This window comes from Leopardus geoffroyi, chromosome B2, assembly GCF_018350155.1.
Source record: "Leopardus geoffroyi isolate Oge1 chromosome B2, O.geoffroyi_Oge1_pat1.0, whole genome shotgun sequence".
In the NCBI taxonomy this organism is placed as follows: Eukaryota; Metazoa; Chordata; class Mammalia; order Carnivora; family Felidae; genus Leopardus; species Leopardus geoffroyi.
The window spans coordinates 114,809,929-114,954,107 of NC_059332.1; the positions used below are offsets into that span (position 1 = coordinate 114,809,929).

Here is a 144,179-nt window from a genome sequence, read left to right on the forward strand (position 1 = left end):
GATCCCTGCAGCCTCGGTGAGCTTATGAGCTCCTGGCTTGCTGTTGCAGCACTTCAGACAGACGTGCCCCAGCAGCCTTGGGGAACATGTGAGTAGGTCTTGGGAACACCAGGAAGCCCTTTACTCCTTCGACCTTAGGAGAGCTAGCAACTTTCTAGTTACTGATTTCATCGTATCCTTATCTTCCTTCTTTCGCTCCTCCAGTTTTCTAAAACTTGCAACCAATTCACTGCATTATGTTCCCTTCCTTTGAAATATGTAATGTGGTTTCTATTTTACAAACAAGACCCTGACTGATATAGCGCTATGAAAAATATTTCAAGGTTCTAGGTTATAATTTTATTAAACTGATAATTGATATAATTCCATAAACAAACAAAATCCCAAATATGCATGATTATAAAACCATTTAACATTGATTTCCTAAACCCTAGCCATTCTGAGGAAAATATGATATTGCAAAATATATTTGCTGCCTATATGACTATAAACTATTTCCTCGTATATAATAGGGCATATTGTTTAAGTTTCAATTTTATTAAAATAATCATCTAGCTTTAAAATAATAAGTGATTCTGTCAAAAAATAAGAGCACTTATTTTTTAATACTATCTTCAATGAGTGGTCATGTCATCCAATGAAACAAGCATGGACTTTGGAGATAATAGCTAATATTGTCAATATAAGACATCTAAAAATGAAGACATACATCATGTGTACATACAACCAGAGTTAGGAAAGCCATGCCTCACTTTACAATCAAACTGTAAAATTGTGACTCAATGGCTATTTTGTGTTGTGTTATTTCCCAGGAACACAATTGTCATAATTCAGTTGTAACTTCTGGGGCTGCAGGAGGAACACGGAGAACTAGTCAAAGAGCAAGCACTGATTATCACATTAGGTAAAAGAAAAACACAAGTAAAACTGTCTACTATACTATTACTTACAAAGGAATTTCTACTGGGAGAGTATACATTGTTTGATTACTGTAAGTAGGAACAACATCAAATGGTAGGACAGAGACCAAGCTATGTATCAGCTCTTGGAGCAAAATCTCCAATTGAGATGGAAAAGTTTGTGTTCCAAAACTTCCCCTTGGCTTTATTTGTATTCATCTGCTAGCGATAATGCTGCGTTTCTGAATCCGGTTTGTCCTGTTTCCAGACATATGAAAGTTGAGTCCACAGATGATTGCTGGCATGTAGGAAGAAATCTAGCTTAGAGTGGGGACATGAAATTGCCCGAGACCAGTGTTCTCAAACTTTTTGGTCTTAGGATCCCTTTATACTCTCAAAAATTATAGAAGACTCAAAATTAGCTGTTGTTTATATGTGTTCCTTAGAAACTAAAACTGACAACTGTTTAAAATATTTATTGATTCATTTAAAAATAATAACCCTCTTAAGTATAAACATAGCACATAAATATTTTCTGAAAAAACAAAAAAACAAAAACCCTCTATTTTCCCAGAAAAGGCTTAGGGCATTATCTTATGTTTTGCAAATCTCTTTTAGCCTGGCTTAATTGTTATAGTCAAATTCTAATATTTCCTTCTACATTTAATCTGTTGCTACATCACATATTATGTAACCTCTGGAAAACTTCACTGTACAAGGGGCCAGGGGTATGGGTGCGGGGGCGACTGAGTGAACCAGGCAGCTAGAGTCTTAGTATTATTATTAAAATAATTTTCACCTCTGGAACCCTCTGAGATCTCAAGGGGCCCCAGGGAATACTAGAAAACTCTTTGAAAACCACTACCTTAGACTAGTTACATCAATGGTTTTCAACAAATTTTTCATTGTAACACATAATTTTCCTATGTGTGTTTTCATGGATGTCTTTAGATATTAACTAAACAAAATGAGTATTTTTTTTTTAATTTTTTTTTTCAACGTTTATTTATTTTTGGGACAGAGAGAGACAGAGCATGAACGGGGGAGGGGCAGAGAGAGAGGGAGACACAGAATCGGAAACAGGCTCCAGGCTCCGAGCCATCAGCCCAGAGCCCGACGCGGGGCTCGAACTCACGGACCGCGAGATCGTGACCTGGCTGAAGTCGGACGCTCAACCGACTGCGCCACCCAGGCGCCCCCAAAATGAGTATTTTTATTATTAAACAAAGCAAATAACATCAAACAACTTTGAGTGTTGGGGCAATACTATGGGAAAGTAGGGGTGCCTGGTATTCATAAAAGTATTTTCTGCGCTCGTGGGAAACAGATAATGCATTAGGAATAATGAGCACTTCCTAACAGTCTGTTGCAACTCCTTTATCTCTGATTCAATGAAGCAAAATAGAATGCTAGTGACAGTAACATTATTACAGAGATACCCTGTATCTGTTAGGCTCTGATTTATTTCTTTAAATCACTTGAAAGTTTGGGTATTTTAACAAATACTGGGAACCAGTCACTTTCAAAACATTTCTGACCACAGTAAGAGGTGCTGTACTGTATTATTCATAGATAGAAACCCACCACTATCTTTCAGGTGGCTGGGTGGACTCGGGTGAATAGTATTGTACACATCCAATTCTCTTTATATGCAATTGCTGACAAATAACAAGTTTGTATTCATTTATATATTATTTGAGATATAAATGTGTATGCACATATTCATTCCTTCAACATATATTTAGAGAGAGTTTCTCTAATGTGTCAGGCTCTATTTTTGGCAGTTAGGATACAAAAGAAAACACAAATTCCTGCCCTGGAGAAATTTATGTTCTAGTGTGCAGAGACACACAATAAAGATGAGTAAGCCAACTAAATCATACTTTAAGTATTAGAAGGAAAAAAAGTAAAGGAGGAGAATAAGAAATACTGGGAATAGGGGGTGCCATGATTTAAAATAGGACAAATAAGAGAGAGGCAAACCGTAAGAGACTCTTAAATACAGAGAACAAACTAAGGGTTGAGGGGGGTAGAGGCTGGGTTAAATGGGTGATGAGCATTAAGGAGGGCACTTGTTGGGATGAGCACTGGGTGTTATACGTAAGTGACGAATCACTGGGTTCTACTCCTGAAGCCAAGACTACAATGTACGTTAACTATTTTGAGAATAAAAAAAATACAATAGGGTGGCAAGTAGAGGAGTGACTGAAAGGATGGCTTTGGGGAACAGAGAGAGGAAGGAGCACAAACGGGGGAGGGCTAGAGAGAGAGGGAGACACAGAATCCGAAGCAGGCTCCAGGCTCTGAGCTGTCAGCCCAGAGCCCGACGCGGGGCTCGAACTCAGGGACTGCGAGATCATGACCTGAGCCGAAGTCGGCCGCTTAACCGACTGGGCCACCCAGGCGCCCCTAGTTTTAGATTCTTATGCTGCTTAATCTCTCCCTCCAGCTCCCCTATGCTCTAGTCTAAGAAAAATGGGTCCAAAAGGAAATTAAGATCTATTTTTCTCTGATTAAATTGCTCAACCCTTCAGACGGTGAATAAAATAGAACATCTTAGAAGTCCCTTTTTGTTGTTGTTATTGTTAAGAGAACAAGTAGTACTTTGCCAAATACTCTGTACCCCCAAATCCAGCTAGGCGCTCAACCGCTTCTGCTGGATCTCGCAGCGGGGTTTCAGAAAAGCACCACCTGCTGGTCCTACATGCGTCTTACTTCCTCGGCGCCAAACTCGTGGGCCTGCATTCTTTCAATCTTCAGCACCTAATTACAAGTAAAGTACAATACAAAGCAGTTAGAACGGCCAGGGCAGTGAAACTACAGGTCTCCAAAGGCAAGAAAAAGCATGTATCTAACAGCTCGCTCCACGCTTGGGTCGTGAGGAAACAGGACGCAGAGGGGGTTGGCACAGGCTCCCCGGTGCAAGGCGCTACTTCCGCCCCGCGCGGCCCCGCCCCCGCGACGCGACGGGAGGTCACGTGACAGCTGCGCGCGTTCCCGGCCGCTGCGGGCTCCGAGGCCGAAGAGAAAAGACTGCGAGACGGCCGAGGTTGTGGCTAGAGAGGTGGGAGTCGGGGTGAAGTCCTGGCGGGGAAGGGTGAAAGTCAGCCATTCCGGGATCCTAACCCGAGGAAAGGCATAAAGGCTTGCGGCGTCACCTCCAGCCGCGACGCTGTCCGGGTCGGCCCTTCGCTCCGGGCCTGAGAGGGGCGGCGGCGGCGGCGGGGTCAGGGGCCGGTACGTAGGTGGACGCCCTTGGGCCAACGCGGCCGCGGGTCTCTGCACCCAGGCGGGATGGAGCAGTTCAGCCTTTCCCGCCGCCCCCACCTTGGCTGCTGTCACAGGCAAGAAGACTGTGACGGGCGCTGCGTAGTCCGCGGCCGTCGCAGCCCCTGCCCAGGGCGACGGCCCAGAGCTGGTCACGGTCCGGGTGCGAGAGGCGGAGCAGCGGCCATTACTGCGCAGCCTCATCCGCCGGGGTCCTGTTCTCCGCCTTTGGTGGCAGCCAGGTTTCTCTTCTCTCCCCTTGGCGGTGGTGCCAGGCCTCTACGGGGGGACCTTTTGGCCTCAAGATTTAGGGGCGGCGATGGTTTGAAGGGTTTCCTGCTCCCTGTTTCCCGTGTGGAGGCCTCTACCCTGGCCCTGGGTCAGATCGCAGCCAGGGCGTAGAGTCCCTGCATTTTGTCTTTTTCCGGAGTGTGTTTTGCGGCTTCCTTCTCTTTCCTCTCTCCTCCTCCTGCTCAGTGTCTGGGTCTTGCCTAATAGGAAGAGCATTCCCTCCACCTTGCCTTGGTTAAACCCAGCGCTGCATAGTTTTCGTTGTTTTGATGGTTATTAAAGCATCAGAACAATGAAGAGATCTCTTGATACCCGTGAAGCCAAAACAACAACAACAACAACAACAGAAAACCTCAGGGCATCTTAAAAGCGGAGGCTGTTGGCTTTGTTCTGGTTGGTGGGTGCCAACCCGTCTAAGAGTAGGGGTCTTCCATTGTTGTCGCTATTTTATTTGCCGTAGGCGTCTAGAGAAGGTTGCAAAATTGTTTTCAGTTTACACATACATTTTGGCAACTAGAGCTTTCTCTTGTTAACCATTTCGTATATATATATTTTTTTCCCTTCCCTGCGTGCCATTTTAGTGACACTCTTCAAGTTTCGAAAGTACTTATATTTTGTTTAAATAATATTTTTGTAGTATTGGAACAGGGTGGAATTGACGGAAGAAGAAAGCCAAGAAATGATAGAAAAAGCGTTGTCTTTGTAGCTTGACATTTCAGGTGCATCGCCACACTCCTTCCCCTCCAGTGTGTGTACTTTTTAAATAGGATGTGAAAGTATAACATTGGCATTGAAAGCAGTGTATAATTACAGAAATTGGAGGAGTTGGGATTTTTTGTCTTTTGAGCAAATGAATCTATATTTAGACTCTTAAAAAGACGTGGAATATAGGACACCTGAAGAAAATGACTCGCAGAAATAACAGGACTTGTAATGTTGGCTTTGCTGTTTTCATGACCAGCAAATATTTTCTTGAGTGTCCGAGTTTCTAAAAACACATGAAAACAGGTCCAGTAATTCTCTTTTTAAAGAGAAAACCAGGAAAGTGAAAGCCATACTAGAAATAGATTTTGGATGTGTTTGTTTTAGCCTTGTGTATCTTAAACTGGAGCATTTTGTTAAGCCTGCTCTTTGATTTAGAATTTATGTTTCAAATGGGCCAATATTAGTTGTGGGCAAAATGAAAATAATAGTAAACATTTGAAGGTTTTTGTTATTTACTGGTTGTTGAACTTTGGTAGATTATAATAACCAAGGAAACTATCTTTCCAAATAGCTGGTCATTATTAGAAGGAAGAAAAAGGAAATGGTGTTTTTTCTTTTAGGAGACAAGTATTAACTGGTAAGGTATTTTGTTTCAGTTTCCACCAATTTGAATGGTCAGAAGAATAGGAAAGATTTTTTTAAAGGATCCAGAAATTATTTTTTGACTGAGTATAAAAGAAAAAGGTTGTATTCCATGTTTGTTTGTTTGTTTTTTGTTTTTGTTTTTTGCAAATACTAATGTATTTAGAGAATATTATTTTATGTATTAGCACTTGACTAGCATGAAATGCCTTGACACACTGTCAGGTGGATATTTGAATTTTTTTTTTTTCCAGTGTCACTAACAGAGGGTGCTGACCCTTCTTTTCATTCTCCCTGCTTGGTACCTGGTTCTGTCTAAGGAACCTGCATGTGTGAAACAACAGGCTGGATTAGGAATAATCTTTGTGGGTATGAAAACCATTTTATTAACATTCTACTGCAGCCACCTGTGCTTATTTATGGACTATTGAGTGTGGCTTATTACCTTTTGGATTAATTAAAATAAAACCCGTTAAATGCCTGTTAATTATTTAGAATTACAAAAAAAAAAAAAAGATGAGGGTGAAATAACTAAAACAATGGAGTTATGACTTGACCAAGGTCACACGTATAATTAGCAACAGTGTCTTTCTCATTTACAAAATGGCTGCAGGCTATGAAGCTTCTGTTTGATAAGATTAAAAGAACATATTTGTTCACATTCATATTTCATGTTTTGTTTAAATTAAAATGCAAAGCTCACATTTGGTTGGGGAGGAATATAAAAATTGAATGCTTGACTGTGAAGATTGTGAAGGTCATAGGTTGCCATACAGAGATGTTTTAAGGGAAGTGCTTAACAATAAGGGAAATGATTCTTTAAAATAGTGTACAGTCAAGTATTAGCCCCCATTTGGTTGAAATGAGTTTTGACTGAAGACTTTTGTTTCCCAGTATGACCTGTGCTTTCTGTAAGCTCAGTTTTAGCAGGCCGATGAGAGGGAAAGCTAAAAATGGAAACATTAGGGCATTTAGTTACCTTTCTCAATTTGAGACTCTTAAATATGAAGATGTAGCTGCTAAATTTCCACACTATTCCTTCTTTTACTGGTTTTTGCTTTTCCTTGCTTTTTTTAAATTTGTAAACCAAAAGTTGGAGGTTTGAAGTATTTTTTTCTGTCACTGTTAGCTTTTATATAGAACATTTCCTGTTTTGTGTATTTTGCATAAAAAGGAGTAAAAATATTTTATTAAACATTAGCTCTTAGTAATTGGAAAAATACAGGAAGTCTTCAAATCTTTGGTTAAAATACCAAATACAGTTAACGTGCTTATCTTTTTCTTTGATTAGTTATTTAAAAAGACAGTCATTTATTTGAATCTATTATGTGGGGGAAAAAAATGTGTTTTTTTGACTTTGTGACTGACTTGAAAAAATGGAATTGTAATCCTAAAATATTTTCAGAGAAGATAACAGCATATGCAAATAAGGAGTGTGAATTTGTTGAGTGGTCACAAATTATAAATAGTATGGTATTACTTCATTTTCAGTCATACTTATTTACTTAGCTGGTTGAGTGGGTAAATAATTTAAATTCACTGACAATCCTAAATTCTTACATATTTTTAAATTTAGTGTGTCACCTTTTTTTTTCCAGAATTGTTAAGAGATGGGAATATGTAACATAGTTTCAAATCTTTTCTTTCTTTATGTTTCCTTCCTAATAATTCTTTTCTGTATAAATTTTCACCTAGAGAAAGAACCTTAGCCCATTAACTAATTGGTATTTGCATATTAGAATATGCAAATTTTACTGTAGTAATTCAGAAATTATATTGAGTTTGGCATATAATTTACAAATCATTCATTGCAGTGAGATTTATGTATGTTTGAATTATTTATGTTTGCCAAATTAATTCTGGCGTATAGTTAGAATTACACTATTCAATGTTACATGTTTAACTGAAAGTAAAATCCTCCCCCGCCCCTCATTTAAAAAAAGTCTTTGGTTTCAAATGTAGAAGTTTTCTGAGGACTACTACACATGACTATTCTGAATATTACATGCTGTGCCCTATGTTGTGCCCATTTGGCATTATAATTCTGAGGTTATAGTGGATGGATCAGTTTGGCAGAATTATTGTCACTGAAGCCAGTCAATTTTGATTACAACAAACTATGCAATTTTCTTTTTTATCTGTACCAGCAAAGGTGTGGGTAAACTAATATGGAGTTATTTTCTTTATTCAATGATTCTGATAGTAAATTGCCAGTTTTGTATTTTTAAAAATTGTTAATATGCAAAACATTCTAAATCGGCATTGCCTAGTTATGGTACCCACTAGCCCCATGGAGCTGTTGAGCACTAGATACATGGTTAGTTTGAGTTGTGCTAGAATTTTTAAATATGCACCAAATTACAAAGAATATACACACACATAACAATGTAAAAAACACATGAATAACTTCTTTATATTGAATACATGTGGAAATGGTAATGTTTTAAATATATTGAGTTAAATAAAATATATTATTTAAATGAATTTTACCTGTTTCCTTTTTCTGTCCTTAATGTAGCTAATAGAAAATTTGTAATCACACAAATGTGGCTTGCATCATATTGTTATCTAACAGCATTATCTAATGCTATTCTAGACCTTTTCTCTGAGATATAGTACACTGAAGAAAAGATTTTTTTAAAGGTACCCTTGGGAATGAATTGCAGCTCCCCAGTATTGATAGCTTTGTGATTTGGGATTAATCCTTATGGGCTTGGGTTTCCTCATGTATAAAATGTGTATAGTCATATCTCACAGTTGTTTTGAGGATATCTAGAGCTTCATGAACATTAGTATGCATATGAGCCACCTGGAGATCTGATTCTGTAGGTATGGAATGGGGCTCCAGATTTTTCATTTTAAGAGACTCCCAGGTAAATGCTAGGATAGTTGGTTGGGAACACAGTTTGCATAGCTAGGATCTAGAATACTACATAGATTTTAGTTTATATTCCTTCTCCCAAGCATTATTATCCATTTAGAGTCCACCTGGAAAATTATCCATGGGATATAGGAATTGGAAAAGTCACTGTAGCTTGCAAGATTTACTTAAACCGGTTTTATTCTTGGGTTTTTATCTGCATTCTGGAGATTCATTGACAGTGAACAAAGCCTAGGTAAACGGTGTGCTTGGCAAAAGATATAAAGATGATTCTAATCTTAAATTTGTAAGTGTAACTTCCCTGTGTTATGTTTTAAGTTCTTGAAAGAAATGATTAGAACTTGGGTATCTTTATATTTTTTTGTGGCTGGATGCCTTGTTCACAGAATTGAAATGTTGTGTTACGTGAATTAATTTAGTTTTTCAATATTTTATTTCTCTCAGTGGTTATTTTAAGAAGTTTTTCCTTCATCCAAGAAATAATCACTTCAAGTCAACAAAAACTGATTGGCGGATTACTAGCCATTCAGAGATAGAAAACAGTCTTTATCATTAGGGGGCTCATGGTTTAATAGAACAGTCGAAAGCAAACAAATAATTTCAGTGTATATATGATAAGTTTGGTAATAGAGGAATGTACAAAATATCGTGGAGGGAACCATTTTGGGGACGTAGTCAGAAAAAAATGGTAGTAGCATTCATAAGCTATAAAAGAGATAGATTATACCAGAGGAGGAAGTACACAACTACAAAGGGAGGTTTAGAGAAGTACGAATAATTTGGTGTAACTATATTATTAATCTGTGAGAGTGGTGGTGAGAGAGGAGACTAGAGAGAGATTGAGGTTTCAGGTCATTAAAGCCTTTGAATGCTGTTCTTAGGAGCTTTGCCTTTATGGTATAGAGCTAGTATAGGGTTTTGTGTATGGAAGGCCCATTTTGCCTTTTTAGTATATCATTCAGAGGCTTAGTGAATACATTTGAGGGGTTTTACTGAAGCAAAATAATCAGGCTGAACAGTCGTTCAAGTAAGAGATGATATATGTCTAAACCAGGGCACTAGCAATGGCAAGAGAGTAGAGGATTCCGAAGGTGTTTGGGATAGAAGTTGACAGAATTTGGTGCAGTTAGTTGGATAGAGGATGAGGAAAAGAATTTTCTGTTTTCTTTCTCCCATCAGCATTTGTTGGTTAAAGCATGGAAGCTGAGATGTCACTTTAAGATTCATTCAGAAAAGGGGTTTGTAGAGAATGTGCAGATGAGAGATGTGAAAGAGCCAAGGATTCTGTTAATAAGTTAAAATGGTGGAGCTCCAGAATGGGCAGGAAAGGAATTGAGACTGGCACCTGGATAAAGAAAAGGAGGCTGGCAAGAAACTGGAGGTCCTTGTGAAATTAAAGAACAGGTGTGGGAATGAGAGCATTAAGTTAGCTGGGAACACGTGAATTTGTGATCCAAGAGTGAGATTAAGATTTTAGAGAGGCAGCAGTTTAGGTGGCATCCAGTTCCAAATGTTACACATCATACTTCGTTGCTGGAGGGACAAGGAGGTGAAGTTCATTGAATGTAAGATTTTAGGATTTGAAAACAGAACAGTGTTTCTCACTGTTCTACCTGTATTCAAGGGACTACCTGCATCACTGTCACCTGACATGAGATTCTTGGGCTTAAACCCTTCCATGTCTACTGGCAAAGAGGATGATGAACAGTGAAAATTAAGTCAGTGCCTTAAAGGTTAAGGAGAACTGCTGTTAGGGGATTGTATAGTCAGTGGTAGAGACTTCAGAGAGATAATGTTTTCATTAAGAGTGATGATGTTAGAATGTTAGAATGTTTCTTCCTGTCCTGTGTGTGAAAATGGGCAGTTTCTGTTTTTAGTAGCCTGCAAGAGAGACACGGAGTCTCCTGTGGTGCCATGAAAGTTGTAGGCACCTAGAAAGTAAAGTGAAAGGGTTGGGGGGTAGGAGTGGTGATCAGGACAATGGAGTCCATTTAATGTAAAGACTCAGTTTCCAAAGTCTGTAAAACAAAAAGGTAATTTAGGAACTCTTTTTTAACAGTTGAAAATCCTCTGGTTCTGAAAAGATTATTGTTTGTTCTGTTAAACATTTGGTGGGACAAGCTGGCTTGTATTTAAAGGCTATGTATTAAAAATATTTGTCTTCAAACACTTAAACTCCTCTGTACTATGAAAGGCACACGGAACTGAAAGAATTCAATTCTTTATTGTGAGGTTTACCTAACTCTTTCATCATCATGTATACTTGATTCTGAGTTCTGTGTAGTATGATGTGCCTCCTGCACTGGGTATTGAGAAGTGGAATGAGCACTTACTAAATGAGAAGAAAGAGGATTAATAGCTGAGATGATGTTTTGTTTGTTTCTTCTGGATTCCCTGCATAAGTTTGGCTTAATGTTTGTGAAGTTGGATATTCGTAGAAGCAGCAGGAGGTCCTGGTTAATGTGATGGCCTAGTCTCTTCACACATGACTTCCTTGGAGAAAGACAATGGCTATGGAATAAATTCCATATGGACTTTTTTGTCCATATAGAACTTGTCTCCCTTTAAAAATTTTTTTATTGTGGTAAAATATAAATAACGTATATAAGTCAGTACACTTTTAAGTGTACAAGTCAGTGCCATTAATTACATTTACAGTGTTGTACAGCCATGACCACTGTATATTTCCACAACTTTGTCATCATTTCGAACAAATTCTGTATCTGTTAAGCAATAACTCTCCCATTTGTAGCCCCTGGTAACTTCTCTACTTTCTGTGGCTGACTAATTTCAATATTTCATGTTAGTGGAATCATAGTATTTGTCCTTTTGTGTCCGGCTTATTTCACTTAACATAATATTTTCAAGGCTTATCCATATTATAGTATGTATGAGAACTTCATTTCTTTCTGTAGTTGAATAATATTCCATTGTATTTGTACCACATTTTGTTTATCCATTCTTCTGTTGTTGGGCACTTGGGTTGTGTCCAGCTTTTGACTTTTGTGAATAATTCTGCAGTGAACGTTGGTGTACAAGTATGTGTTTCAGTCCCTGTTTTCAATTATTTGGGGTATATACCTGGGAGTGGAATTGCTGAATTATATGGTAATTCTGTTATATGGTAAAACTTTTGTGAGGAACCAGCAAACTTCACAGTGGCTCCACTGTTTCCCATTCCCATCAACAGTGTACAAGGGTTCCAGTTTATTCATATTCTCACCAATGTTTATTATTTCCTTTTTTTTAAATTTGTAGCCATCCTAGGGGCGCCTGGGTGGCGCAGTCGGTTAAGCGTCCGACTTCAGCCAGGTCACGATCTCGCGGTCCGTGGGTTCGAGCCCCGCGTCAGGCTCTGGGCTGATGGCTCAGAGCCTGGAGCCTGTTTCCGATTCTGTGTCTCCCTCTCTCTCTGCCCCTCCCCCATTCATGCTCTGTCTCTCTCTGTCCCAAAAATAAATAAACATTGAAAAAAAAAATTTAGGGGCGCCTGGGTGGCGCAGTCGGTTGGGCGTCCGACTTCGGCCGGGTCACGATCTCGCGGTCCGTGAGTTCGAGCCCCGCGTCGGGCTCTGGGCTGATGGCTCAGAGCCTGGAGCCTGTTTCTGATTCTGTGTCTCCCTCTCTCTCTGCCCCTCCCCCGTTCATGCTCTGTCTCTCTCTGTCCCAAAAATAAATAAACGTTGAAAAAAAAAAAAATTTTTAAAAAAAAAATAAAAAAAGAAAAAAAAAATTTAAAAAAAAAATTTGTAGCCATCCTAATCATGTGAAGTAGCAATGCTTGTGGTTTTGATTTACATTTCCCTAATAACTAATAATGCTGAGCATCTTTTCATGTATTTATTGGCCATTTCGATATCTTCTTTGATGAAATGTCTGTTCAAGTCTTTTGTCCATTAAAAATATTTTTTTCTTTGTTGAGTTGTAGGCATTTTTTTATATATTGTGGATATTAAACCCTTATCAGTATATGATTTGTAAAGATTCTCTCCCATTCTGTAGGTTGAATTTTAACTTGCTTGACAATGTCCTTGTATGCCCCAAAGTTTTAATTTTGATGAAGTCCACAATTTGTCTTTCATTTATGTATCTATTTTTTTTATTGCTCATGCTTTTGGTGTCATTCATATCTAGGAATCCATTATCAAACCCCAGGTCATAGATATATATCACTCTATTTTCTAAGGGTTGTATGGTTTCACCTCGTATATTTAGATTGTTGGTCCATTTTGAGTCAGTTTGTGTATATGGTGTGAAGTAGGGGTCCAACTTCCTTCTTTTGCATGTGGTAAATCACTTGTCCTAGCATTTGTTAAAGAGACCGTTCTTTCCCCCTTGAATGGACTTGGCACCTCTTTAAAAATCAGTTAGCCATAGGTGTGCCTGGGTGGCTCAGTCAGTTAAGGGTCTGACTTCAGCTCAGGTCATGATCTCACAGTCTGAGTTTGAGCCCCACATCAGGCTCTGTGCTGACAGCTCAGAGCCTGGAGCCTGCTTCAGATTCTGTGTCTCCCTCTCTCTCTGCACCTCCCCTGTTCACATTCTTATCTCTCTGTCTCCGTCTCTCTCAAAAATAAACATTAAAAAAATTTTTTTTTTAAAATCAATTAGCCATAGAAGTATGAGTTTATTTCTGGGCTGTCTCTTCTATTGGTATATTTGCCTGTTCTTATGCCAATACCACATGGACTTTGTTACTGTTAGTTTTGTAGTAAGTTTTGAAATTGGCATGTGTGAGTTCTCCAACTTTGTTCTTTTTTAAGATTGTTTTGGGTTATTTTAGGCCTCTCACAATTTCATATAAATTTGAGGATTGGCTTTTCCATTTCTGCAAAAAAGGCTGTTCGAATTGCCATAAGAATTATGTTGAATCTCTGGGAACCTGGGTGGCTCAGTCAGTTAAGTGTCCAACCTTGGCTCAGGTCATGATCTCACAGTCTGTGAGTTCAAGCCCCACGTCGGGCTCTGTGCTAACAGCTCAGAAGAGCCTGGAGCTTGCTTTCGGTTCTGTGTCTCCCTCTCTGCACCTCCCCTGCTTGCTTGCACACACGTTCCCCCCCCCGCCCCCCCCCCCCCGCTCAAAACTAAATATTTTTTTAAAATTAAAAAAAAAAGAATTATGTTGAATCTATAGATCAGTTTGGGCAGTATTGTCATCTTCAATCTTCCAATCTGTTATAGTTGTCTTTCCATTTATTTAGCTCTCCTTTAATTTCTTTCTGCAGTGTTTTATAGTTTTCAGTGTACAAATCTTTCCCCTCCTTGGTTAAGTTGATGCCTAGGCATTTTATTCTTTTAGATGCTTATAAATGGAAGTCTTGAACATTCTGTAAAATGCTTTTTTGATTTCCTTTTTGGATTGTTGACTGCTAGATACAGAAACACAGCTGACTTGTATATTGAAGTTGTAACCTACAACTTTGCTAAATTTTTTATTAATTCTAGTAGTTTTCTTGAGGATTCTTTGGAATTTTCTATATGGGAAATAGAAATAGTTTTACTATCTCTGCAAATAGAAATAATTTTACTTCTTCCTTACCAATTTGTTTGCCTTGCATATCTTTTTCTGGTCTTAATTGCTCTGTCTAGCACTTCCAATGCTGTGTTGAATAGCAGTGGTAAAAGCAGGCATCCTTGTCTTGAAATTTTTTCATTTTTAAGATAAGATTTGCCACTGAATTTTGTTAAATGAAAGGATCATATGTAAGTGACTAATTTTATTGATCTTAATCTTTATAGAAGTTGATGAAATAATTTCTTTTGCAGCACAGAATGAACCCACAGTGGAAGAGAAAATACTGCAAACTGTTTGACTGCTGGTGAAGATGGTCTTTTATTTTTGTGACAGACAACTTTGGAATCTGTAATAGAAATGTAAGTGTGGCATCGTGGTTTTTCCCAAGGATGCAGTAAATTAAATGGACTAATAAAATGCACTAAGCCAAGTATATGTCATATTTAGTTCTAATTATAAAAAAAAAAAGAGCATTTTGTATTGAATTTTAGATACACTGCTATCTATTGGCTCAGTGGAATCTTTTTTACAGTACAGTATTAATACACTCTTGTCATATACTGTGTTTAATGTAACTGGCAATAAGGCAGCAGAGGAAAGGGTCTATATCTGCAGGCAGCCTGACCTAGAATGAGGCAAAGCATTCCTAAGCTTACTCTTGTATGGAAAAGCAAAAGGACTGTCCATAGATGCTTTGAAGTGACAAAAAATACACTAGTGCTAGTTGTGGGCATCTTCTAATGTTCTGAAAAATCACTTACTTCTGCCAAACACCACAGCCTGGGACCAAGCATGGGAGATGATCACCCACAGTCCTGCAGTGAGAGAGAACTATTGGCTCAGTTGTGATCATGTGACATTAGGCATCACGTACTAATATTGCAAGACATTGTTCATTTATAAAGATTTATTAGAAATGTTTGCTTGTCTTTTATATCTTTTTATATTTTTTATTTAATCCTGTTTATATGTTATCTGTCTATATACATATATAATATTTTTTAATCTTGTAGGTCAAATATTGTAGGTGCTGGCCATCAAGGAACTAGACTATGGTCTAATAAGTGAGACATAATTTTATAATTATTAATTATAACTTATAATTATTAATTAAACAGTGAGAAAAATGCCATATTGAGGTAACAATAAAATGCTTTTGGAACTTAGAGGATTTAGTCCACCTGAAGGGCTCAGAGTAAGCAAAAGAACTTTTGGCTTGGTCTTAAAGAATAAATAGAATTTTAACAAGCTGAGAAAATTAGGAAGTATTTTTCAAGCCAAGGGAATGAGGGAGGGGCACAGTTGCCCAAATATCAGGGCATCTTAGGAGAGTCAGGAAGCAATCCTGTGTGGCAAAGTGGGGTGGGGTGGGGAGAAAGAGACTTCAAAGTTAGTAAAGGGAGTGAATGTTTATTTAGTCCCTACTATATTGCTAGGCGCTTATTGGGTATTTTACTTGGATTATTAGATTTAATCATTATGAAAAATGGTAGTAGCTCATTTACTGGTGAAGACATAGAATTAAGAGAGATGAAGTCATTTGCCATGGCTTGGCATTTTCCAAATTTCTCTGAGAATTATCTCCTGGAGCCCTTGTTAAACACACAGATTTTTAGGCTTTAACTCAAATATGTACAAACTCACCAGCTAATTCTTACTTTCACGAAAGAGTTTGAGATATGCTCTTCTAGGTTAGTGTAGTGAGAAGAAATGACGGAGCCAGGATTTTAACTAAGTCTGTTTTACTCTAAAGATTATGTCAATGTATTTGAAAGCCAGTGCTTAGGAATTTGGATTCGATTATGTAGGCAGTAGAAAACTATTGAAGATTGGAAAGAAGACTAATTTGACATGGTTGAACTGAGAAAAGATAAGGAGAAAGGATTGAAGTCTGAGAGACCACTTAAAAGGTTAGTATTTTGTACAAGCGTGTGTCCAAGAGGCCAGAATTAGGGTTATAGGCTTTGGGAATGAAGGGGACACTTTTTTTTTTTTTTTTTTTTTTTAATATATATTGCAATGTTGTGTTCAGGAATAGATTCATCCCTTACATACAGCGCCCAGTGCTCATCACCACAAGGGCCCTCCTTAATACCCATCACCCATCTAGTCCCATCTCCACCTGCCTCCCTCAGTTTGTTCCCTATCCTTGAGTCTCTTGTGGTTTGTGTCCGTCTCTTCTCTCCCCCCACTTTTCCATATGTTCATCTGTTTTGTTTACTTAAATTCCACACAGGAGTGAAATCATATGGTGTGTCTTTCTCCGATTGACTTACGTCACTTAGCATAATACATTCTAGCTCCAACCATGTCATTGCAAATGGCAAGATGTCATTCTTTTTGATGGCTGGGTAATACTCCATTGTATGTATATGTACACCACATCTTTATCTTTTCATCAGTTGATGGACATTTGGGCTTTCAGTAGTTTGGCTATGGTTGATAATGCTGCTGTAAGCACTGTGGTGCATGTATTCCTTCAAATCTGTATTTTTGTATACTTTGTGTAAACACCTACTGCAATTGCTGGATTGTAGGGCAGTTCTATTTTTATTTTTTTGAGAAACCTCCATACTGTTCCCCAGAGTAGTTGCACCAGTTTGCATTTGAAGGGGACACATTCTAAATAAGTTTCTGTCATGGAGAAGTGAAGTGGCCAAGGAATAAGGGAGCATTGAGGATGGATCTAAGTTTTGTCCAAGATCGAAAACAAAGGACAAGGACGCAGGTTTAGGTGAACAGATAACTTTGGTTTTAGTCATGTTTGATATCAGATCCTTGGAGAATATTGAGGTAGATTTTTTGAATACAGATTGGAAATATAGTTGGAATGGTTCTGGATATTAGATTTTGAGAATCATGGTGGTATATCTATAATTTTGAAATCTTAAGTAGATTGTCTAGACATAGAATGCAATGGGGAAATGGAGCCACCCATAGAAGCTTTGTGAAGAATACTGGTACTTAAGGGCAGCTGGAGAAGATAGAAAACAATGAAACAGAAAGGAGAATTGGGAGAGAGTACCATCAAGGAAATGAATAATATAAAGTTTTAGAAAAATAGTTGCTGGTCATTATCGTTCAGTGCAATGGAATCAAATACACTGAGACCAAAAGAGACCATTAGACTAAAAGCATGGTAGTTGATTTTGAAATTTAAGGATAGAGAATATTAACCAAAATCTTGAGGGAATTGGGATGGTATTAACAGCAGAAGTTGAGGAGTCAACTTTGAAAACAACTAACTATACCCCAACCTGAGCCAAGAGGAATGATGACAAGGTAGAGTGAAGATAAAGATAATCTGTAAGGATTCATTCTTACCTAATTTCTTAATGATAAAGGAATCTGGGACATTTCTTAAGAGATTGGAGAAAGTTGTCTACAGTCTTTGGGAATAGGGGAAATAAAGTTGTTTTGACTGAGTAAAAAATTATTGATAGGAGGCTTGATAGTCTCTGGGAAATCAAAATAGCTAATTGTGTGTGGTGCTCACAACTTTTGCACCATACATTTCACTATAAAAGTAGAAATATGCCATGAGTTTAATAGTTAACTTTTTTTAAGTCCTCTCCTTGGTTGACCCTTGTTTTAGGCAAATGTCTCCCTTGTGGCTTTTGTGGTGGTGGTGGTCTCTTTATTCCCCATCTCTCTCTAACATTTCTTAACATCTTTTGTAGGCTCTTTTGCCTCACTTGTAAATACTGAAATACTCCAAGGTTCTGTGGTTGGCCCTTCTGTCTGCTCTCCCTACAAGTTTAATTTGGGTGTTCATTCATTTTCATGTCTTCAAGAATATATACTTTTTTTTTCCTAAGTAGTGATGAGTATTAGCCCATTTCTCCATTTTGTCTTATGAATAGAATCAAAATGGATGGATGACTTTCTTTTTTGTTGGGTTTTTGGGTTTTGGGGGTTTTTTGTTTGTTTTGTTTTTGTTTGTTTTGAGAGAAAGCCTGTGTGTGCATGAGCAGGAGATGAGCAGAAGGAGAGAGAATATTACAGAACCCAAGCCTGACACTGGACTTGCTCCCATGAACCATGAGTTCATAACCTGAGCCAAAATCAAGAGTCAGACGCTCAACTGACTGAGCCACCCAGACACCCGTTTTCTTTTTCTTAATGAGGCTTTAAATAAATATGGAAATATAAAAAAAAAAAAATTCAAGAATTTCATTGACAACTAGGGCGCCTAGGTGGCTCAGTCAGTTAAGTGTCTGACTTTGGCTCAGTTCACGATCTCACAGTTCGTGAGTTCGAGCCCCATATCAGGCTCTGTGCTGACAGCTGAGAGCCTGGAGCCTGCTTTGGATTCTGTGTCTCCCTCTCTCTCCGCCCCTCCATCACTCATACACTCTGTCTCTCTCCCTCCCTCCCCCCTCTCTCTCTGTCTCAAACATTTAAAAATTTAAAAAAAGAATTTCACTGACAACTAATTTCTTTAACCTAAATTGAAAGGGCTGTAAGAAGATACATATTATTTGTTCTTCCATTCTATATCTAATTTTAATTCTTTTTGTTACCAAAAAGTTATGCTGGTATTTAAGTGTAGCAATAGGACCTGATGAATTAAAAGAGGTTTTCAAATACAGTTTTATGCTTTCATTTAATGTATTCACTTTACAATAATTTTGAATTGAACATGAATTATCCCCGTTTTACTAAGGAGAAAGCTGAAGACTCAGAAGCATAGCATGAGTATGATTTTTTAAAAACCTCTTATAGGTACATTAGGTGCAGGTTATATTTGGCAGAATTGAAAGTAATGTACATAGATTCTTACCAAAGTGTAAGGTTACCTGGAGCAGATAAAAGTATTCTCATTCTTTTGCCAAATGTAATTGAAATATGTGGTACTCTGTCTCTCACTACTTTGGGAAGTACTAAGATATTTTGTATTTAAGAAATACATATGAGTTGTGGAGAGCCTAACAAGATGTGGTATGCACAGTCAGTTCTTTTTAGGGGAAATAGGTGAGGAGCACTAATTGACCAGTTGAGAAGCAGGAGCTTTCACTTACAGTTTAGATTGTTAAGTTACAAGGTCTTTGAAGGTGAGAGTTTATCACAAAATACTTTGAAGCTTCTATAAGTGCCTAACACATATGAAGAGTTCATATTTGGTAGAACTTACCATAGGTTGGGAAAAAGTTGTACTTTATGTAACTAGAGTTTCTGGTAAAGGAGTTGATTGGAAATGTAATTAAAAGTTGAAACAAAGTTTGGAAATCAGATATTTCACAGTGATCATTTCTTTCTATTGAGCTTATGTGTTGCTTCCTTTTCTATTTAAGTACAGTCTTTTCAACAACTTGCTGTCATTTTGAACCTTGCCTATTGAGGAACCAAGGACACAGAAAAGCAATAAGAGAATGGATTGTTGGACAGATAGGATGTGATGGAAGTCTAGGAGCATTGTTTTTGAAGTTTTGATTAGCATAAATATTTTTACTGACTACTCTTGTAACCACTGTGCCCTTTTTTGAATGCTTGATTTTGGAAAAAAGCATAGATCCATATGGTGATTAAATTTGAAATATTCCTTGTTTAAAACACAGAATCAAATGGTAGAGATTGTCACTCATTTTAAGCAGCAGTTAATTAATGGTTGCCAATCACTGTGAGATCTTTTACCTCTATTTCTGTTTACTAACTACTGGTCTACTCCCTCTATCATTTTCTCTCCTCTTTGAAATATCTATGGTTTCCTAGTACCATGGGATAAAATCAAATCAGATGTTTCCTTAGCAGGGCACAAAAAGATTTTCATGTTTGGCTTCTGATTCCTTTTACAGCTTCATTTTACTCTTCAGTTGCTTATTTGACTCAGTGTTGTGCACATGTCTCTGCCTTTAATCTTTTCCACTGCTCTGCACTCCAAACTTTCTGGCCTATATCCGTCTTCTCATCTGCCTCTCATTATTACTTTTAATAAGTATCTAACACTTTCCTGCAAGAATTAGGCCATATTGTGATTATTGCTTGCTTGCATTAATGTTTTTTATTTAACAAAGTAGGTGTGTTTCTTTAGGTCCAGCAAATACTCAGCATTATAAATGGACTATAGTAGTTTTTAAATAAATGCTCATCTGAATAAGGCAGAAATTAACAAATTTTATGTCAGTATTTAAGCTCTGTACATCCAGTTTGAAAAATGTTGTCCCTTTTTTCCCCCCTCTCCTGCTTTAGGACAACAATATTCAAGTCGTTTTCTCTTGGCTTTAACATTTGTGGAGCTTTAGTGAATGAAGCTTTAGTGAACAATTAGTAAAGTGTTTTGTGGGGTCTTTTTGGAGTTTTTTTTAGCTATTCTCACCTAATTTTTATAAACTGATTTGTAGGTAAGGAAATTTAGACTGTGGGTTTAACTGAGTGCTGAAGAGTACAAAATAAGGGAGAGGGAGACTCAGGTTTTTAGAGTTCTTATCTAGGTTGGTTTCATTGTATAACAGTTGCCTTAATTCAAGTTATCCTTTCTCCCTTGGCCATCTGCAATTTTTCATTATAGTTTTCAGTATGCTGCTTCAGGGCTGATCTTTAAGTGTACTAACAGAATTTTTATACATTTCCAAGGTATACACAAGTAAATGCTTTAAAAAAAGTTTATCAATCAGATGGTTTAACTTAATGTTATTTAAAGTAAAATAAAACTCAAAAACATGTTTTATAATATGGTGTATTATATTCTTCTTTGAAAAACCTATTCGTTTCCTTAGCTAATATTTGAGTGTTCTCTATCTGCCTGGTCTTGTATGAGAATACAGAGACGAACCAACAGTGACCTGTTTCCTGCCCTTAAAAAGCCCCCCTGCTTATGGGGAAGACTGACATTAACAAAATAGTCACACACATAAACGTAACATTGCAGTTCTGATAAGCGCTAGGAATGAGAAATACATGATAGTAAGCAGTTAAAAAGAAATGGGGACCTAGTCATGGAGGGTTTCTCAAGAGGGCTATAAGATGAGTTGGTCCATGGGGGATATGGGAGGCAGGAAGTGAAGAAATGTTCATACAGAGAAAAAAACCTTTTATTGGAGGGAGTAGCCATTGTGGCTAGAAGCTTGATCAAGGAGAAGTTTAATATATGAGGCTGGTGGTGGGGTGGGGACCATTGCACATAGATCCTGGTCTTTATCCTAAAATCAGCTTTTTAAGCAAGAGAGGGTAAGGCTGGACCAATTACAAGGCATATTCATTAATTTCATAAACAGTGTTTACTGGGTGGCGAGGGAAGGGTATAAATGTATAGTGGATGGATTCAGGAGATGCTTAGGATAAAATTGGTAAGACCTGCTGATGTTTTGGATGAGAAGACCTGGCGAAGGGCAGTTTGAATGATGAATTTCTGGCTTAAAAAAGCAGATGAATAATGGTGTCATCAGGAGTGGGGAGCTTTTAGGGAGTAAATAAGCAAGGAACAGATCATGTGTTCAGGGGTTTTTTGCCCTCAAAACATCCAGGAGGAATTCTAAAATAGACAATTAGAAATCTAGATCTAGGGCTGAAAGGAGACCTGGGCTGGTGATACCAATTACTGAGTCATTTGTTTATAAGTAACTGTTGAAGCCATGGGTGTAGATGAGATCATCTTGAACGAGTAAGCAAGAGCATATGGTTTAGAAAAAGGCAACAAGGAAAGGCCTTCACAAGAAGAGTGCTTCATGGAGGAGAAATGAAATGACTGGTTTACCAGTGTTTTTAAATATACAGCAGGAGTAGAGAAGTTCTAGGATTTCAGTTTTAATCTTAATTTCATATGGTCTACTTGTCAGGTACCAAAGTATGTTAATATATGGCAGTATTTGCAAAGCTACCACTTAGTAATATTGTAAAGGGCTACAAAATTGTCACCATCTGTAATTGTAATCTAAATTACTTTTAGCCACTTTCTCTGTGCTTTCTACACTGATTGGAAAAGTCAGTCTAGAATGGAATTTACATTTTTAAATCTTTGCGTTTACTTGTATCTCATAAGTTCTGTGACTGAATAGAAATGGTATATTTATTTAAAATCTATACTTTGGTTGTATTTATTTTTGGCTTAACATTTACTTGTGTGCCCCTTTGTCCCCCCCCCCCCCCCCCCAGTGTAAAAATTAATGACCTAACAACATCAAAAATGTTTTTCTACACAAGTTAGATTTTTTCTCTTTTATTTTGTTCCTCATTGTCTGGTATGTAGTACACATATACAGTAGGTGTTTAATAAGTGTTTTTCTGAATTGTTGAATTACAGTATTAGAAGGGTTGAAACAGTTTTAATATCACATGTATTTTCTCTCATTTTCTTAGGATGGCTGGCTGTGGTGAAATTGATCACTCAATAAACATGCTTCCTACGAACAGGAAAGCGAATGAGTCCTGTTCTAATACTGCACCTTCTCTAACTGTCCCTGAATGTGCCATTTGTCTGCAAACATGTGTTCACCCAGTCAGTCTGCCTTGTAAGCATGTTTTCTGCTATCTGTGCGTAAAGGGAGCTTCATGGCTTGGAAAGCGATGTGCCCTCTGTCGACAAGAAATTCCCGAAGATTTCCTTGACAAGCCAACCTTATTGTCACCAGAAGAACTCAAGGCAGCGAGTAGAGGAAATGGTGAATATGCATGGTATTATGAAGGAAGAAATGGGTGGTGGCAGTATGATGAGCGCACTAGTAGAGAGTTGGAAGATGCTTTTTCCAAAGGTAAAAAGAGCACTGAAATGTTAATTGCCGGGTTTCTGTATGTTGCTGATCTTGAAAATATGGTTCAATACAGGAGAAATGAACATGGACGTCGCAGGAAGATTAAGCGGGATATAATAGATATACCAAAGAAGGGAGTAGCCGGACTTAGGCTGGACTGTGACGCTAATACTGTAAACCTAGCGAGAGAGAGCTCTGCAGATGGAGCGGACAGTCTATCAGCACAGAGTGGAGCTTCTGTTCAGCCTCTAGTGTCTTCTGTAAGGCCCCTAACATCAGTAGATGGTCAGTTAACAAGCCCTGCAACACCATCCCCTGATGCAAGCACTTCTCTGGAAGACTCTTTTGCTCATTTACAACTCAGTGGAGACAGCATAGCTGAAAGGAGTCATAGGGGGGAAGGAGAAGAAGATCATGAATCACCATCTTCAGGCAGGGTACCAGCACCAGACACCTCCATTGAAGAAACTGAATCAGATGCCAGTAGTGATAGTGAGGATGTATCTGCGCTTGTTGCACAACACTCCTTGACCCAACAGAGACTTTTGGTTCCTAATGCAAACCAGACAGTATCTGATCGATCAGGAACTGATCTGTCAGTAGCAGGGGGTGGAACAGTGAGTGCTGGTGTCAGATCTAGAAGGCCTGATGGACAGTGCACAGTAACTGAAGTTTAAATAAAAAACTCTTCAAGGTTAAAATGGTTATCTGTAAATTTATGCCCACATAACATTATACTCATCCCTAGTAGTGCATTTTGGGAGTTGGGGTGGGAAGGGGTATGGGGAGGACAGACCTGTAATAAAAATGTTTAACATGTCTCTGTTGAGGAATTTATTTAATATAAGGAACTCGGGCGTTAATAGTTGAGAGTTGTTTAGTAATAACCCAGTTTTTTTGAGGTCTGTTTTATAGGTTTTTAAAATTTCTTCAGTTCTTTTGGCCAGTGTGTGTGTATTATCTGTGCATTAACAGTCCTCATCTTATTCTTGCATTGTGTCTTATTTTCCTGCATGGATTGACGTAAAACCATTACTAAAACTTGGCACCTATGAGATGTCTGGTATCAGTATGAACGGGAAGCTTAATTAATATGAAAATAGATGTGAATTTGGAATTTTAAAATAGATGAATAACAACTATTAAATCGTAAAGTTACTGAAATGGAAATGTAAAGAAAACAGTTAATAACTTATGTTTCAGAATCTTGTAACATACTTCATGGCGTTTCCCATAGGCTTTGCTGTCTAGTCCTTGTAGTTTGAGGTTCCTCTTGATCTGCATTTTTCTTTTTGATTACAGAATTTATAATTTAATAAATACTAGAGTTTATCAAAAATAATTTGTCTGTTGTTTGAGTCTGGACAGAGGATAGAAACATTTTGACATTAGTGGCCAAAGGTTGATAAACAGGTGATGGTTTGGAGTGGTGGTATTCAGCTTAGTCACCTGCTTGAAGTTTGATTTATTCATAAAGAATAAACAGAATCTACAAGCAATTGCACGGTATAAGTGTGTATGGAATTAAATCTACAGCCCGTGAGACTTAAATTTCTTACATAACTGGTAGTGGAGACCATACTAGATTTTCCTTGCCAGTCTTCATTAGTGGCCTGACACTAATGGATTAAATTGTATTATTTGTAAATAGCATTAGTAGACACAAATTCACTTCACACAAAATGTAGACTCTATGGCAAGATAGGAAGTCCTGGGTTAACTTGGAAATCCAGAATTTGGTTCTGAAAAAAGGTAGTGTGAGTTTGTTTTAATGTTTTAACTCAAAACAGTAGGATCATGTTGAAGCCTATGCAAGTTACTTTTAATATGTTTTTCAAGTATGAATTGAATGTTACAAGAGCAAATACAAACTGCCACTACTTTGAAATTATCTTTTATCCCTTGCTGTGATAGGTTAGAACTGGGACTTCATTCTTTGACTTACTTTTAAAGCCTGTGTCATTGAGATCATAAAAGTTTGAGCTGTGCATTTTTATTAAGTGTACTTTCAAAATAGAGCTAGTTCTAAAAAAGAAAGGTTAGCCACTTTTCAGAAAAAAATAGAAATCTGATATAACATGCGAATGTAACAATGATGCATCATGAGTCCTTTTGATGTCAGGACGTTTTGATGTAAAGTTAAATTGTATTACTGTGTAAACTAAACAGTACTACTTACTAGTTCGGAAATCCCAGGGCATACAAATGCATGGCCAATTTTGTAGAGTCAGTAGACTTTCCACATGATGGCTATGGTTGTTTAGTAGATCATTTAAAATAGAAACTACTAAAATATGCAGTAAGGCTCCAAATTTTGTAGGGTGGTAAGGTGGGGAGCATTTTTATTTAAAAGAGCCATGGGGGGAAAAAAAATCCCCAAATTTTATTTTTTTATTAAAAAAAAAAATTAACGTTTATTTATTATTGAGAGATCGTGAACAGGGGAGGGGCAGAGAGAGAGGGAGACACAGAATCAGAAGCAGGCTCCAGGCTCTAAGCTGTCAGCACAGAGCCTGACACAGGGCTTGAACTCACAAACTGCAAGATCATAACCTGAGCCAAAGTCGGACGCTTAACCGACTGAGCCACCCAGGTGCCCCAATTCCCCAAATTTTTTAAGTTTATTTATTTATTTTGAGAGAGGGAGAGAGAATCCCAAGCAGGCTCTTTGTGGACAGGGGGCTCAACCTCAAGAACTATGAGATCATGGCCTGAGCTGAAATCAAGAGTCGGATGCTCAACCGACTGAGCTACCCAGGCATTCCTCCAGTTATTTTTAAACATTCTTTTATTTTTTAAGTAATCTCTATATCCAACATGGGGCTCAAACTCACAACTCCAAGATCAAGAGTCACATGCTTCACTAACAGAGCCAGCTAAGCACCTCTCCCCAATTCTTTACCTATTACCGCTGATTAAGGCAGAAGAAAATGATCATATCTTTTCTTATCTTGTTCCCTGACCCCTCTTCCACTTTTGTTCTTTAGTGCAAATTTCACTGTTATTTTTGTAAATTATTTCCAGATAAGACTGAACAGACACCATGAAAAATAACCCAGGAATAGGTTCTGTGGAGAGGTTTTTCCTCTCAAAAACTGGTCTTTTGTTACAGGCTAAGAATTACTATGGAATTGATAATTTTTAAGCCAAAAGTGTTGTATATTTTAACCAAATGTTCTACATTACTTGATAATTACCCAAGTATACTGAAAACTAGGTCAATGAGTTCAGATATTAAAAAATTATTAAATCAAATACTAAGTGTAGCCTTCAAAGTGATTCTGGTATTCCTAGTTAACATTTAACTTTATAATTATTAATTTATTGGAGTTTTTCTTGTAGTACATCATATTTTAAAAAATTATTTATCAAATTTTTGTCTCCTAGCAATAGCCTCTTTATTTGCAGGTCCCCCCCAAACTGTTCCTAAAAGGTCTCTTTCATTCTGTAATGCGTCCTCAAAACAAAGCTCTTTACCTGAAGAAACAGATTTTTTCAAAGCTCTAATTACTTCTGGTGGCCCTTTGATAAACTGCTTTAGCCACTCTTGTGCCTCTTCTAGACATTCAGTTTCATCTGAAGACTGCAAGACCTCGTCAGCCATTCCTATGTTTAAAGCTTTTTTTGAATCCAGTTTGAGGGCCCCACTTAATACTTTGAGAGCTTGTCTACTGCCGATTATTTCAACTAGTCGGGTAGCACCGCCCCAGCTTGGTATTATACCCATCTCTTTGTGGACAAATCTTATCTCACTCTCTGGCGTCATTAATCTGCAAAAGAAAAAAGAAAAACTTAATTGTAACTAAGTATATGTAACTGTAAGTATATGTGCTTTACTCAAAGTATTATTATCTGATCTGAAATGTCCATGGATCTTTATAGGTAGGTAGATCTGTTATATTAAAAACTAAAAGTTCAAACTATCTGGATAAGTATACAGTTCAATTTACTACATAGTACTGAATATTTCCCTTTGAAAATCGTATCAGCAGTTTCACTGTGCTTGCTTATCCTTTACTTTGCAAAATAAGAATTTAGTTTTTATTTCTAAAAGCCCAGATTATCTTTTACAAGTGAATAGTGGCCTAATGAGAAAACCTGGATTAAGTAAAAATACTGGAGTAGGAAATGTCAGGGTCATACCATGGGAAAAAGAAAAAAAAAAGGTGCATAATAAAAGTAAGGTCAGTAGTTGTCAGGAAAACATTGGTTCTTAACCCAGCATCTATATGCAGCCTTTGAGCAAGTATTTACTAAGCACCACCTATGCCAGGTTGTCTAGGTGTGGGACTACAACAATGACCAAAATAAAACCCTGTGCTGAGTTTACATTCCTGTTAGGAGAGAAAGATACTGAACGATATAGAACCAGTGGGGATAAGTGCTATAAAGAAAAAATGGGGCAAGGGACTACACAATGAGGATATGGATGGAAAAAGCATATGAGGTACAGTAATATCCATTTTACAGAGGGAAACTGAAGCCACCTAGAGATGAAATAAATAGCTCACTCAAGGCCATGCCACTGTAACAGCCAAAATTTAAACACAGGAAGGTTAGCTCACTATGTGTGCTCTTAACCTCACAGTACACAGAGAAGCGAGACTAGGATGGAAACAGATGCCATTAAGAAAGCTGACAGTGGCTTGGGTTGAGTAGTGATTTCCTATAGCAGGGATGCATTTTCCCCAAATGGGGTTTTTATGAAATGGGTGATTAAGAAACAAAGTGGAACAAGAAAGGGAAGTATTAACACAAACCAGTGGACACAGTAAAAGGCTTCATGTTTGCCAATTAAATATGTGTACATTAGCAGAATGCACAAAGCTATACTACATAGGAAATGCTGTATGTGAGTTTTATTTTGACTGCATACTTCAATGAGCTTTCACTGTTAAAACCTCTAATTTGGAACAAAGATCATGTCTGAATTGTAATTTTTTAAGAAAAATTATTGCTTTCAAACTACTCTCTACATAAAAGAAGACCTTATATTAGTTCTGCTTTCCAAAGTGTAAATGCTCAGCTGCAGGTGTTCTGGTTCTATTAGCACCAAGAACAACAGACTCTTAGTCTTTGACTCTTTCATCAGGAAAAATACTCCAGTAAATTCTCACAAAAGCCTATTTAGTAACCCACTGGGAAAGAGAACTTTCTCTTCACAGCTGTGAATTCCTACAAGGGAAAATCTGCCTCAATTATGAACAATTGCTTTTAGAGGCAAACAGCCCTGAAAATAGTTTTCAATGAATTTAAATGGGAAGAAGGAACAAATCTAAGAATCTGAATCTAACCCCAAAACTGAGAGTACTTGCCTTGTTGTAATAAACAGAAAACAATGTCAAAAATTAAGAAAGTGGAATAGAAATCATAGAAATAATGTCTAATAGTCTTAGAGATAGGAATGCTGTTAATCCTGAACACAACTCGGGGCACTTGGGTGGCTCAGTCGGTTGGGCATCTGACTTCAGCTCAGGTCATGATCTCACAGCTTGTGAGTTCGAGCCCCTCATTGGGCTCTGTGCTGACAGCCTGCAGCCTGCTTTGGATCCTATGTCTCCCTCTCTCTGCCCCTCCCCCCGCTTATGCTCTGTCTCTTTCCTTCAAAAATAAACATTAAATTAAAAAAAATTTTTAAAAATACTGAACACAACTCGATAAAACTTTTCACAGCATAAATTGAGTACGTCATGGTTCTAAATTATATCCTAGAATTGACACGGATGTTGGCTCAACTGCCTACAATACAGAAAAGGATTATGTCGGAAATAAATTCATTTAGATTCAGCTGAACATATAAAAGTTGGTTAAAGCCTGAATGTTAGGAAAATGTAGATGAGTTTATGACAATAAAAGTTATTATCTATGTAAGCTTGCTTATATTTGGAATTCTCTGCTTCTAAAGAAGAATCCAACTTTATACCATGTATTTTTTTTTCCTTTGCCGTATCTTACAAGGTGAGGTATGCCATTTTGAATCATATTTTACAACTCTAACAAATCTTGAGGTAATCTTTGTAAAACCTACCTGTTGTAATCAAACTCTGACATCCATTTAAAAAAAATTTTTTTAATGGTTATTTTTTGAGAGACACACAGTGTGAACGGGGTAGGGGCAGAAAGCAGGAGACACAGAATCCGAAAATAGGCTCCAGCCTCTGAGCTGTCAGCACAGAGGCTGAGGCGGGGCTCAAACTCACAAACCATGAGATAATGACCTGAGCCAAAGTCGGAGGCTTAACCGACTGAGCCACCCAGGCGCCCCAATATCCATTTTTTACATATGCCTAGGATGTGTTTGTGTACTGATATACATTTGAAGTTTATTTATTTAGAGAAAGCACAAGAGCATGTGCAAGCAGGGTAGGGACAGAGAGAGAGAGGGAGAGAGAGAATTTCAAGTGGGCTCTAACAGCACAGAACCCAAGGTGTGGCTTGAACTCATGAGCAGTAGGATCATGACCAGAGCAGAGATCAAGAGTTGAATGCTTAACCAACTGAGCCACCCAGGTGCCCCAACATTTAATATACATTAGTAAATACTACCAAAAAAATTATTGGCAAAAGAACACAAGGTAGTTTACTCTAACAGAAAGAGAAATACGGAACATTCAGATGATAACCTACACAAAACCATTAATCCAAAAATTAACGTTTACACATAAAACTTTAAATGTTGATAACCATAACCTACAAAGAAAATGTCCAATCAACAAAATATATCCAAAAATAGAAACAGCTTCCTAATCAACCTTACAGGATTATACGCTAATTAATTACTTCTAGAATGTAGATGCAGTTATTCCACCTGTTTATGTAATTTACTGCAGGGAATAATCTACATGGAAAACCGGAAGACCTAAATCTTAAAATTCTGATGAATTACAGCAGACTCAATTTATAAAATGACATTAAACTCCTTTATTTTGACAAAAGAATTAAAAGTATCTTCTATTAGTATAATTATTATTGGCAATGTTCAAAATCTCCTGTGACACCTCAGACAGGAGATGAGGAAATTAATCAAATGTAGATACACTCCTCATTACTGTATGGCTGCAACAGTAAACTACCCGTAACGAGAAAAACTAACACCGGTGGCAGGTGTTACAAAGTCAGTCTTGACACCTGAAAGGACTGTTCAATGTGCTAGTACTTTCTAATAAGTTGACTGTTAAGTTCCAGGCCTTTGAACAAATATTCAAGAAAAACAATTTTAAAACAAATTTTTCTTAAATAAGTTTTTTAGTAAAAGTTATACATTTTAAGAACTGTTTATTTCTAAATAACGGTACTTTTAGTGAACTCTGCAATAAAGAATTGAGAAACAAATAATTGTGTTGGGAGACAATTAGGCTTTGATGTGAAGTGCATAGACTTGAGCCAGACTGCAGGCTTTCCCAATAGACTGGTTGCATACTACACCCTGTAAAATACAGCACAGAGGAAGTCACAGTATAAAAAGGATGAGGAAGATTAAATTACTTAAAATCCCTGGGCTTCGGTATGCTTGTTTATAAAATAGATATGATAATAGTACTTATGCCATAGAATTATTATGAATATTAATATACGAAACATGTTTACAATATGTATGCCACAACTCATTTAAATAAAGTCCTAGAGGAGTGACTGTGTTTGTGATTTTTTTTTAAGTTTATCCATTTTTTGAGAGCACACGAGCGGGGGGAGGGGGGGGGAGGGCAGAGAGAGAAGAGAGAAAGAGAGAGAAAGGCTTGATCCCACAAACCATGAGATCATGACCTGAGCCAAAATCAAGAGTCAGAAGCTCAATCAACTGAACCACCCAGGCACCCATATTTGTTTAAAAAAAAAAAAGTGTGACATCGGCCTCAGCCACATCCATAGTAGAGAACAGTATTATTTATACTTTTATTTGGAATATAAATGTTGTTTATATTTTGTAGCCTCAGAGTGCCTGACATATATTAAACTCTATGTGTACTAGCTTTTATTAAGTTGGTTGCATTGATAGGTCACTACAAATGACAGTAGTGTTTCTGCTAGTAAAAGTAGTATCATGTTTCCTGGATGAAAATGACTTGACCCTTAAAGTACTGAAAGTAAAAGAACTATACTTATACCATGAAGCCCAGCAAATGATGGTATACTATCCTTCCTCAAATCTGTTAACAAGACTACAAAATATATACAATTATTTTAAAGGTTTTAATTTTTTAAGTAATCTCTACACCCAATGTGGTGCTCCAACTCACAACCCCAAGATCAAGAGTCACACGCTCCACTGACCAAGCCAGCCAGGTGCCCCTATATTACAATTTTTATTTCCAGATAAAGGTAGAATAACTGTGTTCTACTATAGATAAGGCTGAAGCAAAAGACTCCAAGTTGATTTTTTTTAAATAGACATATATGTAAGATTAGCTTAAGGAATACTGTGTAATATAAGTAAAAGCATAAATATTTTAAAGTTTTAAAGAAAACATTCATATTACAAACTAATATGATATCATAAATTTAAAGTTTGGAATCATCAATTTAAATAAACTTTGGTCTAGTGCCAGAAACTGCTAGTCCTTTGACAGTGCATATTAAGAGCCAAAGCCAATAAAGCAAATTGTGGTGACGTGGAAATGTGGTATGTAAAACGTATATAATTAGCAACAGCACCTCTGATCACAATACTTTAAAGTCCAGGCTTGACCATAAGCACTTGTTTGCACATGTACTTATCTTCCTGGCACCTTCTCCCTCATACTTTCTACCTGACCTCACATCTCTTGACATATTATGGGAAAGAGAAGGCAAGAACCCAAAGATTCTCCCCTATTCTCAGGATTCCTACCCTCGGGTGATTGGCCTCATGAGGCTCCATTTATTTTATGCACAGACAGCCTGAATAAGAAAGTATATGGTTGAATGTGTGAATTTCTGTATTCATGTGTGTGAAAATATTTTGGGACATCAACTCTGATTTTAATATTCAGTCAGTAATCTTAGCCTGCTCAGAGGTGAATTTTCTTGATATTACAGGATCTAAAGAATTTCCACATAATAATGTTGGTAACTACAAAACAAGCTAACACAGGCAATGTGACTGCTTCCGGAGGTAGTCATCTCATATTCAGAGAACAGGCACTGCCACATCAAAAATGGAGTTTGCTTTGTAATTATTCTGAGATCTGGGATATTGCGCATGTGTGTGTGTCTATGTGTGCGTGCACACAAGCATGCACATTTGTCTCTTTGCAAGTGGGTGTATGTTATGTATAAATATTTTGCATTTTATTTAAGAAAAGGGTTACTACCTACCTAGCTCCCTTGGGACAAGCATGCTTACAGCTCCCTTTCTTTGTAATACACCTTGAACTAATGGGTAGCAGCTAGAAATGCTAATACTTTGGGTTAAGGTTTATTTACATTCATGAAAACAATGTTAAAGAATGGAAACAAATTAGGCAGACTCTAAACTGCATAGGTGAGAATTTTATTTCACTAGGGAGATATAGAAATAAAAATGTTTTTCATTCTGTATAAACAGCTAAATCTTTGATCTTCCAAAGAAAACCAGGAAAAGAAAATGCAGACAATTCACACATACACACACACACACACACCAATGAATGTGAAAATTTATGCATTACCAAAAACCTTTACAATTGCGAATTCAAATAAAATTTAATTTTTGATTATCAAAATTTGAAAAGCTGTTTTAAAAGATTATATTCATGGGGCACCTGGGTGGCTCAGTCAGATAAGCGTCTGACTTAGGATTTCAGCTCAGGTCATGATCTCATGGGATCAAGCTCTGCATCATACTCTGCTCTGACAACGTGGAGTCTGCTTAGGATTCTCTCCCTCTCTCTTTGCCCTCCCCTCCTCACTCTCTCTCAAAATACATAAATAAAAAAAATTTTATGAAAAATTAAAGATTATACTCCTATAAGACAGGATGCTCTCAAACAGACATACATATACAGCTGGTATTAATATAAATTGGCAGAATCTTTCCTGAAGGATAACCTGGCACTTTGGATGAAAAAGTTAGAACATCTTCATATCCTTTGATTAAGTACTTGAACTATTTGCAGGATTTATTCTAAGGAAATAATCTGAAATGTGGAAAAGCATTATTTATAAGGTAATTATCATAGCATTAATCATAATGGAGAAAAGTTGGAAACAACCAAAGCAGAATATTTTAGTACATCCATATTGATGGAATATTTTATACTTATTAAATTCATGTTTTCAAGCATATTTAATTTAATAATACAGGAACACTACCATTTTATAAACTACATACCATGTGATCCTAATTTTTTTAATAGAAAATTAATGTCTATTTTAAAAAGACATGAAGAAATCACACCACAGCATTAATGCTAGTTATCTTTGGATGATAACAACTTTAATTTTTTACTCTACACATTACTATATTTTAAAGATAATCTAGAATCTTGTTATTCAATGTGTGGTTGTGTGGGCCAGCAACATCAGCATCATCTCAAGGCTTAACCTCAGATCTATGAAAACAGAACTGTGTAGTTTAGTAAAATCCCCAGGTGATTCATATTTACTAGAATGAGCACATATCCTGTTAGAATCAGAAAGCACATTTTTAAAATATCATCACCTGTATTATTTACTATTGATGCTATAACACAAACTCAGTGGCTTAAACAACACTAATTACCTCAATTCTATAGGTCAGAAGTCTGGGTAACCATGGCTCAACGAGGATCCACTGCTTAGTCTCACAAGGCTGAATCAACATGTAGGCAAGACTTGCTTTCCTTTCTGGAGTCTCTAGACACTAATATACTTCCAAACTTTGTCAGACTGTTGGCCAAATTAAGTTCCATACAATTTTAGAACTAAGGTCCCTATTTCTGTGCTGGTTTTCAGTTGGGGAATTGTTATCTTCTAAACACAACCTGCATTTCCTTGGTTTGAGGTCCCCTTTCTCCATCTTCAAAGACTTTTCATGCCTCTCATCTCTCTGACTTTCCATTCTGCCTCATGTCTTTATTTTTTAAAGGCTCATATGATTAGATTGGGTCCACCCAGATAATCCAGAATAATCTCCTTGTTTTAGAGTCCAGAACCTTAATCACAGCCACAAGTTCTCTTCTGTCAAATGTTAATACATGAACAACATGGGTGTTAGGGGTGCTGACTCCACACAGTCAAAACTCTATGTATAACTTTTGACTCCCCCAAAACTTAACTCCTAATAGTCTACTGTTGACCAAAAAGCCTTACCAATGACATAATCAATTAACAAATATTTTGTATATGTATTATATATTTTCACAATAAAGTAAGCTAGAGAAAAGAAAATATTAAGAAAACCATAAAGAAGAGTACATACATTTACAGTACTGTGAAAAATCCAGGTATAAGTAGACCCATGTAATACAAACCCATGTTGTTCAAGGATCAACGTGTAACAGATTCTGAGGAAGAACAAAATGTGGGCAGACATCTTGCGGGGGGAGGTGCTGCTATTCTGTCCACTACATCACCTAAATGCATAATAGAAGTACTTAGCCTGACTTTCCTTTCATTCCACTGTGCTATTAATTTTCCAGCCCTCACACATTTTTCTTACAGCCCTGCAACAGGTGGCTCCCACCACCATCACCCACTTCTCACCTTTCACCTTCTTTTGCTAACTATCCAAGGATTCTTTTTGTTCCATTGTTATAGTTGTTAGTGAGTAAAGACTCTATGGGGAAAACAGTCTCCATTAGGAAGAAAAAATAAGGGGTCCCTAGGTGGCTCAGTTGGTTAAATGTCTGACTTCAGCTTAGGTCATGACCTTGCAGTTCATGAGTTCGAGCCCCGCAACGGGCTCTGTGCTGACAGCTCAGAGCCTGGAGCCTGCTCTGGATTCTGTGTCTCTTTTGCTCTCTCTCTCCCCCTCCCCCCCCCCTCGCTTGCTCGCTCTTTCTCTCTCTCTCAAAAATAAATAAATGTTAAATTCTTCTTTAAAAAAGGAAGAAAAAATGAGGATTTGCTGGAACTATAGCATTACTACTTTTAGGTGAATGTTAAAAGGACTCTAATACCTGTTAAGGAATCCAGATTTCAGAAATGAAGACACTACACCTACAAAGTTCCAGAACCCCAAACAAGACTTTTTTCTCCAATATTAACTTAGTGAAACCAGAATATAAAGGCATGATTAGTTCTCTGCTATCACTTTAAAGAACATGTTACAGAAATCTAATTAAGGCCTGACTGAATGTGGGGGAAAAAAGGTATATATCACAGTTAATGCAATATTAATTCCTGTACTCTATTAAGAACTTTTTCTAATTACAAAATATTTCAAATACACAGAAAATAACACACTCATGTACCCACCACCCAGATTTTAAGGATGTTAACATTTTGCCACACTTATTTCTGAACTCTATTCTCATCCCTTTGCCTTCTCTTCCTGACTTCTTTCTGTCTCCAGCAGCAGCTAATATCCTGAAGTTTGTGAGAATCATTTCCATGCACAATTTAACTTTTTTTTTGAGAGAGAGAAAGTGAGCATGTGAGGGAGAGGAGCAGAGAGAGTGGGAGAGAGAGAATCTCAAGCAGGCTCCACACTGTGCAGAGCCCAACATGGGAGCTTGAACCCACAAACCATGAGATCATGACCTGAGCTGAAACCAAGAGTCAGCACTTAACCAACTGAGCCACCCAGGTGCCCCACAATTTAAATTTTAATAAATACTCTATATATTAATCAAATAGTAAACTTCTGCATGAAGTAATATTTCCATTTTATGTCTAGTATCTCAAAATACAGTGCACCCTGACTACCCAACACTGGTCTTAAATTGGTCAATATCACTTTGGCAGGTAATTTCTATATTGAAAATGAATTCATCAGACTATCACATTGTGATTACATGAACCATTAAGATATTTCAATTAACTCTGTCTACTCTGATTTCTCCCTTCCATTTGATGAAGGATCTTTACGACTGTTTCCTATTTTTAGCTATTATGAATGGTACTGCTATGAACATTCTAGTATGTGTCTGTAGATAAACAACTGTAGGCATTTCTACTGCATTTATACGACATTAGTTATCTATTGCAGTTCTGTAGGTTAAAGTCCAACAAGACTCACTAGTTTAACATCAAGATTTCAGTAGGACTACATTCCTTTTGGAGGCTCTAGGCCTCCAGGGGAGGCTCTAGGGGAGAGTCCATTTCCTTGCCTTTTCTAGTTTCTAGAGCCTGATCACAATTCTTGGCTCATGGCCATCCTCCTCCATCTTCAAAGGTTGCCCTGATGGGTTAAACCCTTCTCACACTGCATCAACTCTGATCTTGCTTCTGTCAGTAAACCTCCTTTTCTGACTTGGAACTTTTCAGCTTCCCTCTAGCATTTTTAGGAACTTTGTGGTTACACTGGGCCCAGTCCCCCAGGATAATCCCCCTATTTTAAGGTCAGCTGAGTATCAACCTTAAGTCCATAATCCATCAGCAACTTAATTCCCCCTTGACATATAATGTAATATAATCACAGGTTCCAAGGGTTAGGATATAGACATTTAGGGAAGGCCATAATTTCTATCAACCACATATACACAGAAATAGAATTACTGTGACATAGGGTATGTGACATTCAACTTTAGTAGATATTGGGCATTTTCCATTGTACCAACTTACACTCCCATCAGTAGTTTCTGAGAGTTGCAATTGATATATTCCATCTTTTTCATTTTAGCTTTTCTTTTTTTAAAAAAAATTTTTTTTAACGTTTATTTATTTTTGGGACAGAGAGAGACAGAGCATGAACGGGGGAGGGGCAGAGAGAGAGGGAGACACAGAATCGGAAACAGGCTCCAGGCTCTGAGCCATCAGCCTAGAGCCCGATGCGGGGCTCAAACTTGCGGACCGCGAGATCGTGACCTGAAGTCGGACGCTTAACCGACTGCGCCACCCAGGCGCCCCTCATTTTAGCTTTTCTTATGGGAACACAGTGAAAAGTAGTGATTCTAATTCAGTTCTTTAATGGCTAATGAAGTTCAGTGCTTTTTAACCTATTTTTTTTTTTTTTTTTTTTTTTTGGCTATTCAGATATCCTCTGAAAAGTCAGTTCAAGTTTTCTGTCCATTTATTTTAACTGGGTTGTCTTTTTTTTTTTTTTTTTTTAATGTTTATTTATATTTGAAGGGGTGGGAGAGAGAAGACGGAGAGACAGAGACAGAATCTGAAGCAGGCTACAGGCTCTGAGCTGTCAGCACAGAGCCAGACGTGAGGCTTGAACTCACAGCTGTGAGATTATGACCCGAGCTGAATGAAGTAGGACGCTTAACAGACTGAACCCAGGTGCCCCTGGATTGTCTCTCTTATTGCTTTGAAGGGGCTCTTTACATATTCTAGCTATGTCTTTTGTAAGATATAAATATTGAGATAATCTCTCACTCTGCAGGTTGCATTTTCATCCTCTTCGATACGTTTTTGATAGAAGTTATGTTTTTGATTAACTTTAATACAGTCTAATTCATCAATCTTTTTCTTTATGGTTAGTGATTATTGTGTCCTGTTTTAGAAATCTTTGACTACTTCAAGACCAGATATTCTCCTGTATTCTTTCAAATAGCTTCACTGTTTTACCTTTCACTTTTCTACCTGCAATTCATCTTGAATTGATTGTACACATATATATACACTCACTAAAGAGACCATTCCTTCCTTTTTTTTAATTTTTTTTTTTTTTGAGACCATTCTTTCCTAACGCACTAAAAGTGTAACATTCCTCTTTGATTAAATAACCATATATTTTGGATCTATTTCTGAACTCTACTGGTCAATTTTTCTACCCTTGTATGTACAAATAGCAGACTGTTTAAATTACTTTAGTTTCATAACAGGTAGTTTAAACTTTGCTCCCTGGTATTTTAAACCTTCCAACTTTGTTCTTCATGACCACTTTAGTTTTTCTTTGTACTCTGCATTTCCATATGAATTTTAGAGGCTGTCAATTCACATACACACACACACACTCTCTCTCTCTCTCTCTCACTCACACACCAATTTGCTGGAATTTTTACTGGAACTACATTGATTACGTGGATTATTTTGGCAGAGAACTGAATCCGTACAACATTGAGTCTTTTATTCCATGGACATGGTATATTTCTATTTCACCATTTAGGTCTTAATTTCTCTCAGTAATGTTTTCTAGCTCTCAATGCAGAATTCTGACATACCTTTTGTTTTGATTTGTTCCTAGGCGTTAGGTTTTTTTTTTCCTAATGCTACTTTGAATGGTATTATTTTTTAAATTTTGTTGTTTGCTACTTGGCATATAGAAATGCTTTGATTTTTATTGACCTTGAAGCCAACAAACTTACAAAATTGACTAATTCTAATACATTAGCTATATATTCATTTGGATCACAATGATGTCATATGTGAATAAGATTTTATTTCTTATAATCCAATCCTTACAACTTCTTTAATTTGCCTTAGTGAACTGTCTAGGATACCTAGTATAATGATGACCAGAAGTGGTGACAGTACTGTCCTTGTTTCTGATGTCAGAGGGAAAGCTTTCAATATTTTTATCATTATGAGATGTTTGCTGTAGGATTTTTGTAAATGTCCTTTATTAGACTAAGAAAGTTCCTACCTAGAGTGCTAAGAGTTTCTATCATGAACAGATGTTGAAATCTGTGAAATGCTTTTTCTGCATCTGTCAGATTGTAATGATCTGTGTCCCTTTGTTGTTGTTGTTGTTAATATGGCATATTAAACCAACCTTGCATTTTGGGAATAAACCCCTTGTAGTCATGATGCATTATCATTTTTTTCATTTGACTAAATTTTTTAATATTCTGTTTGGGATTTTTACATTTATGTTTATGAGATTGACCTATAATTTGCTTTCTTATAATGTCATTTCTAGGTTTTGGAATAAATATTACACTCATTAAAAGAGATAGGAATTATAACTTCTTCTTTTCAGTGAAAGAATGTATGTAATATTGATGTTATTTCTTTCCTAAATGTTTGGAAAACTCTACTGATAAATCTGCTAAGTTTTAAAAACTAAAATTTCAGGAGTTGGTCTGGAAGATAAATGGCTGCCAAGTGATTCCTAATCTCTCCACACATCCTCCCCCAAATTACAAAATTAGCAAGGAGTGAAAGAAAACCATGCCAACAGGATTACTCAGAGACAGAGAATACTACATCTTTGATATTATCAGGTACGGAAATAAACACCAAATTACAAAAACGATTTCCTGCTGCCATTGAAAGCCGATGGGCACAAAGTGATAAAGAGGGGGCTTAAGAAATCCATGTAAAACAGGAGAGGGACATGGAAGACTTTGAGGAAGTACAGTCAAAATCACCCCCAGAATGAGAAAATCTAACACTATGTTCTAAAATACTGAGTACAACTTGGGGATTTGGTGGTTCACAGGACTGGCTATAGAAAAAGGAATCTGAAAGTGAGAAAGGCTAAAATTGATAGTTTGAATAAGCACAGCTTCCAAAGAAGACCCAGATAAGTAGAGAAGAGGTGAAACCCTCAGAGAAATAAAAGAAAAAAATTAGAGGGGAAAAATAAAGATTCTGTAAAAACAAAAGAGATACAAATCATGCCAACTCCTCTCCCATTTCCACTGTATCACTAATGCATCCATTCAAAATTAAACTGTGAGAAACTGGCACTCTCAAATTAGGGATCCTAGCCATAAATTATTCAGAAATAGAAAATATCAAGCTAATTCTATAAAAAGCTACTGTAAGAATAAAGCAGAACATGTAAATTCAAACATTTCAGCTGATGAAAAGCACCTCCCTCCCTGAGAAAACCCATGAAAGAAAAATGGTCATTCCAAACTGAATGCAGTATCTTCAAGTAGCACAGTTGCATGAAAAAAAGGAAATTTAAAAAACAGGACTAGAAACGGACCCACACACATACCAAAAAAAAAAAAAAAAAAAAAAATAGGGGCTGGGAGATCAAATAAATGAAAGTTGAACTCAAAAAAGAAATAAAAGACAAGAATAAGCGTGAATAAAAATTTAATACAGGGCATTGAAGACAAACAGGAAAACAACCAAGAGAATGAAATTCATTAAAAAAAGAAAAAGGAGTCAGAGAAATAGGCAAAGAAGACATAATATATGAATAACTGGAAAGGAAACAAATATTTACCTATTGAAAGGGTTCATTCAATACCTGGGGAAACTGACTATAAAGAATCAATTCTCAGACTTATCCTAATAAAGCACTAGACTTCATAGACAGAGAAAACTCAAGGCCTCCAAGCAAATAACAAAACTAAAGAACTTACAAGAACAAAAGAATTATAATGCCACTGGACTCATTGAAAGCAAAAAAGTACCAAACCCAGATAGTTTCACAGGAAGATTTTACCAAATCTTTACAAACCATGTAGTTCTGATGCCACATATATTGTTTTTGAGATAGAAAATGAAGAAACACCCCAATTCTTTTAATGAAGTATAACACTGATACCTAAATCTGATATATATATATAGCACAAAAAAATGAAATTAGACCAATATTATTTAGGTATATTGTAGCAGGCAGCCTCTGTGATGATCCCTAATGATCACTGCCCCCCCTGGTGTTTATACCCTTGTGTATGTAATCTTCTCCACTTGACTGGACTGGACCTAGTGACTCTCATCTAATAAACAATACAGTAAAAGACATGGGATGTTCCTTTCCAGGATTAGGTTACAAAGACTGTGGGTTTCTATCTTATCTATTCTCTTTCTCTCAGAACCCTCAATTTGGAGGAAACAAACTTCCACGTTGTAAGTAGCCCCATGGCAAGTCCAGGCAAGCCCAAGAAACTGATATCCCCAGCTAATAGTCAGTGAGGACCTGAGGCCTGCCAATAGCCACTTGAGTAAGCTTCAAATCAATCTTCCCTCAGTTGGTTCCTGGGTATCTTGATTATAGCTTCATGAGAGACCCTAAGCCAGAGGCACCCAATCAAGCCACACACATACTCCTGATCCCTAGAAATAATAAATGTTTATGTGTTAAACTGTAAGTTTTAAGGAGATTTATTACTCAACAATAGATAACAAATACAAATATCAAAGCAAAAATCCTAACTATTATCAAATAGATTTGAACACCATATTAAGAAAATCATACACTCTAAAAGGGGCTTATACTTTAACTGGTTAGAAATCAATTACTATAATTAATATTAATAGGTATAAAAAGAACCATTTATCTTCATAGATGCGGAAAAGTCCTTGGATGAAATTCAGTACCTCAAAACTCTTGAAAAACTAAAAACGGAAGGAAAATTCTTCAGCATGAATCTATATACAAATATAAACCTCAATCCTAAAGCTAGCATCTTACTTAAAGGGGATACAATAGAGGTATGTCCACAAAGGTCAGGAACAAAGCAAGGATGGCAAATCTCTCACTACTGTTTAATATTGTACTGTAGGTATTAACCATAACAATAAGAATAAAAAACTATCAGAGAAATAATAATTGGGACAAAGCAAAAGTATCTCTGTAGTACAATTAGAAAATTAAAGAATCAGGGGCGCCTGGGTGGCTCAGTCGGTTGGGTGACTGACTTCACTCAGGTCACGATCGCACAGATTGTGAGTTCGAGCCCCATGTCAGGCTCTGCACTGACAGCTTAGACCCTGGAGCCTGCTTCGGATTCTGTCTCCCTCTCTCTCTGCCCCTCTCACATTCTATCTCTCTCCTTCAAAACTAAGCATTAAAAAAAAAAAAAAAAAGAAAATTAAAGAATTGATAAAACCAAGTCAACAGAAAAATTCAGTTAGCAGCATATAAAATTAGCATAAAAATAACCTTCATCCAATAGACAAATAAGAAGTTAGATGACATAAAGGAAGAGAAAACTCAGTTTGCAACGGCAACAAGAGCAAAATACTTTGAAATATACTTACACTTAAATATTTTTTAAAATCTATTAAGAAAATTATAAAACTCCCCTGAGAGACATAAAAATGGACTTAAATATTAAGACATCTCCTGTTCTTAGTATGTGTCTCAATATTATCAAGATGTCAGTTCTCTCTAAATTAGTTGATAAATTTAATGTTAGTCAAATAAAAATATCAACACCTGTTTTTATTCTGGAGGTAGACAATTGATAGGACATGTCCAACAGAAAAAATAAACATGCAAGAATAGCAAGGAAAATAATGAAAAAAAAAAAAAAAAAAAAAAAAAAAAAAAGCTATGAGTAGGGACCAGCCCTGTTATCAGACATTAAAACATATTAAAAATAATTAAACATACTTAAAAGTATATAAAAATAGTACATGAATCCTGGTACATGAATAGTCAAACAGACCAATAGAACAGAACAAATCTATTATCAACAGATGCAACTACAAGTGGAAATCTAGTATATGATAATATCTAGTATGTAACATAAGATAAATCTAGTATATAATAAATATATGATATGACAGTTATATCCACAGAAGGCCTTTTTAAAGAAATAGTATTGAGACAAATGGATAGCTATTTGGAAAAAAAGAGAAAATAAGATTCATTACTCACTCCATAAAAACAAACTAAAAAATGGATTAGATATATAAATATAAAACACAAAACTATACAAGTAATAGAAGAAAACATGAGTGAATTCTTCTATAGGCTGAACATACAGAAAGGCTTTTTAAAAAGTACTCAAATCCAAATGGAATAAAAAGATGGATAAACACGATGACAATAAACACTTGCATGGCAAAAACAAACAACAAAACAGAAGCAAAGTCAAAAGACACAAAGACAAGCTGGACAACTATATAAAAAATATATCATCAAAAATAACAAATATCCTTAATATTAAAGAACTTAGGAGTGCCTGGGTGGCTCAGCTGGTTAAGTGGCCAACTCTTGGTCTTGGCTCAAGTCATGATCTCACAGTTTGTGAGTTCAAGCCCCAGGTTGGGCTCTGTCCTGATGGTGTGGAGCCTGCTCAGGATTGTCTCTCCCTTTCTCTGTCCCTCCCCAGCTTGCTCTCTCAAAAATAAATAAGTAAACTTAAAAAAAATAATAAAGAACTTATAAAATTAAGGGAGAAAAAGCCAAATATCCTGTAGAGAAATAAGCAAAACATGAATCATTCACAAAAAAGATATAAAAATGGTTCTTAACCATATGAAAATGTGACCAATTTAAGAGAATTATGCACGTTAAAACTATGCTGAAATACTACCCTCACCCATTAGACTAACAAAATTCAAAAACTGTTTAACAGCAGCCTTTGCTGGCAAGGCTAAGTCAAACAGACTATAGAAAATGTAAGGATGGTCTATTCCCTATGGAAGTGAATTTGGCAATATCTAATGAAACTAAACATTCATTTAACCTTTGATTCAGCAGTACTTCTAGAATCTATCCTTAAGATATAACATTAATAACACTGAAAAAGTACACACAGTTATTCATTACAACAGAGTACATATTAAAAACATAAAATTCAATCAAGAAGGACAGGAAGAAAAAAAAAACACTGAAAACTGAAAACAAAAACTAAATGAACTAACATTTCAAATGAATAACATAACCACATTGAAGAATGAAACATCAGGGAACTAATTTAAGTAACTTCTGAACACAGTGCAGTGCTTTATGTATCTGTGTATCTGTAGTCTAGGGAAAAAAACAAACACAAAGAGGCAAATCTTGAACTCTTTTAGGTAGTTACACTTTTCATAGTGGTATAGACACAACAATTCTAAAACTACCTCATATAATAAGATCAAGCAAATGAATAAATATGGTGATGTTACTGGGAGCCAGGGGACCAGTGGTGCAGGAGATACAATATGGAATGGGAGAAGACCAAACTTGGTGAGAACAGACTGCACTGGGAGATATCAAGGATAAACTCATGATCTCTAATAAATAAATGGATTAATTAATGTATGTCCTAGCTTTGTTTGCTAAAAAAGCCCACAAACAAAGATGCCAGTAGCAATGAGAACACCAGGCATCTAGATCTTGGTTTTTAAAAATACTATTCCCTACTTTAAAGAACCAGTGCTGGGACGCCTGGGTGGTTCAGTCGGTGATCTCGCAGTCTGTGAGTTCGAGCCCTACATCGGGCTCTGTGCTGAACTCAGAGCCTGCAGCCTGCTTTGGATTCTGTGTCTCCCTCTCTCTCTGCCCCTCCCCTGCGCGTGCTCGCTCTCTCTCTCTCTCTCTCTCTCAGAAATAAACACACACACAAAAAAGTACCAATGCTAAAAGTAAGGAAAGAAGGAAGGAGGGGAAAGGAGGGGAGGGAAAGAGGAAGGGAGAAAAGTACTCCTATGAGACATGCCTGAATCCAGGGTCAGGTAGAGGAAGATATAAGATGCCTGTACTCAGAAAGTTAAGGAAGTACTCAAACCAATGAATGAATGAATGAATGAATGAATGAATGATGGAGCACATCAAAAGGATATGTGAGCCAGCTTAAAAAGCTCCCCGCTGGCCAAATCCAGGACAATTTAAGCATCAAAACAATCAAGGACAGTAATGAATCATAAACTGCTGAAAATGAGGAAATCTATTATCCCATACTGATGATAAATATACACACTCAGACACACAACACACACGTAGAGAATGGGATAAAGGAGAGCTTTTCTTTAGAGTCAAATGACAACTGATACATACCAAGGGAGTGACAGGGTCAGAAAAATACAAATTAGCAACCATCATAGTAAAGATGGCTTGGGAAAGAGAAATCAGAGAACGCTAAATCTAGTGGAGAAAGTCTGGTGAAAAACACAGTATTAGACTTGTCTTAAAGCATCCCTCAAGGATTACTTATTAGTTGGCAAGGCAGGAAAGAGCCATCTATAGTGGAGAAACCAAACACTTTGGACAGTATGATCAAAGTCAGCATCACTAATGCTGGGCAGAAAAACCACTTGTATGCATCTAGATGTGATACCCTGAGAATACAACATCACTTTTGCAGAGATAGTATCCAGGGACACATAACCTGAATCAAATGATGAGAAAATATCAGAAATCCTCAAGATGAAAAAACAATCTATCAAAAAACAAGAAGCAAAACCTGGCCTGTTTTCTTTAAAATGTCAATGTCATGAAAGACAAAGGCAGGCTACAGAACTCTTCCAGATTAAAGGAAAGTGATGAGATCTTGACAACCAGCTGCAGTACATGAACCTGCAATGGAGGAAAACAATGCTACACTGGACATTATTGTCAGATTGACAAAATCGGTGTATAGATAGTATATTAGATAAAAGTATTGCATCAAGGTTAAATTTCCTGCCTTTGACAACAGTACTGTTGTTATGTAAGACCGTATTCTTATTCTTAACAATATATATAGCTATGTGCGTGTCTCTGTGTGTGTATGTGTGTAAAAGATTAAAAGGGCAAGATATTTGTAACCTACTCTCAAATTTCTCAGGAAAAATATGCACACGTACATATATATATATATAAACATACATACTCATATAGGAGAGATAGAAAATAAAAACAAAACATTAAGATGTCAAAAATTGGTAAATCTAAGTGAATGATATAGGGAAACTCTTGGTATCACTCCTGAACTTTTTCTGTAAGTTTGTAATTATTTCCAAACCAGAAAAAACAAACAACAACAAAAAACCCAATTCTAGTTTCTGTCTTGCACCAAATTCAATAACAAAAATTAAATATTAGACATGTCATTAAAATATTTACATGCTTACTTGATAAAAATTGATGCTAAAACCCAAGCAGTTGGACTTTGTCATTTTCTCTTTTCTAGGGTAGTTTTGAGGGATTTTTTTCTTTTCTCTTTCTCCTTTCCGCCCTTTTCTGAATGAGGTGGAATAAGACAGAAAGTAGAATAAAGGAATGAGTGTTCTAAGTACCTCCTAAAACACATTCTGGAATCTTGAGCTTAAAACCAATCTAAGAAACCATATTATAATTACACTTAAAATAATGTTTGTATAAGTGAAACTTTATCAGTTTGTCACATATAGGAACTATCATTATTAAAGTTTTCTAGAAAGTATCTAAACAAAAGTTTAAAAACTAAAAAGTTTACAAAGGTAACTAAGAATAACAAGGTTACCAATTTTCATTGGTCCTCAAAGAGGTGAAAGGTGAAAACTATATTCTCTATTCCAAGCCGATATGTTGTAGGCAGAATGATCCCACAAAGATGTCCATGCTCTAATCCCTGGAACCCGTGCATGTGTACTTTACACAAGAAAAGAGACTTTGCAGATGTAATTAAGATTACATACATTAAAATAGGGAGGTTATCTGAATGGGCTCTTAATTTAACCACATGAACTCTTAAAAGCAGAGAACTTTCTCCAACTGGAGTAAGGTAAATGAGAAAAATTCAAAGTATGAGAGAAACTCAACCCACCACTGCTGCAGGGAGCCACATGGAAAACATGAGAAGGAATGCAGAATGCAGACATCCTTCAGGAGTAAAGACCAGTCCCTGGCTGATAGTCAGCAAGGAAAACAGGGACATGGGTCCTACAAGTGCACAGAACTGAAATCTGCCAGTTGTGATCAGGATGAGCCTGGAAGTGGATTCTCCCAGAGTCTCCAGTCTAGCCAACATCCTGATTTGGGCCTTGTGTGACCAGCTTTACAGAAACCAGTTGAGCCTAGCTGGACTTCAGGCTTCTACATTTGTGAGATGACAAACCGATGCTGTTTTAAGCCACTAAATCAGTGGTAATTTGTTATGGCTGCAATAGAAAACTAGTAATGCAAATAAGTATTTTCTTAATTTATATTGCAATCTAAATATTTTAATTAGTCAAGACAGATTAAAAAATTAGAAGCAAATCATTTTATCACAGTTCTAGCTTTTTATTCCCTACATCAATTTTGTAACTAAAAAAGAAACATAATCTCTGAATGACCAGATTCCAAGCACTGAGGAATGCCAATTTTTAATTCATAATGCTTTGCTTTTAAAAATGTTTTTAAGGGGTACCTGGGTGGCTCAGTTGGTTAAATGTCTGACTTTTGATTTTGGCTCATGTCATGATATCACGGTTCGTGAGATCAAGCCCCACATCAGGTTCTGTGCTGATAGTGCAGAACCTGCTTAGGATTCTCTCTCCTCCCTCATTGCCCTCCCCCCCTCAAAGTAAATAAATGAACATTTTTTAAAATGCTTTTTAAAAGACATTTTTTCTAAGAATGTTTTATATGAAAATTATGACTCAGTTGAGTGCAATTTAATATAAGGGCCTACATATGCCAAGTAGACCTGAATGTTTCTGAACTATTCTGAAATATTAATTTGTTGTAAGTATCAGCAACGGGTGCTTACAGGGTTGGGAGCAGAGGGCAGGATAATGCTAGAATGCTGCATGAGCTAATTTCTTTGGAGTATTCACATCCAGTGTATCTCTCATCTTCTGAAATATTTCCCATGGTAATAACAGCAACAGGGACGAAAATCTTAGTTGAGTGAATTCTAGGCAATTCTCCAAGGTAAGAAAGTTAAACAAGCTAAACATATAACCCTAAGGAAGGAACTTATCTTTTAAAAGAATGCTATGAAAGCTTTTGGTGTTCTTTTGGAACACATAGATATTTTTAGAATAATAATTAAAGCAACTTGTCATACAGAATAACTGACAAGGGTCTGATAAAGTTGGGAGGAAAATCAGCTATATACTTATACTGACTTACGGCTTCCTTGTAACTGTGGCCAGTAAGGTAATTCAGTATGCAATACTCTCTATTAGCCTCTAACCTTTAAGAACTTTTGTTCTCGGTGTGTAGGTTAAAAGGAGCTGAACAGCTGAAGACAATGCTTTTCAAAATTCTATTGTGAAGGATCAGTTTCTACCATTTGTTTTTTAACTCCTTGTCAACTGTGAATCAACAATTTTGTAAAATGAGGTAAAACTACATTACTAGAAAAATGAAACAAAATCCTAAGGCATACAAGTTTCTTGGGTGCTAAACATGTTTAATGAATGACTCAAATGAATGCAATTTAATATGAGGGCCTGTATATACCAAGTAGTTGATCCACAAATGAACATGTCTTCATTGGCAAGGTGAATGTAGCAGGTATATTACTAGATTTATCTGATGAGGGCAAGATCCCAGGACACAGAACACTTCCTTCATATAGGGGACAGCAAACAAGGCAAACTAGCAGTACTAAAGGACTAAGTAGTCTGTGATTGTTTTCCCTGTGATTTTGCCTTTTGTCCTAAACCCTAACTACACCCAAACACAGATCAGGAATGACTATGAAGGATAATGCAAAAGTCTAAAAAATGCTTAAAGATGAACACCAGGCTCTACATGAAAGAGTGCACTATTTCCAGAGGACATCTATAAAGTTTAATTTGTACTTACTTTTACGTAAAGGCTTTTTAAGTATAATAATACACATTCACATATAGCTTAGAATTCCTTAAATGTATTAAATTATATATTTAAACATGTACTTTTAAATATGTTACACATATTATATAATTACATATTTGAATTATGTATTACACAAATACCTGTATTTCAGGATAAAGTGAGAAAAGTATTTAATCCTTTCACACATAGAACATTTTAAATTAATCTCACGTTGTCCTTTATAAAGCCAAGACCCTTCCTCCTACAGAATCAAATGTAGTATCCTAATGCAATCTGCACTGATGACAGCAGAGGGCACTGTCATACGAAATGGCCATTTTTCACAGTACACACGATTCCTCCCCAAACAATTGCTAGTTTTCAAAGAGGCTAAGATCTTTATAAATTGTCTTATACACCAAAACTATTTTAATATATATATTTATGTGAATACAAAGTGATCTATTTCAACTGATAAATTGGAACCTGAGTCATGAATTATAAAAAAGAAAAACTAAATAATTTAATACTTTACATAAATAAACTTACTCTTTCCTAATACTATTTCTATTACTATACGATGCCATTTATACTAAGTTCAAGAAGAAAATAAAATAGAACATATCAGCTACAGAAGAGTTAATTTCCTTAGGAAATAAGGAAGGTATGAAGTAATCTGATTAAAAAAGAGAAAATAATTATAATAAATATAAATAAAATATATATTTATTTATATTTTTATATATTTATATATAATATATATTATATATTATTGATTGATTTATATATTAATTATATATTTATTTTTATTTATTTATATAAATATATAAATAAAACTTAGGGTAACTGTTGCCCCTACATGGAAATGAGGGGGCTGTAACTTAGAAGGGGCATGCAGAAGAGTTCAGGAGTGCTGACAATGTTCCCATTCTTGACCTATATCATGGTTACATAGTTTTCCATTTTATAATAAGTCATTAAACTCAATATTATGTTTTATATAAACAAACTCAAAATATGTGAAGGCCTTACCAAAATTACATCAGTAGTCAGAAGAAATATACAACACAGGTAGTGATAAAGTGAACAGCATACCTGTAGAAATATATACTTCAAAAACAGGGGTTCTAAACCAAGGATCCATGGATGAGATTTTATGCAAAATTTCCTCAAAGATAGGGTTCCTGGCTTTCATTACATTCTCAAAAAACTAGAAGAACAATGTGCAATGTGTAAATATCATCTGGGTATGAATACAGATCCAGTTATTTTATAAGCAATTAAGTTCTGAAACTATTCAAATGACACAGAATAAAATATATCTAATATAGGAGAATTTCTGGTTAAAGAAACAATTTTCTTCATTCATGAAGTTAAAAATTCAGATGTGCTTAAACGCATAATAATTTGTGAAGTTATGATACGTACAAGCAAAATGCATGACAACAATAGCGTGAGGACAGGAGAAGGAAATAGGAGTATATTAGTATTCTAGTATTTGATGTAAGGTAGCATAATACCATTTGAAGGTGGACTATGGTAAGTTCAAAATGCATCATATTAACTCTAAGCCAACCAGTAAAAAAAATGTATATATGTATGCATATGTATTTGTGTGCATATACAAAAAAAGAGAAAATATTTTTCAGTATTTTAGAAATATATATATTCCTATATATGACAGACACTACAATTCAAGAAATTCATATGTCTTGGTTTTCTGTTTCATTCTTCTAATAATATATTTTACTAGGTATTTATATTTATATACATTTGTATAGGTATATGTTTATATATAGGCATATCTTATTTTATTATGTTTTAACTGCACCTTGCAGATACTGTGACCTTTACAATTTGAAGCTTTATAGCAAACTTGCCATCCAGCAAGTCTATCAGCTCTGTTTTTCCAACAGCTTTGCTGACTTTACATCTCTGTGTTGCATTCTGGTAATTCTTGCAGTATTTCAACTTTTTATTCATTACTGTATTTGTTATGGCAATCTGTGATCAGTGATTTATGTTGCTACTGTAATTATTTTGGGGTGCCACGAATCATGCCCATATAAGACCGCAAACTAATTGATAAATACTATGTGATCTGACTACCCACGGGCCATTCCCCCAACTCTCTCCGTCTCCTTGGGCCTCCCCATTCCCAGAGAGACAATTGCTAATTAATAATCCTGCAATGGCCTCTAAGTGTTCAAGTGAAAAGAAAGAGTCTCATGTCTTTCATTTTATATCAAAAGTTAGAAAGCTTAGTAAGAAAGGCATATCAAAATCTGAGATAAGATGACAGCCTTTTACAGCACTTAGCCAAGTTATGAATGCAAAGGAAAAGTTCTGCAAGGAAATTAAAAGTGCTACTTACTGAAAACACAAAGATAAGAAAGCAAAACAGCCTTATTGTTGATATAGACAAAGGGTTTTTTTTTTTTTTAATTTTTAATTTTATTTGAGAGTGAGCCCAAGCAGGGGAGAGGGGCAGAAGGTGAGGGGACAGAGGGAGAGAGAGGCAGAGAGGCAAAGAGAGAGAGAGAGAGAGAGAGGAAAGAGAGAGAGAGAGAGAGAGAATATCTCAAGCAGGCTCCACACTCAGCACAGAGCCTGACACAGGGCTCGATCCCACAACCCTGGGATCATGACCTGAGCTGACATCAAGAGTCCAACGTTCAACCAACTGAGCGACCCAGGCACCCCAAGATAGATAAAGCTTTAGTAGTCAGGATAAAGATCAAACCAAACACAACACTCCCTTAATCCAAAGCCTAACCCAGAGCAAGGCCCTAACTCTCTGCAATTCTAAGAGGTTTGACAGAAGGGAGAAAGCTACAGAGGAAAAGTCTGAAACTAGCAGCAATTGGTTCATGAGGTTTAAGGAAAAGCCATCTCCATAGCATACAAATGTAAGATGAAGCATCAAGAGCTGATGTAAAAACTGAAGCAAGTTAGAAGATCTAGCTAACATAATTAATGGAGGTGGCTACATTAAAACAATTTTCAATGTAGACGAAACAGCCTTTTATTGGAAGAAGATGCCATATAGGGCTTTCGAACCTAAAGAGCTTCAGAACTTCAAAGCTTCGAAGGACAGGCTGACTCACTTGTTAGGGGTTAATGGAGCTGGTGACTCTAATTTGAAGCCAATGCTCATTTACCACACCAAAAATCCTAGGGCCCTTAAGAATTATGCTAAATCTACTCTGCCTGTGCTCTATGAATGGAGTAACGAAGCTTGGCTGATGGCACATCTATTTACACCACAGTTTAATGAATATTTTAAAACCCACTGTTGAGACCTACTTCTCAGGAAAGAAGATCCCTCTCAAAACATTACTGCTCATTGACAAATACAGCCAGTCATCCAAGAACTCTGATGGAAATTATGGGATTAATGATTTCATGCCTACTAACACAACATCAATTCTGCAGCCTTTGGATCAAGAAGTCATTTTGACTTTCAAGTCTTATTATTTAAGAAATACATTTCATACATAAATCTAATGTTGCCATAGACAGTGATTCTTCTGATAGAGCATGGCAGAGTAAATTGAAAACCTGGAAAGCATTCACCATTCTACATGCCATAAAGAACATTAATGATTCATGGGAAGAGGTCAAAATGCCAACATTAACAGGCGTTTGGAAGACATTAATTCCAAATTTCATGGATGACTTCAGTGGACGAAGTCACTGCAGATGTGGTGCAAACAGCAAGAAGACTAGAATTAGAAGTGAAGCCTAAAGATGAATTGCTGCAACTCATGATAAAAAAAACTTGAACAGATGAGGAGCTGATTCTTACAGATGAGCAGAGAAAGTGGTTTCTTGAGATTGAACCTATTCCTGGTGAAGATGCTTTGAAGACTGCTGAAATGGTATAGTGATTATTAGAGATAAAATAGGAACATAAAAAAGAATCTATAATGAGGCAGAAAAGTAAGAAAGACGAGACAAACAGAAAACAAACACCAGGATGATAGATTTAAACCCAATTATATCAATAACAATGAATATATATGGTGTAAACACTCCAATTAAAAGACAGAGATTGTCAGACTGGATAAAAAAAAAAAAAACAACACTCAAATATATAATGTCTACTAACTACATATAGCATAGGTTAAAACAAAAGGAAACTGGGGGGTACGCCTGGGTGGCTCAGTGGGTTAAATGTCTTGAATTCTGCTCAGGTCATGATCTCACAGTCCATGAGATTGAGTCCTGTGTCAGGCTCTGTGTTGACAGCTCAGAGCCTAGAGCCTGCTTCAGATTGTGTTTCCCTTTCTTTCTGCCCCTCCCCTACTTGTGTGCACACTCTCTCTCTTAAAAATAAACATAAAAAAATAATAATAATAAAAATAAATACATACATACATACATACATACATACAATACAATACAATATAATACAATACAGGAAAGCCTGGGTGGCTCAGTTGGTTAAGTATCAGACTCTTGGTTTCAGCTCAGGTTGTGATTTCACAGTTCATGGGTTTGAGTCCCACATCGGGTTCCACACTGGCAGTGCAAAGCCTGTTTTAAGATTCTGTCTCCCTCTCTCTCTGCCCCCCCCCCACTTGTTCTCTATCTCTTTCTCTCAAAATAAATAAACATTTAAAAGTAAATGAACAGGGGCACTTGGGTGGCTCAGTCAGTTAAGCATCCAACTTCGACTCAGGTCATGATCTCACGGTATGTGAGTTCGAGCCCCGCATTGGGCTCTGTACTAAGCCTGGAGGCTGCTTCGGATTCTGTGTCTCCCTCTCTCTCTGCCCTTCCCCCACTCATGCTCTGTCTGTCTCTCAAAAATAAATAAATGTTAAAAAATAAATAGATAGATAAAATGAAACGACAGAAAAAGATATACCACAGAAATGTTAATCATAAGAAAGCTGGGATGATTGGGGCGCCTGGGTGGCGCAGTCGGTTAAGCGTCCGACTTCAGCCAGGTCACGGTCTCGCGGTCCGTGAGTTCGAGCCCCACGTCGGGCTCTGGGCTGATGGCTCAGAGCCTGGAGCCTGCTTCTGATTCTGTGTCTCCCTCTCTCTCTGCCCCTCCCCCGTTCATGCTCTGTCTCTCTCTGTCCCCAAAAAAATAAATAAACGTTGAAAAAAAAAAATTTAAAAAAAAAAAAAAAAAAAAAAAAAAGAAAGCTGGGATGACTATATTTACATCAAACAAAATAGATGCCTGATTAGATCCTGGACTTGAAAAAAGACATTAGTACGACAATTGAAAAACTTCGAATGAGGTCTATAGATGAGTTAAAAGTTTTGTAACAATATCAATTTCCTGGTTTAATAATTGTACTGTGGTTATGTATGATATTAACATCTGGAAAAACTGAGTCAAAGTTATATAGGAATTATCTATGTAAATTTTGCAACTTTCACATAAGTCTGTAATTATTACAAACTGAGAGCTAAAAATATTATAAAAATTAAAAATCTCAGCTCTTTGAAAAACACTAATAACAAAATAAAAAGGCTGAAAGAATATTCACAATACATCTATTTGACAAAAATATGCCATATATTTGACTTATATAGACTTTTACCTATAATATATAGTAATAATAATACATAATATGCATAGAAAGCCATACTACTGAGCAACAAAATGAATAAACCACCAATAATATGGAATAACACAGGTGAATCTTGAAAACAAACTGTAGTGGGCACCTGAGTGGCTCAGTTGGTTAAGTGTCAGACTCTTGGTTTTGGCTCAGGTCATGATCTCACGGTTTTGTGAGTTCAGGCTCCGTGTCCGGCTCTGCACTGGCAGCATGGAGCTTGCTTGGGATTCTCTGTCTCTCCTTCTCTCTCTGCCCCTCCCTGACTCATACTGTCTCTGTCTCTCTCAAAATAAATATATAAGCTTTAAAAAAAAAAAAAAAAGAAAAGAAAACAAGCTGTAGTATATCCATGCAATAAAAAGCTTTTCAACATTAAAAAGGAATGATGTAGGGGTGCCTGGGTGGCTCAGTCGGTTAAGCGTCCGACTTCGGCTCAGGTCATGATCTCGCGGTTCGTGAGTTCAAGCCCTGCGTCGGGCTCTGTGCTGATGGCTCAGAGCCTGGAGCCTGTTTCGGATTCTGTGCCTCCCTCTCTCTCTGACCCTCCCCTGTTCATGCTCTGTCTCTGTCTCAAAAATAAAGGTTAAAAAAAAAAATTAAAAAAAAAAGGAATGATGTAGTGATACATGATACATAACTGATAAATCTCAAGATAATTACGCTGAATGAAGGAAGCCTGACACACACGCAAGCATACTAAATGAACCTATTTATATAAAATGCTAAAAATAAACCAAAAAAACAAATCTAATTTAGAGTAAAAAGGTGATCAGTGTTTGCCTTGGACTAAGGTGCTAACTTACTGGGAAATGGTACATGCAAACACGTAGGGTTGGTAAAAATGTTCTATATCTGGATTGTAGAGATGGTTACACAGTATAGAATGGAAATTATGCCACAACAAAAGTGATTTAAAACTTCTTAAAATGAAGGCTAAAAAAGTCTTTGATTAAAAAATATACATCTTTAGGTATTTTTAATTATAGGTTTTTTTCTTTTTGATGAGTATCTTTTATATTACCATGACTATTTTCATAGCATTTTAGTACAATAGATAGATTATAAGATTTAGCTTATATACTTTAAGAATCTGAACTTTGAAAAAAAATAAATTAAAAATATATTTTTTTTAATTTTTTAAAAAATCTGAACTTTAGGGGCACCTAGATGGCTCAGTCAGTTATGTTTCCAACTTCAGCTCAGGTCACGATCTCGTGCCCTGCGTCGGGCTCTGTGCTGACAGCTCGGAGCCTGGAGCCTGCTTCAGATTGTGTGTCTCCCTCAGTTCTGCCCATCCCCTGCTCACACTCTGTTTCTCTCACTCTCTCAAAAATAAATAAACATTTAAAAAAACTTAAAAAAAAAAAAGGAATCTGAACTATGAAAACATGAAACTTTGTGATTCAAAGAAACAGAACTGAAATGGAACAAAAGATCTGAATTAGTCACCTCAACTATTTTTCCTCTAGTCTACCACACCACGTGCCAGGGGACAATGCTTTTTCTTTAGTATCTGAAAGGGAAGTAAAAATTTTAAACAATGAAAGTCTCCTCTTAGTGTATGCTCCAACATTTTCCTTCCAGCATCAAGTGTATAATGAATAAGAAAAAAGGAGTAAGACCAGGATTAGCCTTACGGCTGAAAAGCATCCCTAGTGAAAAGAGAATTAGTAAGTTTAAAACTATGCCAAAATATTCCTACACTGGCATTTTTGTAAAAGTGTAAAAGAGTAGTAAGGTAATCTTATCTATAATCTAATCAATATCATGTGTACATCAATGTGTACCTAGGTTAAGTTTATGCTAAACATCTACATATTAAATCATTTATAGATATTTAGCAGAGATTATTTGTATTTTATAAAGAAACTGAGACTTAGACAAACTAGTTATTTATTTAAAGTCAAATACAGTTGAACCTTGAACAATGTGAGGGTTAGGAGCATTTACTCCCCATGCAGTCAAAAATCTGTGTAGAACTTTAACTCCCCCAAAACTTAACTACTAATAGCCTACTGTTGACCAAAAGCCTTATCAATAACATAAGCAGTCAACTGACATATACTTTGAATGTTATATGTATGATATACTGTATTGTTACAATAAAGTAGGCCAGAGAATAGAAAATGCTACTAAGAAAATCATAAGGAAGAGAAAATACATTTACAATACTGTTCTGTATTTATTGAAAAAAAACCCTGTATAAGTGGACCCGTGCATCAAACTCAGGTTATTCAAGGGTCAACTATAGAAAAAAGTGGGAAACTGGGATTGAACCTAAGTCTATCTGACTCCAGTGCTCGGGCTCTTTACTGTTTTGCCATTTTATTCCCAATTATGCTTGCTATATAAGCTATATGTACTGCCTTCCATATTTGTACAGATCAAAGAACACTATAATGGTTCTCCTTATAGCTCAGCTAGCAGGTCTTAGGAATAGTAACTAAGAACATAGTTTCAAGCACAAGTAAAGCATTAGATTCTACAGAACATCATTCCTATAAAATATAGCTATCCGATATTAAAAAAGAATTCTGGAAACTGAGGGCTATTGGTCCCAAATAATTTTCTCTAATTTCATTCCCTAACCAGTCCAAAAGTTCCACAAAGTTACTACACATCACCAAAAGGAGAACCTCCCTCTACTGGTAAGAGGACTATTGGAAAAAGCGGTGTCTCTTTCTCCATTCTGTTTTCTCTTTTTTAGTGTTTTATTTTTCTCTGTATAATTCTTTTGAATCTTAAAGTTTCATACATTTCATTGACTTCCTTCCCTAGGAATTTTGCTAACATGGATTTCATTTGCTCAAAATCATTTGTTAACTTTTTGAAATGTATAGTAATAAAGTAATGATAGAGTTATTATTATACTAGATTGACTAAAATTATCTACTTTAATAATAGACAAAAGAAAATATTCACTAACTGATCATCTTGTTTAAGAATATATACAATATTTATATTCAAGCAAAATATAAATTTGAGCATGTTGATTATATTTGTGGAGGGAGTAAAGCAATTTTCACCTTACCTGAAATCACATGCTGTAGTAAATTCTGCTCCTCCACCCAATGCCCGACCTTGAACCAGCGCAACACTTATTAAAGGGAGTCTGTTTATTGAAGGAAAAATGGATGTTAATATTTTTCATTTAAATATTAATTTACAAATATTATTTTTGAAAAACTTGAACTACAGTAGAAACAAATTATTGAACTATGTTTGTAACACACCTCAAAGGATAGTGGAACCTTGAGCCTGTATATCATGACAAATAAAGCAGTCTAATTCTTAAGATATAATAATTCATACTAAATGCTATGTAAGTTTATCATACTACCTCCCTGAATCATTATATAGTTTAAGCTATTAACTATATTTTATACATATTACACATATATAATATGTAATATAAATAAAATTTATAAAGTATAATATATACTATACATGATATATTATATACTTTATATTTTTTGTACATTACTGTATTTTGTAACTATATATCATGACTTCCTTCCAAATGAATTTTTTAAATATAATATACAGTTTCTACAACTTCTCAGCAGCTGGCAATCAGGAGTAATTCAATGGGACCTTATCTTACTGCATTTGTATTGATGTCAAGTTTTAGATGGCAAAATTTAAGGCTATATCCAAAGGGAGGAAATGTGGTAGAGAAGACTGAGCTCCAAAACTGTATTATAAAGATTCTTACCAAAAGTCTTTTTATTACTCAGTGAAATGATTAATATCTAATCCTATGGAAAGGAATGGGTCTGTGGTAAAAAGAAATCTCTTCACCTTTTCTCTTTGCAAAGAACCACTCCTGGAGGAATATACATTACAACATAAATCTAAAATGCCTTGAAAGAAGAAAAAAACTAAAAAAAAATAAATAAATAAATAAAGTGCCTTGAAAGTATGGAATATTCTGTAGGTTCTAACCAAAACGCAAATCTGCAGGCCTAAAGTAATGGGAAATTTATTAACAGATTATGTTTCTAAATACAAAGGATTAAAAACACTTTTAAGATTTCTCTAAGAAAAATTCAAATCATAGCGAAGGGAAGGTGAAGTGGTACAAAAACTATGAAAAAAACAAATATAGACTGATGCCCCACTAGTAAATATGCTAAATAACATGAATTTCCTTATTTTTTATAATTTTTAAATTAGTTACATTTGGAATACAGAAGTAGAAAGCTAATTAGCCAAAACGTCATAGTTTGTAACCCCAAATGCATAGTGATAAGCCAAGAAGAATTTTCTGTCTTTTCTTCTTCATCTAGATGCAAAGTGAATCCATTTTCCTCAGGAATTGGTAAAAGCCATCACCAATCCATAGGGCTTTTCCTCTCTCTTCTGGATATACACCACTTCACCATACGTTCTACTAATTTTGAATATGAGGTAATCTTTATGTGTCATCTCCTGAACAGTGTCCTTATTCTGCTCTAATATCAGTATTTAACTTTCCCATGGCTATGCCTAAATATAGCTAGTAATATAAGCTCTTCAGGAAAAGTGCCATGTCTTAAATTCTTTTTATCTCTCCCTTCTCTTATCTTTTAAGCAACTGTGCATACTTCACCAACATTTCATTAAATGGCTCTCCTTGATGGCACAAATAAATAGTTCATCATTAAAATAAATATAATTTAAAAATCAAGTATTTTTTAACTGGTGCAAAACAGAACAAATAAGAGCTATTTTTGTTTTTTTTTTTTTAGAAATCATAAAGAAAGATACGTTACCTCATAAATCTTGTTAAGGTGTTCTGCATGAACATACATATGGTCATTCCATCCTTTAAATAAGAATAAGCATAAACACATTATAACGTAAATGTATTATATATGAAATACTTAACAACAAAGCCAAAAATATACCCAATTTTTTTTTATGAGGTTTTCATTTAAAATTCTTTGATGCTGTTAGAAATGCAAATGATGTAGTATTTGATTTTGTTGACTTTCTAGGGCTCCTTGAGCTCTGCATGAGATATTAGCAAAGACTTGGACATGAGAGTCATATTACATACCCCAGAAGAGTGTGAAGTTCTACTCAAGGTAATTTGGGGGAAAGAAGTATAAGATACACCACCTGTTATCCCAAATTCTGATCTCCTAAGAATATATAAAAAACAAATTTCTGGGGCGCCTGGGTGACTCAGTCAGTTGAGTGTCCAACTTCAGCTCAGGTCACGATCTCGCGTCAGGCTCTGGGCTGATGGCTCAGAGCCTGGAGCCTGCTTCTGATTCTGTGTCTCCCTCTCTCTCTGCCCCTCCATTCATGCTCTGTCTCTCTCTGTCTCAAAAATAAATAAACATTAAAAAAAAATTAAAAAAAAAAAAAACAAATTTCTTAAAAGTACAGTTGACCCTTGAACAACACAGGTTTGAATGGCATGGGTCCACTTATATGTGGATTTTTTATAGTCCAGTACTGTAAATATGTATTCTCTTATGATTTTATTTTTTTTTACCCTAGAGAGAGACAGCATGCCCAAGCAGGGTGAGGTGGAAGGGGCAAAGGGAGAGAGAGACAGAATCTCAAGCACAATCCACATTCAATTCAAGCAGGCTCCACACTCAGCACGGAGCCCAACACAGGGCTCAATCTCACAACCCTAGGATAGTGACCTGAGTCAAAAGCTAAAGTCGGATGCTCAACCAATTGAGCCACCACCCAGGTGCCCCATTATGATTTTCCTAATAACGCTTTTTTTCTGTAACTTACTTTATTGTAAGAATACAGTATATAATAACTATAACATAGAAAACATGTTAATCTACTGTTTGTTATTGGTAAAGCTTCCCATTCAACAATAAACTATTAGAAGTTAAGTTATTGGAGTCAAGTTATATGCAGATTATCAACTGCACAGAGGTTGATGGCCCTAACCTCTCAAAAGACTCCCCTCAAAAGTTTCTAATAATCTTCTATTTGTGAAATGGCTTTTTCCTTATCCTTATGTTCCTGTCTCCATTAACACATGGTAGCTTGCTTTGACCAAATTCTGTGTTTTGAAATCCTTTTAGTTTCTAGCAATATTTCCCACTCCTGATTCTCTTCCTATTTCTTTGATTTTTCCTTTTCAGTTTTCTTTTCTCATTCAGCTAATCCAGTAAATGCATGTATTCCCCAAAATCAAATCCATGATTCTCTTTCTCTTCTTTATCTAATATTTCTTCCTTGAAAGTTTCATTTATCCCCAATGCTTCAGCTAAAATAAGATTTAGAAAGATTGAGTGATTTTTCTAATCACTTACCCAGAAAGTGTTGAAACCAGCATTCAAATCCAAGTCTTATAAAAATTACCAAAAGAGAGCTCTTTCCTCACATTTTTATGCAAATACAGATCATATACTACACAGAGCAGTATGAGCTGTAGAACACCATTAAAATATCATTACAGGGACGCCTGGGTGGCTCGGTGGGTTAAGCGTCCGACTTCAGCTCAGGTCGATCTCGCGGTCCGTGAGTTCAAGCCCCGCATGGGGCTCTGGGCTAATGGCTCAGAGCCTGGAGCCTGCTTCCAGTTCTGTGTCTCCCTCTCTCTCTGCCCCTCCCCCGTTCATGCTCTGTCTCTCTCTGCCTCAAAAATAAATTAAACGTTAAAATAAAAAATAAAAAATAAATAAAAAAATAAATGAAAATAAAACATCATTACCTATATACAGCCCAAACCTATAATTAAATGGCAATGATTAAATTTTTCCTTTTCCTTCCTCCCCCCAACACCTTTTTTTTTTTTTTAACCTAGGAGATATGGGTGGAAGTTCCTAGGTTCCTTGAAAGATAATGGAAGATGATTAGGATTCCTTTTCTATCAGCGCAGTTCAAAAGCAAATGTTTTAATCATTACCATTTGTTGAAGCCTACTACATGCAAAAGCATTGCTGGGTACTTTATATATGTACCTCATATAAAATTCCTCATCATGAGATGCTAAGGGTCTTCCACTTAAAAGAATTCAAATTCCTGCTGGTTTTAATGGGCTTTAGTGATTGCTAATCTTCTTGCCCTTCCTTTTCTTCCCCTCCATTACTTTACAATATTGCAACCTAATCTATAAGAAGAAAACTAAAACCTCTGACCTTTGGAAGCCTCTTAACATTATCCTGATTATTATGATGACAGCTATCATAATAACCATATGTAAAACATCAATATCTCAGTGATAAATATCTGACACGCATGTGGAATCTAGTGCACAATTCATAGAATACTTGCCTCTGGAGTCCCTAGTGCTTTCACAGCATTCAAATCAGATCCTGAGGAGAAAGTATTTTTTGCCCCACGGACAATGAGACCTTTCCCCTCTGTCCAGCTTTCCAATTCAATCACTTTTTCCAGAAGTTGTAGAATCATAACTCCTGCCACAGAGAAGAAGACGAATCAAAGTACATATCAGAAAAACAGAAATAATTTAAAGCCATCAGGCACCAAACATGACTCTTAGATCCTACGTTTGATAAATATTTACTAAACATCTATCAAATGCCTATTGTGTTGGTACCATGGGGTATACACAAAAGAGGTATACATGACAGCCCCTGCTTTCAAAGTTTACAATGTTAGTAATCTTTCTCTTTCTCTGTCTGAATTAAGAAATCACACAAACACATAGCTAGGTAGAAAATGAGAATATATCATACATGTCCTAGGAATAAGAAAATTAAATAAGTAAGGGTATGGTGGTAAGAAAAAATTATTCCTTAGGTAAAAATCAAATATAGTCCTGGGGCAACTGGGTGGCTCAGTCAGTTGAGCCTCCGACTTCCCCTCAGGTCACAATCTCAAGGTCTGTGAGTTCGAGCCCCGCGTTGGGCTCTGTGCTGACAGCTCGGAGCCTGGAGCCTGCTTCAGTTCTGTGTCTCCCTCTCTCTCTGGCCCTCCCCCATTCATGCTCTGCCTCTCTGTCTCAAAAATAAATAAAAATTAAAAAAAAATTTTTTTTTAAATCAAATATAGTCCTGACTTCACAATAGTACACGTTGTCTTAGGCAACAAGCTCAACAAGCATTATTAAAATCAACAAGCTCATAACAAGAGTTATGCCTGTATTCCTAATTCAAATACACTTCTGCCCCAGAAGACTGAGATCTTACAATCTATTGGGTATATGGTATACAAAACAAAGTATAACATTCCTACTCTACCCACATGAGAACTATTATAATAGATGTTAGTTCAGGAAAGGGATAGTACATAGCATCTTGTTCCACAGCTGACAGACTATGCTCTGAGTAGCCCAAGGCATACGCTGAAAGTACTTCATAGGCTGCCAATAAGATGCCTACCAACCATCAATGCTACGATTTATAGATTACATTTTCACCTTGATATCATTCCGAAATTCTACTGGAGTTTCTTTATAATGAACAAATTTTAAATGGGAATCGGAAGGACTATAATTCTTTTTTTTTTTTTTTTTCCAACGTTTTTTATTTATTTTTTGGGACAGAGAGAGACAGAGCATGAACGGGGGAGGGGCAGAGAGAGAGGGAGACACAGAATCGGAAACAGGCTCCAGGCTCTGAGCCATCAGCCCAGAGCCTGACACGGGGCTCGAACTCGCGGACCACGAGATCGTGACCTGGCTGAAGTCGGACGCTTTACTGACTGTGCCACCCAGGCGCCCCAGGACTATAATTCTTGTCTGTGGTGGTCTTCCAAGTTCATAAAGTTCATAATGCTGTCAACATGATTAAGTTTACTCTTTGTAAGAAAATATTTTAGAAGCCAATATAAAGATCATAACAGAAGGTTAAAACTGGCAAAGACTCTCTGTATCACAAGGTTCCAAAACTTAGTTAGTATACAGGCCCCATTAAACTATGTATACTATTCTGGAACATAAACCCCAGGATATCAAGAACTATTATTTTCTTTGCCATTTTCTGAAGTAACCAGTAAGGAAGTAGTTCCACAATAAATATTAATGTTATTGATTCACAAGTAGATTCCACATGTATAGAAAGTTAGAATCCTTTCCAACTGCTAATTATGACCTAACTAAAATAGTAGCCCTTCCCAAGGATGTTCTAGGTGTTTTATAAATATAGTTCTTGCTCTCAAAATTTATACAGTCCAGTAGCATTTAACAAAAAAATAAAAATAAAAATAAATAATTTAAAAAACACAGTCATTTAGCACAAGAATAAATCTATATAGATAAATATGGACCTTCAATCATCCCTAATATTTAAGCTTCTAAAAAAATGGCCTTAAGTATGAGACATCTATACCAGTAGTTAATCTTGAACTCATCTTTTTCTACTCTGGTAAACTAAGCATTAAGTGTTAGAAGAAACCTTAAAGAGTAGCTGGTTGGGTAATTTTCAAACCAGAGCCTTGAGGTTTGAAAATTGTGTGGTGTGGGACTCACTCAACTTCTCCCAGACCAAGTCAACCAAACACCATTACCCAAGTCAAAGCATCTCTGCTTGTATTCATTTTAAACATCAGCCATCAAATTAGTATTTGTTTCCATTTGAATAAAAATCTTTACTAATATAAATTATTTGTACCTATTCAGTAGTAAATTAGACTATTAATCTAGTCTAATTTTCTAGAGCAGTCTTTTCTAATTTTATTTTTCCTAGGTTAATATTAAAATTGGCTTTTATTCTCTGAACCAATTGAGGGTATGGAGTTGCATGGTCCAATAAAGTAGCCACCATCCATATCTAGCTACTGAGCACTTGAAATGTGGCTAGTCTAAACTGAGATGTGCGTTTATGTGTAAAGTACACACCACATTCAAAAAGTTGGTATAAAAAAAGGGAAAACAACATATAAATAATTTCTCATATGAGTCACATGTTGAACTATTAATATACAGGGATAATAAAGTACTTTATTAAAACTAATTTCACCTGTTTCCTTTTACTTTTTAAAAATATGGCTACCGTGGGGCGCCTGGGTGGCTCAGTCGGTTAAGCGTCCGACTTCGGCTCAGGTCACGATCTCACGTTCCGTGAGTTCAGGCCCCGCGTCAGGCTCTGTGCTGACAGCTCAGAGCCCGGAGCCTGTTTCAGATTCTGTGTCTCCCTCTCTCTGACCCTCCCCCGTTCATGCTCTGTCTCTCTCTGTCTCAAAAATAAATAAACGTTAAAAAAATTTTTTTTAAATAAAAATAAAAATATGGCTACCAGAAAATTTAAATTTACATATGTGGTTCACATCTGTGTATACTTCTACTGGATAGCACTAAGAGAGAGAGAGACATCTCTGAATTATGATAAGAGAAAAGAAAAGTTATCTTGCGTTTTAAAGATCCACCATGACTAACTTACAAAGTTTACAGTCTACTAAATTAGGTCTCAAGGTATGAAAATTTATAGAGGTATTTTTAAGCTCAGTATTTCAAATACTACAGAATATAATTTACCCTCCATGACGGGCATAACAGGCAAATTGCCGAAGTCACCTTGACTGGGCAGTCAGCAAGGTTATTTATTAGCTCTTGTACAACATCATTAACAACCAACAAGGTACACAAGGTACATCACTGACAGACAGAAATTGCCAAAATCATCTTGAAGCAGGGAGAAATGCTAGAGTCAGCAGTGTTACTCACTCAGCTCTTGCATAACATCACAATAGCATAGTTCAAATTTGAGCTTTGGCACAAAATTACAAATTACCACATGTCCTGGACTTTCAGGTCCCTTAAACAGGAAATTCTTACATGCCCAAGAATGCTGCTTGGCAAACAGAAGGTATTTACCAGTATCTAAGAGTCAGGAAATGCTGCAATACATTGGCAAGTGCAAGATTAATTTCCAAGTTTCCTTTTTATCAACATCGGTATTCATGGATTTTTTAAAAAGATTAAAATATTCACAATTAATAAAAAATGTTCCTGGTTCAAGTGATGGTTTGGGTTTTCAGTGTGAGTGTATGTGTTCCAAGAGTACCACAACATTCAAGAATTGTCACTAGAGATAAAAATATGTGATAGCAGCTTAGATTTACTGTCATTCTTTAGCAAAAGAAAGATCTCTATACCTGAGAAGGCATTCATTTTACTTGGATTGTTCAGGGTAAGAATGCCAATACCACCATCTTCCTTCTGAAGGTCAATGGATCCACCAGGAAACTGCTCAAGTTTTTTTTTTACTTCTTCTTCATGGAAGCCATGGGATGTATTATAAAGTGACAATCCCGTTTGATGTAGTAATTTTGTCCTCACAGATGATGTCTTCAAAAGACTTCTTGCCATTTCTGGAAAACAGAAAGAAGTATGCAGTGGTCCAGATGAACACTTTTCCAATATTGTATGTTAATAGGTTTTAGTGATAGACCTTTCTGTTTAATTGGGAGTACTTTCCCACTCGTAAAAGCACTCTGAGGAGATGGTCGGTATGGAAATCCTTCTGTTTTGCCTCCTCAAACCAAATAATTCACAAAGTATATCATTTCAGTATATCACTGAGAGATGATGATATAGTTACAGTGCACTGACTGGGATCCAATACACTAGGAAGATTTAGAAAAATGTTGCTGTTCTGTGTTTAGCACCATCTCCTGCTTCCTGGTAAGTCTTTCTCATGATAGTAGTTCTTCCTCCAACTCTTTGACTTTTGCAAAATCTAAGAATAAATTGTCCAATGTCTCCTTGGAAACAGTCTCTATGCAGAAATGCTACAAGGGCAATCCCATTCTCTAACAGAAGTTTCATTCTTAGCATTATCCTTACCTTATGCAAAGCTTTCATAGGAAAAACTGAGGAAAATGGGGAAAGAAATAGGAATATGTGCATGGTTTCTTTGTTCCTCAGCATTCTGTCACTCTTCTCACTTTATATATACATCCTGGGCAATCTCACCTTAGCCCATAGGTTTTTTTGCCCTATGTAAGCATTTTTGTTGACCTAAAACATACATTCAGAACAGTAAACAAGTCATAGGATACAGCTCAAATCATAAATTTCATAAGGTAAAAACACTTAAGTCAGTAATACCCAGACCAAGAAACAGAACATGAAACTCAGGTCTGTTGTGTCCTCTCTCAGTCACAACTCCAAACAAAGATAACAACTATCCTGACTTCTAATACCCTAGATTCGTTTTTCTATTTTTGAATTTTATATATATTCAATAGTATATATTATTTTGTGCCTTTTCAACTAGGTTTGCGACATCATTATGTGTATTTACAGTCTAAACAGTCCATTACTCTTTGTATTTTATATGAATACACCTCAATCTATCCTAATGCATGCATTCTGTTGGCTCTATCTAAAAATGGAATTATTTGGTTGGGCTGCAGCTGACTTATACTGATTGCTAAACACTGCAATAAAATTATTGGGCAAATAGCCTGGTGGCTCAGTCAGTTAAGCTTCCAACTTCGGCTCAGGTCATGATCTTGATCAGGTCATGATCTCACAGCTTGTAGGTTCGAGCCTCACATCGGGCTCTGTGCTGACAGCTCAGAGCCTGGAGACTGCTTCCAATTCTGTGTCTCCCTCTCTCTCTCTGTCCCTCTCCCCTTCACGCTCTGTCTCCTTCTCTCAAAAGTAAATAAACATTAAAAAAAAATTTTTTTAAAGAAAAGAACACCGCAATCCAGGTATAAGTCTAGAGGCCAGTGGTACTTGTAGAAAAACCAAATTCCGGGTCACCTGGGTGGCTCAGTCGGTTAAGTGTCCAACTTTGGCTTAAGTCATGATCTTGTGGCTCATGAGTTCAAGACTGGCATCAGGCTGAGTGCTGACAGCTCAGAGCCTGGAGCCTGCTTCTGATTCTGTGTCTCCCTCTTTCTCTGCCCCTCCCCCACTCATGCTCGCTCTCTGCCTCAGAAATAAACATTTAAAAAAAAAAAAAAAAAAGCCAAAATAACTTCCTAAAGCATGTGAAGGAAAATGATCAGAAAAAGAAGGAAGCCAAAGGGAAAGGTACTTGGGTTCAACTCAAGGGCTAGCCTGCTCCACCCAGAGAAGCACATTTGGTGAGAACCAATGAAAAGGAGCCTGAGCTGCTGGAACCTATTCTGTATGAATTTAGGGCATGGTAAGTATAAAAGAAAAGAAAGAAAAAAAAATCTCAAGAATGCAAAAGAAAAAAAGTTGTGAGGCATTCTTTGCTTTTCTAAAGACAAGTTTTGACAAGATTAGCAATTAAGATATTTTAAACCAAGATAGTATTCTTTTCCAGATTTAAAGTAGATAAAAAATAAAAAAGGGTTAGGGGCACATAAAGCATGTAACTCTGAATCTCAGGGTCATGAGTTCAAGCCCCACAATGAGCATGGAGCCTACTCTAAAAAAAAAGAAAAAGAAAAAAAAAAGGCCTGAGTGGGGGTGGGGATGGGCAGTAGTTGAATAGTTTCGTTGCAATGAGGACCATTAAGGAAACCACACTCATGTGAAGGTTTTAATGGCCAAGAAGTTCATAGATTGGTGGGGGTGGGGAGGGTACCTGGCTGGCTTAGTCAGAACAGCATGCAACTCTTGACCTCCAAGTTTCAGGGTCATGAGTTCAAGCCCTATTGTTGGGTGTAGAGATTACTTAAATTAAAAACCTAAGGGACACCTGGGTAGCTTAGTCAGTTGAGCATCCAATTCTTGATTTCGGCTCAGGTCATGGTCTCAGTTCATGGGATTGAGCCCCATGTCAGGCACTGCACAGACAGCATGGGGCCTGCTTGGGGTTCTCACTCTCTCCCTCTTTCTCTGCCCCTCCCCTGAACATGCACAGAACTCTCTTTCTCTCTCAAAATAAATAAATAAACTTAAAAAAAAAAAAAACTTAAAAATTAAAATGAAACAAAAAGAAATTCATAGACTGGAATCCTAACGTATAAACACATACATATGATAAAAGCATTTGGTAAAGTATAATTAGTAATGATTAAATGGGTATTTACTGAGTTACTAATGATCTCCCCTTTGCTAACTGTTTCAAAGAGAAAAAAAAGTAACTTTACCCTCAAAATTTTTTTAGTTTTATCAAGGAAACAAAATATGCACATAAAAAGCAAAAATAATTCAACTAATTGAAAACAGAACAAAGTCCCTCTTTTCATTAAGCTCTATTAGAGATTTACATCAAACTTAAAATATAGTCTTAACTTCATAAAAGCGTTTTTCTTCTTCACCAGTAAACTTTTAGTATGAAATATAAGGATTTTCTATAGGCAAAAATGGATCAAAAAATATTAAATATAAATAAAATATTACGATATTTTATTTCACTTCATTCTAAGTTTTAAAATTCTAAGCAGAAGCACAACAGAAATCAGGCAATATCCCAATTTTGCTGGGGAGTAACCAAAAGAAAATATAAACCAGCTTTTCTTTGGCCAAAATATTGGCAGAGGGAGCCACCTTTAAAATACTCTCATTTTACATATTTTCAGAGTATCATTTCATAACAGTAAGATTATGTTACTACTAAACTGTTAGCATAAAAATTGTATAGTTCCACTTCTCTCCGCAAAACAAATCTAGAAAAAAACAAAACAGGGCCCACGTTTCCTTTTCACAATTAAAGTTTACCCTTTTGTCAAATTTTGAAAACAACACAAAAGTTCTCAAAGTTCTCACTCTCTACTTTTGTTTCAAATACATATGCATTTTTTAATGAATTGTCAATTTATAAAAACCTTTAAAACTTGAGACATTATTTCATGTAACTCCATAGATAGAAACACAAGCCTTTTGAATGGACAAGAACATATTTTATATATAGGCTATCTGATTAAATCAAATATTTATGAGATGGTTATGAAATTGTGCAGCAATTTTGTTCATATGTTATTTCCATAAAAGATTATTTTTGTTTCATGATTTGAAATTCAAGTTGTATTATAGTTGGTAAGAGTAAAAATAAATGAAAACATTAAAAATGAAGAAAGCTATTGCCTGAGTCACCTAACACATACTAAAAAAGTTAGGTCTCAGAACATGTTTTTTTTTTTCTTAACCTAGGTAATGGGTACATAGGTATCCATCTTCTGTTGTTGTTCTTTAAACTCTTTTTATGTATTTTTCACTATATGCATGTATGCTACATTTCTCAATAAACTTTTTTAACTGAAGGATATCATTCCAAACTTTGGGGCTGTCTCTGGTTTTACCAGTAATTTCTCCCAATCTTCTAAACTGCCAATTTCAAAACTAGTTTCTTAAATACTCTAGTTCTTTACATAGAAGATACTACACAAAGAACACAAGTATTGCATCAGCGACCACATAGGTGTGTCTGGTCTCTGGCCGGTTTGGCAATTAATAAAGAGTCCTTATTAAAGACAGTGATATTTCTTAAAAATCAATGTATAACCAGAAACTACATAATAAAGAGTTAGAAATGCAGCTCCTGCCTCCAGTAAATAAAAAAATTCTTATGGGCAGGACTGCATATTATTCATAGCCTTTAGCACACAGAGGCTTACATTTAATATTTGTGGAACTAAATGACCCCTAATGTGGTTATTACTGTGAAGGGATGACAGTACCTAACCATCATTTTCTAAACTAAATATAAGATCTCTGTCTGCAAAATAGAAAAAGTTCATTTCACTGTTGGTTTTCTAGGAAATGCCAAGTCCAGGATATGTAGTTACAAATGCGCAAAGGTATGATTTTCTTTTCATGTTTACAAAATGGGTTTGCACACAACACAATTTCTATTGTTTCATTAATAAAAATATTAACACTTTTTAATAAGTGAAGTAATAAATAGTAAGACATTACTCTACCTATCAATAATATGTGCAGTTGGTAATACATATCTTACAAGGAGCTCGTTAGTAACAGTCTTCATTCTTTAACTATGTAACAAGATTTCTCTCACAAGAGGAATCTTAAGGCAGGCTTGGCCTGTTACATTCTCTTTCTCAGGATGAGAGGCAATTTACCCAGTGATACTGAAGTGAATACTTAGTAACTATTTGTGGCAAACTTAAATGGGGAACCTGAGATTTGACCTATTTTGCCTCACCTTCCCTTCTTCACCTTCCAAAGGAGGATATTGGTTTTCAGTGTTCTATAGCTCTGTGTACCAGGCAACAAAGTGAAACTATCTGCCCTGGGACTGCTATTTTGAATTTGCTTAGTTCTTTCTATTCTCCCTTCTTTTGCACACACACGCACCCTGCGCCCTCTCTCTCTCTCTCTCTCTGAGGTTTATGTGATAAAAGGAACCTGGGATTTTGCCTTTATCTTGTCCCATTTGAAGAAGATCAAATACAGTAGGGCTCAGGGTTCCTTGGGCCTGCCTCCAGTCTAGGGAAAATAAGCTCATAAGATCACTTGTCAGGTCAGTTCACAAAACTGAAAGGCCTACATAAGACAGTCAGAGTCAAATACAATATATCCAGTTTGCTCTATGCATGCTTTGCTCCTGGGGATGTCAGATACAGAACAGAAACCCAATGGCAAATTCAACTGAGGCAAAGGTCCTGATCTTTTCCATATTTACCATGACTTCAGCATTTTAAAAAGTGCCCCCCAAAACTTGATAAGGACTTCAATGGCTATTTTCAAAAACTAAATTTGCCTGTATTTTCCACAATATTCTGTTTAGGGAAAAGAACAAAGAGTTAAACTAGAAAATAAGGAATAAGACTTACAAAATCATTAGCATTTTTAATTATTCTTGTGGGATAATAAAATCAATAAACAATATATCTTCTCTCTTGTAAGGAGCCTGTTCTATCCTCATCTATTACCTCTCCAATATCTAACAACACAAAGGCAATTGACATAGATGCCATGAGATCTATTATCTCCTTACTTTAAATCATTACAAAATTAAATATACATATGACTAACATTTTTTTCTCTCCTTCCCCATTCCTATCCTTCTTCCACTACTAACTCTCCCTTCTTTTCTCTCCTCTCTTCACATTTCCTTGTCTGTGCCACAGAAGAGTACCACAAAAACTCGAGGGCACTGCTTAAGCCCACTAGGTTTGCTGACCTCAAGTTTAGAAATCATATTCTAGAAAGTTGGTAATAGCCTATTATGTATACGTCATCCCAATTCTAAATTCTAAGACCAAATTAGACAAGAGTTCAGTGCTAAGGAGATGATAAAGTATCAGCCACTATGAAAATACTATAGTGTCTGAAAGTAGATGTGTACAAACAAGGGTTGAGATTCAGGTTCTGTGTAAGGATGTAGTTAAAGTCAGCATTTTGGATCTGTTCCAGAATCGTAAGGCAATGGAAAAGTTCCGAGGAATTTATGATTTTATAAACTTTATTCATGACAAAACGTATGTTTAAAACTTGTTGTAAAGGATATTTTGCTGTCCTGCCAGAGTTAGACCAGTGGAATGAGCTCACAACCAAGCCACTGGAAAAGGGAAAGAGAAGAAAGGTCCTGACATCCAAGATCAAATGTGTTACTCTCTCCAACTGTTTTTTAAAGTTTTGCAAAGGATCAAATAGTTCCCCTCCCTGCACAGGAAATAAGCTAGCTTTTCTCTTAAAAGCCATCTGTAACCGTTTTACCATCTGTTGCATTTATTGAATACAGAAAATTAACACAAATGCATACTTAATAAGAAAACAATTAGCCCGAGGGAGGTGGTAAACAACAAAAAAGTCAGAAAGATTCTATTTAAGACTGTCCAAACATGACCTGTTTTTCAAGTTTTGGTTTCACTTGAGACTCATTATATAACCTACCTTTCGAGCTTTATCACATGCCACCATACACACACCTCTTCATACAGCCAAAATGAACTTTTAGTTTCTCAAATCCTTCAGGTTTTTCTCTTTGTTCCTCACGTCTATATATGTGACCCCTCACCTGTTACACTTTTTTCTTCCTCAGAGTAACTCCTAGTCATCTCCTTTAATACTTAGGCTACATAAAATACTCTTACTGTTTGCTTGCACAGCATTTATATTCTTTCCCCCCCCCCCCATAATTACTCGTTTAATCGACGTTGCCACGGGATTTTGGAAAGCAAGGCCTTTGCAACGCTTAGAATGGTGCTTGACAAATAATGTAACACAATAATAATTTGGCAAACAAGTATTAAGAATCCATAATGCCTTAGGAGGTTTAAGAATCTGTCCACAAAAGAACTATCCACTTTATTATTCCCGTCACTCACCCTGTTTCAACTCCATTCTTGCAAGCTGGTTTCTCTTCCTGAAATGCAACTATTAACTACTTCTCTTTCAGATCCGGCAAGGGGAGATCAAGAAAGGATCAGCTGTTTTCTTGCTATGCTCCTCCCTCTCCCAGTAGACTTCACGATTACATCTTCCCCCAAAGCTTATTTCCTCCAATAGAGTGCAAAGTTTCACAAAAGGGGTCCTCTGTTATTCTTGCCCAGGCCATTTATCTCTATATCTCTAGCACCTAGAGCCAACAGTTGGTAAACAGGAGGTTCTCAGAGTTAGAAAAGAAAGGGAGTTGGGGGGGTTGATACACTTTTTTTCTCAAGGTCCCATAAGCCCTTTAAATACGTAATTTAAGTAACCAGTGGTTTTAATCCCCTACATTTGTGACCCTGGTGTGTGGTGTAGCATTAAAAGGATTCTCGAGGCTCACAAGTATTTTAGAATTAAAGAACCCTTACCAAAAATGATTTGGACATTTTTCTGTTGTTACTGAAAAGTCGGCTGGACGAAACAAATAACACAGGACAAATCCAGAAGTCCTAGGGAACATCACCCACCCTGTCTATGCCTTAAAAGTATTTAGAATTTAAACTAGTGCGTTAAAATCATGTCTCCCCGTTCTTTTGAAAATGCTAATGTAGGCTATTTTGCCACAACCCTTACAAAAGTTCTACTCTTTTCCCAAGTGCCCTCCTTCACCTCGCAAAGTCCGTCAGCGGCGCTCGGCACTGCGTCCCCACGCCCAGCAGAGGGCAGTGGACCTCCGCGATTGCGTCACTAGGAACGCGCCGGTGAGCCCGGGCGGGTCCCCGCTTGTAATTCGTACCGAGAAGCGTTAAAGCCCATGACACACCGACAAGCTAGAGTCCTGTCCTAGATGACACTTAAAGGGCAGCCCCTACAGCCACGCAGTCCAGTGCGCCTCGAAGCAGGCAACCCCCTTTTCCGCTCCCCCACGACCCTCTTCCGCTTTCCGCCCCCTTTATCCGCTCCCCCGCGACCCTTTCCCTCTTGCCGGAACCTCCCCTTGGTTCCGCCTCAGGCCCTCCCTCTACCGCCGTCCTTCCTCTTCTCGTTTTCTTTAGGCTCTTCCGCATCCCTTCTCTCTCACGCGCGCCTTTTTCCATTTTCCTGCGGGAGAATCCCGGAAATCCCGCCCCGCCAGGAAGCGCCCCATTTTCCCGGCGTGGTGGCGGGCTTGAGTGGGCCCTCTCTTAGGTCCTGAGCGAGCCGGAGGCTAATGGACCTGCTACGCGTTTTCGGTTCCGAGACACAGCGTTAAGAGTTGGTGCAGCTGAGGGGCGCCCGGTGGCTCAGTCGGTTAAGCGACCGACTTCAGCTCGGGTCATGATCTCGCCATCTGTGAGTTCGAGTCCCGCGTCGGGCTTTGTGCTGACCGCTCAGAGCCTGGAGCCTGTTTCAGATTCTGTCTCCCTCTTCCTCTGCTCCTCCCCTGCTCACGTTCTGTCTTTGAAAAATAATAAACCTTGAAAAAAGTTAAAAAAAAAAAAAAAAAAAGTTGGTGCAGCCCAGCCCACAAACTCCACATTTTCAGTCTCTCCATAGGCATGGGAAGAGTGGAAGAGAAAGAAAGCCGGTTTAGGGAATTTGGAAAGAAGGGGAGAGAGAGGAAGGTACCAAAAGGTGTTACTTCTTAAACATCTTTTATGGGTTATTGAGCGGGGAAAACGTTTCTGTTTTTTTGTTTTGTTTTTTTAATGAATACTCAACATATGCCCTGCTCGTGACATCGCCTTCATAAAGCCCAACATATTTAGCATTCTGTGCTATTACCTGTCATATGGCCCAGACAGGATGTTCTTTGGAAGACACCTTAAAAGGAAAGTCATTTTTCACCCGGATAGGGATCATTTTGTCAAACAGGAGGAACCGAAGGTAGATCTTTAAATAAGGGAACAGTCTGGTGAACGGAACAGAATGTACGAAGAAGCTGAGAAGATAAGCAAGTTTTAAGGTATGGAAATGTGGAGGTAGGGAAGACGTGGGAACCCAGGTTTGGACTGATGGGAAGAAGTCCAAATATTGAAAGTATTTAATTCCAGTTTAATATGAAATGAGCAACTTAAGCCATTGCACTTTGTCGAACAGGAGATTTGCTTGATTAAATGGTGATTTGGAAGAAATAGTTTGTAGAGTGGGGATAATTAGATATTAGATATAGGTGCTGTTTATGCCATAAATGTGCATGTGGGTATGTGGTACTGCCCAAGTTCTGTATATGGATGCATGGTACTGCAGCCTTGCAAGGCTGGCAGCTGTGGCTAAGAGGTTTGGCCTCTGGACATTTCTGTATAGATTCACTGATGGTATCTTTCTTAAGTTAAAACAAATTTAGTCACTTGCCATTTCTCAGAATTTACCAACAAGTTGAGATAAGAATGATTTAAAGTTTTTAAACCTTGGGAATTTGGAGGAGGGAAAAAAGGGTGGCAACTAGTGAAGATTCAAGGAAGTTGGCATAAAAAGATGGCATCTATGCACTTTCAGTACCAATGACTAATATGCTAACAAGTAAAACAGCCTGTTTTCTGACTGTGCTTAGCTAGTGTTTTTTTACCCACAGCTACAGGCGTGTAATAGAAGAAAATGGGAATTTGCAGCCAGGTGTCCAGTGTTGTTTGGTAGTGTAATTGAGCCAATAGGAGTTTGCTCTTTGGTGAGTCAGAAACTGCACCAGGTTGAGTTGTGGCACAAAGAAAGCTTTTATTTGCAGGGAATCGAGATCGTGGGGAATGGCTTCCAAAGCTGTACCTCCCCAAGATAGGGTGAACGGATTCCTTTTGTTGAGGGTTAAAATGAATATTTAGATAGGGAAGCCTAAGGTCAAACTTGTGCCTTAAGGAAAGGAGGCTTGCATTAGAAGGATCCTTGTATGTTATGTAAATGAAGTTAAGACTCTTCCTTGGGTGGAGACTTTAGTATTATAATGAGGTAAAGGCAATTGTGGGTCATTCCAGAGAGATCATCTCACGGGTCCTTCTGAGCAGGCATGAGTCAGGTTTAGCTTAAATGGTCTGGGTGGTCTGGGCCAGTGGGAGGTCTCGTCAGGGCAGTCGCCATCACCTGGGGGTGGTTTCATGTTTCATTTGCCTGAGTAAAGAGGAAAGCTGCAAAGAAGAGCTTAGGGGAAAATATAAAACAAAGGTTAGTGAGTACAATCAGGTGAGCAGTAAAGGCCAGGTCTTGGGGTGTAGCTGGTGACAGTAATAGGTACATACCCGTATGTGTACATTTGCGATTGGCCCTGATAAATTGGAATCTACTTTGAGGCTAAACTACAAAAAAAGAAGTTATTTCAGTGTCCTGAGAGGACAGGAAGGTGGGAGCTGGAAGAGCTGAGACCAAAATATCTGGTACTTGCTTCCCATATCCTATAAAAAAGGGAAAGTTTTCAACCTCAAGGTTTAGTCTTCCTCATTTTTTTTTTTTATTTTCCAGTAGTATTCTGATTGCTCATCAGTATGTATAGCATTTCAATGTACTTGCATGTACAACTTAGTGTAAAAATACATTTCACTACAACAATGGTTTTGCCAAACCACTAACAAAAATGTAGTGTCCTGTAATATTAGCATGTTGGTACCTAGTTATTTTTCTAACTGCTGGCTCAACCAACAAATATTGGATGATAATTTCTTTAGTTATCTGTTTTCATAAAATACATATCCAGTTATTCTTCCCCTCCACTTGACTGTTAAACTGTTTTCTTCCCTTTGCCCCATATCATGTTTTACAATCAATACTTTTAGTACAGATAATTACCCACTATCTAAAAACACCTTTACCATGGTGCCTGGGTGGCTCAGTGGGTTAAGCCTCTGACTCTTCATTTCGGCTCAAGTCACAATCTCAAGGTTCATGAGTTTGAGCCCTGTGTTGGGCTCAGAACAGAGCCTGCTTGGAATTCTCTCTCTCCCTCTCTCTCTGTCCCTCCCCTGCTCATGCTTTCTGTCTCAAAATAAAACTTTTAAATAACAACAACAACAACAACAACAAAAAATAGAGCTTTATCATGAAACCTTTCATAAGCCAAAATGACAATACCATTAATTTGTGAAAAAAGTTTTAGCATCCCCAGACCCCAAAAATAACCTCTTTTATAGGCTTTTCTGATACCTAGAATACATCTTGTTAACAGATGCACAAAATAAATTGAAATTAAGCACCTAGATTTTTGTTCCCTCTCTCTCTCCCCTCTATCTGCCTAGAAAGCTAAAGCTTCTGTGTTTTGTCTTTTCAGGTCTTTGGTTACTTAAGAAAGTTAAAACTTCTCAGTGTTAAAGGAGCTAAGTTTTGCTAACAACTATATAACTCTCTGTAGAATCCCTTATTGCCACCATTGTTAAAAATATAAATATTAAACTTATAATGATCTGTAATCCTATTTAGGCATGTGCTTTAAAACTTTGAGTTTTTTAACAAACTTCCTAAGATTTAAATGGTAAATAGAGTCTTTTTGACTAATTAGTCTTACTTGGTGTGTTAAGCACTATCAAGCCAATGATGATAAACCATTGGTTATATTGTATAGGTAAATGCTATAACTATTCAAGAAAATATGTAAAATTCCTGAAGTTTTAATATGTCCTAACATAAGGTCATCACTTGATATTCTGATTATTGAAGTCTTATGTATCACAGAACCATATTTCTGTCAGCTGCATTATAATGAACTCTTCATATCAGTCTTTAGCCATGTCCATTTCTGACGTTCTTTTGTCATTTATAGTTATTGCTCTGATGCTGTTGCCCAGTGAGTTTTGTCTTCAAGGAGACTCATGTAAATGACTTTTTTTTTTTTTTTTTAGTATAGGTATTTGATATGTTTAACATAATAAAACTGAACTGGGTTAAATTTCTTGAACTAATGGGACAGCTACATGTGACCTGAACAAAAATTACTAACATAAGACTAAATGAATTGAGAAAGATGATTATAGTTTTTATGACTCTTGTTTGAAACATTGCTGGTTCTCTAATGTATTGTTTTCCAGAATAAGGAAGTTTTCTCTTATGATACCTGTGACGTATAGAAATATGATAAAATATTCCTTTGCAAACAAATTGAAACCTCTAACTTGTCTCCCTACATGAACCCTCCAGAATTCAGAAACTCTCAGTGAGTATTCTTTCTTCTGTAGCAATTACAATTATTTGCATAAGTTCAGTGAGAATCTACTCTCCTAGTAACAGGACACCATTTGGAAACATTGGTTATATTACCGAGGCTTTGACAGGAATGTCATATTTGAGAGAGACGGACGTAGACTCAGATATGACCAGACAGCCTTAAGGAACTAAGGTTGACTTTGTGGAGCCAATAGAACCCGCTTTGAAATGTCAGCCCGCTACCTTACTTATAGAGTTCCTAGGAGCCTTACCAGGTGAGTAAAGAATGGCACTTCCTGGCAGGTGCAGAAACCTCAAGATATTTAGGGGACCTCAAGAAAAGGAACAAATACACCCAAATCTATAGGTATTGCAGACAAGTCTGACAAGTATTTGGCTTGGCTCCGGCCTTAGGAGGCTATTGAAAGTTCAATCTAGAGATTCCTTATAAAAGATTCCCAGCAATACATATTTTAAAGGATCTGTCTGATCAACCACTATTCTTGCTGAGCTTATGTAAATAATTAGGTCAAGTTTGTTAAAAGTGGACTTGTTTTGGGGTGCCTGGGTGGCTCAGTTGGTTGAGCATCCGACTTGGACTCAGATCATGATCTTGCAGCTTGGGGGTTCGAGCCCCGCATCAGGCTCTGTGCTGACAGCTCGGAGCCTGGAGCCTGCTTCAGATTCTGTCTCCCTTTCTCTCTGCCCATCCCCCACTTGTGCTTTCTCTCTCTCTCTCTCTCTCTCTCTCTCTCTCTCTCTGTCTCTGTCTCTCAAATATAAATAAACATTTAAAAAATTTAAAGTGGATTTGTTTTACAAATTAGTTTTGATTTGGTTATCTCTGGAAATAAGGGTAAATTTAGAGAAAAGTGTTTCAATAACACATCCTTATGAACGTTAGATTCTAGTTTTGATTAAATAGCGTAAGCTAGACAACTTGAGGTAAACTTCAGAGATTGCCATAATAGCTCATATATAGATAGTCTTCCTGCTTGTTACTCTGTGGGGATAATAAAAGGGACCCTATGGGCATGTGGTTATTTAAATAGCTGGACAATGGGATGGACTCTCCAACAATTGTGTAACTTCACTGTCACCTTGATTAATTCTATGTGGCTGGGATAACAAAATCGCTCCTTAAAAGCCAGAGCATACCCCACTCCACTGCGTTAACTATGGACTTTGGAAAAAATAGATGACCCCAGCCTCCTAATATTTGGATTGGATAATACACTTGGGGATGTCCTTATCTCCTGGAACAGATCATCTCCCACTTGCCCGTGATTCCTCATAATTAGAATATTGTTAAGATTAGACATCAGAGAAAGAAGGTTTCTTACTGGTTTTATCCTTTAATCATATCTGTCCTGAGGGCCACCTCTGTTGATGTAAAATTACAAGTAGAGGTTAAAGCCAAACATATAGCGGCCACCTTTATCCAAACCCAAAATGAAGTCAGCCACAAATTCGAAAAGTGGCCCTCCAAAACTTAATGGCCCTTGATATCCTGAATGCAAGTCAAAGAAAAAGTTATTATGCTAATATTGAGACTAAATGTGTATATATCCCAGATGACTCTGCTAATGTATCCAAAGTTTTAGCCCACATGTATACCATAAATAAATGGTAACTCTTTACAGTGGACACATCATGGTAAGCTACAAAACCAGTCTTCATGCTAGATTTGTGGCTTATTGCACACATCAAGCACTTCAGACCTCCCTTGGTGGGTTTCTCCATTACAAGGTACAGATTGGCCTTATTTATATCAATACATAGCCAATATGACAGATCACTCCAATACCAGGACATAAAAGGATATTTCTATTACTAAAAAAAAAAAAAAAAAAAATGTTTCTTGCTGACCTATGATAAATGTTACATGGGACTCTCCAGGCCATAAGAGTCCTTTTTCTTATCCTCAGACTATCAAAATTTTAACTGAAAATGCCAACCCACAGATGGGCTCACGACAATGCTGGACAAGATCCATGTTCCATTGGTGTGACCATCTGACATCTATTTTTCTTCCATCAGTACATTTAGAAGATGTCATACAGCACATGGAGGCCCTTGATAAATACACATTAAGGCCTTAAATGACTCCCAATATAGCATTATGTTATTAAACACTAAAGTAACTCTAATGCATAAATCGATTCTACAAAATAGAATGACATTAGATATCTTAACAGCAGCACGAGGAGGAACGTCTGCCATTGTTAAAGAAGAATATTGTGTCTGTATTCTAGATTATAACTAAAATGTAACAGGTTTACTTACTGATACAAAGAATCAAATTGGTGCTCCTAATGACTGCATTGTCACTTGATAATTGGTTACATTCCTGGTCAGGAGGTGGGCTATCATCCACCTCATTGCTCCTCTTATTTTTCATTTTAATAATAATTCTAATGTGTTGTCTCTTTTGCTTGGTTCTCTCGTATTGCCAAGCAAGCAGTTCCTGACTCCTTCGATCCTACTCAAAACAAATTCATCCCGATGTCCCCTCTGGGCTCTACAGTAATGGCCCACCATAACAGTTTCTTGTAGGGTAAGAGAGTAACTAATTTCAGTCCCTGAGTAGGGACATCTCTACGACCCCTATCAACTTGAGGAAGTTACAGAAGATGAACCCTTTGCCTTTCAACAATCTTAAAGATGTAAGGACTGAAAAATTGGTCAGGGAGGAAATGATGAAGAACAGAAGCAGAAAAATGTTCACCTGTAGCATAGAAGACTGACCTATATAGCCTGACAATATAGGTCCAATAAGAGTCAGTTATGTACTGGTTGTTACATTCTCTCATGACTGCCTGTACATCTCACCAATAGTTAATATCGAGCTGAATGATAAAGCACCAGAGAAATCTTGCAAAAGTAGTTTTATGAGTAGAAATTCGAACAAGATATCTATTATCCAATACTCCCTGCGCATGTCCCCTGCCCCTTGAGCACTGCGTATGTAACCATCAGATTCATACAGCAAAAATGCAGCTTTTTCTGCTCACGGGTCCTGTCCCTGTGCTGTAATAAAAGCACCTTTTTATTTTGCACCAAAAATGTCTCAATAATTCTGTCTTGACCGTTTGCTCATGCCCCACATCAGCACAGGTATTCACAGATACGGTTCAAAGATAGCAATTTGACGCTAAGATGCTGAGTATGGTTCCCAGGGACAGAGCTTGGCAGTGTGACTCTGACCGCTCAGACCGCATGCTTCCTCTAGGAGACTCGCTGTAAAACCAATGCTGAATGCCATTTTTACCTTTCACCCTTTTTTGGTAAAAGCAAAAATCCTCTTAATTTTTTGGTTTGTTTGTTTTGGGGTTATTTCCTTAGTAGTTGCTCTAGGGTTTGCCATATATATTTTAACTTATCAGAGTCTACTGCAGATTTATACAAACTTAATTCCAGTACCATATAGATATATTACTCTTATATAGTTCTTTTTCCTGCCTTGTGGTGCCATTATTATACATATTACATCTATAAATGTTACAAACCCAACAATACATTGTTATAAGTGTTAATTTACATAATTGTATGCCTTTTAGAGAAGCTGGGAGAAGAAAAGTCATAACCTTACTCCAATACAACTTTATTCCCCAATCTCCTCTTTGCTGTTATCAGCAAATGTATTACATTTCTATATGTAATAGGCCTAACAATACACACACACACACACACACACACACACACACACACACTTATATATAATTTTATATAACTACCTTTTAAATCAATTAAGAAGAGAAAGGAGAAGTAATATACATGTATGCAAAGTTTTATAATTACATAATTATTTCACCAGTACTCTACTTCTTTGCTATTTTTCATATGGTTTCGAATTACTGTTTGAGGTCACTTGTTTTCAGCCTGAAGAATTTCTTTAAGTATTTCTTGATAGTTGGGTTCTCTTACAGTGAATTCTTTTAATCTCTATTTATCTGACATTGCCTTTATTTAAGCTTCATTGTGCTACTTCATATTTCCTCTTTAGATAAAGATGTCTTTTAGACAAAAATGTCTTTCAGCGTTTGACTGGTGTTTCTGGGTATACCTCTCTGTGTTTTCCCTACTTGGAGTTTGTTGAGCCTTTTGGATGTGTTGATTAATGTTCTTCATCAGATATGGGAAATTTGGGCGTTATTTTTTAGAACAAGTTTTTGTGGTTTTGTTTGTTTGCTTGCTTTTTCCTCTCCCCTCTCCTGGTAATTCCAATACAAGTATGTTGGTGAGATTAATGTGTCATACATTACTCTGAGGCTCTGTTCACTTTTCCTTCATTCTTTTTGTTCTCTCATTTTTTTTTAATTGTGTAATCTATCAGCTTTTCTTTATATTTGCTGATTCTTTCTTCTACCAGTTCAGCTGGTTGAGCTCTGTAGTGATTTTTTTTTTCTTGGTTATTTTACTTGCAACTTTAGAATTTCCATCTTTTTTTTTTTTTTTTTAAATAATGTCTTTCTCCTTTTTGATATTGTCTCTTTGATGAGACATTATCATCATGCTTTCTTTAAATTTTTAAACATAGTTTCCTTTCGTTCTTTGGATATATTTATGATAGCTGCTTTGAAGTCTTTGTCTGATATGGTCAACATCTGGGCCCCCTCAAAGTTCTATTGCTTGCTTTTTTTTTTTTTTTTTTTAACTGTGTGTGGGCAACTTTCTTATTTCCTTGCATATCATATGTATAATTTTTTTTAACTTTAGATAATATATTGTAGCAACTCTGGATATGATTCTCCCCTACCCATTTGGTGCTTATTATTGTAGTTTGCTTGTTTATTTAACTACTGGTCGCACTATTTTAGTTTAAAGCCTCTGATGTTGCTCCTGAGAGGTCACATCTTTTGTGGTTACCTGGAATGAAAATGGTTTTAGAAGGGCTTTCTTTGACTGCCTCTTTCTTTGATCACACTCAGATGTTTGACTCCTTTCATTGCTAGCTGATCCACTTTATTGTTTTTACCATTCCCTCGGACATAAATTGCTACACAGTTTTGACACGATTAAAGCTGGGCCTCATTTTAGAGGTGGTTCTGAAGGCAGTTTATGATGATTGCTCTGACCCCAGATTGATTTTCTTAGGTATCTCTTTCCTTGTTTCTCTCTGGCATCAACAATGCCTACCACACAAGGGAGTTTTTCAAACCGGTTCACCTGTGCTCTTCTCTTCTCAGCCACTACCGCAAATTCTGGTCACCTCTGTATATGGCAGTATTGAGAAAAGTCGCATATAGACATGTCATAAAGATGCCCCAGGAATTAATAGACTCAGCATGTTAAAGACCACAGAAGTTAAATGAGATAAGGTTTCCACTGAGGCCATTGTGGGACTGGGAGACTAGGGAGGGAGAGAAAAACACTTTTTTTTTTTTTTAATTTTTTTTTTTCAACGTTTATTTATTTTTGGGACAGAGAGAGACAGAGCATGAACGGGGGAGGGGCAGAGAGAGAGGGAGACACAGAATCGGAAACAGGCTCCAGGCTCCGAGCCATCAGCCCAGAGCCTGACGCGGGGCTCGAACTCACGGACCGCGAGATCGTGACCTGGCTGAAGTCGGACACTTAACCGACTGCGCCACCCAGGCGCCCCAGAAAAACACTTTTTAAGGTTTCTATAGGGAACATGATTATGTGTCCACAAGAAATGAATTAAAAGTTTCCTGAAATTGAGGTGAAAATTACAAGAATTTGAATAGATCCAGTCAGCACAATCTTGGCATCCAGTAACATTAGACTTTGTAAGGAAAAGAAGTGAAGAGTGCAAGTATGACAATAACCAAGGGTTATGAATTGATTTTGTAAGTCAGTGGAAGATTAAAGAGCCTAGGGACTCAAAGATGCTAGACAGAAGAGCAGAGCTGAAAGGAGCATGGAATTAGGCTAACCAGAGAGATTAAAAAAAAAAAAAAAAAAAGCCAAAGTACACCCCAGTGTGTTGAAAGACACCAAAAGGGAAAGGGAAACCAGTGGTTATCTGATGGCAAGGCTTAAGTGCAACAAATGTGGGAGGAAACAGAGCTGGAAGAAAGAATCTGCATAGAGGTAAAGCCTTGAGATTTAGTCTTCAGGGTGGAGAAATTCAGAGCTATCAGACAGACTGAAATAAAATGGAGATAAAAGGTTTTGGAAATATGGAGCTTGAGAAATTATAAAACAAGGCTTTCTGATGAGTCATTTTTGATCTTATGAAATTCTTATAATGGCAAGAGATCAAAGACAAAATTCTCAGCCTAGTATTAGAGTTACAAAAAGATGATGTGGGATGTTTTGTAACTGGGAGATCTGGAAAGGAAGACATAATTTTCAAAATTATGCATTACATGTAGAAATTATTTCAACATTTGACACAAAGATGTAATGTTTCATTTAGTATTAAAATTTTAGTCTTTCTGATTCACACAGAAGAAACATAGCCAAGAAGAAATTCTTATTTAGTGTCAACCATTATTTTAAGATTTGCCTATTGGAATGATAACTTTTTGAATTTTATAGTAAGCTCCTATTCAGTAGAATTAGACTGTCACCTGAGGAATTCCGTTGAGAGTTGACCAGTCACCCAGTGAACATTCTGTTTGCATAAAGCCTTTGCTCTAATATGGAGATGGTAGCTTCAGTCTTCCGTCTATAAAGGCATGTTGGGAAGCAGTTGTTAAATTTTGAACTGTAGCTATCAGCAACTTAATTATTTCAGAATTATCTGTTGAGCAATCAATTACTAAGTGAAGCCAGTATCTCAACACGATTTTAGCGCCTTTCATGTCCTAGGAGGCTCTGTCCTGACCACTGAGAATCCAGTGGTGAAAAAAGACATGATTGCAATTGTCTAAGAGGAGGATATGACAAACTGAACCAAGTTGTCTAGAAGGAGGACATGACAGACTAAACCAAGGAGTCAGGGATTTTTTTCCTGTAACTTTTTAGTTTAATAGTAAATAGATGAATGTGAAGATTAAGATGACAATACAAATAATTTTCCTTTCAACATCTACCTTAATTCCAAATGAATAAACTACACACAAAGGTTTACTTAATGATTTATAAACATAAGAAAAGTAACTGTTCACTGAGCACCTACTCTGTCCCCAAGTGGTTAACATACATTAATTCTAATTGGTGACAGTAGCAAAGTGGGCAATGGCTGCTTCTCTTGCAAACTTGAGTATAAGCCCACCTTCCCCCCCGCCCCCAATAACCTCTAAGTCTCTTTGGAAATCCTCACAACACATCTCAAGGGAGATATTACTGACTTCATTTTATAGATAAGGAAACTGAGGTCAGATTGATTAAATAAATTGCCTATGGCCTCCCAGCTTCTAAATGTAAAAGTTATCATTTGAACCAAAATCTTGTGGGTTGTTTTCTACACAGTGCTTCAGTAAAGCCTATGTTTCTTCTTCGTATCTGTATGGAATACTAAGATATACTTTAAAAAAAATTCTTCATTTGATTTCTTATACCACTTTGAGAGTTTCTTCTACCTCACTTTATTTTCTTTGCTCAGATTTATGTCTGAGTAAAAAGAAGAAAGGGTATTTTAAGACTGCCAGCAAACATTTCTGACTGTGTGGCTAGATAGCCAGGCTGATGAAGAGGTAGGAAGTGAGTGGAGGTTTCAAAACTGATATTCCCAGCATTACTTAGGTACTCTTAATTCCTATTTTATATTCCTTATAAAGGTCCTGGGCCAATTTGTCCTCAAATTCCTTTCTTGGTCTGGCTCTAGTTTACAGAAGAAAGAATTCCCCTGCCAGTTGGTTTATTGCCAGGGTCAAATCCTGGGGAGAACTGAAGGGTGAGGGGAAGATGGAAGGCAAACTTTGTGCCATCCCCTCAACAGCAGTGCCTTGACTGGTAGCCTGATGTGGTTCCACACTGGCCCCTGTGCTCTGGTAATGCTGCCTTCTGCTTTTGTCCCTTCAGGCTGGGATAGGGGAGATAATGGTTTGCTATTGTTGCTAGCCTCTGGGTGCTCTGGGTGTCCTATTGGGGTTCTCAGTCTTTCATCACCTGTGTAACCGTGCCCCCACAACAAAATCCTGCTGTTTTAGGGGAGCCTGGGTGGCTCAGTTGGTTGAGTGTCTGGCTTCAGATCAGGTCATGATCTCATAGTTTGTGAGTTTGAGCCCCGCATTGGACTTGCCATTGTCAGTGCAGAGCCCGCTTGGGATTCTCTTTGCCCTTCCGCTGTGTGCTCTTTCTCTCTCTCAAAAATAAATAAACGTTTTTTTTTTTAATCCTGATGTTTTAAAAACTCAGGTGGTTTTTCATATGATTTCACTTACATGTGGAGCCTAAAAAAAAAAGCAAATGAATAAGCAAACCAAAAGCAGAAATGGACTCATAAATACGGAGAACCAATTGATGGTTGCTAGAGGGGAGAGCTGTGGGGGCATGGGTAAAATGGGTGAGGGGAGTGGGAGACACAGGCTTCTAGTTCTGCAAGGAATAAGTCAAGGAGGTAAAATGCACAGAATAAGGAGTAGAGCCCTTATTATTATAACAACATTATATATATTATATTATATATTATAATATATAATAACATTGTATTATATTATTATATTATATTTAACAACATTGTATTATAACAACATTGTATTATGGTGTCCGATGGTAGCTACCACACTTGTGGTATGCATAGCATAACATATCGAGTTGTTGAATCACTCCCTGTATTGTACACCTGGAACTAAGGTAACATTGAGCATGAACTGTAGTGAGTTGAAAAAGAATTCAGGTGGTTTTGTTTTCCTGATTAGATCTTGACACACACCCAGAATACTTTAGACTTCCTTATGAAGCTCAGTGCACTTGTAAATGTATATTTAATAATTGTCTTCTTAGCCAAAGTCTAAGTCTCATAAGGGCAGAGACCATGTCTGTCTCCTTCACCCCTATATTGCAGTAATTGCCAGATAAAAAGGGTTTAATAATTATTTGTTGAATGAATGAATGAATGGATGGATGGATAAGATGTGCCATCAAGTTTTTCTCTCCTCAAAGCATCTGTCACCTCCTCACTTCTTATTCTTGCCCATCGGATCTGGGCATCTTGAGGGCAGAATAAATATTTATCACATGAATAAAAAAGCTGTTTCAAAATTCATTACTTTCCAGACTAACCAACTTTGATACTCACAGCCAAAATGAACAGCAGAATATAGTGGACATTTAGTTATCTCAAAAACTCTGACTAAACATTTTGTTTTCTTTTAAAACAGCATAATGCTTGATACAGGCAAAAACATGATTTACATATATAGTCCTTGGCCTTGAGGAACTATAAATGTAGTAAAGGAAGTAGATTTATAATTACAAATTATCCCAAGGTAGGAAATCATGGAATACTTAAATTGGGGAGTATCATGTGAGTCTGAGTCTTGAAGGGTAGTCATATTTTACTAGGTTAAGGAGTGGAGAGAAAGGCATTTCAGATAGGGAAGAGAATGTACAAAGTATCATACTATAAAGTATCCCCTAGTATGGTTCATGCAGAGAAGTGGAAATGAAGCTCTATAGCTGAAGCAGGGAGAATTAAAAGACACTTCAATGCCTACCAAACTGCATGCATTTCTCTGTTTTTCTTGATGCTGACTGTAAGGATATTAGAGTGTGGTAGATTGAATTACTGACCCTATTCTTTATCTCTCCCTGCAACCACCTCCTTGCTATTTCCTTGAATATATATATACATACATATATACGTTTATATATATGTATATGTGTACATACGTATATATATGTATATATATACATATGTATGTGTGTATATATGTGTGTGTGTATATATATATATATATATTCAAGGGATGCCTGGGTGGCTCAGTCAGTTAAGCACTGACAGTCACACACTGACAGTGGGGAGCCTGCTTGGGATTCTCTTTCTCTCCCTCTCTCTCTGCCCCTCCCCTGCTCATTATGCCTTCCCCCCAGCTCCTTTACCTTGACCAATGGGATGAGAGTAGATGTAAAGCAGGCAGGAACTTGAAATGTACTTGAGGAGGGTTTGCCCTTTTGAGTCTCAAAAGGCATGAGATAAGATCTTCCTGTGGGCAGCTGCTCTCTCTTTTGCCTAGACTTCAAAATGAATGCAGGGAGCAGAGCCATACCATCTGACCAATGAATCCAGGAGTGAAATAACTGCTCATTGCTGTATGCCACTGAGATTTTGTGGTTCTTTTTTATGCAGTGTTGTTGCAGTAGTAGCTGACACAGAGCGATCCATCCATAACACCTCTTTTTTGCAGCCTCATTTCAGACTCAATTGAGAGAGAAGGAGTACGGTAGTGCCCGGGAAGGGAGTGAGAAAGTGAAGGAGGACGGAAGAGCAATCATTCAGATAGAGAGAGCAAATATCTCCTTTATTATGAAAATTCTACTTTGAAGGATGAGGCTTACGAGTATTTGAACACTGGCTTCATGATACAGACCTCAGAATCACACGGTTCTGATTCAGCTACAGCACATTTGGTACACAGAGGCTGAGCCTTTTTCTTGAAACTCTGCTAGACCCAGAAGAGCAGAATGGCTGTCTTTGGTGGGCAGATCCCAAAGGCAGAAGGATGGGGAGGGTGAAATATCCATATCTAGATCCCACTCTCAACTTTACCCATAAGATCATTTCTATCTATAAAAGTGCCTAATTAATAATGCCCACTTCTCAGGGTTCTCTGAGGGTTACATTAAAACAAATAAAGCACCAATAGAGTGCCTGATTTAGACAGCTCAACAAAATACTTGCCCTCATTCTTTCCCTACCCTATCCTGCCTCCGTTTCTGTTTTTGTTTATCTAGTATTCTTTTTTTCCTCCTCTTTTTGCTTTTCTTCCTGTCCATCTCCACTCCATCTCCTGCTCCATCTTTCCACTTCTACTCTAAATTAATGATAATGTGGGGCGCCTGGGTGGCGCAGTGGGTTAAGCGTCCGACTTCAGCCAGGTCACGATCTCGCGGTCCGTGAGTTCGAGCCCCGCGTCAGGCTCTGGGCTGATGGCTCAGAACCTGGAGCCTGTTTCCGATTCTGTGTCTCCCTCTCTCTCTGCCCCTCCCCCGTTCATGCTCTGTCTCTCTCTGTCCCAAAAATAAATAAACGTTGAAAAAAAAATAAATTAATGATAATGTATAGTGTATTGATTTTGCCAACTCTATGCTCCTTAATTTACACATCCAATGTATGAAGCGTTTATTTCCTTCTATAAACATAGATCAAACTAAGTTAAATTCCTTTCAAAAATTGGTTTGGACGTTCAATTGATCTTCACTTATGAAGTCATTGCATCTTAACCTAAAAACTTTCATCCCCTCAATATGTCACTGTCAAATTTCTCATAGGTTTTCTATTTTTACTTGTGGTTAGATTTTATGAAGAACAAGCTATCCTAATTTAATATGTGCTTGAGCTTATTATGCTTTTAATTTCAAGTCTCTTCAGATCACATACTGGAGCAATATGTAGGCCATTAAACAACACTGCTGTGTCTCCATTTTCAATGCTCATCTTTTTTTTTTTTTTTTTTTTTTTTTTTTGGTGGAATTTAAACAATGATGTTGAGGAATTGACACAAAAGAAAAATAAAAAAGCTCAGCACTGGGCCCAGGTGATATAGTTAATGGCTGGAAGGAAGGAAGGAAAGAAGGAAGGAGAAGGAAGGATGGAAGCGGGAAGGGGAGAAAGAAGGAGGGAAGAAGAAAAAAAAAGATACAAATCTAAAAGCTCTTACTTATCAGGATGATGTAAACATGAAAGAAGTGAATAAGGACAGTCCCATTTGCCTCAGAACCATGAGACAGAAACAGGAACACAGGTAAGGACAGCCAACAATGCAGTGGGGGTGGGGGTACAAACAGCATTTGGGTTCATCAAGTAGGCAGTCCATGTGAAGATGACAAATATAAAACTTCTGAATCCACGTACACTTGTTATTTCCAACTTATTTATGGCTTTTGGACATGAAAGATGATGTGGGGAAAAACATAAATAACTTAAAAACTTTACATACCAGAATGGTTTAGGAAGACAAAAGACACAGTTGAACAGTATGAAAATTTCAGTCTACCATCGCCACATACTTTGAGATTTTTTTTTAAGTTTATTTATTTTGAGAGAAAGAGCAAGAGAGAGCATGTGTGTGCAAGCAGGGGGAGGGGCAGAGAAAAAGGGAAAGAGAAAATCTCAAGCAGGCTCTGCACTGTCAGCGTGTGGCACCTGATGGGGGCTCGATCTCACGGTTCATGAGATCATGACCTGAACTGAAATTAACAGACAGTTAACCGACTGAGCCACCCAGGCTCCCCAAGAGCTCTTGATTAGGGTAAAATATTTCCTAAAATCTGGAGAAAGTTTTTGTATTGTTTTGTTTGTTCTGTACATTGGTTTTTTGAACATTCAATGGGCCTAGCTCTTGTTTGTTTCTTTCTTTTGCACATATTCCTCTGTGGAAAGCCTGTGGCACCCGCCGCATTAGGAAAGGGAAAGGCAGAACTGTTCATCCTTCAACAGTAACATTTGCTTCTTTTAAAGACCTGCTTCTCTGATCTTCCCATATTTAGTAAAGCAAGGAATAACAGAGGGAGATGCATTAATAACACTGGCAGTTTTATGCAGCAATGCCTAAAAGTAAAAAAAAAGAAAGAAATTTAGATATAGCATGCATTTTACAGATCAGAGGAAACTTTCCAGATGTTCTATCTGGAATATTTAGGTAATTTTTTTAAATGTACTGCTGACAGTGGTGAATATCAGTTTCCATTGTACGAGACTTGTGACTCGATCTGTCTCAGATCTGTGTGGTAGGCTTGGGTTTATTCTGGCATCTTGAAATGTCTTCAGATTATGGGGTGAACATTTTTCTCGCCCCTCTCTTGAGCACAGTGGGCGGAGGGGAGTGTGCGCTGCTTTACTTCAGTGAAGTACATGCCTTACATTTCCTCTTATCTGAGTGGAGAGACTTGTGGCCATCATGCAGAGTGTCTGGGTGGGATTCAGAAGGGAACTCAGGTGAGCTCACCTCACAACCCAGAGCCAAATAACTCAGCAGTATCATTGTACCGCATATCTCTCATGCACTTTGTATTTTTAACCAGCTTTTCTAGCTGTTCTTGGTAAGAGGGCTAGTCTACAATAAAATACTTTGCTAATACCAGATAGGGGAATGCTATATAGATACTAATAAATATATACAGAAAATAACTTTTTATTTTATTGTGAAGAGTTTCATCAGAATGGGTATTGAACTTTACTGAATTTTGTTAGATTTGTAGTGAGATAATTATATATTTTTGGCTTTGATTTATTGATTGAATTAATTATATGAATATACATTCTAATATTAATCTAGTATTTCTTAATTAGAGCCACTGAAAATAATAAGTGTATTACTTTTGGCATGTGACTGAATTCATTTTGCGTAATTTTTATTTAATGGTTTAAGAATGTATGTTCATAAAGAATCACAACTTTTAATTTTAACTTTATTCTTAAATTTTTATTTAAATTCTAGTTAGTTAACATACATGGCGATATTAGCTTCAGAAGTAGAATTTAGTGACTCATCACTTACATTCAACACCCAGTGCTCATCATAACAAGTGCCTTCCTTAATACCCATCATCCATCTAGCCCATCCCCCACCCACCACCCTCCATCGACCCTCAGTTTGCTCTCTATTGTTAATTTTTAAGTGCAAGTTTTGTTTCTTCTTGGATGAAAAATGTTATGAATCTTCAGAGTTTACAATTTTTAAGTGATATTTTTTGTTCATATTTTATTATTACATTGGTTTTATTGCATCGTATTCAGAGAATATGGCCTATGCCATTTATGTTTTTTGAAATTTGAAACTTCCTTTGTGGCCCAGTAATCAATTTTTCTAAATTTTCCATGGTTATTAAAAAATGAGTAGTATTATTGGTAGGGTGCAAATTTGGGGAAATTAATAAATTTTATTAATTATATTATCAGAATATCTACAGTTCTAATTTCTGTCTACTTCATCCAACAAAGACTGAAAAGTATGTTTATATTTTCTTAGTATAGTGTTTGGGTAATTTTTCCTTTCAATTAAAATAGTTTTTTTAAATCTTTACAATTTTTTTTAAAGTTTATCCATTTATTTTGAGAGAGACAGATAGAATGAGCATGAGCAGGGGAGAGACAAGGAGAGAGGGGGAGAGAGAATCCCAAGCAGGCTCCGTACTGTCAGCACAAAGCCCAAAAGGGCTTGAACTCACAAACCGTGAGATTATAAACTGAGCCAAAATCAAGAGTCAGATGCTTAATCAACTGAGCCACCTAAGTGCCCCTCAATTAAAATAGTTTTGATATCGTATGTTTTGATGCAATATTTTTTAGTACATGCAAATTACTCCATAACTGATTAAACACACACACTGTTCATTGTGAATTTCATCAACAAAGAATGACTGTCTTCATCCCACTAAATGCAATTTCCTTTAATTTCTTCCTCCTTGCTAATTATGCAATCAATTCTGCTTAAGAAATTATATTCATTTAATATATCATTTATGAAAAACCCATCTGGGTGTTTATAGAAAAATTTGGAAAAACTCTGATATAGATTCTTTGTAGCTCAAACTTCCTTCTATTCAGTAGGAATTCAAGTATTTTTTATTAAATTTTTAATGCTCATTCCTACACTTTGAAACCTGGAACACTGAAAGTTAGATGATAATACATTGATAATCAAATTTGAAATCCATATCCAAGAAGCATCTCTTTATGATGAATTAAGTAAACTAATGGCAATACCAAATGCTTAGGTGATTATAGGATGATCTTTGTTGAAAGATAAAGAGTTCTGAGCAATAATTTTAGGTTACGTTAATAAAATTACAATGAAAAGTAAAAAGTCTCTGATTACCCCTCCTTAGACTTAAACCAAATTAAGCATAGTAACATTAATTGTATATTATAGCAAATTAAACTGATAACCACAATGCCTTAAGTGGAAGAGAAAAAAGAAAATAAACCAAACAAACAAGGATTGATGAGATTTCCTGGCAGCGCAAACTTAGCATTTGTGAGGTTTTCTTTTGATTAATCATAAATTACTTCTTCAAATTGCCATGTAACTGAGAGTGCACTATTTACAAGATTTGTGATGTTGGTTGGTGCTTATGTTGTACCTTGGACCACCTAGGATTCTTGTCATCCAAAGTCTTAGTACATATTTACACTTCTACCATCAGCATATTGGCTTCCTACTTATCCACATCCTTGCCAACACTTTATATTATCAAATTATAACTTTTGTGTATCTCATAGTTGTGAAAATTTTAAATATCTTTAATATGTTTACAGCCCATTCTTCTTTCTGTCAACTGTTTTCTATTCTTTCCCCATTTCCTAATTTTTTCTTTTACTGCTTTGTAGGAAAGCATTTTATATTCTGGGTACTAACCATTTATCAGTTATGTATTGTCAGGAGCTCAGCTGAGCTCGGAGAGAGAGTAAGCTGAGCTATCAGATAGCAGAGTAGCCAACTAAAACAAGAACCCCAAAATGAGAAAGATGGGCATTCAGTGACTTACTGCTGTGATATAAGCAAGAGATTACAACTGGAGAAAGCACTGGCTCCTCACTCACCTTCTATTTTTTCCCAGACAAAAGTGCATCAGTTAAGGGTCAGGTAGATCCACCTAGACATGGGTGTTGTCCTCCTGTGGAGAGAGAATCAAACAAAGGCTCCAGCAGTTTTATGAATCTTGGGATGGACAGAGGCTTATGGGGAAGAGCTAGAACAAGTGTCTTCTTGGTTTCCCCTCCTCTCCCTGACAAGGTGACTCAGCAGAAGCACCTGAAGAAGTCCTCCACCCAGTGCCTCGGATACTGAGACCTAGGAATGAAGGCAGATATTCAGGGAGCTCCACTCAGCGGGGCCTGAGTGCTTGACTGCAGCTCCCTTCAGAGGCCACAACGAGCTAGGTGCACACATCTTGTATGGGGAAGGCAGGTTTCTCCATGAGGCGTGTCAGGAAAAGTCTTGGTGATTGCCTGTGGTCAGGCCTGAATAATCACACATAGGGTTTTAACCAGGACCTGGGCTCCTCTTATGCTGAAAATGTCTTGTCCCTGTGTGTGGTTTATTTTTTCATTCCTTAAATAAGTCAAACTTCTTTAAACATTCTTTTTTGTCCCAAAGTCATAAAGTAGTCTCTTATCATTCTTAAAATCCTTATGCTTTTCCTTATCATATTTAGGAGTTTATATGACATGTGGACATAACTTATTTTTCCATATTTGTAACCAATTGTATAGCACCATTTATTGAATTGTCTATATTGTCTCTATTGATTAGCAATGACATTTGTCATATATGAAGTTTGTGTTTATGTGTGGTTCTGTTTCTAGGCTTACTCTTCTGTTCCTCTGGTCTTTTGTTTCCTTCTGAGGCCACACAATATTGTCTCAATTATTATTGCTTTATAATAAGCATTGTTTATAATTGGGCAAATCCTTCCATCCTGTTTTTGTTTTGTTTTGTTTTTTTCAAATTTATCTTGACTGTTCTTGCCATTAGCTGCTACATGTACATTTTCACACCAGTTTGTGAAGTTGCATAACAAACCTGGGTATGATTTTGAAAGGAGTTCACCTTAAATGTATAGGTTAGGATACGCAATAATCATCTATGCTGAAACACCTGGCTGGCTTAGTTGGTAGAGCATCTAACTCCTAATATCAAGGTCGTAAGTTCAAGCTCCATGTTATGGGTAGAGTTCACTTAAAAATAAACAGCTTTAGTATATCAGAGTCTCTTCCTCGTGTACTTGATTTATTTCTTTAATATCTTCCAATAAAGTGTTCTTAATTAATTAATATTAAATTTAATATTAATGTATATAAAATATATTTATAATAATATATAATAATTATATATTAAAGACTATATATACTCTCATATCCAGTTACTGTGCTTTTATCTGATTAAATCAAATAATTTTCAGTGGATTCTTTTTTTTATACAAACATTTTCAAATATGATGATTTGGTTCATTTTTTTAATGTTTATTTTGAGAGAGAGAGTGCACGCACAAATGGGGGAGGAGCAGAGCGAGAAGAAGAGAGAGAATCCCAAGCAGGCTCCATGCTGTCAGTGGCAAGTCCAACGGAGGGCTCAGTCCTATGAACCATGAGATCATGACCTGAGCCAGAAATCAAGAGTTGGACACCCAACCGACTGAGCCACCCAGGTGCCCCACAATTTGTTTAATTTTCCCTTTATTTCTTTCATTTGTCTAACTGCACTACTATGGTTTTCTTTATGTTATTCAATATAGTAATGATAGTGAGCATAGTTGTCTCAATCCTGATTTTAATGTGAATTAACCTGACATTTCACTATCAGGTGTGATAAATTTCTGTAAGCTTATGGTAGATTCCTTTTTTCAGGAAAGAAGTTTTCTTCTATTCCTAAGTTGCTATGAATTGTGATAGTAAACGTTGGATTTCCCTAATGCTTTTTTCTCCATTTAAAGAGATGATCAGATAACTTTTTTCCTTCAATATATTAACATGCTAAACTCTATTAGTAAATTTCCCAATGCTAAAGTGTTCTTGCATTCTTGTCTGGGATTAATTCAATTAGATCACGACATATAAATTTTTAAATACATTGCTTATTCAGTTTCCTGATACTTCCACAGTGATTTTTGCATCTATGATTCATGAAAGGCCAGATTTCCATTCTTATTCTGTCCTTCACTGGTTTCCATATGAAATTTTTCCTATATTCTGCCTTCTGTATGTCTTGATTTTTATGTTTCTCTTTTTTTCACCATTCTGAATTTCTTTTGGATTACTGTAGTTTTTAAAAAACTTCTATTGTTTTTCCCTCCCCACTGACTTGGAAATTCTAAATTCTATTTCTCTTTTTTTTATTATAATAAATGTTACGTATAGCTAGCTCTGATTAACTTTTACTATATAATTGTCCACTTATTTTGCTATATCATCTTTTCTTGCTCCAAGTTAGACATTATCGTTTTATGCAATTTTTTTTAAGAAAGATTTATCCTCTCCTTTATTTTTATCAGTTTCTTCATCATGACTCCTTCCCTTACTGGAACCATTTTTGTGAGACTGTTTTCCTTTTTTTGAAATATACTTTGGAATTTCCTTTATTGAGGGTTTATTGGTTGTTGTTCTAAAATGCTTTTATTTTGTTCACATTCCTGAATAGTAGTTTATCTATGTATATAATTACAGGTTGAAATTAATCTGTGGCAGTACTTTGAAAATTTTCTGGTTTCCATTGTTGAAATTGAGAAGTCTGCGGTGAATCTAATTGTTATTTCTTTGTAGGTAATCTTTTTCTTCTCACTGTTTCCAATATCATCTCTTTGTTTTTGCTTTTCTTTATTTTTACTATGATATACTGTGGAAGAATATTCCTTTATTTATTCTGATTATGAGGTTTGTCTTTTATTAATTATAAAATTTTGTTAACTATTATCTCTTCAAATATTTCCTGTTCCTTTTTCTATTTGCTTCTTTCTTCTAGAACACCATATAAATCCATATATATAAATGTGTATATGTATATATGTATGTATATAATATACATAACACACATATACATGTACATGTGTATATATTCTTACATACATATATTTTTTTCATTTGATTCTTCATGTGCCTTAATCTCTCTCATATTCATTCTTTTGTGTGAAATTTTAGTGTAAAATCTTTTAGAAAATTAATTTGAATCTGTCTTCCAGTTCCCCAATTTATCTTATAAGTTACATCTAATCTGTTATTTAAACCACATTGAATGCTTAAATTCAATGATTACATGTTTTCTACAACTTCTATTGGTTTACTTTTCAAATCTGCCAATATTTGGAAGCAAAATATCTTGTTAATTGCTTAGTTTTTATTTCTTTCTATTTCTTCAAGCATTTAAACATTCTAATTTTGTGAGTTTTATAATTCTGAGATGTAAATTCCCATGTTGGGCCTGGTTTGATATGCTTGTTTTTTAGGCTTCAGAGAGCTTAAAGTTAAGCCCTTTAGGGAGAATACTCTGCCAGGTACCCGGAGCTCTGCCAGTGGGGACAGCTGTAATTTATTTCTCAGCTTGGCACTTCCTATGCCACATAAGTGGTTTAACTTAAATTCCTAAGACTACTCAAATCATGCCTGTGTTTACAAATTCTCAAGGGAGAATTTTTCCTGACTCATAGCACAGTTAAGATAGATACAGTTTCTGACTGTACAAATTTGGCCTCATTTATCATTTTACAGAAAGCATTGCCCTCCAAAGACCACAGTTCTGTGTGAGAGAGGGAGGGCAGGACTCCAATTTAATTTTCTACCTGAAACGATTCCAGGTGTTATTTGTTTTTTCTGTCCTGTCCTTAAAACCCAAACCTCTTGATAACCCAGACCACCAAATACTTTAGGGGCTGTTTCAACTCACCATTGTAAAGCACAAACAACAGGCCTGCAGATAGCAAACATTAAATGTAAATACACATTAAATAAATAATAGAATATGTCACATAGGAAATGACTAGTGGGACCAGGAATGTTTAACTTGGAGAAGATTGACATTTTGATAGGGTTGAGGATGAATAGGCAGATCATCTGGTAGCTCTCTCTACTCATTTCAAATATTTGAATGGCAGAGAAGTTCAAATAGATTTGCTCTGTGTGACCTAAATGAATAGTATTAATGTTGATCCATCAATAAATATAGAAGTCATTGTTGTCTGGCAGTGGAAAATTTAAAGAACTGCAATACTATCATTTGATTTGTTTTGTTTTTTACAAACCGTAATGGTCACATATGTAAAATACTCATTTTTCAAAAATTTAACATTAAATCATAACCTTTAAAAATAATATTTAAAAGTTTTCAAAACATGATTGTTGGCCTCACAATATTTTATAATGTGAAAATGGCATGATTTATTTAATCATTCTCTTGTAGAGTGAGCTTTTGCTCTTAAGAGTAAAATTAAAATCTTGGGGTGCCTGGGTGGCGCAGTCGGTTAAGCGTCCGACTTCAGCCAGGTCACGATCTCACGGTCCGTGAGTTCGAGCCCCGTGTCAGGCTCTGGGCTGATGGCTCGGAGCCTGGAGCCTGTTTCCGATTCTGTGTCTCCCTCTCTCTCTGCCCCTCCCCCGTTCATGCTCTGTCTCTCTCTGTCCCAAAAATAAATAAAAAACGTTGAAAAAAAAATTTAAAAAAAAGAGTAAAATTAAAATCTTAAGAGTAAAAAACATCCATACTATCTTTTTAAAAGATCTCTAATAAGTTCCTTAGATTGCTAAAAGTGTCCAAAGGTCATGAATAAGTTTTAAAGGCATATGATATTTGTTACTTAAACTACAAGTGTTGCCCATAAAATAAACACTATATGTGTGTTAAATGTGTTAAATATGATAAATAGTTGCCAAATTGATTAATATACAGGTATTGTTATCATAACTTATCATATCCTCCTTCTGCTACTTTTATTGAACTGTCCCCTGATTTCTTTTGCCTAAAGGAGTCTACTAATGGTTCCATATGGGATATGTTTGAAACCTGTGTGGTTTTAGATACCACCTATAATTAACTTTTGCAGCAGTAGACATCGAATCTAAAAGTCAATCCATTTTAGATTCTTTCTTATATGACATTTTCTCTTCCTACACAGCATGAAGTCCTTGATATCTAAGAAATGATGCTTATTAAAGGCCAGAGACTATAATCTTGAGAATTTGAGTGATCCTGTGATTTATTGCTATTCCACACTGACATATACTATGCAGACTTTCCCTGGGCAAAGAGAGTATTAACTGGCATGGCTGAATCAACCTCATTCATTTATACCTTGAAGTAAACTTAAACCAACTCCGTATGTTGCACAAAGCATCTTCATTTAAATTCTTTCTTTCTTTTTCTTTCTTTCTTTCTTTCTCTTCTTTCTTTCTTTCCTTCTTTCTTTCTTTCCTTCTTTCTTTCTTTCTTTTAAAATAAAAGTCTTCTTCCTCTGTCAGGGTATCAGGAGTCAGTCTAGATAAAGGAGTTGATTTAGGTGACAGGCATCCTTCCTGTTATCCCTGAAGGAACATTGCATAAGCAGCTACTGACTCCTCACGCGAGTACTACATCGTCTCTTGACCTTGTGGCTAGATCATATTTGGACAAACAAGCCATAAGCAACTAGAACTCATTTACTTTTAGAATAGAGTTGAGATCCATATGATGAAACATGGGTGTTTTATTTCTCATCATTTATATTTTAGAAATGCTTCTTGTGAAATCTTCAAAAATTGAATTTCAGAAAAGAAAATATCATACCCGGAAAAAAGCCATATTTGTAGGGAAAATATGTCTGCCATCTGCCTTTAAATTAATCACCAAGTGCTTTTGTCTAGGTAAATGTAGTAAAAACTTATGTGTTAGACAGCAGGACAGAAACAAAATATAACTGCCACCCTCTTTGAAAATTAATTAAGTGAAATATTATCCTTTATGATCTTTCAGAAGCCTGAAGTTCAGGCTCTTTTTTTTTTTTAGCCTCCAAGACTTTAACTTAAGTTACATGGCTGCAGAACTGAGGCTGTTAACCACTGTCTAATGCTAGTACCCACTCTCCTCCATCCCTCTTGCCTGGTTTATAGTGGCTCGTGATTTCTCATTCCATGATATACTTCTCAGGGAGACCACTCCCTTTCTTTCCTCTTTCCTGCACAATCTCTGCTCATCCTGTTCTTCCACACAGAGAAGTCTGCCATCTTTTCATTATCCATTGAAATGCTACACTGTCAGACTAATGCCAAGTTGTGCCCTGAAATTTTACTTAATATGTACGCAGAAACTTCTCTATCTTGCGTCTATCACAGACCATTGCATGTAGAATGATATTCAAATTGTGCATTTTGTTTGCTTTTCATCTTGACTGTTTTGAACATATTTATTAATCACTTTGTTAAATACATAATATCTAGTACAAATTTGGATGTTGTAGGCTCTTAATAAATACTTGTTGCCTAGAAATAAATCATCATAGTTCATTGTAAAATAGGTACATTTTGCAATGATGAAGGAGTGGAACCATTATCAAGATAAAAAGTTACAAATGGGATAATAATGACCACAAAAACATAATTTTCTCTCTTGGCTATTGGTAACCTTTTATAATTCTTTTTTAACAAAGACTAATAAAAGATACTAATGTACACTTTTTGGGTATAATTTTCCCAAGGATGGATAAGTGTAGAAATACAAGTGGGAATGGTAGACAGAGAAAGGAGAGTTTCTTGCTACCTGTAGTGTTTAATATATATGTGTAAGAAAAACACAACAGAGCATACCTCCACCGGGAAGCAAGTTGACCATATAAGTATCTGCAAACTCTTCAGAGACTGAGCCTCTGTCACAGTGAACTTTGTAGCCCCGGGGCTGAAGAGGGCTTCTCTATAACAAAGTACTTATTTTTGATTGAACTAAACTGATCTTGCCCGTAGTGTTGAGGCAACAACTATTTCTCCTATCTGGCACATTAATTTGAGGGTTTTTTAAAAAAGTCTTTGTTTAAATTCCAGTCAGTGAACATACAGTGTAATATTAGTTTCCAGTGCACAATAAAGTGATTCAACACTTCCACACATCACCCAGTGCTCATCATCACAAGTACACTCCCAATCCCCACCATCTATTTCACTCATATCCGCCACCTCCTCCCCTTTGGTAACCACCAGTTTGTTCTCCATAGTTAAGAGTCTGTTTCTTGACTTGCTTCTCTCTGTCTCTTTTTTTCCCCTTTGCTTATGTGTTTTGTTTCTTAAATCCCACATATGAGTGAAATCATATGGTATTTTTCTTTCTCTGACTGACTTATTTCACTTAGCATTATATTTCAAAGCTGTAGTAATCAAAACATTATGGTACTGGCACAACAAAATTGACATATAGATCAACAGAATACAATAGAAAACCCATAATCGATCCATAATTTATGGTCAATTAATCTTCGACAAAGCAGGAAAGAATATGCATTGGGAAAAAGACAATCTCTTCAACAAATGGTGTTGGGAAAATTGGACAGCAACATGCAAGAGAATGAAACTGGATAACTTTCTTACACCATCCCCCCAGATGAATTCAAAATGTATTAGAGGCCTAAATATGAGAACTGAGACCATAAAAATCCTAAAAGAGAACACAGGCAGTAATTTCTTTGACATTGGCCATATCAATATTTTTCTAGACGTATTACTTGAAGCAAGGGAAAGAAAAAAAAATAAGCTATTGGGACTGCACCAAAATGAAAATCTTCTGCACAGAGAAGGAAACAATCAACAAAACAAAATTCAACCTATGGAATGGGAGAAGATATTTGCAAATGGTATATCCAATAAAGTGTTAGTATCCAAAATATATAAAGAATATAGAACTCACTGCCCAAAACTCAATCCAATTAAAATATGGGCAGAAGGCATGGGCAGACATCTTTCTAAAGAAGACATACAAATGGCCAACAGACACATGAAAAGATGTTCAACATCACTCATTATCAGGGAAATGCAAATCAAATATGTGAAATGCCACCTCATACTTGTCCGAATGGCTAAAATAAAAAACACAAGAAACAACAGGTGATGGCAAGGATGTAGAGAAAGGGGAATGCACTGTTGGTGGGAATACAAACTGGTACAGTCACTCTGGAAAACAGAATGGAGGATCCTCAAAATATTAAAAATAGGATTACCATATAATCCAGTAATTCTACTACTGGGTATTTACCTAAAGAATATGAAAATGATAACTTAAAAATATATATGCACCTCTATATTTATTGCAACATTATTTATAATAGCCAAATTATGGAAGCAAACTAAGTGTTCATTGATAGATAAATAGGTACAGAAGTGATATCTATCTATATCTATATCCAGATATATAATGGAATATTACTCAGCCATAAAAAAGAATGAACTCTTGCCATTTGCAATGACATGGATAGATCCAGAGTGTATAACACTAAGGGAAATAAGTCAATCAGACAAATATTGTTTTGCTCATATTCACTCAAACAACGTATTGTTTCACTCCCTGTGCAATTTAAGAAACAAAATAAACAAAAGAGAAACAAACAAAAAAACCCAAACCAAATATAGAGAAGAAACTGGTGGTCACCAGATGGGAGGTGGGGGGGATGGGTGAAATAGGTGAAGGGGACTAAGAGTACACTTATCATAATGAGCACAGAGTAATATATAGAATTGTTAAATCAATATATTGTACACCTGAAACTAATATATCACTATTTTTTTTGTTGTTGTTGCATTGTTGAATTTATTTATTTATTTATTTTTGTATGAAATTTACTGTCAAATTAGTTTCCATACAACACCCAATGCTCATCCCAAAAGATGCCCTCTTCAATGCCCATCACCTATCCTCCCCTCCCTCCCATACCCCCATCGACCCTCAGTTCTCAGTTTTTAAGAGTCGTTTATGCTTTGGCTCTCTCTCCCACTCTAACCTCTTTTTTTTCTTTTTTTTTCCTTCCCCTCCCCCATGGGTTTCTGTTAAGTTTCTCAGGATCCACATAAGAGATATCACTGTATGTTAATTATACTGCAATTAAACACACACACATACACACCCACAAAATATGTCTCTGTTAGAATATTAATCTTTATTTTTTTAATGCATCGTTTTTCCCCTTTTTATTTTATTTTATTTATTTATTTTTAATTTATATCCAAGTTAGTTAGCATATAGTGCAACAATGATTTCAGGAGTAGATTCCTTAATGCCCCTTACCCATTTAGCCTATCTCCCCCACCCACAACCCCTCCAGTAACCCTCTGTTCTCCATATTTAAGAGTCTCTTGTGTTTTGTCCCCCTCCCTGTTTTCATATTATTTTCCTTCCATTCCCTTATGTTCACCTGTTTTGTATCTTAAAGTCCTCATATGAGTGAAGTCATATGATACTTGTCTTTCTCTGACTAATTTTGCTTAGCATAATACCCTCCAGTTCCATCCATGTAGTTGCAAATGGCAAGATTTCGTTCTTTTTGATTGCCGAGTAATACTCCAATGTAGACATATACCACATCTTCTTTATCCATTCATCCATCAATGGACATCTGGGCTCTTTCCGTACTTTGGCTATTGTTGATAGTGCTGCTATAAATATTGGGGTGTGTGTGTCTCCTCGAAACAGCGTACCTGTATCCCTTGGATAAATACCAACTGGTGCAATTGCTGGGTTGTAGGGTAGTTTTATTTTTTAATTTTTTTGAAGAACCCCTATACTGTTTTCCAGAGTGGCTGCACCAGTTTGCATTGCCACCAGCAGTGCAAAAGAGCTCCTCTTTCTCTGCATCCTTGCCAACATCTGTTGTTGCCTGAGTTGTTAATATTAGCCATTCTGACAGGTGTGAGGTGGTATCTCATTGTGGTTTTGATTTATATTTCCCTGATGATGAGTGATGTTGAGCATTTTTTCATGTGTCGGTTGGCCATCTGGATGTCTTCTTTGGAGAAGGGTCTATTCATGTCTTTTGCCCATTTCTTCACTGGATTATTTGTTTTCTGCGTGTTGAGTTTGAAAAGCGCTTTATAGATTTTGGATATTAACCCTTTATCTGGTATGTCATTGGATATTAACCCTTTATCTGATATGTCATTTGCAAATATCTTCTCCCATTCCAATGTTGCCTTTAAGTTTTGCTGATTGTTTCCTTCACTGTGCAGAGAAGCTTTTTATTTTGATGAGGTCCCAATAGTTCATTTTTGCTTTTGTTTCCCTTGCCTTTGGAGACGTGTTGAGTAAGAAGTTGCTGCGGCCAAGGTCAAAGAGGTTTTTGCCTGCTTTTTCCTCAAGGATTTTGAAGGCTTCCTGTCTTACATTGAGGTCTTTCATCCATTTTGAGTTTATTTTTATGTATGGTGTAAGAAAGTGGTCCACGTTCATTCTTCTGCATGTCGCTGTCCAGTTTTCCCAGCACCACGTGCTGAAAAGACTGTCTTTATTCCATTGGATATTCTTTCCTGCTTTGTCAAAGATTAGTTGACCATACATTTATGGGTCCATTTCTGGGTTCTCTATTCTGTTCCATTGATCTGAGTGTCTGTTTTTGTGCCAGTACCATAGTGTCTTGATGATGACAGCTTTGTAATACAGCTTGAAGTCTGGGGTTGTGATGCCTCCAGCTCTGGTTTTCTTTTTCCAAATTGCTTTGGCTATTCTGGGTCTTTTCTGGTTCCATGCAAATTTTAGGATTGTTTGTTCTAGCTCTGTGAAGAATGCTGGTGTTATTTTATAGGTATGGCATAGAATATGTAGATTGCCTTGGGTAGTATTGACATTTTAAAAATAGTTTTTCTTCCTATGCAAGAGCATGGGATATTTTTCCATTTTTTAGACTATTAACCTTTAGAGGGTAGGGTTAATCTTTTTGTGTCCAATTTGTGTCACAAGACACTTCATAAATGTTAGTTTTATAAATGGATAGAAGTATGCATGTGTTGGTAAATGAAACCAAACTCCATAATGGGCTGAGATATGTGATAAACGCTCTGTGAGGAGAATCAGTGGTGTGCTGGAGTTTATGAGAGCTAATTGACTAATAGTCAGTAGTTTTATGAGCTAGTTGATATCATATTGATATCTGGAAAATGTCCATGATTGAAACAATGTACAAAATGGAAATCAGCAAATATTACAATCAGGGTGTTCATTTTTGTCTCTTCATTCACCAACCAAAAAGCAGTTGTAAACATTTACCATCACTCACATTCAGAACCCTTATCCTTAGTTCAGATATTTACATATGTTATATCTTGGAAGGAAAGAGACATTTATACATAAGCAAAGAAGGATCCAGTCACTCCACAGCTGTTGTAATACAGACCCACATCACTCACCAGACAAAAACCTCACTGATGCCTTTCAGCCAAGCCCATGATGATGTGAGATTACTGATTCTAATACTTTGCAAACTGCATTAATTATACTAGATGCCTTCCAACAGACAACTGGTTTCCCACTGACTGAGAGGTTCAGATGCAGAGGGTCCTCCCTCCTTTTTCACATGGAGGAATAGACCAGAGGGAATAATTTGTTGGATTGGCTATAGTTCAAGTTACATTTTCATTATTTTTGTTAGTCTACACTTTATTTTCTTCATTTTTCATGTTTGAAACTCAGCTTCTGAGTAAAGTCCTGATCTTATGCTCACAATAATGGGTTCAGAATGAATTTAGCCTTATGAAACAAAGGAGTTGGCTTAGGTTTAAGATTTATTAGAAGAAAATTGTAAGACGATATAAATGGAAGCCCTGAAATAAATAAAGATAAAATAGGGGCGCCTGGGTGGCTTAGTCAGTTAGTTAAGCATCTGACTTCGGCTCAGGTCATGATCTCACAGCTCAGGAATTCGAGCCTTGCTTGCATTGGGTTCTGTGCTGACAGCTCAGAGCCTGGAGCCTTCTTTAGATTCTGTGTCTCCCTCTCTCTCTGCCACACCCCATCTCCTGCTCTGTCTGTCTCTCTCTCTCAAAAATAAATAAACATTAAAAATTTTTTAATAAAGATAAAATAGTAGTTATATGGTGCAATATAAAATGAACTTAGCCCAATGTAATGTGGTAAGGATGACAAGGTATCTAGCTTATTAACTGCTTTATTCAACAAGATTGGCACAGCTAGTAAATGTCAGGCCTCATGCTAAGTGCATGGGATTTATTGGTGTGCAAATCAGTAATGTTCCATTTCTTCATGAGGCTACTGGTCTAGTGAGGGATCTGATAGTGAAACAATCAAAATATTCCAATAGAATAGTACACAATGACTGGCTCAAGCTTCCACTGAAAAATAGAGAATGTTAATTCTACCGTGCAACCTCCAAGGAATGTGTCTTTCTTTTACATCAAGTTATCTCAATTGTAACATCATACATAAGTTTCTTTTGGCTGGGAGCAGCAGGAACCAATTCTGACTAGAATAAGCAAACCAGAGAGTTTGTTGGAAGACAATGAACATATCTCAGAAAATCAAACGGAAAAATCAGAATACAAGAAACGAGGGAAGAAGGCAGCTCCAGGAATCCAGTAGCAGTGGACTATTAAAGATTTTGTCCAAATCCTCTCTGCCATTTAAAGCATTCAGCTGGGGGTGCTTCAGTGGCTCACTGGATTAAGAATCTTACTCTTTATTTCGGCTCAGGTCATGATCTCATGGTTTGTGGATTCGAGCCCTATGTCAGTCTCTGTGCTAATACCATGGAGTCTGCTTGGAATTCTCTCTCTCTCTTTCTCTCTGCCCCTCCTTGCTTGTGCACATGCACGTGCACACTCTCTCTCTCTCTCTCTCTCTCTCTCTCTCTTTCTCTCTCTCATAAATAAACTCAAATACATACATACATACATACATACATACATACATACATACATGCATACAGCATTCAGTGCAACTCCTAGGCTCCTCTCCCCTCTTCTGATTAACCAGTTGTCTTGTGCCAGTCCCAGCCTATCAATAACCAATGTGTGGCTGGACCAGCCCTGTATTTCTTACTACGATTGCAAGATGCCCTTCAACAATAACTGTCAGGAAACTTTGGGGGGAAAAAGTTTATTACTCATAAGTCCTGGATAGCACATGGCATGCCTGGGGACACATGGTGAGGTTGTGGGGAAGGAGGGAGAGAGAGAGAGAGAGATTGGGTGGGGGGCGGCGGGGACGGAAAGAAGTCACAGGCCTGGGGTTATAGTTTTACTGGGATTAAGGATGGAGACCTAGGGGTTTCACTGGATCACTCCTTATTGGTGAAAAAAAAGTTAAGAGAGAATTTAAAGCATGGGAAAAGAAAAGAAAAAAAAACAAGAGGCCCACATGGTCAGTTATTGAAATCAACCAAGATCTCTACTAAAAGAAAGGAGGTTCAGTGGGGGTAGGGGGCCTGATGTATTACCTAGTTGTCTAGCTGGAGGTATCCCTACTTGAAGTGGATGCTTCCTCAATCAAAGCTTAGGTCGGGCACTTACATTACAAAAAAGAAAAATAAAACACAACTATCAGGGTTTACCCTACAATCTACTTTGTGTTGCCATAGCTTCAGAGTTCATGATGAGGAGGCTAACTGCCTGGATAGCTAATATACTAAATGACACGGGTAGGGCTCTACCAGAAATTATCTGCAACATCTGTTGCAAACCAGAAATTGCACATCTAATCCAGATTAAAGTAGCAAATACTGTAATAATTCTGTAGGCCTGAAATCCAGTCCATAGCTGTAAAAAGGCGTCAGTGATCTCAGGGACCTTGGGAAATCTGTTCAAGAATTTAGGTAATATTATGAAATATTTTAACACCTTGGGACTCCCAGCATAAGCAGGTTTGAACCTCTCCTGAGTTGGTAGATTGCTCATCTAAGGAGCAACTAAGGGAACCAATCTCTTAGTCCTGAGAATAGGCCAGTTCAGTTCAAGAATTGTGTCTGATTTCAGGAGGTGACAATGCAAGTGACTTTCCCAAATTAGGCGTATGTGGTGCAAGGACTTGTATCAGATATTTAATAAGAGGCATCATGTATTAACAAGAATTTCTATGGAGGGGTGTCTAGATGGCTCAGTAGGTTGAGTATCTGATTTCAGCTCAGGCCATGATCTTATGGTTGGTGAGTTTGAGCCCCACATAAGGCTCACAGCTGTCAGCACAGAACCTACTTTGGATCGTCTGTCTCCTCCTCTTTCTCTCTCTCTCTCTCTCTCTCTCTGTCCCTCCCCCGCTGGTTCTCTTTCTCTCTCTATCAAAATAGGTAAATAAACTTTAAAAAAAGAAAAGAGTTTCTGTGGAAACAAACAAAAAACAAAGGTTGGTGATTGGAGCACATTGTAATCCCAGTTTCTACGTTCTGAAGGCAGCCTGTTTATAAGATTTCTAGATGTGACAAAGTGGCCTAGGTCAAAGTGGCACATTTTAGAGCAGCCTGACCTTGGCCACTGAGGAAGTTTTGGTGTGATGGTGGGGTAGTCTGGAGCCAACAGCCAGGAAAGAATTCTTACAGATGTCTTTGGTGCAAAAGGTGATTTTGCTAAAGTATGGGGACAAGACCCCTGGGCAGAAGAGCTGCACTGAGGTTATGAAGAGTGACTGGTTTTATACTATGAAGTTGGGGAGGTAAAGTCAAATGGGAGGCCTCCAGAGGGAATTTGATATGCCAAAGAGGACTCCTAAGATACCTGAGGCCTTGCTGTTGTCAAGCTAAGGTTGTTTTTCACCTCTAGCAAAGCATTAACATTAGGACGGTGGGAGGTTTCTGGAGAAATGTTATACTCTGTATTTGCCTCAAGTATTTGTCAATGGGCTGCAGGTTATAAGGAAATTTAATTTTACCTGCCATTTCCTTCTTGCCTTTGTTCCCCATATCATTATGGAGAGATGATGTTGGGGCTCTAGGAAACTGAGTCTATGTGTTTCTGGAGCTTAGGCTATTGATAAGATTGCCTTTTTCTTGTAATTTATTAAGATATTTGTAAACTGATGGAGACCCATGTCCTGTATAACTGTGATCTGTATCAGTTGCTCATTTGTTTTCTTTCCTTTCTTTTGTCCTTGGGCAGCCTGAAGTGCCTGAGAAATATCAGACATAACTCACCTGGGGAGGGGGAGGTGTGCTCTAGCTTGCATTTTGTACTCAGCCCGCCCCCTCCCCCATCATACATAACATATATCTTCAAACATACGTAAACACACAGACACAGAGACTCTATAACTTCCAGATTTTAGCCAGGAATCAGGTACAACAATATATAAGTCACTAGTTTATAAATAACAGTTGAATTCAAATTTTGTCTCTGGCAGATGGAACTCGTTAAGCTTACCTACTCCAATGGCTAAAGCTTTTTAAAATATAACTGAGGGGCAGACTTTCGTATCTGTCACTGACAAGTAACCTTACAGAGTCTGTGGACTAGATTTTGGGCAAGAGTTTTTACAGCACTTTGTATTTGAAGAGTCCTCTTCCCACCCTCCCCACCCCCCTTTTCTCTTTAGTCTCAGGTGATTGAGGGCAGTGTTTAGTTTCTCGCTGGTGTATTTACATTTTGAAGACATGGGAAGATTTACATATTCAAAAGTCAGAAAAAGAATGTGAGTTTTAGCCAAGAGCTTTAGTGCCTCTGGGTTCGTTTAAACAGTACCCATAAAATGTAGTTGTGCTGCCCTGTAATTAGGAAAAATACTCTGTAAAACTAATTTTTTGGACTCAGGGTCAAATGGGGCCTCTTCAGGGTTGGAAATGAAGAAGGTGTCATTCGGGTCACTGTGGTCATGGAAGTGATAAACCCACTGGACTCTGCCAATTTTGTGCAGTAAGAGATGGGTCTCATCCTAATGTTTTCCATGCACTGTGAACCTAGCAGTGACCGTGATGGAGGAATGGACACAGTGCCAGGCATTAAATATCCAAGTGAGGAAAGGGAAGGCCCTGGTACAAATATTGTCCTAGGTGCTTTTGCCTTTCCATTTCCCTTGTCTTCCCCACTGGAGATCCTCAATAACCCTGTCGGCTTTTCCTTGGTGACTGAGACACTTCCTAAGGCATGTTTCTTAGCTCTGCCCCTTTCAGAAGAAAGTGGAAGCAACTGAGGAGCTCTGGTATCTTGGAGGCAACAAACATCTTGCCTGGGAGGATCTATAAGAAAGTTATGGATTTGATGTGCCTGGGTGCTCAGTCTGTTATGCGTCCGACTTCGGCTCAAGTCATGATCTTGCGGTTCATGAATTCCAGCCCCGTATTAGGCTCTGTGCTGACAGCTCAGAGCCTAGAGCCTGCTTCGAATTTTGTGTCTCCCTTTCTCTGCCCCTCCCTTGCTCATGCTCTGTCTCTCTTTCTCTCAAAAATAAACAAACATTAAAAAAAATTTTTTTAAAAAGAAAATTATGGATTTGAAGGTCTGTAGAGATACTGGCCAGTTGACATTTTGGCAGCCATGTGCAACAGTTCAGAGCCTTTTCCAAACCAACCAAGTGAAACCCTACAAGGCCAATTGGCTTCCCTACCTCCTACCTGCTGCATAAAATCTTTAAGAAAAGTTGGAATTTCAGTTAAGATATAGTTTCTGATTTCACTTTCTGCTTCTTCCTTTTCTCCTGTTACCCTAATCCTACTTATTATCAGAAAATTTTGACTTGATGCCACTGTGAGCCTTCTTCGTAGGTGGCCACTTTCCTTTCCAAAGTGTCCCAGCTGACCTCTCCAGAAATTGAGATCTGCCTCTGCTAGCATGGTATATACACGGTCTTTGGGAAAAGCCCCTAGGCCTCTGGAGTATAATACCAGAGGCTCGGCAGGACGTTATGCCACGGCACTGCAACATCCGGAAAGCTTCCGTGCAGTTTGGCATACATCAAGGGACTGGTATACTCCCTCAGGGTTCTTAGGAAGCCATAACACCAAATGTTCAGAACATTTCTATTTGTCCATTAACTTTTTCTCAGCAACAGTGTGCCAGGGATTGAACCCACAATGTTCCATTGGGTCAGAGAATGGAGACTGGCAATTTTGAATGACATGGTAAAACAGAAACCATAAACCTGTTTTATTTTCCTCTGGTGGTGCCATTGGCTTCTAGTTGCAAGATTATTTTCACTTTTCTGGGTTAGGACACATAGTCCAGGTGCAAGGCACTGACTCGGTGTTTACAAATGAAGTTCTCCCATCCTTCTTACCTAAGGGAATCCTTTCCTTGTGCCTTTAGCCCAGAGCCTCTCCTTAGGTGGGGACAATAGCCTAGGAATCCAGTCTACTCCCTTAGCTCTCCTTGGCATGGAAGGAGAGGCATGGAAGATCTTCATGGATCTTAAAAGTTAAAGCTTTTGTAATTAGTGGTCTAATATTCTTATTAGACCATGAGACCTTGATCATGCTGCTTTGGGGAAATTGTTGGATTATTACGGCAATCAACCTTTTGGGCAGACAACACACAACAGAGGCAACATGCCAAAGCACATAGCAGCATAACAGGCTCCCAATGAGAGGTGCTCCTTTCCCAGATCAGGAAACTACCTGACTCTGGTGGTAAGCAAGTTGCAAGTAAAGAGCAGTTAGTTGCAAAGGCAATCACAAACTAATTGCAAGGTGCTGAGTCTGTCTGCCAGTTGTTCCTTGCTAGTCTCAGCCTATCAATAACCAATGCTATGGCTGGACCAGCCATGTGGTTCTCATTATCATTGCAAGATCCCTTCATCAATAACCATCAGGAAACTTTTTTTTAAAAAAGTTTATTATTTGCAAGTCCTGAAAAGTACATGGCACATCTGGGGCCACACGGTGAGGTTGAGGGGAGGGAGGGAGGAAGGGAGAGAGAGAGAGTGAAGGAGAGAGAATGCATGGGCCTGATATTCTGGTTTTATTGCATTTGAGAGTGGAGGCCTAGGATTTCACAAGCTCACTCTTTATTGGTGAATTTAAAACAAAAGAGTGGGATTTTCAAGCATAGAAAGAGAAAAAAAAAAAACACAACAAACAAACAAACAACAACAAAAAACCCAGAGACCCAAAGGTTAGTTATTGAAATCAACCAAGATCTCTAAAACAAAGAAGCCTCAGTGTGGGTAGCTTGCCTGACTCATTATCTAGTTGTGTGGCTGGCAGTGTGTTTTGAGATAGCTGTCTTTGAAGCGGATACCTCTTTGAGGTGGATGCCTCAGTTAACAATGCTTAAATCAAGCTCTTGCATTACAAAAAGAAAGAAAAATAACCACTGTCAGGATTTATAGTACCCTGGTTTCGCTCTAGAATACATCCTTGGATTAAATAGCTATGGTTCTGGTGACCATGATATTTTCTACAGATATCGCCCTTATGTGTCCTGTCTCCCTGAGGCAGAAGCCAGAAAACACACACCCACAAACTTATTTGTACCTACAATACAGGCATAAAAACTAGGTTTTTGGGGTTTTTTTTTGTTTTTTTTTGTTTTTTTGTTTTTAATTTTTTTTTTAACGTTTTATTTATTGTTGAGACAGAGAGAGACAGAGCATGAACGGGGCAGAGGCAGAGAGAGGGAGACACAGAATCGGAAGCAGGCTCCAGGCTCCAAGCCATCAGCCCAGAGCCCGACGCGGGGCTCGAACTCACGGACCGCGAGATGTGACCCGAGCTGAAGTCGGACGCTTAACCGACTGAGCCACCCAGGCGCCCCAAAACTAGGTTTGATCAAATAGATTTAAGCCTTATATATAATAATAACAGAAACTTCTACAGCACCAATTATTCCTTGTTGAAATAGTCAGATGTCAGATCTGAAATGTGGTGTCAGATCTGTACTGTGTCATTTATTTAGGTCTCCAAGGGTTGTGCATTTCCCTCACATAAATACATGGTGTCATTAGCATGGTCCTCTATAATCTGGGGTCCACTGGGCTGTTTAGCTCGGTGTCACATCAGTCCCTTCACTTAATAGAAAGGAGCTATTAGCTTGCATATAATGCTCACATTTTAAACAACATCTCAAGATACACCATTCAAAGGCAAGCAACCTTTTCAACTTTATTATTATTAAACTAAATATAAATTAAATATAAATAATTACCTTGGCTTGTTAGTATGCCCTATTCCATGGGTACAAATTAGCTGTGATTTGGCAGAAAACTGTGAAATGATCATGTTTCCATATATGTTTTATATCACATACAAATATTTTTAGATTTATAGAATTTTATTTTCTATGCCAATTCGACAGATATAAATATATTTTAAATAGAATCTAGTTAAGAGCGCATTAGAGGTTCCCCTGTTGTTCAAGAAGTGATCAGAAAGTTCAGGAGTTAATTGTGAAGCCCGGCAGAGAGGTCCTGCTTCCTGGATTGAGAAGATGAGTTACCACATCATCTGGGCCTCTCCTATTCTCCGAGATGTGTCAAGAATAGTGGTAACAGCAGAAAGAATAGTAATAGTCTCTCTTCCTACTGCTACCTCTACATGCTATTGGGATGTTCACTACCACTCTTTCCCTGTAGAGCTGAGTGTATCTGTTTGCACAAACAACATACATTGTATATTTTCTCTTCTCTAGGTCAAAGTTAAACTGGGGACAAATTTAGACAAAGAATGTATTGTATGGAAGACTGAATGAAGAGCTTGGCAAAGCTTTGCCAAGGAGACACCTCCGATATTAGAGGGATTCTAATTGACTCATTCTCCTTATTGTACAGCTACTCATCATGACTGTGCAAGTATGAGAACCTCTAGGCTCTGTTCCATTTGTGAACTGGTGTTCAGCAGGTTCTCAACGGAATGGTAACCCATTGTTCCCCAGGCTCAACTTCTTAGCACCCTGCTCCAAACCAGTTTCTTTTGTGAAACACTTGGAACTCAATAAAATAATGGATAGGGGTGCCTGGGTGGCTCAGTCGGTTGAGCATCCGACTTTGGCTCAGGTCATGATCTCACAGTTTGTGGGTTCAAGCCCCACGTCAGGCTCTGTGCTGACAGCTCAGAGCCTGGAGCCTGCTTCGGATTCTGTGTCTCCCTCTCTCTCCGCCCCTCCTCTGCTCATACCCTATCTCTCTCTCTCTCAAAATAAACAAACATTAAAAAAATTTTTTTTAATGAAATAATAGATAAAGCCTAAAACCAGTTATTATTCTACTGGATGCAAAAATTAAAAGGGAGAGAGATTTGTTTTAACAAATCTAAGGCTACTAAAGAAAAAAGGAGGGGTAGATGGAGACCTAATATTTACTGATGAGTCTGTGGCTCACTGTGCTAGGAGCTTAATAGGTTGTCACATTAAATCTTCATAAAAATATTTCCCGGGCGCCTGGGTAGCTCAGTCAGTTAATTGTCCGACTCTTGATCTTGGCTCAGGTCATGATCAGGTCATGATCTCACAGTTCATGAGTTCAAGTCTCTTATCGGGCTCTGTGTTGACAGTGTGGAGCCTGCTTAGGATTCTCTCTCTCTGTTCCTCCCCAACTTGTGCTTTTGCAAGGAAGGAAGGAAGGAAGGAAGGAAGGAAGGAAAGAAGGAAGGAAGGGAGGGAGGGAGGGAGGGAGGGAGGGAGGAAGGAAGGAAGGAAGGAAGGAAGGAAGGAAGGAAGGAAGGAAATAAGGAAATCCTTTTAGAAAAAAGGTATGTCCCATACAAAGTATTTTCATATTTCAAAGATGATGAAGCAGAGTTTCATAGAAATGAAGTAATTCAGGGTGCCTGAGTGACTCAGTCTTTAAGCATCTGACTTTGGCCCAGGTCATGATCTCACAGTTCATGAGTTTGAGTCCTACATCGGATGAGCACAAGCCCTGCATCGGGTGAGCGTGAACCCTGTTTCAGGTAAAAAACATGAGCCCACTTTGGGTGAGCCTTGCTTCTCTCTCTCTCTCTCTCTCTTTCTCTCTACCCCTCCTGGGATTCTCACTCTCTCTCTCTCTCTGCCCTTCCCATTGCACAGAGCTAGTAAGGAACAAACCTAGAGATACCTGATTTTAAAAGTCATGTTCTTTCTACCATGTACCTTTCTTATAAGATTTGTGTCTTAGTTTTCATTTCAGCTTCTTTTTTATTGTATTATTATTTTTTTTAAGTAGGCTCTACACACAATGTGGGGCTTAAACTCTTGACCCCGAGATCAAGAGCCACTTGCTCAACTGACTGAGCTTCCAGGTCCCTCATTCTTGGTTTCTTTTCAAAACTTGAAAACTCACTTAAAATTAATCCTCAGAGTTTGTAAATTACCAACTAACTAGGAATTTCCTACATGAGGTAAATGAAAATTAAGAAAGCAGTGTTTATAAGAGCTGCATTCTAATATCATCAGTGGCATAATTTATTAAAAATGGGGAGAAAACTTGAACCTATCAGTTTTTTAAGATGTTGAAGAAATATATGGCAGAACATATTCCTATAATATTTCCATCCTCTAAGAATGTACTAACAACACTTCTCTTAGAATTTAATTCAGTGTGTCAGACAGATTTCAATACTCTGTCTCCACTAGAACTAATAAAATAAATTAACTTGAAATACCTTTTGTGAGAAGAGAGCAGAGACAAGCCAGAAATCATCTTTCAATGAGAACACACACTTTATAGGGCCAAGAAATCTCTGGACACTTTAACGTGACTGAATAAGGAATAGAAGGCACTAACTATAGTGTGGGGTAGAGCGTATCACACATTTTTGCAATGCTGTAGCTATTTCCATGCCTAAGAATGTGATGTCTCAGAGCCATCGCACAGCCAGGAACCCCTCATGTACAGTCTAATTGGCAGGACAAGGGTACACTGCATCCCAGTGACCGCCCGCTATGTTAGGTGAAAACTCCATAGCAGGAGGGTAATGACAATGCAATCCCCACTCACAGACAACCTGTTGACTACCCTGTCTCCCAGAGCTCATACTTACCTATGAGTGGGTTCATCTCTGAAAAAGCCTGAGACCACATCTGTGTAATGACCAGAATGCTCTGTGTCGATGTGCAACCTTCTGTCAAATGTATAGCTATTTGCCTGTATAACATCAAGTGAATAGGCATTCATTAATTTTCCCATTCGTTTATCACAAAGTTTTCTTTTCTCGTTTGGATGCTTAATATCCTTTAAATATGATCCAGAACTCATTTAGAAATTAAAAATTCTCCTTTCTTATACAGCTCCAATAACCAGCATGATATCACCACCACCTGGCTATAAATAACAGAGTGTCAATGATCCTGTGGCCTCCCTCACACAGGGCGGATGACAAACTCCTACCTCTTTTCTCCAGAGGAAGCTCATGTTTTGTTATTTCCAGTTTATGGTTTATAAAAGATCTAATCCACAATGTTCTTCTATTTTTACATCTGCAAAAACTGAGTCTGGGAGACATAGGAGCTATTTAGGATATTTTAGTTCTGCTGGCCATGTTGACTCAAGGGCATTTGAGAGGCCCAGTCTCCAGCAGAAAAGCTAGGCTCACTGCTTGTTTCTGACACTGCTGCCTGCGTAAGCCAGGTGGCTCACTAGTGTGGCTTCTCTCAGCTCAACCACTATAAAAGTCATCTTGAGGGGTGCCTGGGTTGCTCAGTCAGTTAAGTGTCCGGCTTCCACTCAGGTCATGATCTTCTGGTTTGTGAGTTCGGGGCCACGTGGGGCTCTGTGCTGACAGCTCAGAGCCTGGAGCCTGCTTCGGATTCTGTGTCTCCCTCTCTCTCTGCCCCTCCCCTGTCACACTCTGTCTCTCTCTCTCTCAAATATAAATAAACATTTAAAAAAAAATTTTAAAGTCATCTTGAGTTATGTCGCTATCAATCTCAGAGACCTTCATCCATGGTACAGGCTAGTAATTTTCACTGGCAACTCACCAGATAATCTGTGTTATTGGTATCATCTCATATTACCATTATCAATATTAGAATCACAGACTTCTAGAGCTAGAAAGATGCTTCTGGATCATTGGTTCTTCTCCCTAATTTTAGATAGAAGAAAAAAGAGGTCTGATCAGGTGTTGGTGGAGACACAAGGCTCTTCCATGAACCAAGGTGAGGTTGTAGGATTTCATACAGAGTAAGACCATGAAATTCTTGGGTACATGACATGGAGTGCTAGGCAAGGAATGATAGAGACAGGTGGTCTGCACCATAAAAATGCATGAAAACTAAGAATTGTCATAGGCCAAAAGGTAGCTCACAGTGAGTTGCTGAGCAAGAGGGGTGTCATCTTTGAGGGCAGGCTTTTCCTGGCAGGACCTGGCTAGGTGATTTCACCTGGTAAACCAAGACTTTCAGGCCTTCTTTCTGACATTGATTTGATACATTCCTAAGTTTGATCTCAGAACTTTCTTCTAGACCCCAGGGAACTTCTATTCAAAAACAAGAAGAGTATAAGTATATACATTGATATTCTGTAAATAGGGACTTAATTAGAAGTGTGGTCCACCTTTCTAGTATTGTCCATTTTTTAATTAATTGAAGCAGTTACACACATAACTTGAAATACTAGTTATTAAAATAATTGAAATTAGAATGGAATCAGATTTATAAGGCCTGGAGAAAGTAGGAAAATACATATTACAAATACATTAGATCACGATTGAGGAAATAAAGCCAACATATTTTTTGAAGGTAACTGATCTATATCAGTAAACAATTTGATTTTCTGCTAATTTGGTTCAAATGTCTATTGTTCTATGAATGTATCTATGTAATCTATTATAAAGTTCTATGAGGGGCACCTGGGTGACTCAGTCGGTTAAGCCTCCAACTTCAGTTCAGGTCATGATCTCGCAGTTTGTGAGATCAAGCCCCATGTCGGGCTCTGTTCTCTGTGCTGACAGCTCAGAGCCTAAAGCCCCCTTCAGATTCTATGTCTCTCTCTCTTTCTGTTCCTCCCCCACTCATGCTGTCTCTCCCTCTCTCAAAAGTAAAGATTAAAAAAAATTTCTATGAATTATTGGAATAGAATAGCATAGTATTTTCTTATATGTTCTTTTCTAACTTTTTATTTTAAAATATTTCCAAATTTGTACAAAGGTTGCAGGAAAAATGTAAATAACTTACATTACCACAGTACAGTTAACAAATTCAGTAAATTTAGCTCTGATACAATAGTTTTATCAAATCCACAATCTGTATTACAATTTTGATAATTTTCCCATAAAATTCATGGTATTTTTTCCCTTTAGTACAAGATCAGTCTAGGATCATATATTGTAGGAAGTTGTCATGTTTCTGTGTTCTATCATCTGGAATAGTTCTCAGCTTATGACATTGGTATTTTGAAGAACACAGGCAGGTTATTTCATAGAATATTCCTGAATTTTTAATTGTTTGATATTTTCTGATAGTCAGATTCAGGTAATGGCTTCCTGACCAGAATGCTACAGAAGTGATATTATGTCCTTTTCAGAGTTTCGTACCTGGAGGCACATGAAGCCTGCCTACCCCTCCTTGCTCCTTGGTGACTTCTGATCCCTGGTCAGTGTGTTGTGTGGTTTCCCCACTATGTAGTTATTAGTCTCCCCCTGGAAACTAATAAACAATCTGTGGAGGGACACCCTGAAATCAAATCATCCCCTACACCTGGCTTCATATCTGTGCATTGATTATTTTTGTCCAAGCCAGTATATACTATAATGGAAGCAAAATGATGATTTTACAACTCCTGCATTCCATTCAAGTTTATTAGTTCTTATTTGGCTCTAAGGAAGAGCCCTTTACTCTCCTCAACTTCTCTCTCCATGTGGACCCATAGATTTCCATTTCATTTGATGATATTACTGTCTTTATTTACTTAGATAATTAGAATAGCTCAGGTTGCCAAAGAGGCAGCTTAATTTGTGGCACAGCAGTGGGTTCCAGGCACATCTTGTTCCTTCCTTGCTGCAACCCTGGAATCCGTCATCTCGTCTAATTAGCTTTATGGAGCCATTTTAAAGAGTTTACATTTTAACATTTAACACAAAATGCAAAGACTTATTCTGGCATTCTGGATATAGTCCTTGTTATTGCTTGCTGTGCTAATGAGAAAAAATATTAAAGCGTTCTCTTTTTAACAAATGTGCAGCTCTTTAAAAAAAAGTTAATCATACTTGATTAAAAATAATCAACATTGGGGCGCCTGGGTGGCGCAGTCGGTTAAGCGTCCGACTTCAGCCAGGTCACGATCTCGCTGTCTGTGAGTTCGAGCCCCGCATCAGGCTCTGGGCTGATGGCTCAGAGCCTGGAGCCTGTTTCCGGTTCTGTGTCTCCCTCTCTCTCTGCCCCTCCCCCGTTCATGCTCTGTCTCTCTCTGTCCCAAAAATAAATAAACGTTGAAAAAAAAAAAAAAATTTAAAATAATCAACATGAGGAAATTTGTAATAGAACTTGTAAATTAGAGAATACTATGCTGGATGAGAGCATTTCCCTTGGTCTCTAGGGCATGTTCATGAGGAATGATGTGCTAACTATACAATTAAGTATTGCTGAACTGATGGGAACGACAATAAAATCTGTACTTACCTGCCCAATATCTACTGCTCAGTACACCTATCACTTCTGGGACAGCTCTTTGCATTCTGCCACAACCTGTCAGCAATAAAAGTTTGCTTCTATCACTGATTTTTAAGCAATCTGAAGTACTGCATTTTATCTTTCTTAATTAAACCTTTTAATCCTATGATCCAATAATGAATTTCTGTTTCTCCAAATAAAACACTGTATATTCATCAATCAAGACTATCTTGTTAAGTTATATTACAATACAAAGATGGGACAAGTTTAGGAATAGATTAAATGGATCTCGATTCTGAGACAAGCTATTACCCAATGAAGTGAAATTGCCGTCAGACCAATTTTATTTCTTTAGTGCATTTGCAAGTTATAGAAATCACTGTAGTACTTTAAGTACTTTAAGTAATGCAAATAGCCTGAGAGGCACATCTGAATAAAATCCTATGGTGAAAAAGGAGCAATTTTGAAATGAGTGTTGAGTTTTTCTGTGAGTAGTATTTTTCTTTCTAGAAGAATTTTTGTCTTTCTGGACCTGTTTCAGAGAAAGCAAAGGCCAAGAATTCTCTTATTTCCTTTGTAGTATTTTAACCAGTATTTCTAAGGAAGCAAGTATGACATGGTATGGTATGGTGTGATATGGTAAATATTGCATACTCTTCAAAGCCTTTTCCAAGCTTTTGATGTGGCATCAGCATCTCTGGAGCTAGTTTAGGAGACCCAGGGCCTCTACCTCACCGGTTGAGTTATAAGGTGAGTGAGGGTTGACTGACTGTATATATAGTGGTTTTCAGGGTTACCTTCCAGATTATTCCAACATGTGAGAACTTGTTTTGTGATAGCAGAGCATGTCCCAGCATGCTATTGGGCAGAGAGCACAGGATTAGGAACCAAATGGATCTCTACTTGAGTTTTGATCACTCCAAAGCTGTGTGAATTTAGGACACTTAAACTCACAAATTTCACTCTTCTAGAGTATTAAGTGGGGGCTGAGAGTAACCACTTCATAAGATTATTTTGAGGTTTAACTGAGATAAAATAATAAAAGTGCTTTGAATATTTTGAAGTGTTACATATGCTGCTTTTTACTATAATAATAATTGTTATTAATGTTAACATTATAGGTGTGTCTTCATCTTTTCTGGATGGTCAATAAATAACTTGGAATCAACGCACTTGGACAAATACTGAACAAATGAAAACCGCAATAAAACACCTTGACTAAGAACCTTATTACATCAAGCACTATCAACATACTTTTATAAATATCCATTTATTGTTAACGATCCTATAAATTATAAGTTATTCCCATTTTGCAAATGAGAAAAATTGGGAGTGGACATATTCAATAATGTGCCCAAAGTCTTTAAGTGACAAAGCTAGGATTTGAAGTTACATCTGCTGGACTATGTCTTCATCAAATGTTGTGTTCAATATTAACTTTGTTATGTGTCTTGCTAACTTACGTTGACAACAGGAAGAAAGCTGAGATGTTATAAGAGGAAAGAATTTTCCGTGGGCTATAATAAACTCTGAGTGGGGTTGGGAGTGCTCATCAGGTGAACATGATTGTGAACAACTGAGAATATCATCAAAGATGATCACCATGAAAGAAGAAGGGCAAAGGAGAGGCTGAAAGAGAGTTTGCTTTTTGCTTTATCAGATGGAGGACTGTGCCCTAGAAAGAATTGTGGGAGGAAGCTCTGGAAAGTATTTTTTCTTTTAAAGATCAGTGAGGTAGTGCAGCTTTTCTTTTTTCATCTTGTAAATTAAAACAAACAAAAAAAAAAAGCACCAACCAACAATATACCCTAGAACCAAACAGGTACAACTTATTCTGAAAACAAAAGAATTGGATTACCTGAAATCTAGGATATTATGACGCTTATTAAGGGAATGAAACACAGGGGTGCCTGGCTAGTTCAGTTGTTTAAGTGTTCAACTCTCAATTTTGGCCCAGGTCATGATCTCACAGTTCAAGCCCCATGTCAGGTTCTGCACTGACAGCACTGAGCCTGCTTGAAATTCTCTGTCTCCCTCTCTCTCTGCCCCTCCCCTGCTCGCTCTCTCTCTCTCTCTCTCTCTCTCTCTCTTTCTGTCATAAATAAAAATAAAAATATATAAGTAAATAAATATGTGAAAAACAAAATGAGATTAATACGTTAATTTAGAATTTTATTACTGTTGCATACTATGATGACTTAAAGACACTTATCAGGGTCAGACAAGGAATAGAGCAACACACATAGTTATGGTGGGATTTGCCTACTTGCTTTTGTTCATTTTTTTCCCTTACGCGTAAAATTTTAATTTATTGACTATATGTGTTGGATTTTGCTTCATGGCCAATTGCACCCAAACTTAGTGTCTTAAAGCAACAAATTCTTATTTGGCTCCTGAAATTTTGTTTGGTTTTCACTGGTTGGAGGTGAGGCCTTCCTTACTCAGGTGTCTGCAGGGAACCCAGGTTGGCCTCAGCTGGCATGGCTTACCTCTTGTCTGTGCCATCTGTCATGTTTGACCTGACCAGCCACATGAGCTTGTTCACCGGGGCAAGCTACAATCCACAAGTGCCTGTCAAGCTTCTTCTCCTCATGTCTCCTTCACTAAAGCTCAAATCAAAGGTGAAAAAATAGATTACACCCTTTGATAGGAGGATCTGTAAAGCCAAATTGCAATGACATGGGTTTAGGGAGAGAAAGAATTTGTAGCCGGTTTTAGAATCCATCCCATTGATCTACACTTAAATATAAATAATATAAAATTAGAAATAAATGATTAATTATAAATACTTATTCTTTGACATAAATATAGATAATAGTCTCCCCACAGTTTGAAGTTTTCTTGAACCGAAGCCTACATATGCCTGTATCTTGTAGTCTATTATAGCGCTTAACTAAAGAAACACTCTGCATCATGGTAAAGTGAAGGTGTTGGACATCTGTCATTTTTTGCAGATGTCCCCTCGTCAATTTTTCTGATGTCTGTTAATGGCAGCTTGCTCTTCTTTTTGGAAATTGTTCCTTCCTCATTCCAAATTCAAAGGGGTAGACAGGCAAGCAATACATGTTTTTCAAACTGTACCAATTACCATCTCTTAAAATCTAAATCTGAATTTAAATCACACAAGCACAAAAAGCAGGGCCCTACCTAAAAAGACTTGAGGGTTTCTGCAGCTGACACCCCCAGAGATATCCTAGTTCCTGTATTTCTTGGAATCTGATTGTTTAGCATTTAGCATCTGATTGTAAAGCATTTTGCTTTAAATAAATACATTTACATATTTAAAGTATATATATAATTTGCTCCATTATATGTAAATATATATAAATTATATGTAAAGTAGAACATTTATGAAAAGATAAACATTTATATATTAAAGAAATATACTTAAGTTTGCTGGGAATTTTGACTTTTCTCAGCCACTGTATGCTTAATAATAAATTAACATAACTCATTCTAAAAAGGGATGTTACAAGCCCTGAATCCCAAAACCTCCTTAAGGGGCACTACATTCTTTCATTCAACAAATATCTACTGATTACAAACCATGCCAGGCCCTGTTATGTGATTAGGATATATCAGTGGACATAGCAGACAGGAATCCCTGCCCTCCTAGAGCTAATATTCTGAAAGGAGACGATATGGTTGCAATGACTCTAAAAATTCATGGGATGTAGGTCACTGAACCTGAAAATGCTCAAGGAAGTCTTCATTGAGGAAGTAATGGTGAGCTGTGCATTCAACTAAGATTTAGATAACCAGAAGGAAGAAACAACACTATAGTAAATGTATGCCTGGAATTTGGTATGCATTTTTATGAATTAAAACACTAGTGTGTTAGTTGGTATTGGTAACAAAAAAATCTAAAATCTGCATTTAAAAAAATGTAAATAAGGTCGATCTCAATTTAAATTCTTCAGATGGTTTTCCAGTGCATACAGGGTAAGATCTAATATCCTCAATAGGCTTCCTCAAGATCTGGTTCAAGCATACCTATAAAGCTCCTTCTTTAACCTTTCTTCTCCTTGCTTAATAAAACTCTAGACACACTGACCTACTTTAACTCTTATAGCTTATTAATCTTCATGCCAAGCTTTGCCTATGAAGCCCTTTACCCACCAATTTTGCTTAACTAACTCCTACTCATCCTTTACTTCTCAAACATTTTCTCAGAAAGCCTTTAGTGATGTCCCAATTACGTAAGATTCCTTGTTACATACTCTCAACATTCTGTATTTTTCCTTCAGAGCAGTTAATAGAATATAATTAAATAATTATCTGTGTAATTATGGTTTAATATGTGTTCTCCCACTTGATCGTAAACATTTTTGAGGACTTTCAATATTTGTTAAATAAGTTAATGAATACCATGAAGGTGTTGTGCCTGTTGAGACCCTTTCTTGTCCCGGGAGTGTTTACTGTAGGGATTACTCTTGTCTGGGAACAAATGACACTAGATAGTCTCACAATGAGATTTGCCAACAAGGGACTTTCCAGCAGAGAGTATAATCTTTTCAATCTCCCTGTCTAGGTTAGAGACTGCAAGAGAGGTTGCTTTTTTAGGGTGAAAATTCTCCTTTCTCCTTACATCTGTCCCTTCTCATAGGATGACTACCCACCCACCCAGTTGGATGCTTGCTGAGTTGCAGGATCTGCTGTCCCATCCTGTGCCTCTGGGGTGTGCAGAAATATCTTTACAGCGAGGTGGCATTGTGAATATATAGGGAGCAATCAAAAAATTAACCGATTTAAAATATTAATCAAATTCACAGTGGTGAGTGAGATTCCCTGGAAAATTATAAAAAAGTATAAAAAGAAGAGAACTAAAAATCTCAGGGCATTTACATTTAAGGGAAAATTTGAGGAAGAGAAACAGCATACTGAATGGGAGAAGCCAGCAGTCTGGAAAGAAAACATGGAAGCTGTATGTCATGGAGGCCAGGAAAGAGAATCATTCAAGATGAAGGACAGACAGTGCTTTAAATGCTGCAAAAACAGGGCAGGGGTGCCTGGGTGGCTCAGTTGGTTGAGTGTCTGACTTCGGTTCAGGTCATGATCTCACGGTTGTGAGTTTGAGCCCTGCATCCAGTTCACTGCTGTCAGTGCAGAGCCTGCTTTGGATCCTCTATTCCCCTCCCCCCCCCCCCCCACTCTGAATCCCCATCAAAAATAAATAAAACATTAAAAAATTTTTTTAATAAAATAAATGCTGCAAGAGGGGTGGAGTATAATTTTAGAACTTTTCAAATTATTTCCAAAAAGGAGATCATTGATGACCCTGGGAAAAGATACTTTTATGGAGCTAATATGGCTGGGAGGCATGGGGCATATTGAGTTGGGATGTGTTTTAGAGCGAGTATATTTAAAGACTTGTGGGACAGAGATTATAAAGATGGAAAGATTTCAGATATATCAACAGGGAAGGAAAAGTCCCTAAGGGAGTAGGAGGAGATAGCATCTAGGACTCAGGAAAAAGCCAACATTTGAGGTAGGAGGGAATTAAGGTTGAGTGTCTGGCATGAGCATGGAGCGGAAACATGACCCTGTTCTTGCCAAATGATGTTTTTTTGTTTGTTTGTTTTCAGTTATAAGTGAGGTGAGGTAAATTGTCAAAAACTAGGAGAGGGTGCAAAGTAGAGTGCTTGGGAAAAGTGGAGGACTGAAATTCATAGTGTAATGGAAGGGACATAACAGAAAAACCAGAGTAGTGCCTCAGTAGAAAAACTGAGACCCAGGTGAACTTGATGATTGCCCCATGTGGCAATATACAGACCAGCCTGGACTGGTGTAGGATTTCCTTTCATTTGTTCAGCAGTCCCAATAGATGAGAGGAAAGAAACTATTGGATTGGTATAGATGTGGATTTTTCTAGGTGAATGGCTAGGTGCCGTGACCAGGATACTTCTCTCTCCTATGATCGTTATTTAAATTATAGAAGAAAATCCAAAATTTAGAAAACAGAGGAAAGAACATACCACATCAAAGAAACAAACACACCAGTGGCACTTTGATATGTCTTTTTGTCTTTTTTATGTCTTTTTACTATGTGTTTTTATTTTTTATATAATGAAAATCAATACTATATAATGAGGACTTTTTTTTAAATTTAAAATAACCTTTTACAATGACAAAGTTATGTCTCAGGCATGGAAAATTCAAGTTAAGAATTCAAATTATGGGAATGATGGGTAGGTGAACTCTCATTTTTTTTTTTTTTTCATAATGTGCAGAGTAGCCTATATTCTCAATTACATACCTCTCTTATGGCTACTTGGATAATTATCAAGTATCTTTTGCCCAAACATGACCTTGTAAATGCTTTTAGTAGTTTTCCAAATTGTTCTGTTAGACTGGAATTTAAAAGCAAAATAAATAATCTCCATATTCAAAAATTACTCATGCAAATATCATCTCTTTTAGAAATGTTTGATTAGAATTATTTTTACATGATATGGTAAGAAGATGAGTCGAAATTAGAAAGTTTGGTGTTTTAGTTTTTCATTGTGATCTAGTGAGAAGAAAAAGGCCAATGAACATCTGTTGATGTTTTTGTTACATTTAACTCAACTTTGGATGAGGTTCTTAAATCCCTCCTAATCTGATCTTTTTCCTCTCAATTGTCTCTACCTGCCTAGAGCTGCATATTGAATTTAATAGCTCAGGAAGAGGAGTCCTGCATCCCACCTGTTAGAAGGCCAATTGTATTATTCCTTTGTCTCCCACTTAGGCAAACAACATTCTCTTATACAGTTGGTCAGCAACTCACTGCCAGTAGGATTTCTCTCTCTCTGTTACTTCTTTGGCTGCTTGACCTCCTGGGCTCTGACCTGGCCTATTACAAAATCCCTGCCTGACTCCACTGAGCCCTGAATCTGATAACTCTGCTTTCAACATCTCTAGTCACCTCTTGTGGACTCCACCATGAGCTTTTCTTTAAGTACCTCCTTACCACTGGGGAGCTTGGGTGGCTTAGTCGGTTGAGGGACCGACTTCGGCTCAGGTCATGATCTCACGGTTGGTAGGTTCAAGCCCTGCGTCAGGCTCTGTGCTGACAGCTCAGAGCCTGGAGACTGCTTCAGATTCTGTGTCCCCCCCTCCCCCGCTTGCAGTCTGTCTCTCTTTCAAAAATAAATAAACATTAAAAAATAATAAGTACCTCATTACCACTTTTTGTAAGGGCAAGGGGAAGTCCTCTCACCTATATCCTTTAGGTGAAAATAAAATTGTGTCTTGGATACAGTCCTGGCATTTAAACTCTCAGGAAGTACTTCTCCCATGAGCTGGGTGTGTATATGTGTTTATGGATTGGAAGCGGGGGAGGGAAGACATTGAGAAAGAAAGTAGATTTCCCACCTTTTCTCTTGTTATGACTTTACCTTCTCCCACTCAATGCTAATCTTACTCTGCTCTGAGGCCATGCAGACATGGAGAGAAGAGAACTTTATTTATATATTTATTTTTAATTGTTAAGTTAGCTAACATATAGCGTAGTCTTGGCTTCAGGAGTAGACTCCCATGATTCATCACTCATGTACAACACCCAGTACTCATCCTAACAAGTGCCTTCCTCAATGTCCATCACCCATTCTCCCCACCCCCCCAACCGCACACCCCCATCAACCTTCAACCTTTCTTCTTTCTGCTTCTCAACCTTCTCCATGAGAAAAACAGATGCCACACAGATTCCTCAGCATGTTTCCCTAAAGCCCTCTATTTCTGGCAGGGAGGCTTCACCTGCCTCTGTGATCAAACCTGAATATTCTAAATCCCTGGGTTGTTTGCATACTCTAAATAACCCAGATTTTAAAGAGAGATTTGCCTTTTTAAAGCTATATTTACTGAATCTGCTATTTTTACTTGAATTAGCGAGATAATAATTCATATCAGTGCTATGCTTACAGATATAGAATCTATCTGACAGACAATAAATCACTTACAATTACGTTTCAATTCTAAGGGTATTTCTTCAAACTTTTAAGTCCTTGATTTCACAAGTTGCTCATTGACTCTTGTAAAACCTGAAATACAGGTTTTTTTTTAATATGAAATTTATCATCAATTTGGTTTCCATGCAAAACCCAGTGCTCCTCCCAATAGGTGCCCTCCTCAATGCCCATCACCCATGAAATACAGTTTTATGGGAGGTGGTTTGGATGCGGTTCCTTTCCTCCTGTGACTTTAGAAAGCAATTCTTTTTTTTTAATATAATTTATTGTCAAATGGTTTCCATACAACACCCAGTGGTCCTCCCAACAGGTGACTTCCTCAGTGCCCATCACCCACTTTCCCCTCTCCCCCCCAACCCCCATCAACCCTCAGTTTATTATCAATATTTAAGAGTCTCTTATGGTTTGCCTCCCTCCCTCTCTCTAACTTTTTTCCCCCTCCCCCTCCCCCTTGGTCTTCTGTTAAGTTAGAAAGCAATTCTTTCCAGGATCTCAAATTTCTGTGAGGAAGGAAGTATTTCTGGGTAAGGTTTTCTGGGGCTCTGGGGTCATGCCACGTTCAGGTGTTGTGGCCTCTTCCTGTTCACAAAGCCAATGTTGATTCAGATTCCTCCCCACCTCCCATTTACACAGTCTAAAAATCAAGCTCATGGTAACTGAGAGGGAGAAATCATGGCACAGCAAGCAAAAGGTGGACTTTGACTTACCTAACCCTCCTGATCATCAGCCAGGATCTTCTTGACCTCTAGGCTCATTCTTCTTATGTCTGTTCAAGAAAAAGATTGAAGGAGCAATGATCACTAAGAATGTTCTATTATCTGTCCTGCTGCAGAAATAAAATGAAAAGCGGTTGTCCCACATTAGCTTTAGACTACTAGTACCCAGGTTTATCTGAAACCTGTGAAAGTAAATGGGAGCTATATATATTTTTTAAATTTCAGTACTGTTTTACTTAATCCAATATATATTATAATATCAATAAGTAATCAGTGCCAACATGATTAATGAGATATTTAACATTCTCTTTTTGGTAACAAATCTTCAAATTCTGTGTGTATTCTGTGTGCACATTATTAGTGGTTTTGTCAAAATGAAGGCAAGAAAAGTACGTGTAATGGAATCTATGATAATTTATTAATTGTGTTTGTCTGTATTTGTAATTATTTTTATTTTTAATTTCTTAAAGTTTATATATCTATTTTTGAGAGACAGGGAGCAAGCAAGAGAGAGTGTGAGTGGGGGAGGGGCAGAGAGAGAGAGAGAGAGCGAGAGAGTCCCAAAGGCTCCCTGCACTTGGGGCCTGATCTCTTGCCCCCAAGCCCCATAAATGTTAGGATTAGGCTTGACTACTCTCACCCTATGACCAGAATCCATGAGTATCATAGACTCCTTCTGTGGTAGCACTTACCAGTGCGCTTCTCGTTGCTAACTACCTTCCCACATTCCCCCTATTCTCCCTAACCTTTCCTTGCAATGAAAGAAGTATTTACTGACTATGTAAATTAATGTGGTGTTTTTATATCTGCAATCTATAAGGACTTTCACATGCATCATCTAGGTGATACATAACATACTCTGGGGGTAGGTAATAGCAGATAAAGAAATGGGCTGAGCAAGTTTAAGTGACATGGCCAAAGTTTAGCAACTAGTCACCCACGTTTTGATTTCTCTACTTCATTCTGTTGCTTCATTTTGAGTATCTTTTAGGAAACAGGAGAAAGGGGAATTCTGGAAGCATTTTAGGCAGAGCATACAGCATAAGCAAAGAACAGCTGCTCAGTTTGGCTAAAGTTCACTGTCCATGTTCAGGAAAAATAGAAAATGTGGTAAAGAACAGTGCTGTGTGGATGAAGCATTAGATGTCAGGTTTGGGAGTTTGCATTTTACTCTGATGAGGATGTGCTGTATATTTTTGTAAAGTACATTCTACACCCAATGTGGGGCTTGAACTTATAACCCCAAGATCAAGAGTCACTTAGTATGTGCTATATTTTTTAAAGAAAGTAATTGAAGTAAAGAAGTCTTACTTTTTATTAATAAATTCACTGTTTATTTGCTGTTGAGAGCAAATTGACTTTCATCTTAGCAGGAGCAGGAGGCGAAATAAGACATGCAATTTGCATGTGCCAGTAATAAGTTCCTGAGGCCCACATCTTCCTTTCATTCCACAGTGTGGGCAGGAAGCACATAATCTGCCAGCTGGCTCCTTGGTGTGCACAACCGGTCACAAGGGTGGCAAAGTTAGAGAGGGTGGATGGACCAGTTCCAACTTCACCACCATTTTTTAGCCATATACTTAAATGAGGATGAATCAGCCACATCTTTGTACAAAAGACACGACATTTTCCTTTTCAATTCATGTATAATACTTTTATGGGTTCTCTATTTCCAAGGCAAAGGAGAATTACATGTTTAGACTTGTAATTCTCAGCACAGCAGTGAGAGAAACCCCTTTAAAACATGTGTAATATCATGTTGTTCTTTTGCTTAAAACTCTATAATAGCTCTCTGTTCTACTTGGAGTGAAAGCATAATTTTGTAAAACATCTCAGAGGGTTTACACAACCTGGTTCTTCATTACCCTCCTAGTCTCTTCTCTCTCCCTCGCTCTCTCTCTCTCTCTCACACACACTCTCACTCTTCTCTAGCCACATTGGACTTTTTCCTGTGCCTCCAACACACTAGACACACTACTGTCTCAGGACATTTGCACGTGCTGTTCCCTTTGCCTAGACAATTCTTCCAAATGCCTATAAGCTAACCTCCAAACCTCCTTATAATCTTTGCTCAAGTATCTTCTTCTCAAAGAGGCCTCAATGGTCACTCTATTCTAATAGAATCCCCTTTCCTCTTTCCGTTTCATTTTTCAATATACTACTCATCACCACGTAGCATCTTATGTCTTTTATGTATATGTTTCTTTTTGGTCTCTCTTCAGCCACTAGACTGTTAGTACCAAGGGAAGAGACTTCATCACTTGTGCTTATGATTATATTTTACAGGACCTATAACAGTGCCTGATACATACATGTGCCCAACAAATATTTGTTGAGTGAAAAAAATGAAGTCTTATTCTCCGGTGATTGAGCATAGAATTTCTTTGGATGTTTTCATTTGTTAAAGAAATTATAATCTTCTGATTAATCTCTATAAATCTCGATAAATTTCTTCATTCCCCTGAGAATTTTGGGTTGCAATATTAGAGGCTTCACTTATTTATTTATTTATTTTTTTCCTTTTCAGGACTGGCAATATCAACAGGGTTTTAGTCTGACTAAATAAAAATGACTTATTACTTCTAGGCCATAGAATGGGCTTGTCAAAGCCTAAGGCTTTGAAAATAATTTCCATCTGCTGAATGAGACATAGATACTGTCTGCAGTCAGAAATATTATTCCTCAATCTGTCTAGTTTGTTATTTCTGCTCTGATTCTATTTTATGTGTGTGTATTGAATTTGTGCTATTGAATATTGAATATTGTTTTATGCTCACTGACTGCTAACTTTGGAAATGCTTCAAAGCATGTATGTTTTTGTTTATAACTAAGTTTTAATATTTGAGGATCAAAGATCAGTTTCTATGATGTCTAAAATGGTGGTGTGCATAGAGGTTCAGTAAATATAGGTTGACTTGGTACAGTAATGATAGTCTTTTAACTATGAGAGTCAAATAATGTCATAGAAATTATAATCATCATCCATGAGTATCAATTATAGCAAGCTTTTCAAGATCTGTATAACAAATAAATCCTGTATGTCCTTAAAGTATCATGATATGTGACATCAGAGAATGGAAAGAAAGGAATAAACAAAAAGATAACTTTCTATTTTATTGCTTCAATGTTTATCTTCAATTATTTAAACATTGAGAGCATTTTGAAAATGCTCACTAATTTTATTCATCCTGGTATGTCATGCTTCCATATATTGTTATAAAATTGATTGGTATAATGCTCATAAGAACAATTTTAGTGAATCCTCCAAACCCATAGATTCCATGCTTCACCAACAAAGAATTTTATAAGAAGGGCAAAGTTCTATTAGAGAAAGTACCAGTGGTGAAGGCCTCTATTCTGTTGCCTCAGCAAAATGTAAGCTAACTGTTCAGCTCTGATCTGGAAGGGAAAGACACAGAAGCAATGTTCCCTACTCTAAATCTGAATCTATCCTTAGGTTTTAAAACCTCACTGCATGGACTCCACACCAGTGTCACTGTGATGTCATTCACTCCCTTTCTGCCATGCCTTTCCTGTTTCTAGAAAATCTCAAGGCTTTTAAGAAACAACATTGTGCCTCAAAAAATGTTCTAAGTCCTTGAATCAAAGGCTATTTATTAGAGATGATAATGGCCCCAGTTTTCTCTTCAAAAAAAAATGGTACTTAGAATATCTGGGCATTGTTACAAAGAAACAGTTGACCTACATGGGCATCTTTTAGCTAGTATCAAACAGAGTGAAAGTATCTGTGAAGGGATTTTGACAGCCCAATGATATCTGCACAATTTTTGCCAATATTAAGTGGTCTGAAAATTTATTCTGTCATAGTATGGCAGTCCTGAGTTCCTAGAAATAATTCAATTTAAAAAAAGGAAACACCTTTAAACTCATGTACCTTATTGTTGCCTATTGTCATTTTCTTCAAAGATAAAAGTCAATCCCTTATTCTAAAATTTTCATTTTCATTAGTTACCCATTGGTATACCTAATAAAGCATAGCCTTTATTTATAATAAAGTTTATAATAACTTTAGCCTTACCACTCCAGCCTCACCTGAAGCATCCCTCCAGCCAAGCTGTTTTACTCACTTTTCTCCAAATTCCAGTGTAGGCCTCTAGAATTCCCATTGCCAGACCTTTGCAACAAACTTGTTTTGGACTTAACACAACCTGTGTGCTTAGGTCCAGTCAAATCCAGCATCCATCATAAATGTTCCCCTGATAGGGCCATGCTCCAGTTTTGATCTTGTAGATATTTAATTGCCTTCAGAATCATGAATTATCTTTTATTGAAGTGGAATGATGGGCATGTCTCCCTAAATCCCATTTCTTCATCTGTTGAATGGCATAATAATACCAAACTCACAGAGTTGTGAAGGTTAAAGTTTCTAAACCCTACGAAGTTATAAAAATATCAGATCTATCATAATTTCTGTTCAATATCATATATCATTTTTAGTTATCATTCTATGTGTAATTATCTTATTTATCCATCTAAAGCCTGAAATCTTTGAGAGTGCTGTATAGTTCTCATACTTTGTGTCCCTAACATGTCTGGCCAGGTATCCTTTTTGCTCTACATGAACATAAACATTTGTCAACTGGTGGCCTGGATTTGATACGGTGATGAAATGCTGCCAGAGTAGCTCACATGTGGTATCTTATTCATTATATAGGGCTTAATTCATTTTTGTAATTGTTAATTACAGTAGATTTGGGATAATTTAAAACAATCATTGTGACAAAGAAAAGCTATGTTGTATACATTAGTAAAAATATTACATTCCCCTCCTTTTCATTTCTACTAGAAAACCAGGGCTGAATTTTATCAAATGTCACCTGTTGTTCACTGTTTTAGTTTTTTTTTTTTTTTTTTAATTTTTTTAAAGTTTTTATTTATTTTTGAGACAGGGAGAGACAGAGCATGAACAGGGGAGGGTCAGAGAGAGGGAGACACAGAATCCTTAACAGGCTCCAGGCTCTGAGCTGTCAGCACAGCCCAACGCAGGGCTCGAGCTCACGGACCTCTAGATCATGACCTGAGCCGAAGTCGGCCGCCTAACCTACTGAGCCACCCAGGCGCCCCAACTGTTTTAGTTTTTAAAAGCCAGGACCCAGCCTTGAGTCTCTGTAGAACGACTTGTAATTCAGTCTTTTAGGGGCTGGCTATGTATAAAAACACAATGGCTTTAATTAGAGCTTCTAAGCAGCTGATAAAAGTAGAAAAGCTTGGGGTGCCTGGGTGGCTCAGTTGGTTAAGTGTCTGACTTGCTTTTGGTTCAGGTCATGATCTCATGGTTCGTGGGTTAGTGTGGAGGAGCCTGTTTGGGATTTTTTTTTTCTCTCTCTCTCCCTCGTTCCCCCTCCCTCCCTCTCTCCCTGCCCCTCCCCCACTCTCTCACTCAAAGTAAATAAATAAACATTAAAAAAAAAAGTGGACAAGCTTGAGATGGGGTAGAGAAAAAGAGAAAAGATACTTTGTTTTAGGGATCTATTTTTCTTTTAATTTTTTTAAATGTTTATTTTTGAGAGAAAGAGAGACTGAGTGCTATCAAGCAGGGAAGGGGTAGAGAAAGAGAGGGAGACACAGAATCTGAAGCAGGCTCGAGGCTCCAAGCTGTCAGCACAGAGGCCAACCGGGTTCAGGGTTCAAAGTTACAAACAGCAAGATCATGACCTGAGACAAAGCCAGATGCTTAACTGATTGAGCCACCCAGGCGCCCCCGTATTTTTTTTTTTTTTTTTTTGTAATCCATTGCTTACAGGATATCAGTGGCTGCTTCAGAGACTCAGGTTAGTGGAGTTGCCAGGATTTAATTTAGCAGGTCTCTAGGGGAAATGTGACAGTCTGGAGCAGAGCAAGAAAAATATGTAACACAGCCAATATATTACTTAAAAGGCTACCTTTTGGTTATTAACACAAAGTGGAACAATCTGTTTCTCTATACATTATCACAGGTGTCCATTAAGGCTTTAAAGTTGAAGGCAGCCACAGATTCACCAAGTATTCCTTCTCCTCTTATGTTTGATGGCTTCTATTGGGTCATTGGTGATGGCTCACTGTGCTTCCAATGATGGCAAAGAGGGTTGGGCTCTCCCTAAAAGGAGGGGAAAAAATAACAGGGACATTCTTCTCCATGACTCCCAATGATTTTGAATGTTTCGGACTATTTAATCGAATGAGAAGAAGGAATTTTAAAAAATTACTTAAAAAAATCATAGGAACCTACAATTGCTTGAGGAACAAGGGGAAGACAAACTATTGAATAAAAACATTTTGTGCTCTTCAAATTGTTCATTATTCAAATTTCATCTTCAAATTGTTCATTATTAATGCACAGAAATGTAATTAGAAAACTAACTTTTAGCAATTCAGCAACATCAAAACTTTTAAAATATTTATTTGTATTTACTTAGAAATCCAATTCTTCATAATCTTTCCAAAGGAAATAAGAATTAGAGGTTTATTCACCAAGATATTACCTAACATAAATGAACTATAATGTGGCTCTTATAATACTGACATTAAATGTGATATTTATAATAACATGTGATAATGTTAAGAGGAAAAGAAGACATAAAATTATGTTTATATTGTATGATTAAAGCTCTAAAATATAAACAAAAATGATATATAAAATATTATAAGAAAATATACCAAAATGCTAATTGGGTTATATCTAGGTATAGACAGTATCAAGTTAGCTCCTTAACTTCCCTGTGTATCATATCAGGACAAATACAATTTTAAAATGAGAGGCCTAATTATTCCTGTTGAAATTAAGGGAAGAAATTTCCCTCCCCTCCTTTTTCTCAGAACATTTCCTTTAGAAAATTTGTAATTGTAAATACTTTGTCTTCTCTTTGAAAGGCCTTTTGTCAGCTCTGTGACCCTGGAACATCTCTCTCAGGGATCTGAGAACCATCACTTTGAAATGTAAACATCAAACATTGCTACCAAGTGAGGACACAGTGGGGATGAACCTGGCTGTCTATGAACCTGCAAGTGGGTTGTCAACAGACTGGAAATCTGCCAGGCTACTTGATTTTGGACTTCCCAATCTCTATACTCTTGAACTGTGAGAAATACATGATTGTTTTTAAACCACACCTCCCTTCCCCCTTCACCCACCCCCATCGTTGCAGGCGAAAGAAAATGTAAACATCAAAGAAGATAGCACCCCAGTGGGAAGGCAGGAAACTCACTTTTAGTGGGCACCTTGTTCCAAGTTGCAAGAATACCTTCTGTTATAAAAATATAAGAGGTTTGCTTTAGCTCTGGATAAGGCTGGTTAACTAGTACATATGGCCACTCCATTACCAGGTGAATTTAGGACAAAATAACGTGTGACAAATGGTGCTATCCAGTTCTCTTACTAAGGACTAGTTATTGTCACCTTGATAACTACTGTTATTTTACATAACATCTATGAAATGAGTTGAATCAGTTTTGCTATAGAAGAGAGTGAGATTCCTTTCTGTTTCTGCAGTCTCTTAGCAGATTACCTCTGATGTGCATTGCATTCTGGTTTATGACCTATTCAGTAATAAAAGTGCTTTCTTTCTCTGTTAGTGTTTTGGGTTGGGAAAACATCGTGTTTTAAATTATATTTCTTCAACAATGTCAATTTTTTTTTTTTTTTTTTTTTTTGTAGGCTTCACACCTAGTTAGGAGCCCAATCTGGGGCTTGAACTCGTGACCCTGAGATCAAGATCTGAGCTAAGATTAAGAGCCAGATACTTAACCTGAGCTACCCAGGTGTCCCAACAATGTCAAATTTTATGTAATGAGCTTTATTATGCTTGCAATGGAAAAATATTTTATTTTATAATTAGCTTTCATTTTCCTAAAGGATGATTTCTTTATCTTTTTGTTCTTAGTTTGCAACTACTTTGATGATTTACCCTACTCTAAGCTATAAGCTCCTCTCTGCTCAAAATCTTTTGACTTGGACACTGTTCCATTTTTTCTGAGCTGCAGGTTGTAGAATTTTTAGCCTGCAAAATATATATCAATACCATCTTGCTACAACTAGGAGCTCCATTAGTCTCCCATGGAGATCAACTTTTCAAAGTGTCCAATGTCCACTCTTATCATTCCCATTAACTATTATACTGGATGATTTCCAAGTCAATTAGTGAAGAAAAGGAAAGAAAAGACACCCAGATAAGAAAAGAAAGTAGAACTATGTCTATTTGCAGATGCTATGATCTTGTATGTAGAAAATCCTACCTCCCCCCACATACTAACAAATGGATTCAGCAAGATTACAGAATAAAAGAAAAATATACACAAATAAATTACATTTCTGTGCATTAATAATGAACAATTTGAAGATGAAAACAATCCCATGCACAACAGCATCAAAAAGAATAAAATACTTAGAACTGGTTTTAACATAAGAAGTACAAGACTTATACACTGAAAACTATAAAAAATTATTGAAAGAAATTAAATAAATTGAAAGGCATCACATGTTTATGGATTAGAAGATGTAATATTGTTAAGATGGCAATAGTCTCCAAATTGATTTAGTACAGATTTAGTACAATCCTTACCAAAAACCCAGCTGCATTCTTCTGCAGAAATTGCTAAGGTGATCTTAAAATTAATCTGGAAATGTAAGGGACTCAAAAACTTACTATATAAAGCTACAGTAATCAAGGGAGTGTGGTACTGACACAAAGACATACAGATCAGTGGAATAAAATTGATAATCCAGAAATTAATTAATGTTTATCAGGGATACTGGGGAAATTGTGTATTCTCATGCAAAATCATGTACTTTTTCACCCCATCTCACATCATATGCAAAAATTAACTAAAAATCAATAATAAACCTAAATGTAAGAGCTAAAACAACAACATGTGTATAAGGAAATATAGAATTAAATCTTTATGACCTTGCATTAGGCAATCGTTTTTTAGATATGACACCAAGCACAAGTGTTAAAAGACAATAATCTCTTCATGGACATTTGCATCAAAATTAAAAACTTTTGTGTTTCAAAGTGAAGAGGGAGCATAAGGCAAGCTGACACCCTGAAAACCACTGCCCCTCGGTGGGATACCTATGACATTCCTCAGGCACTCCTGGCTGCAGAAGAACAAAGGAAAGGGAAAAACCTGTGGTTAACTGATAGAGATCACAGTCACACAGGACTTGAGTCTCCATCAGTTTAATACTGTAAATTACAAGAAAAAGTCACTCTTATCAATAGCCTAGCCTCCAGAAACCCATAGACTCAGTTTACTGGGGCCCTGGAAACTGTGGCCTGGGGACCACTCCATGGTGATGTGGGAAACAAAGGCAAGAAGGCAATGGTAGATAGAATTAAATTTCTTACAACCTGCAGTCCATTGACAAATACCTAAGATGGAGGCGTATAACTCCCTACTGTCTTAATGGTAATGCTTTGCTAGACAGAAAAACCACCTTAGCTTGACAATAGCTAGGCCTCTATCTTTTGAGTCTGCTTTAGCATATGAAAGTCCTTTTGAAAACTTCCCTTTTGCCTTTATCTCCCCCAACTCCATAGCATATAATCAGCCATTCCTCACAACACCAGTGCAGCTCTTTCAGCCCACTATCCTGTCCCTGTGCTTTAGTAAAATCTTAACCTTTTGCACCAAAGATGTCTCAAGAATTCTTGGCCGTCAGCTCCGGGCTTCCACCACCACTCCAAAACCACATCAAAAGGACACCATTAAGAAAATAAAAAGGCGACACACAGAATAAGAGAAAATATTTGCAAATCATATATCTAACGAGGCACTTATATCCAGCCTATTTAAAGAATTCTTAGAAGTCAACAATAAAAGACAGCACAATTATAAACTGGGAGAAATTTGAATAGACAGGTCTCCAAAGAAGACATACCAATAGCCAATAAGCACATGAAAAATGCTCAAGTTTTTTGGTCATTAGAAACATAAAAATCAAAACCACAATGAGATACCACTTCACATCCAGTGATGTGAATTCAAAACGAATTGCTAAAATAAAAAAGCCTGATAATTTCTAGTGTTTGCCAAAGATGTGAAGAAATTTTAGTCTTTGCACATTGTTGGAGGGATCATTGTACAATGATGAAGCCATGTTGGAAAAACATCAGGCAGCTCCACAGAATGTTAAACAGATTTACCTATGACCCAGAAACTCCACTCCTAGGTATCTATCCAAGAGACATGAAGCACATATTTTCATGAAATCTTGTTTCTGAATGTTCTTAGCAACATTATTCATAATAACCCCCAAATAGAAACAACCCAAAAGTCTATCAACTAATAAATGGAAAAAAGATATACCCATATAATGAAATATTATTTGGCAATAAAAGAAGTGAAGTACTGATGTGTGCTACAATGTGAATGAACTTTGAAAACATTATGTAAGTAAAAAAAAAAAAAAAAAAAAAGCCAGTTACAAAAAGCCACATAGCATATAACTCCATGTATATGAAACCTCCAGAATAGCCAAATCTATGAAGACAGAAAGTAGATTAGAGTTGCTGAGGCATGTATGTTTGTGTGTGTTGGGGGTGAGGTGTAGACTGCTATTAGCCTATGATTTCTTTTGGGGATGATGAAAATGTTCTAAAATTAGATAGTAGTTATGGTGGTACAACTCTGTTAATAAACTAAAAACCATTGAACTTTACATTTTACAATGATGAATTGTCTGGCATATGAATTACATCTCAATAAAGCTATTATAAAAAAGAAATCGTTTGGGAAAGACTGCTTGTTCTGGCCAAGATTAAATAGCCCAATTCTTTCCAGGTCTTTCTTCTTTAAAAACCCTGGACATAATACTATAAATAAATATCTGAAGTCTCTGAAAACTGGGATGAAGACAAAAAAGTGACCAGTTACTGGGACTTGAGACACAATACAAGGTTGAGTTCCCTGGATTTTCTTTCTGCCTTCCATACATCCCAGACAGGGCACTGGGGAAGCCTGCAACCTGAACCATCAATCGGCATGAACAAAAATAACTGCAAGAAAAGACTATTTACCCTGGTCAAAGAACCAGGAAAAAAAAACAACAGAACAGAAAACCTTTTTGACAATTCCTACTGCACTCAAGCAAAAAATCAACATTCAATACTCTGTCCACCTCACCCACAGCACACACTCCATGGTTTTGGCAGCGATGAGTGGGGAGCCAATTCTACCTCCTACTCAATGGATACAGATGGCAATGATCTGCTAGTCCTGCCACAGTAGTGTTATTGGGGTCCAGCTGAGAGGAGGCCTCCATCCTAACCTGGCATCAGTGAAGTAGAATGAAGAGGAGCCAGCTGGGCTGGTCTTTATTCTGTATTCCCACTCACCCTGTGGTCATCAGGACCCAGTGGGAGCCGAGCCTCCACCCTCACCTGACATCAAGGTAGACCAAGGTGGTATAAGGTTGCCACTCTGGTTTCCTCAATTCTGGTGCAGCAAGGAAATGCAAACTAGAACCACAATGAGATATCGTTGCATACCTATAAGACCACCTAAAATAAAAAATATTAATAATAAATATTGGTGAGAATGTGGAGAAACTGGAATTCTCATACATTGCTGTTGGGAATATAAAATGGCACAGCCACTCTGGAAAATAGTCTTCCAGATTTTACAAAACTAAATATGCACTTACCATACGACCCCAGCAATTGTACTCTTTTGGGGCATTTACCCCAGAGAAAACCTATGTTCACACAAAAACTTGTACATGAATGGGCAGGGTGGTTTATATAGTAAAATACTGGCAACTACTGAAATGTCTTTAAGTGGCTGTGTGTCTTTACGTGGCTGTGTGTATCCACACAATGGAATACCATTCAACAATAACAAGTAATGAAATAATGATATATGCAACAAACTGGGTGGGTCTCAAAGACATGGTGTTTAGTGAAACAAGTTAATTTCACAATGTTACATATTGATGATTCCATTAATATAACATACTGGAAATGACACAACTACAGAGATGAATCGTTTAGCAGTTGCTAGCACACAGGGACAGGTGTAGTGTGGGAGGTAGATACAAACACAAAGAGGTAACACAGGGAGTTCTTTGGTGATAATAGAAAGAAAAAATCTGTATTTTGACTGTGATGACAATTACACACATTTATATATGGAAAATGCATGCAGTTATACACACAAACACACACAAATGAATGCAGATTTTAAAGCAGTAATGTATCAATGTCAATGACTATGCTACAGCTTTATTATATAAGATGTCATCATCAAGGGCACTGGATAAAGCATGCATGGGACTCATTCTATTTTCTCAACTTCCCATAAGTCTATTATTATTTCAAAATAAAAAATATAAAAAGCTGTGTTTTCTACTTGCCAAAAAAATGAAAATAAGAAAAATCTACATTTTTTTTTGTTGGTGAATATTTTGTCAATTTTATGTAAGCCCAGAAAGCATAACATTTTTATGCACAATTATTGACTGAAAAATGTGATACCTCTGTGCTTGGGGAAAAAAGTAATGTCAATATTGCAGCTCCAATAAATTGGTCCGGACCTGCGACTAGAACAGAACGTGCTAAGGTTGCTCATGGCATTAGCTGCTAGATTGAAAAAGCTGAAAAGTGTGATTTCCCCATGTGTCCTCAGAGACCTGCACAGTCAATTGCAGGAATCAAACTTTAGATTATACCACCACACCCCACAACCCCAGCCCGGAAAGTCACTGATTCCAAAATGTAGTTTAAGGATTTGTAACCATTACTCTCATTATATATTTTGTTTTACAAATGCTTGATTTCTTTTAGTTCTTCTTCCTGCCAATAGCAAATAAGTACCCCAAAGGTCTGTACTATGTGTGTGATGTTACCATTTTTTTCACTGATACATTTAAAGTGTAATAATTTTAAAATTAGATTTCCAACAAGAAATATATGATTTAATACAGGAAGTTTGGACCACAAGCTGGATATTGGGTAAAATAGGAAAGGTTATTTCAAATTTTTAGTACAGCCAGAAGTCAGCAGTCAGCCTTACCAGTGACATTGATGGTAAAAAAAGATCATAGACCACTAGTGAATGGGTAGTAGGTAGCTGTCAACTAAAAATAGTGGGATACCTTTAGAAGCATATTTAAAATATGAGCTGTGATATTATTGTAGCACTGCCAAAGGGTCTAATCCTTTATATCTTTCAGTGGATACAACCCTGGAATAATTACAATAAGCCATCATTGCTCTTTTAGGTAACATTAAAAATGAACTATTCAAACAACCAGAAAATGTTGCACCAATAAAGGAAACAACAATATTGGCTAGGTATGGAAAGCACAACTAAAAAGACAAAATTGCTTGATGATCAATTTAGAGTCTATTTAAAGAAAAAAGAAAAAACTTGCTAAAACTCCATGTTATAGTTATGGTCAAATCTGTTGGGAGCTTAAAAAGAGATGGAAAAGATGTCCTTACTGGCTGTTGCTCAATAGGTTTGTTTTGCTTTTGTTTTTGTTTTTAAAGGTTTTATTTTTTAAATAATCTTTACCCAACATGGGGCTCAAACCCACAACCCCATGATGAAGAGTCCAGACTCCACTGACTGAGCCAGGGCAGGTGCCCCAAAGTCTATTTAAATAAAAAAAAAAAATTTCATTAGACTCCATGCCATAGTTATGGTCAAATCTATTGGGAGCTTAAAAAGAGGTGGAAATGATACCCTTATTGACTGGTGCTCAATAGTTCTAACACTTCAGAAGGATATCTTAGAATGTGCTGGTTGAGAGATGAATGCTAACTTTGCTCTTTATCTTAAGTTGGAAAGATGGACACTAATAATCTAGCAATTTGATCAGCTATTGACTTTTTCCCCTAATTTTAAAAGGATACTTTATAGTATAATAGCCAGTACAAATAATTTTTAAAAGATATAGGATATTTACTTTTAATGAAGGTAAAAACACATATTGATAGATGCACGCAGAGAAAAAAAAACTATGATGCCGACATTGGTAGAAAAGTCACCCTTTTGTATTTTGCATGAGTCATCAGCCCTGGACTGGTGCATCAATAATATCTCCTTTCAAAGAGTTTGTTTCTTGATTTTCCTTGTGTATTAATGGGTTGCCAAAAAAAAAAAAAAAAAATGCTGGTTTTTGTGGTAAATTTGCAGAAATAATTATTTAGATGCTTATATTTTTAGATAAATTTGTAAAGAAATGGGAAGTGAGTTTGAAAACTTGCTCTTTGACATATATATGTGCTGACTTAGGCAGAGAAAAATGCTGATTGAATTTTCAATTTAGTGAAATTATACTTTTCTTAATGGAGAATTTAAAACATTGTAACAGTGGCTAAAACATGGGTTAGAAGGCTGAATTACATTTTTGCCTAATGATAAACAATTCTCAGAGTTGGCTTGCTCAGCAAAAACACTTCAAAGGTAAATTGTTTGTAGATGGGAAATCACTGGGTGTGACAAGACACAGCAGAATTAAAGTGTGAGAGTGATAATGAGTTGATTTTATTGACAATGAAATTTCGGAAACTTAATTCAATTACATTGATAAAAGTTATTTTGTTTTTCCTTTGAAAAGGGCCTTCAGGATGTGTGGGTGACATCCATTACCCCATGGATAACCAGGGTTTGTTTGGCTCATCTAACTGGTTAGGCAGCTGTCCCCTTCCACCATCAGCACTCCTGGGTGTCCCTCCCAAGGCAGCATGCTGGGTCAAAGAGGAGGAACTTCCATGATAGAGGAGGATGGGTCTTCCATAAATGGGATAGAAGTAGTTGTGCTCCCCTGTTGAAACCTTCCAGCAAGCTCTCAAGGTCCATTTGTAGGAGAATGTAGGGTAGTCAAGCTTCCAAGACTCCAGACACATGCAAATGAGGCACTGCATGAAGCAGTCGGCTTTTCCCAGAAAAAATAAAAAGAAATAAAGAAAAAAAGAAAAGAAAAAAGAGGCCCTTCAACTATTCTTCCTTTAAGACAAAGAAAGAGACATCCTTACAATATTTTCTATGACATGAGTCGCTTGACTTTTCAGTTAAAAGATACTTAAATTATTCATCAGTAATCATGTCAAATATTCCAGTGTACTATCACTTTAATAGTGTTCTGGTCATCATACTTATTATGCTTATAAAGTTTGCAAAACAACGAAAAGGATTATTCTTTTTTTTTTTTTTTTTTTTTTTTTTTTTTTGAGAGAGTGTGCCCTCATGCACATGTGTGAGGTAAGGGGCAGAGCGAAAGGAAAGATAATCCACCACCAGCACAGAACCCCCCCAGGGGGCTTGATCCCGCCACCATGAGATCATGACTTAAGCCTAAAACCAGAGTTGGATCCTTAACCAACTGAGTAACCCAGGTGCCCTAAACTATTTTGATTTGTGTGTACATTTTTTAAACTCATACATGGTCTCAAAATACAATGACACTATGACAGGAAAAGAAGTTACTATACAATGTAAATTCAGATTGGCTCAATTTTATAAAATAAGTATATTACCAGCTGTGATTAAATAGGGAAGCAGAGAGGAAAACCTTTTTTGTTTTTCCTGATAGCAAACTATGAAGTGTTTAAAATTTGTATTAATGTAGTCAACAAATATTTACGAGCCTACTATTTGCTGACACTTTCTAAGTGTTTGGCACAGTCAATGGAAAAAGCAGAAAAAGTCCCTGTTTAAGAGCTAAAAAATGGGGATAGGAGCCAAATGTGGACAAGTAGGGTGATCCAAAGTTCCCTTGTCTCTCAAACACAGCAGTTTTGAGGCCAGAAGACTTGGAATTCCAAGAATCCGGACTACAGAGTAATAGAAACATCTCCAGGGGCCCACGAAGATGGGCAGGCCATAGGTGCATGATTGCGAACTGGGAGAGATAAAGCAGGCAGCATAGGTACTGAGGGAAGGAATTCCTTTCTGTGAAGAGACAAAAGGAAGAGAAAGAGAGGCTATGGAAGTGTAGGACTGTATTTGGACAAGAGAAAAACCTCTTTGGACCATGGACAGGGGAACAGAAAAAACAGAGAAAGACCAATTTTTAACTTGCAAACGATCCAGGGTTGTGGGACTTTGTCCAGACTGGGGCAGGCCATCCTGCATGTGTGCTTGGTGGGGAGGAGGGATAGCCCAAGCCTCCGTAGCGAGCTGAGAGGCACAGTTGGAGAAAGTAATCCCCTCCCTTGAGTGCTGTGGGAAGAAGGTATATAGGCCCCTCCAAAGACTAAAGACCCTGCAGGTGCCTTCCAGCCAGAGGTGCTTTGTCAGCTGGCTAGGCAGAGTGGCACTATGCCAGAACCAGGGGGAACAGAGCAGGATCCTTTAAGACATCAGGGCTTGAATTCCAGCCAAGCACCTGGGAGGCACAGGAGATAGTGGAGCAGAACAGAACCAGCCTGCTTGTGCTTGCATTGCACTGTGAGGATGGCCTGAACAGAGTGGTCTGGGACACCCAGTCCAGGGAGGAGAGACTGTGGTGTCACCATGTTTCTTCCCATTGGCAACAAGGTGGGGCCTCAGGGAACAGGATAGCGGGCCCACAGTGGAGATGGACTCACCTACACCAAACCCCACCTCTCCAAGTCCAGAAACTGCATCTCTACCAGAATGAGACTGACACTGACTGAACCAGACAGCACCTCCTCCAAACCACCGCAGCCACAGTTCCAAGGCACCATCAAATATCTGTCCAGTTGTTTTGCATTTTCTGATTTGATTCTTGGTCAATTCCTATTTTATGTAGACATATATATATTTTTTCATTTTTCTTCCTCTTCTTTCTCTTATTTCTTCCCTTCTCTATTCTGGTTGTTGGTTTGTTTAAGCAGACATTTTATATCTATTCTTATTACATCTCTTCTGTAGCTCCTTCTTTATTTTCCTCTCTCTCTCTCTGGACTAAGCTGTATAGTTTATCTGATTCTCTGCCTGAACGATTTTTTTTTTTCTTTTCTTTTTCCCACCCCTGTCATTTCTCTTTTTGTATGGGATAAGGCTTCTTCCACCACCATCCTCTTTTTAAATTTTTTCCAGGGTTACTTCAATGAACAAATTAAAGCACACTTGGTAGAAGATCCAAACCACCACTATGAGTAGGGAAATTAAAGAAACCAGAGTCAAAACAACAGAAAACACACAACACACTCCAAAAATACCTCCTGAAGGGACAGGCCTGGACAGACTATAACCCCTTTCTTTTTAATATAGTAGCACTCACAGGTGCAAGACACATAACAAGCTATTAAAATACGTAAAGGACAGAGAACTACCCAAAATGATGAAACAGAAAAATTCTCCTCAAAAGTAATTCCAGGGAGAAATGACAGAGAATTGCTCAAAACAGATATAAACAACATACCTGATCAAGAATTTAGAATAATGGTCATAAGATAAATCACTGGGCTTGAAAAAAACATAGAAGACAGCAGAGAACCAATCTATTGCTGCAGAGATCAAGGAACTAAGAAATAATCATGACAAATTAAGAAATGTTGTAAGTGAGATGCAAAATAAAATAGGTGCAG

General features: G+C 37.1%; 2 protein-coding genes and 1 long non-coding RNA gene across 13 annotated transcripts; 2 read left to right on the top strand and 1 right to left on the bottom strand.

Annotated features, from left to right (window-relative positions):
• The first annotated feature begins 3,849 nt into the window (after positions 1–3,849).
• Positions 3,850–25,246, top strand: RNF146 (ring finger protein 146). 6 transcript variants are annotated; one of them, XM_045499494.1, is made up of 3 exons: positions 3,850–3,963; positions 14,452–14,559; positions 22,496–25,246. In XM_045499494.1, coding segments are annotated over exons 2-3 (1,071 nt in total). In that variant the 5' UTR covers positions 3,850–3,963; positions 14,452–14,557; the 3' UTR covers positions 23,565–25,246. The 6 variants fall into 6 exon arrangements, with proteins under 6 accessions (XP_045355450.1, XP_045355451.1, XP_045355454.1 ...); XM_045499495.1 differs by having other exon boundaries at positions 3,861–3,963; positions 14,457–14,559; XM_045499498.1 differs by lacking the exon at positions 3,850–3,963 and adding an exon at positions 4,020–4,136.
• ECHDC1 (ethylmalonyl-CoA decarboxylase 1) lies at positions 22,340–73,089 on the bottom strand. Of its 6 annotated transcripts, none has more exons than XM_045499502.1 (7): positions 72,982–73,089; positions 71,914–72,164; positions 64,849–65,064; positions 61,066–61,208; positions 58,584–58,636; positions 56,861–56,941; positions 22,340–26,657 (listed from the first exon to the last, which is right to left on the bottom strand). In XM_045499502.1, the coding sequence occupies exons 2-7, from the start codon at positions 71,927–71,929 to the stop codon at positions 26,249–26,251; spliced, it is 918 nt and encodes a 305-aa protein (XP_045355458.1). In that variant the 5' UTR covers positions 71,930–72,164; positions 72,982–73,089; the 3' UTR covers positions 22,340–26,248. The 6 variants fall into 6 exon arrangements, with proteins under 6 accessions (XP_045355458.1, XP_045355456.1, XP_045355457.1 ...); XM_045499500.1 differs by lacking the exon at positions 72,982–73,089 and adding an exon at positions 72,626–72,868; XM_045499501.1 differs by lacking the exon at positions 72,982–73,089 and adding an exon at positions 72,753–72,862.
• Positions 73,090–73,178: 89 nt separating this feature from the next.
• Positions 73,179–94,640, top strand: LOC123608990. The gene is made up of 3 exons (XR_006717563.1): positions 73,179–73,288; positions 76,942–77,066; positions 94,112–94,640. It is a non-coding gene; the product is annotated as an uncharacterized LOC123608990 (long non-coding RNA).
• The last annotated feature ends 49,539 nt before the right edge of the window (positions 94,641–144,179 follow it).

Coding starts and splice junctions, on each gene's coding strand:
- ECHDC1 (XM_045499502.1), bottom strand. Junction 58,637..61,065: donor AAGCACTAGGGACTCCAGAG/GCAAGTATTCTA, acceptor TCTTATTTAAAG/GATGGAATGACCATATGTAT. Junction 26,658..56,860: donor ACTACAGCATGTGATTTCAG/GTAAGGTGAAAA, acceptor TTTCTTTTGCAG/ATTAATGACGCCAGAGAGTG.